At 41.2% G+C, this 144,179-nt stretch overlaps 2 protein-coding genes across 5 annotated transcripts; both read left to right on the top strand.

Moving 5' to 3' along the window:
* The first annotated feature begins 61,724 nt into the window (after positions 1-61,724).
* On the top strand, positions 61,725-134,588 carry Atp13a3 (ATPase 13A3). Of its 4 annotated transcripts, none has more exons than XM_034514992.2 (34): positions 61,725-61,885; positions 62,559-62,602; positions 82,484-82,582; positions 84,646-84,819; positions 85,427-85,597; positions 85,919-85,989; positions 87,744-87,824; positions 89,868-89,937; positions 91,424-91,558; positions 92,846-92,918; positions 94,836-94,967; positions 95,959-96,138; positions 96,250-96,407; positions 97,295-97,483; positions 98,993-99,054; positions 99,363-99,513; positions 100,277-100,393; positions 101,155-101,172; positions 101,264-101,417; positions 101,510-101,630; positions 105,202-105,326; positions 106,052-106,227; positions 106,552-106,674; positions 106,767-106,846; positions 107,836-107,878; positions 107,968-108,077; positions 108,747-108,843; positions 109,805-109,877; positions 112,238-112,406; positions 113,769-113,956; positions 119,629-119,717; positions 126,327-126,407; positions 127,396-127,485; positions 133,034-133,368. In XM_034514992.2, exons 3-34 carry the CDS (start codon positions 82,532-82,534, stop codon positions 133,229-133,231), a joined length of 3,750 nt encoding a protein of 1,249 aa, XP_034370883.1. In that variant the 5' UTR covers positions 61,725-61,885; positions 62,559-62,602; positions 82,484-82,531; the 3' UTR covers positions 133,232-133,368. The 4 variants fall into 4 exon arrangements, with proteins under 4 accessions (XP_034370883.1, XP_034370882.1, XP_034370885.1 ...); XM_034514991.2 differs by lacking the exon at positions 61,725-61,885 and adding an exon at positions 69,680-69,811 and having other exon boundaries at positions 62,584-62,602; XM_034514994.2 differs by lacking the exons at positions 61,725-61,885; positions 127,396-127,485 and adding an exon at positions 69,680-69,811 and having other exon boundaries at positions 62,584-62,602; positions 133,034-134,588.
* A 3,377-nt stretch (positions 134,589-137,965) lies between these two features.
* On the top strand, positions 137,966-140,794 carry Gp5 (glycoprotein V platelet). Its single transcript, XM_034514990.2, has 2 exons — positions 137,966-138,046; positions 138,940-140,794. Exon 2 carries the CDS (start codon positions 138,942-138,944, stop codon positions 140,643-140,645), a length of 1,704 nt encoding a protein of 567 aa, XP_034370881.1. The 5' UTR covers positions 137,966-138,046; positions 138,940-138,941; the 3' UTR covers positions 140,646-140,794.
* Positions 140,795-144,179: the final 3,385 nt, after the last annotated feature.

Raw genomic sequence — 144,179 nt, 5'->3', positions numbered from 1 at the left:
TTAGCAGACTTGGGCTGTCGAGCTCTGAATCTCCTTGTAGTAAATCCAATGGTGGGCCATGTCTAATTAATCTCTCCCATTAATTTTTGAAAATCATTAAGAGTTGACAACTGATCTCTTCTAATCTGTACCTTCTGTGGTTGACCAACAAAAATGTTGACTTACTTTATAACCTACATAGTGGATAGAATCTCTTCTCTGTATTTTTTTTTCAGAAGCAATCTACAAACCTCAAGATGACAAAAATTCTTTTTCTTTCACCAAACATTTTTCTCTAAAGTATCTGCATCCGAATCAGCCAACAAAATACCATTCATGTAATAGTAAATAATGGATTGAGGGAATTGCCTATGAATTATTTCTAGTGATTGTGGTACAAAATATTGACATAAAGTTGGACTATTTTAACATTCTTTGTGGAAGAATTTTCCATTGATGTCTTATTATATGTAGGCACTGTGAAGGCAAAATTTTCCTTATTCTGTTCTTGTAAAATAGCAGTTAAAATAGCAGTTTTAAAAATCAATTGCTATCATAGGCCATGCCTTAAGCAGTAAAGACGGTAAAGGAATTCCAGGCTGTAACGGACCCATTGTATGGATTACTTTATTCATGGTTCTTAAATCTGCTAACGCAGGGCAGTGGTGTTGCACGCCTTTAGTCCCAGCACTTGGGAGGCAGAGGCAGGCGGATTTCTGAGTTCAAGGCCAGCCTGGTCTACGGAGTGAGTTCCAGGACAGCCAAGGCTATACAGAGAAACCCTGTCTCGAAAAAAACCAATAAATAAATAAAAAAAAAAAAATCTGCTAACATTCTTCATTTCCACATTTTTAAAAAAAAAATAACAAATACAGGGGGATTCCATGGGCTGGTAGACTCATCTACATGTTAAGCTTCCAGCTGCTCTTGTACCAACTGCTCACATGCCTGTAATTTTAAGGTAGGGCCATTGGTATAATTTCAGTGTCCCCCTTTATAAATTTGGAAACTCAATCCCTGTTGTGTCCCGATGACCTGGACAGTCTGGGGTTCTGCTGTAGCAAAGTCCATTTCATCCCTTACTTCAGGGATTGTCTTTGGTATTGAGGGAATATTGATCTGAGTTCCCCACTGCCGTAATAAATCTTGTCCTCATAAATTTATGTCAGTTACATAAGGCCTTAACTTTCCTATTTGACCTTCTGGTCCCACATGTTTAAGTCATCATATGCTTTATTTTATCTGAGATAACTTCCAATTCCCAGAAAGTGGGTATAAACCTTTTGAAGGGGCCATTCTGAATTCCAAAATTTTTGTGAAATGATAATTACATCAGTAACTGGTTTGGATTGGTGTATCCACCAAACAAACCTTCAATTTCAATGTCATTCACTAGTAACTTTACTTGTGGCCTCTGATCATTAACAACTGTTTGCCAGAACACACATTTTCCAACACTTCCAAAGCTTTGACTTTATATAGGAAACAGTAACAGCAGAGCAATCCCATCACCTGTGTTAAACTGCATTTTTTTACATAAGTCACTGTTTTATTTGTTTGTTTATTTAAAATAATTTCATTGTTTAAACATCTTTATCTATAATTCCTGGATGCATAATAAATCCTTGGGAAACCAAACAAAATGGTTTGGAAATCCCCAAACCATTCCTACTGCCCCAGAGGGCAAAGGACCATAAATTCCAGTAGATATTTTATAACATAGAACTTTTGGGGATAGGGCAAGATGTTTATCTATGGCCAAATCTAGGCAGCACTGCCCATAGCAGCATGCATCAGATATGCAATCCTTAGTTGAGTTTTTTCTGCCTGCTTGTTATTTCCTGGATGACAAGAGTGAAACAGCTCGTACTTTTGGCTGCGGGGCCTTGAGCTCCCCCTGCCCCCATTTCTTTTCCTAATGGCAAGAAGTTGCCTTGGGTATCTCTCTTGGACCTACTTTCATTGGTCCAGTGGCAACCCTTGTCACATCATCTGCACATTCCTGGAAGCCTGGGACTTCTTTCTGGTTTATATGTTGAAAAGCCATTGCCCTTAGAGAGCTCCTTTTCACAACTCTGTTTCAAATGTCCCTATTTCCCACACTTTAGCACTGGGACTTTTGATATTAGAGACCTCTAGCTATTCCTTCACCTCTTACATTAGCATGGAATATATCAGAACCAAACTCACTCATGCTATTTATCCATTCATCCATGGGCGCTGCCTGTGCCCCTCAGTGGTCTTATAACTTTTTTACACTCTATATTTGTGATTTCAAATGCTAGGGTCTTTACCAACACATGTGTTGCATCAGTGTCCAATATGGTCTTATTTATTTCTGAGATCAATCTTTTTAAAAAAAAATCAATGAAAAGGCGTGGTGGCACAAGCCTTTAATCCCAGCACTTGGGAGGCAGAGGCAGGCGGATTTCTGAGTTCGAGGCCAGCCTAGTCTACAGAGTGAGTTCCAGGACAGCCAGGGCTACACAGAGAAACCCTGTCTCAAAAAAAAAAAAAAGAAAAAGAAAAAAGAAAAAAAAAAGAAAAAGAAAAAGAAAAAAGAAAAAGAAAAAGAAAAAGAAAAAGAAAAAAGAAAAAGAAAAAAGAAAAAGAAAAAGAAAAAAAATCAATGAAGGCTTCTCCAGAGCCTTGTATAACTTTTTATAAATGATATTTTTTTCCTGGCTCCTGAACTTTGTCCCAAGCTCTCAAAACTGCTAAAGACATTGTTCTGTGATCGCATCTTCAAATTGAACCTTTTCTTGTAGAACAGCATAACGATCTTCACCTACCAACTGTCCCCTCGCTGTATCAATTCCCCTTGCTCTATTGCGCTGTTCCAAATTCCTGACTTCTTCTCTCCTTCATGACAGCTATTGCAATTGAGGACCAGCCGCTCTCGCTAGTACAGCTGTTACCAATTCCCTCCAGTCTTGGAGAATAATTCTATTTTGAGTAGGCCAATCATTTAGAGTTTGTTTCACATAGGGTGAGTGCATCTCATAAGACATCATTGCCTCCTCAAGCCACTTTAGGTCCTTCATCTCTACAGGACGACATCCTATTTCATCATAACCGTGGAGATCGGCCCCATTAGCAGGCATATGCTATCTAAGTACTGGGAATGCTGCTGGTAATTTTTTTGATCAAGAACTGCCTGTCTTCCAAAGGTGCTGTGGGCTTAACTCTATTTCCTGAAAAAGCTGTCTCATCTGACCATCCTTCTGACTTTTCATTTCTTTGACTTGACCACCCTTTGACACAGTTTCTTCCTCTCTTTCTACCTGGAGAAAACTACCTCTTTCTGATTTAGTCACTGGGCATGAATATATTTATCCTCCCTCTTCTTGATGTTCTTCTTTTTATTCCCCAGATTTTCTATTTCCACCTATATTTTTTTCTAGTTGCTCAGCCAGTCTTTTCTCTAATTCCATGTCCATTTTTCCAGTTGCCTAGTCAGTGTTTTATAAACAAAATAGCCCAAAATGAGGAAAGGGGGAAAAAATAAGCCTGCTGCTAAAAACCATGCAGGAGCTATCCCAGCAATAGCTTCAGTAAACATTGTCAGCTTTTTCAAATGAAGTATTCATCCCTTTTTTCCTGCCTTTTGCTCTATTGTACTTGAAATCAAGGCTCCCATTCTGCCCAGCCACAATAGGGACCACATGTCTTTTAATGTTTCTTTTTCCTTCAAACAGCCTGCTACCTTGGGTATCAAATGTGCATGTGTGTGTGAATATGTGAATGTGTGTGTGTGTGTGTGTGTGTGTGTGTGTGTGCGTGTATGTATTTGTGTGAGTGTGTGTGTATATGTATGTATGTGTGTGTACACATGTGTATGGGTGTGTATGTGTGTATATATGTGTATGTATGTGTGTTTATATGTAAGTGTATATGAGTGTATATGTGTCTCTATGAGTCTGTGTGAGTGTGGTGTGTGTGTGTAAGATGTGGGTAGAGAAATATTTTTCCTTTGTTTCTTTAGAGAGTTCATCTCCATGTATACCATGTATAGCCATCCTGGGTATGGCTTTAATATATGAATTTGGGAAAACACAAGCTTTAATTCATGAATGCCTAATTCAGTAATCATGTACCTGCTCAAGCGAACTAAATACTTACAGCTCTGCTGAAGTATGAATAAAGCATGAATGAATGCTTTATTCATAACCTGCTAAAGCTTTGAAGGAATCAAAATACAGATATCTTGTATGCAGGTATATTACTCTAATAAAAAGAAATAAGCTACCAAGACATGAGAAAAGATATAGGAGACTTAAGTACATAGTACTAGTGGGAAGAAACCAAGACAAACAGCCTATCCTGTATGATCCATTATGACATTCAGAAAAATCTTGACTGTGGAGGCAACTGAGAGAGAGTGATGGTTTCAAGGAGTTTGTGGGGAAGGAGGAAAAATAAGTGAAGCACCTATGGGTGCTAAGCAAGTAAAATCACTTTGTATGATGTAGACACTTTTTTTTTTTTTTTTTTTTTTTTTTTTTTTTTGAGGCTGGAATCCTGGCAACTTACTAAGAGTGGGGAGACTGGATAAACATCTAACATCAACACAATATAAACGAAGGACTTTAAAGGATATGATATGTCAATATAGGCTCAGGGATTGTAAACCCTCTATCATTGTGGTGCCTGAAGGTGGGAATGGGGGGTGGTGTGTGTGCTGTGAATGGAGGAAAATGGCTTATGGGAATTCTTTGTACTTTTTTACTCAATGTGAAGCTAAGACTATCCTAGGAAACAATACAATGAAACTGTCAAGATGCTTCCATAGGTAAAGATTTGTTGACAAGCCAGTCAACCTGAGTTTGATCCCTGGATTCTACATGGTGGAAGGAAAGAATAAACTCCTGAGAAAGGGGTGAAGACTGAGTGTTATGGTCTTTCAAGTTTAATGAGCAGACACAGAGAAATGATTGGGCTGAAAAGTGGCCCAGGAAAACCTAAGGGTCCAGGGTCTCAGAACAGGGAAGAGGAGGAAATGGCAACTGATCCAGTGCTCTGCTGAGACTGCAAAGAGGTTTTGTGTGTGTGTGTGTGTGTGTGTGTGTGTGTGTGTGTGCCGTGTCCCCAAGGTCATCGAAGTCCCTGGTGAGCTACAGTGCTGTGCAGGAAAAGGGAAGGGAGTGTGGGAAGGAGGCAGATGCAAGTGGCTGAGAATAGCTGACAGTGGGGAAGTGAAAGAAAAGGACCTCAAACAACTCGAGGATTTTAGGAACCAGGATGGTGGTATGTATTGAGAGTTTTGGTTTCTTTGAAAACCCAGTGAGGTTATGTGAACGTTTTGTTTTAATCCCAGGTGTGGATATGGGGCTATCCACAGCCACTAAGTACGATTGGCTAGTGCTCTAGGACGGGCATGGTTTTTGCTTGCCAGTTGCAGATAGTTTCTGTTTGGAATTCTGGGAACTCTTGAGAGATAAATTCAAGAACCCCAAGAGGGCCTGGGGTAGCTGCTGCTCCCCTTGGTGCTGCCCTGCTGTTGTTTGTTCCTGCTGCTGCTTTTGCTATGACTGGATTGCTGGTTGGAGATATCCTGATGACAGAGATTGGACTTGCCCCAAGGACCCTCATGCTCCTAATCATCAGGAAGTATTGCCTTGGTCATGGTGTCTGATCACAACAATGAAACCCTAACTAAGACAGAGATTCTAGGAACTTAAACTTTATCCAACCCCTATTCAAAATGCAAGCTTTACTTCAAATGGCTTCTCTCTTATGCTGGGGTCCACCCCAGGGACAGCTTATAAAGGCAAGAAACGTGAAAGGTCATACATAGGTGCAGGAATTGCTGCTGGACAGTTGGTTCAGGTCCCAGCTGATTGTGGCTAACTATACAAAGCAATTCTAATAAACTTCTATTGTGATTGGTTTCCAAGAACACCAAAGCATAGAAGGTAACAAAATATGCAATCAACCTGGATATGAGAAAGTTTCCTAGTAACAGCACAAAATGGCAGGCTAAACAGGTAACGATGACCTAGACATTGATAGTTAATCCGAGGGTATCTCAGGAAAAACAAAAACAAAAAAACAAAAAACAAAAAAACCCCCCAAAAAACAAAAAAACAAACAAACTCAAATTTCAAACTGAAACAAAAGAACCAACACACACACACACACAAAAAAAAAACCCAAATAAAATCTTTAGGAAAGGAATAAATTAAACAGTAAGCAACGAGAGAAGGGAGTGGTATTTGTTTTATTATGTGATAGAAATGGTTCGGCCAATTTTAATTAGTTTTTTTAATTTGTGAATTATGATTGTCAGTACTAGTAGTTTTAGAAGTAAGTTTTTCGGTTGCAAAGAAAGAAACCTCCCCTCCAACTAAAGTATTTGAACAGGGTAGAGTTCACTTATGATCTGGGGGTGCCTGTAAACCAGCCTGTCTCTATCTTGAGCTTAAAAGCCATCTAATAATAAAGACAAACCAGGTTCACTCCTGTTTATGGTTACACCTCTGTGTCTCGAGGATTGGGCTGTGCCTCACCTGTAACCTTAACTATAAATGCTTCTGTACTCCCTGTTCCAGGATATGACAACCATCTCTTTGTTTCAGGAGGTTGCTGTGACCACCTGTTGTTATGACCTCCTTGCAACCATGACTTTCTCTCCAAAGGTTGCTATGACCAACTCGTTATACATAAGTTCTGCTTCCGTAACCTCACTTGTTTGCCCCCTAAAATCCCCCATTGGAAACACCCTACTCCTGATCTATAGAAACGTTACCTTCCCTGTGTCTGGGGCTGCTCTCTTGAAACTGTCTTAGGGGAAGATAGCCCATGTACATGCTTTCATTTGGCCATGGTTTGGGTAGGTGGCCTTTATACTTGAATCTTTGAGATTAACAGTGCACTTGTCTTTTATCCAAAGCACTCTTTGGTTAAAGACTGGAGAGTTTTAAAAGTATCAGAACAAAGGAAAATGCAGCCCTTCCTTGGTGTAAAACAAATGTTTTACTGAGTGGGGAGGGGGGATTAAAACGTTTGCATAAAACTCTTCCTAAGTAAGGGAGATAAAAAAAATTAGATGTCGTCACAAACACAAGTGGTATAGTAGCTGTTCTTATGTAAACAAGCAGAGAAGACTCAATGTTTCTTATACTAAAAGCCTTGGGTGCTGAACCGCAGGATTGCATGCATGCTTGATGGTTCTCTCAGGCTGAGCTGTACTCCAGAACACGTAAGTACTCCGAGACAGGAAGAGTCCAACTAGCACTTGTGGGACAGGGCAGGGTGTGGATGCAGATGGAGTTATCAAACGCTGAGGCAATTCTATCTTGATTTCTACATCAGAACTGACTTTTTGCTGAGAAGATTTGGGATCTGAGCAGCACCAGGGGGGTGGGGGTGGGGTGGCTCAGGATGTTCTCAGTGGAGATAGTGAAGCCCAGAGAAGAGAAGCAATTTGCCTGAAGTCTTACAGCAAATTAGTGGGACTCCTTTGAAGATAAGCCAAGAGCTGAGGCTGCCAGGGTGCTTGTTACCTGCCAGAAGCCATCCTCCCTGTGGCTCTCTCTATCAGGTGTAGTGTGGCAAGCTTCCAGGCTTAGTAAGTGCTCGGTCACTCCCTCATTTACACTTTTCCACAGGAGAGGGACTCAGACAATATTAAAGGCTCACACGATCCATGTGCCTTCTGTCTCACCCCTTAAAGGAAAGGCCAGGGTTCCCTTCATGTCCCATCATTGCAATTTCAGAGCACATTTCCTTGAGCTTGGGAAATAAAGACATCAGTTTCTAGAACATTTCCTTTCCTGAACTTGAACACAGATAACATATTCATTTGCACACATACCACCTTGTTTCTGGAAAGGGTCCAAGGCCCCTAGGGGCTATCAGTTGCTAAAAAACAAACCCTACTGTTTAGTGTGGGTGTGTGAATGCTCCACACAACCAGGTCTGGCTATTACAGGTTCCACTCATTAATTCCTAGTGTTTCATAAAGGGTTGAGAGCACATTTTACATATGAATATAGAATAGATGGCAAATTAAAACTACCTACAAAAACTGGTCAAATTAGAAAGAGAACAGGAGTGGGGTACTTGGGGTGGGGGGGAGGATGGAGAGATGGCTCAGCAGTTTAGAACATGTGCTGCTCTTGCAGAAGACCTGCCTGGACAGAAGACCCAGTTTCAGTTTCCAGAACCTACATGGTGACTGGTAACCATCTATAACTCAGGTTCAAGGGGATCTGACACCCTTTTCTGATCTTTTCGGACACCAGACACACACAGAGTGCACATATATACATGTAGGCAAAACATTCATATACATAAAATAAATAAATTGTGAGAGAGAGGTGAGGGGTGATCCCGGAGGGAGTAACCATGCTTTCCTCTGTAGACCGGTCAGCTGAACTAATGCACCATTTTGGCAGCTACATAGATGAGGACTCTATCTGAAGGCCAATGAGAAGACTCATGTCCTTGCTATGGCAGGAAACAAGCTTTGACCATGGGTGATGTCACCACATTCTTCAACCTAGGATGCAGTCTCCTGCTTGTCCCACAGCCAGCTGGTACATGGGAACTGTAGAGTGGCCCTTTCTGGTGGACTGACTCCCCAGTGACTCAAGAATCAGCTAGGCTCTTTTTGCCCTATTTCCTAGGAAATTACCCTGAAGTTGTAATCCCACGATTGTGCTGAGTTTTTGTACTTTCTTAGGATCTGGGAATTTGGAGATGGCTAAAAATAGACCCCTGCCCTCAAGGAGTTCACATAAAGAACTATCATAAAGAAGTATTCTACCTGGGTGTGGTGGCAGGCACTTGAGGCTGAGGCAGGAGGATACTGAGTTCAAGGCAAACTTGGGCACTTAGACTAGATGAATGGATAGAGATAGATAGATAGATAGATAGATAGATAGATAGATAGATGACAGAGATAGATGATAGATGATAGATAGATGATAGATAACACACACAGAGAGAGAGAGAGAGAGAGAGAGAGAGAGAGAGAGAGAGAGAGAGAGAGAGACATAGACACAAAGACAGATACATCAATAGGCAGGCAGGCAGGCAGGCAGACAACTTCTAAGTTTGAAAAGTCTCAACAAAGGGACTAAATCCAGGTTTGGGGGCATTACAGTCTGAGCACCAGACTCTTAATAATTTTGGGCTCATGCAGGGTGTTGTGTGCCAGGGTACCTGCAAAAGGCAGCTGGACTTTAGTCTTCCCTGTGCATTCAGAAAGCCGGATTGCAGTAACTTCCCTCTCTAACCAGGCACAGGTTTGTTAGCATGTCAGGATTCAGTCTCCATTTATATTTAACTTGGTGTTGGCAATGACTCTGCACATACTCTCCCTGACTACGGCTCAGGACCATGAGAGGAGGCATCTCCCTGACTACTGAAGTGATGGGAATGAATCATATTTACAGAAGATGAATAATGAAAGAAGCACCTGTCGCCCACCAGTGCCCTGCAGCCTAGCTGGGTGTCTTTCTCTAGTCTCTGCTTCCCTTGATACCCCCACTGACTTTTAGGGGGTGTCTGTTTGTTTTGTGTTTCATTATTGTTGTTATTGTTTTTGTTTTTTGAGACAGGGTCTCTATATAGTCCTGGCTGTCCTGGAACTTACTATATAGACCAGACTGGCCTCAAACTCACAGCAACCCACCTGTTTCTACCTTCCATATGCTAGTATTAAAGGCATGTGCTATGTGCTATCACACTTGGCTGCAATATTCTAATTAAAAAATTTTTTTCTGAGGAAAGCAGAGGTCAAAGTCACAGGCAAGAGGGATCCAGGGTCAAAGATCATACAATTTAAAGGATCCCTTAGGAATACCCCTTTAAGTTAGGCTGAGACAGGAGCATTGCTATAGTTTCTGTGAATTTGAGGTTAGCTTGGGCTACAATATGAGATCCTGCCTGACCAACAGAAGAAGAAGAGCGCTGTCTTGGTTTCTTTTCCTGTTGCTGTGATAAGATTTTATCTGAAGTGATCTAAGTCGGGAGAGCATGATGGCGTAGGGCCAGTGACAACCCTTTTGTTTATATGTGAGGACAGGACTTTTGAAAGGGCATAGAACACGGGCATAGAGCTAAGTTTGACTAGTAAAAACAACTATAGTCATGAGGCCTGTGGCCTAGCTGTCCGACCACACTCTGTGAAAACACTGGATATCCCATAGACATCACATCAGAGGAAGAGACGCTTTGTACTTGTTCCTGCTTCTAGGTTTCAATGCCCAACTCAGTTGGGAGAAGGCAGCTTCAGTAGCTGGGGATCTTCAGGTTCATCTAGAGAAATCTAGCAGAAGAAATAAATAAGTAGGAATTTCATTTTGCACTATTCTCATTTCTTTATTCTTCCCTTACCCCAGCAGTATTGACATCCAAAAGTCAAACTGGCCCAATTCCCCCTTCTCTCTTTTAATTATTTATTACATTTCAAAGTCTTTTGACTCTTTCATATATGTATACAATGTATCTTGATAATATCGCTCCCAACTTCCCATTCCCTCTCCTCCTGAACATCCCCCAAAATGCTCCCTCTCTCCTACCTCCATGCCCACCCCTCCATGCTCCTCATGTAACTTATTGCATCCAATGGTGCTGCCTGCTGGAATTCTGATGCACCTTACTGGCTTGGTCTTGTGCAGGTAACAGTAGCTGTGAGCAGTTCCTGGGTGCAACAGCCCGGCTTAGTTCAGCTGTTCACAGCCCGCCCCCAACCCCTATGGTGCTTGCGTTCTTTCCACCTCTGAGAAATACCCACATGGTTGGTATTTCTTCCTCTGTGTGTGTTGGGGGTGAAGGGCAGAATGTGTTAGAGGCAGATAGAGAGACAGAAAGACAGACAAAGTTAGAGACACAGAGGCAGGGAGTCTACGTGCCTTTATGTGTATGTGCCTATGCCACGGTGTGTAAATGGCAATCAGAAGACAGCTTGTAGGTAGGAGTTGGTTCTCTCTTGCTGCTATGTGGGTCGAAGGGGTTGAATTCGAGTTGCCAGGCCCTGTGGTAAATAAACACCTTTACCTAAACCCTGAGTCATCTGCTGGTCCCACCTCTCTCTATCTCAAACAGTTTCACAATGGTGCCCAGGATGGCCTGAAAATCACAGCCTCCGGGATTTCTGCCTCAGCCTCCACAGTGGCTGTGGCTACAGGAACATGGCATCTTGCCTGGCATTTCCCCTCTCTTCTTTATCTTTTGCCCTTTTGACGTATTTCCTGGGAAACTGTCCTGATGTTGTAGCCCAATTCTTTTTTTTTTTTTTTTTTTTTTTCTTTTGGTTTTTCGAGACAGGGTTTCTCTGTGTAGTCCTGGCTGTCCTGGAACTCACTCTGTAGACCAGTCTGGCCTCGAATTTAGAAATCCACCTGTCTCTGCCTCCCAAGTGCGGGAATTAAAGGCGTGCGCCACTACCGCCCGGCTGTAGCCCAATTCTTGTGTCAAGGTTTTCCTGCATAGGAAGAAAATTCTCTTTCCATGTGTGCTTACCATTTTTTCCCTTACCACAAGTATATCTAATGCATGTACATTAATTTTAAATGAAGTACCAGAAAAATGGATAGAATATTCCATTTGGCAGATCATGGAACAGAATAGAAAGTCCTTGAACTTGGGAGAATGGGCTGCATAGCCAGATACTGTCTTAAAACAAATGGCAAACACACACACACACACACACACACACACACACACACACACACACACAAAACAGAACAGCAAGCCAAGGAACAGACTCACACATTGTCGGCCTTTGTACATCAACCAGTCTCTTTGTACATAAGGCAAATTCTTTGTATGTTGTTGTTCTAAAACAAGATATTGGGGTGGTGATGTCCTTATTCAGACCAACTGTTGCTCTTGCAGAGGACACAGGTTTGATTCCTGGAACCCAAAGTCTGTAATCCCAGTTCCAGCAGATCCAACAGGCAAGGGGATCAGGCCTAAATGAATGTGTTCATATGCATAAAGTAAAAATAAATATAAAAATATTTTTTAAAAAATTCAAGTCAGGTCTTACTCTAGTCTAGGCTGACTTAGAAGTCATTCAGTAGCCCAGGTTGGCACTCACTAGCCCAGGTTGGCCTTAAATTTAAGGCAGTCCTCTTTCCTCAGCCTTCCAAGTGTTGGCATAGCAGGCATAAGCCACCACGTGGTGCAATTATAGGCACGAGCCACCACATCCAGCCAGTCAAATTATACATTCATAAACTACGTTGTGTGGAGGAATATGGCTTCTCAAAAGAAGTCTGGCTTTTTTTTTTTTTTTTTTTTTATGTTCTTGGGAACTAATTTTAAACCTGCATATATTTTTGCTTATCTCTTTGCTGTGACCAAACACCCAAAAAGAAAGAAATTAAAGGGGAGTGGTAAGGATGTGCTTTAGCTCATGGTTTCAGTCAATCATGGCTAGGAAGGGAGGTAGGGGCTCTACGGCAGTGGGAACATGTAGGTCTGGGGTCTACACCTCTCAAGACCAGCTTCCCAGCGACCCATCTCCTTCAGGTAGGCATGTTAGGTTTGGGTTAGGGGCTGATGAGGCCATGTCTACCTGTGGCAGCTTCTCTCATGTCTGCCGTGAAGGAAATGCAGCCTGTTAATGAATCTGTAGCTCGGTGATGGACTTCCCAAATGTCCAGATTCTGGGAGATAGGCAGGCACCATCCTCACATCTGAAAAGAAGTTTACAGACTCAGGCTGCTAGACTCTGGGGCATCAGAAGGCTACTGGTACAATGGGCACGCCTTAACTAGACATTCTTTCTCCTGCTTCCCCCACAGCCTTGGAGCAACACGTTTTTTTCTCCAGAATGCAGGCTAACCTCACCTACCACCCAGGAATCCCTGACCCCCTGGCTGCTCTCAGGTGACATGAACTACTCACCAACAACTCAGGGCTTGAAGCATTCACATTCCTACTTGAAGGTCCCTAGTAAGGAACTTGTACTCTGAATCATGGATCTGAATGCTCTTCACATGATTTCACAACCTTCTGAAACAGAGCCATTGCTGGGCACTAAATATTCGAGTATATGAGCCTGTGGGGTCACATGATGATGCATGCAAGCCATAGCATCTTGTGACTTTGTAACTTATGATGAGTCACTGGAACTACACTGGATAATTTATACTGATGGGATGGATGTATCAGGGCTGGGGCTGGCCATGGCAGAAAGACCAAAAGAGGTTAGAAGATTGGGATTTTGGCTCACATGATTTTAGCAGAAATGTTGGGGCGTTCCAAATCCAGTGCCTTGTGTCAATAGGGAAAACAGAGTCACTTTTTGCAGGTTCTTGGTCTCATTAACAAGAAGAACTTTAATATGAACTCAGTAAGGAGCTTAAAGACGGGGCTGGAGAGACGACTCAGCAGTTAAGAGTCCTGACTCTTCTTCCAAAGGTCCTGAGTTGAGTTCAATTCCCAGCAACCACACGGTGGCTCACAACTATCTGTAGTGGAATCTGATGCCCACTTCTGGAGTGTCTGAAGACAGCTATGGTATACTCATATACATAAAATAAACAAATAATTCTTTTTTTTTTTTAAAGAAGAAGTTTAGGGACTATTTTAATAGTGTTTGAGAGAAAACAACAGGTCTGGCAAGCTGTAAGCCTTGGCAGCTGCCAGGAGGAAGGAGAAGACTATGGCAGTTTGAATGAGTGATGTCCTCCATAGGTTCATGTGCTTGAACACTGGGTTCACAATTGGTGACACTGTTTGGCGAGGTTACAGAACCAGAGGAAGAGCCTTGCTGGAGGAAGTATGTCACTGGGTCACTGGTGGTGGGCTTTGAGGGGTTATAGCCTTCCTTGCCTTGCAGCTCTGTGTCTGTCTGTTTGTCTCTCTGAGCTTTCTGTGTGTATGTGCAGATGAAATGTGACCAGCCATTTTTCTACTCTGCCATTAAGAGCTCAGGAACCATAAAATAAACCCTTCCTTCCTTAAGTTGCTTTTGGTGGTGTTGTTGTTGATGTACAAACTACAGCTGTCATGCTTGTTTGGTTTGGTTGTTTGTTTTTGAGACAGGGTATTCCCTGTTTAACAGAGCCCTGACTGTCCTGGACTTACTCTGTAGACCAGGCTGGCCTGAAACTCACAGAGCTCTGCTGTCTCTGCCACCCAAGTTCTCAGATTAAAGGTGTGCAGCAGCACCATGCAACCTCACAGTCTCATCTTAAAGGGACTAAGATAAGAGACAGGCTCATTCTAGAGCCGCTGTGAGTACCATGGCCCAGGAACACAGGGTTAGCTTACCCTAAATTCTGTGTTTCAACATGGAAGCGTTTACACATTTTTTTTTTTTAAATATGGATTTACAGAACAAAGAAAATAGGAAATCCAGGCAAATTTAAAATATATTGGTGGATATGCCAGAGTGGCAGAAACATCAAGATGGAGAAAGCTTTTTTATTGGCCAAAGATACTATCTGATGACATTTTTATCTCTTAATTGGTGGAAGCTAGCATTCTGCTAAACTATTAGCTAGTACGGGCTTTTTCTTTCCTTTATTTCTTCCTTCTTTTCTTTCCTTCTTCTTTTTTGCCGTGCTTGCCGCCTAGAGGTTTTTCCTTATTATCAGGAAGTATTGGTTCAGATACAGAGCAGGGTAAAGAGCAGCTATTCTAGAAGGCTAATATTAGTCTCTGAACCTGCAAACTTCCAACTTCTCCATGGTGTGGAGATTCCAATCGGTCCATCCAACAATAGAAACAGACAATAGAAACCCCTCCCAGGAGGCTTTTGTTCACAGCTTCTCTTTGGGGAAACTTTGTTCACAGTATTTTATCATAGCCATAGAAGAGTTGTTTGTTAGCACCAAAAGGCGGATGGTGTTGGGGGTGGGAATTCCAGAGAAAAGAACCCGTGGGAGACCATGCTCCAGGCTTTGACCAGGAGCCAAAAGAAGGAGCTAGAAAAAAGAAAAGTTATGCTCTCCTGAGGAACTCAGAGAGAGGGCAGGCCATAGTGACACATGAACTGTGGTGTGGGCTCTAGGAAGGAGGAAAGGATAATTATTCCTCCCATCTTTTTAGCATGGCTGTAAGGGAATCAGACTTTCTGAGCAGTGGGGTGGACTCTTGGCCAGGGAACTGATCAACTCAGCTGGATCAACTCTTCTTGGAGCAGGGAGAAGACTCTAGTATACTATAACTATAGTCTGCATTCAGGGCTACAGATAGATTCCACTCTTTTTTTTTTTTTTTTTGGTTTTTTCGAGACAGGGTTTCTCTGTGTAGTCCTGGCTGTCCTGGAACTCACTCTGTAGACCAGGCTGGCCTCGAACTCAGAAATCCACCCGCCTCTGCCTCCCAAGTGCTGGGATTAAAGGCGTGCGATTCCACTCTTTTGATCCAGAGAAAACAGCTTTTGCTCAATGGTGTTTTTGGATCTGTTTGTTTGTTTGTTTGTTTGTTTCTCCATGTATCCCTGGCTGTCCTGGAACACACTTTGCAAATCAAGCTGGCCTTGAACTCAGAGATCTGCCTGCCTCTGCCTCCCAAATGCTGGGATTAAAGGTGTGTGCCACCATCGCCTGGTTCCTTAATGAGTTTCAGTGGAGCTCCAATGTCCCTCCCCTAGAGGCCTTTAACATTACTGCCTAAAGAGCGTTTAGGAGATGGGCTGAAATTGTGAACTGAGTAGATCCTATTTCTACCTGGAAAATTCAGAGAGCCCATTGCTTACTGGAAGGCATGGAATGGTGTTTGGAGTCAGTCACACCCTGACGTACCACCTCCAGGTGCTGCTTGAAAAGAGAGAAGGAAGCTGTGCACCTTCTGGAATTCCTGGCTTCTGGCCAGGACAGAAACAAGGACATTTCCTGCTTCTAGCTTAGGACAAGAGTTAGAACCACTTACTTCCTGGGTACCTGCCCCTAAATAGCCTAACCAGTTTCTATCCCCTTTCTCATCAAAACCAGCCTAACTTCCTAGGAGAAGGAACTGAACATTGAGTTCACCCCTATGGGAAACTGATTTAACCATCTTTGCCTATATTTAAAAATAGTATACCCCATTAGATCCCAGGACATCAAAACTTAAGTAAATATCTGTGGCTATTACCACATCAACATTGGCTGGAAATCATTCCTGAGAACATGAAGGTGTCATGTTGGCAACCCTCCTGCTGCCTGAATCTGAGGTCTTACTCTGCTCCTAGCCTTACACAAACAAACAATCAAAACCAAGCAGGAGATAGATTTAGAAAAGGAAATAATACTTATTTTAGAATTCTGGCCAGAGTGAAGCCTTTTTTTGGCTACTTTGTGGGTTCTTTTCTTCCACCCTCCACCCCTTTTCTTCCCGAATTTCAATCTCCTAACACTAAATGAGAGAAGAAAAAACAGAGAGGAAAGGGGGCTATGTTATCATCGGACTACTTCCTGCTGATTAGGGCACCAAGTTCCTCTGGGCAAGTTTAACTTTTGCTGTCAGGATATCTAATTTCTTCTTGTTTCTTCTTTGCCCGTGACTACTTAAGAAACAAAAACCAATAGCAACCGACCACCAGATTTCCAAACGTCACACAACTGCAGAAACTACCTGCAGCTGGCAAAATCACCACCCTGCCAGAGCATGAGGTAAAGCACACTCAGCTGCGGCTGTGGACAATCGGAAGTAGTCCCATATCCCACACCTGGGATTAAAACGAACACATATTCCCATAATATTTCTGTGTTTTTCAAAGAAACCAAAGTTCTCACCCACACACCTTGACTATAGCAGCTTCACACCTTCTAGAAAAGAATAAACAAAAGCCAGGAAGGATACATTTGTAGATTTAGCTGTGAGGCACATGCATCATTAGAAGGGTGAAGTCCACTTTTACTGGAAGATGGCTCCTCTTCTGGCACTTGTGCCTCCAGTGGCTCCTCCTCTGATTCCAGGGCCTCTGGCTGTCCTAACCTTCATCGTGAGCTTTCCTGAACAAAGTATAGTTGTTCAGAGTTCCTGGCACACTGTCACACTGCCAGAGTTTGCTCTAGGTCTACTTGTGTGTGGTTCTAACAGAATCCCCTAGCTGTAATTAAACTACAATGGTAAGAACAGCTCTTCACTAAGTTCTCTGAGTCATTCCAGCTGAGTTTCCAATCTGAAGGGGTCTCAAGAAACCCCTGTATTTTCAGTTGGTGTCTAGAGAGCGTCAGTCTCATGAAGACTGTTCCTTGTGACTGTCACACTGATCACTCCTTACTGACAGGAAGCCATTCAAGGAGAGCATGGCACTCTTCCATAGGAGGGCCATGAGGAACAACACTCACCTATACACAGATACACCTCAGCTTGCAGTAGGGGGACATTAGAAACTGTCCTTCACTCTCCAGTTCTTTCTGCTCTAATGAGATTGGGAGATATTAGGGTTCAGTGGGCACCTTCGGAGCAGTACCAGGTTCTCATGTCCTGAAACAGGGAATTGGATAGATACACAGAAACAGTGACAAAGCATGGATAGTTTATGGGGTGTTTGAATAGGATTGACCCAAGGAGTAGCACTATTTGGAGGTGTGGCCTTGTTGGAGTGGGTGTGGCCTTGTTGGAGGAAGTGTAACTCTGTGGGAGTGGGCTTTGAGACCCTCCAACTATCTTTCTGGCATTCAGTCTTCTGTTTGCCTTGGGAACAAGATGTAGAACCCTCAGCTCCTCCAGCCCCACATCTGCCTGGACACTGCCATGCTCCAGCCTTGATGGTAATGGACAGAACCTCTAAACCTGTAAGCCAGCCCCAGTTAAATGTCCATATAAGAGTTGCCTTGGTCATGGTGTCTGTTCGGAGCAGTAAAACCCTAACTAAGACAGTTTACTCAGAGATAAGAGGACGATCAGGCTGGAGCAGAGACAACAAGTTCCTCTGTTCAGAATGCCCGACTACACTAAGACCACGTGGTGTGGGCTTAGGGGCTCATTTGCATAATACAGGCGTTATAATGACCCGTAGGTTACCTTCTCTCTGCCCACATGCCTGTGCCATTAATTGAATTTAGTGGGCCTCCCAGGGGGCATTGTGGTTGGATGGGTGTGTATGTGTGTGGTACCTATGTGTACATGTTTTTGTGTGTTGACCTGTGTCCATGTGGAGGACTGAAGTTATCTCCTCATATGTCTTCCTTAACCACTTTTTACCTTATCTTTGAAGCAGGGTCTCCAGTCCGAGCATGATGGCACATGCCTGTGATACCGGTGCTTGAGACATGAAAGCAGGAGAATCAGAAATGCATACCTGCTGGCTCTTCTAACCCCGGCCCTCCAGTTTCTCATTCCCTTAGAACCCTGGTATTTTGACTATACTCTCTCTTTTTTGTCTTATTCTCTTGTGCCCTCTCTCCTTGCCACCCACCTGCACCAGTCTTTCTCTCTCACAACCCCACTTCCTCTCATGGCCTGGTTCAGTCTGCTGGCCCTGTTTCGTCTACTACTTTCTCTCCCTGCTCTGGATTCTTCCAGACACCTCTAGATATACTTTCCCTCATGTCTAAAATAAAAACCTTCCCCTTGCATGCTTGCATGGGTGGTGGTGGGGCCCACTAATAAATTATTTCTGCCAGTGAAATGAGCCAGGGAAGGAGGTCAGGGAAGTTGTGTTGGAAAGGGAGAGAGAGAGAGAGAGAGAGAGAGAGAGAGAGAGAGAGAGAGAGAGAGAGAGAGAGGGGGGGATGCAGGGGGAGGGCAAGAACGCTTGTAGATAAAGAGAAAAAGGAGAGAGTGGGGAGACCGAAATCTGGATTATATAGAGAGAAGCCATTGTGGGAAGGGCAGCCCAGCCCCTGGGCTAGAAAGTTCAGGATTGGGGACAGGGCGTGCCAATAGGGACTGAGGGATGCTGGGAGAAATGAGGCCAAGTCTGCTTTGTAAAATATGCACTTCAGTCTCTTGTCTCAGGGTCTGAAACCAAACACACACCTTTAATCCCAGCACTTTAGAGGCAGAGGCAGGTGGATCTCTGTCTACAGAGCAAGTTCTAGGGCAGCCAAGGCTACACTGAGAACCCCTGTCTCAAACAAACAAACAAACAAACAAAACCACAAAATAAAAACACAAAATCTTCCCCTCAACCATTCCTTGAAGCAGACAGGTCCTCGGTTTATACGGGGAGGAGGAGGAACAACAAAATTATTGATATATATAATAATTTGATTACAGTTTTATAAAGTTATGTGAGTGCTATAGCTAATTTCCTCAAATTCATAGCATCTGATTGTTCCTGACGTTTTAGGACAACACACTGTGATTACTGGAGTCCTAGCAGACTAGAGCTGATGTGGGGATCAGGCTATACATTATCTCTCTTGTACAAAACTCTGGTTGGAAGATTATGTATTACCAGGAATGACTCCATTTGTCAATACGTTAGTTTCCTCTACAGGAGAACAATTGCTAAGGCAGAAATAATTCTGCATTTTGCTCTATGCAGTGAACAACTCTCAGGACCCATGAAGCACAGACTGGCACATAACTCACTCATAAATAAAAAGTTACCACCTATGGATTTACTGAAATAGATCAGGAGCACCCAGTGAACTTATCAAAACCACCAGACCAATGGAAATTAAACCCCTTTACCAAGGCCAATATAAAAGTCAGGTCCTATCAGGTGTGGCAGAGCACGCCTGTGATTCTAAGCACTAGAATCTAGATTCTAAGGTATCTGTGTATTCAAGGACAGCCTGGTATACGTATAGCCCTGGTCAGCCAAGGCTACATAGTAAGATTGTGCTTCAACAATAATAAAATAAGGGTTTGCAGAGATGTCTCAGTGTTTAAGAGCACTTGCTACTCTTGCAAAGGATGGGGGTTCAGTTCCCAGAACCCACATGACAGCTCACAACCATCTGTAATTCCAGTTCCAGAGACATCCAATGCTTTCCTCTGGCATCTTTGGGAATGTTTTTGACTGCATCGTGCATGTCTGTGCACCACATGTATGCTTGGAGGTGTCATTCAACCACATAGGGCAGAGAATGACTGACAGCCAATGAACTCTCAGAGCTTCAGTTCAGCAGGACTACCTGCTTGATGTGGTCTTCTCTGATTGCCATTGATCAGACCAGATCCTGTTCCCCATTCAACCTTAGACCTTTGCCTTGAACTAGCTTTAAACACCTGCAATGGATTGGGTTTGTTGATATCTTATCAACTGCAATGATATTGGCTGCGTTGGCTCCCTGCCTAGGCCTCCAGTAAGGCCTCTTTCAAAGCTACTCAGTAACTTATATATCTCTCTGTTAGGTGTAGTGATGAGAGTTAATACTAGTAGTTAAGATAAAATAGCCAGGCAGTGGTGGCGCATGCCTTTAATCCCAGCATTCTGGAGGCATAGGCAAGCGGATCCCTGAGTCTGAGGCCAGCCTTGTCTACAAAGTGAGTTCCAGGATGTCCAAAGCTACACAGAGTAACTCTGTCTTTAAAAAAAAAAGTGCCAAGGGAAATCAAGATCATTTGTTCAGTACAGCTATAGCATTAAGGTAGCTTGTAGGTTTATTGTTAGTTACTACGTTCTAACTCTGTGGAAAGATACTAATGTATCTGTGAACTTGAGGCAGAGTGTGCTTATGAGACATGGTTGCAAATCCCAATATGCTAATTAGAGTAAAAATCCTGAAAAGACAGTCAATTGTTGTGGCTACACTGGGAGGCACAAAGAATAATGCACCTCACGTCTGTGTTCAGCAAACTGACATAAACTTTAAGACTCAGTGGGGGCTAAGGAAGGATTGGGGTGGCGAAGATGTGGCCTGATTTGATCATTCTCTCTGTTCTGGATCTGCCCGTTGGTAGTAGACACTGTTACCTCTGTTTTCCTTGAGAGATGATCTGGCTCCAATAAAATTCTTCTTCTTCTAGAGTACAGTATTACCATCATAGATGATCACCCCTATCGTGGCTGAGTTCCCTCTTAAGCTACCCATTGCTCGGGGGACAGCTTGGTACCTTACCAATGTTTGGACCAAGCCAGCTCAGTCAATCAACAGGGTTTTGAGGGAGGGAGTGAGGATTGAAAAGAAAAAGACAATTAGACAACAGTGTAACATGACTCCAGCCAGTTCTGAAGCTGAAGCAGGTTCATTTTTTTTTTCCAGTCTGCTTTTATACCATTCTAGGTACAGACAAAGAATATGGTCAGCCCTAAGGCATAAACAGAGTAGTTAAGCAACAAACAAAGCATAGACAAAGGTCCCATGGTTACTGTGTTCAGGGTCTTAACCAGACCCATCAAGATACAAAGAACACATTCCTCAGCTGAATTCATCTTGAGCCTACTTCCTTGTAGCCCAGAGTCAAATCCCTGCGGAATGCCTAGAAGACTAAGAGCTCTCCACATTTTTACAGGGTTTTTGTTTTGGTTTGGTTTTGGTTTTTTGGTTTTTCGAGACAGGGTTTCTCTGTGTAGCCCTGGCTGTCCTGCAACTCACTTTGTAGACCAGGCTGACCTCAGAAATCTGCCTGCCTTTGCCTCCCAAGTGCTGGGATCAAAAGGCGTGCACCACCACTGCCCAGCATTTTTACAGTTTTTAAGGCAGAGTCTTACTATGTAGCTCTTCCTCGGCCAGTGTGTCTGGGTCTGAGAGCCCTGGCTAAAGCTGGGATCCGGTGGTGGTTCTGCGATTGAATAGAAGTGTACCAGCAGCCCAGAGACTCAGCACATTTATTATATATAGAGTGGAAGAGCAAGCAGTCTAGCTGATCTTGGTAGGAGGGCTCCATAGGGGAGCAGTCTGGGGGTGGAGGTGACCAGATAGTCACTGGGGACAAGAAAGCTGCGGTTGGTATTTCTTGCAATGCAGTTTTTAGCTGAAGGTCAACTGTTGGTCAACATTCTTAACTCAGACTGGGGAAGACCTTGCCATTCCCATGAGGCTGTGGCATTGGCATCCTTGACATGGCTGTGCTTATGTCAACAGTGCGTATTTATATAGGAGTTCACCCATTCCTCACATGACCCAGGCTGACTTTCAACTCACTGAGTAGCCAAAGCTGACTTGAGTTTCTAGTAATCATCCTACCTCAGCCACCCAAGTGCTGGGAAAACAGACATTTGCCACCATATCTGGCTTATCACAAAGATGCAAAAGTTATGCTCTGTTCTTCCTCCCAGCCACAAAGCTCCCAGAAATAAGACTCAGACTCAAAATATATTTACAAATACCTTGGCCAAATAGCTAGGCTCTACTCTGACTAGATCTTAACTAAAACAACCCAATTATTTTAACCTACGTCCTGTCATGTGGCTAGTTACCTGTGCCATTTGTCTGTCAACTCATCTCTTTCCAGGCTATCTGCCTCGCTCTCTCTCAGAATTCTTTCTCCTCCCGAACATTCCATCTCTCATTTCCTGCCTAAGCCATAGGCCACAGGCTTTTTAACTGGCAGGTGATGCAGCAGCACAATACACAGATATTCTTTCTCTCTACAATAAGATACCATTGATCGGCCTCATTGTTTCTAGAATCCAGGGTAACTTCGGGTTGAGAAAAAGACTGAAGACTTTCAGGTGTCTTTTGAGGGTCTAGAGTATGACATTGTAAAGCCAGTATGCCCCAGGCTGACTTTAAGATGCCTGTTAAGTGAACTCTTTCCCCTAGGGAGCTGGAAACAAATGTCTAAGGGCTCCAATGAGACCAAAGCACAAGTCTCCCAAAGACCAATCTACGGAACTACTGGATTATTATAACTCTCAGCTATTAAGTCTACTGGGTTTACTTACTGAGCATGAGTGAGGGGTAACTTACAGGAACATGGATGACTCCCTAAAGCAGCCGCATCACTGATAAGTCTCATCACAGTGCGGATGACAACTTCCTCATAGCTACGTAGATAAGGTTCTCCCACCCCACTGCAGTACAGATCACCCCCTCCCCCATAACATAGATAGAATCTTCTTCATAGCTGCACAGAGGTAGTCCTCCCCCATAGGAGCACAGATAGAATCCTCTCCTTTCAACGGCACACAGGGAGTTCTCCCCAAGGCAGTCTAGATGAGGCCCTCCCCAACATGGCAGCACATTATCATGTCCTCCCCGTGGCATAAATGGAATCCTCTCCCATAGCTACGAAGGTGTAGTCCTCCCCAATAGCTACACAGATGAAATCCCCATAGCTGCATGAAAGAAGTCCTCCTCCCATAGTTCCACAGATGAAGTCCTCCTCACCCCTTATCAGCACAGATGAAGTCCTCCCCATTGCAGCACAGTACAGATACAGTCCTTCTCCTTAATGATACCAGTGGACTCCTCTGTTCAGTTAACCTTACGTCCTCTAGAGACTCCAGCACTTTAGAGGACCATGCAGCTGGGGAAGAACTGCGCACAGATGTCTGGGAGGTGCAGCAGGAAGTTGCTGGAATCTCAGATGAGCATCCAATAACCCTCCCTCGCCTCCTTCTACAGTGGAATGTCAGCAGGTACCAGGCTGGATCTTGAGGGTCTCTTGCAAGAAGGCATGGCTGCTGTGATGTCGATGATGGCTGTGAAGTCCAGTGGATAGCGCTCTACAATAAAACTTTAAAAGGATAGATTTTTTTTTTTTAAATGGAGGCAGGGCTGGAGAGATGGCTCAGCAGTTAAGAGCACCAGCTGCTCGTCCAGCAGACCCAGGTTCCCTTTCCATCACCCACATGGCTACTCACAACTGGCAGTTGCTCCATTTCCAGGGGATATGATGCCCTCTCTGCCCTCTGCAGGCACAATGCATGCACCAGATGCACAGACACACATGCAGGCAAAACACCCATATATATAAAATAAAAATAAATCTTGTACAAGCAACGGAGGCAGAGATGCCAGGCTTGTCCTCCGGTTCCAGATACCGTGTGGGCTGTGTTCACTGCAGTTTCCATTACTGTGGCCAAATGCTGGACAAGAAGCAACTTAAAGGGGAAAAAGGTTTATTTTGGCTCATGGTTCAGGGGATAGATTCTATCATGGTGGGAGAGGCATGGTGGCAGGAGCATGAGGCGGCAGTGACATTGTATCTACAATCAAACAGAAAGAGATAGATGTTCTTTCTCTTTGTTCCGTGTGTGTGTGTGTGTGTGTGTGTGTGTGTGTGTGTGTGTGTACATCCACATGTACCTATGTGCATACACTCAACACTTAGAGGCCAAAGAAGGACATTGGATGTCTTTTTCTATCAGTGCCTACTTTATTTTCCTGATACGAGTGTCTCTCATTGAACTAGAAGTTTTCTGCGTAGCGTAGACTGGCTGGGATCTGTCTATCTACTCTCTCTCTCTCTCTCTCTCTCTCTCTCTCTCTCTCTCTCTCCTCTTTTTCACATACACACACACACACACACATACCACACCACACCACTGGGTCTGCTCAGCTTTTCACATGGATTCTTAAAAGGTTCAAAGCCAGATCCTCGTGCATACAGGGCAGATGCCTTGCCACTGAGCCATCTCCTCAGACACTGTCCCCTCCTCCCCTTTTTTTGTAACAGGGTCTTTTATACCCATGGCTGGCTTCAAATTCACGGTGAAACAGCTGCTGGCCTTGAACTCCTCTGATTCTCCTGCCTCCACTTTCAAGTACTTGGACAACAGCTGCATGACACTACAATTAGCTCCTTTCCCCCATTCTTTAGCTTGTCTACAACCACACCCCATGGGATGGTGCTACTCACATTCCGAAAGGGTTTTCTTCTCTCAATTAACCTTCTCTGGAAAATCCCTCACAGACACACTCAAAGATGCACCTCATTAATGCCCTAGGTGTTTCTTAATACATTCAAGTTGGCAAAATAAACATCATATGAGTTCAACTGGAGAGTCAGTCATGTTAAGCAAAAGCAGTTTTTTATTGCCTGCTTCATGGTTACCTTTATATAACATTCATTTTTAAAAATTTATTATACAGTGTTACATAAGCCTATTTTTACACAAGCAAATAATACATTTTGAGCATTTTCCCTCTCTGTCTCTTCTTTCCCCATCCCCTCTCTGCGATGGATCTCAGTATAGCTGGCCTTCAACTTGAAATGTAGCTGATAACAACCTGAACTTCTGGTCCTCCTGCCTCCACCTCCCAAATGCTGGGCCAATGTTTAAGATGCTGGGAACCTAAGTCTAGGCTTCGTGAGTGCTAGACAAACACCTAACCAACCGAGCTACACTCTCAGCCCTATAGAATATTCTCAAAATAACAAAAGCATAGAAATATCGATGAGATTAGTGCTGACAAGAAACTGGGCAGGGAGAGGAAGACAAACACATGCAGAAGAACACAAGGGTGGCCTGTGATGAGGGAACCGGTTTGTGCCTTAGTCGGGATCTTACACTAGTCCAAGCTGGCCTTGAACTCCTGATCAGACTTCAGCTTCCCAAACACTAAGATCACAGGCCTGTGCCACACTCAGTGACTGATGAGTCTGATCTATCTTAAATTCTCCGTCACTGAATTGGCCAAGAAATGGGCCTAATGTGTGTAGATCTTCTTGCAACTTGCCCTTTCACCCAATGGTATATTCTGAGGCTTTATCTGCAGAACACACAACTCCACCACTGTCCTCCTAGTTACATTTTTTTTTTTTTCATTACATGGACACTCCACAGCTCCCCAACATCTCGGTTGTTCTGAGTTGTTCTGGTGACCAGCTGAGCTATGTCCTTTGCTTTTTTCTCATTCTTTCAAACTACCGTTCTAGGACCCAGGCGTAGCTGTTCTCACCTATCATCTCAGGGAGCGAGCCTGGAGGAGTGAGAGTTTCAGACCATCCATCCCCCCGCCTCAGACAACACAAACGGAACACAACACTAGCCTTGCAGGCTTCAGCCTTCTCATTTATCTCTGCATTTTGGAGTGTTTATGGAGCAGATTCCAGTAGATTGCATTTAAAATTTTAGAATAACGTATCAAATTGTCCTGCAAAATTAGGTCGTGTCAGCTTTCCTCCCTGTGGTGATGAGGCTTGTGGTCGTTCCTTGGTGTTCTCAGCCAGCTCATTTACTCGTTCCCATCCCTCACGACCTTTCCTCCAGTCAATGTTTTCCGTCCCCAGCTCTTTGTAGAGTCTCTGTAGCTCTAAACATTGGTTTTAGAAATGACCTGATTTTCTGCTGATCATTTAGTCAACTAAAAGCTCAAAAGACAATGGAAGAAAAACTTGCAAAACAACGCATACATAGCATCAAAATTAACAATGAAACTGAAGCCAGGCAGTGGTGGCGCATACCTTTAATTCTAGCACTTGGGAGGCAGAGGCAGGCAGATCTCTGCATTTGAGGCCAGCTTGATCTATAGGAGTGAGTTCCAGGACAGCCAAGTTTGCACAGAGAATCCCTGTCTTGAGGGGGGAAAAAAAAGCAAATAGATTTTTAAAGAAGTAAATAAGTTAATAATTAATAAAGTTGACAAGTAAAGCTGATGAGAGCTGCAGAGTGTCTCAGAGAGTAGAACACCAGCCTGGCATACTTCGTGTGTGTGTGTGTGTGTGTGTGTGTGTGTGTGTGTGTGTGCCATACATTTATAGTGAGAGATGGTGTTAATATTGATAATAATAAAAATAAACTATTGAGCATGTACACGTGCCGGGAAGATTTGTTAACTCATACTCTGTGGACTCCAGCCCTCCAGAGTAGAGGGTGTTACCATTGTTTTTATTATATAGATGCCTTGGTGATGGATAAGTAGGAGTTAACTAGGTGGAGAAAGGTCATGAAGGAGATGGAATTGGTGGTGGAATGGAAGGTGTGCACAGAGACGGGGGCATGTCAAAGCGAAGTGTTATTTCAGAAGGGGGAGGGGCAGTCAGAGGCAACTTAGAAGACAGAACAAAGTTGGGAAGAACCCATGAATGGGAGGGTATGGCTGATTCTCATGTCTGCCTGCCACACACACACACACACACACACACACACACACACACGGGAGAGAGAGAGAAAGAGAGAGAGAGAGAGAGAGAGAGAGAGAGAGAGAGAGAGAAAATAATCCAATTTTAGATACTCTGTAATGGTAGCACAAAATGGGCTAAGACACTGGATATCTTGTAAGGAATAAAACCTTAGTTTTTGAAGTCCTGGAAGTAGGAAGTCTAATAGTAAAATACTGATAGGTTTGGTTTCTGGTCACAGAATGTCTCCCTGCTGCTGTGACCTCACACTGTCGAAGGGGAGAGGGCAAGAGAAGACACCACACCTTAAAGGCCAAAAGGCAAAACAGAGCAAATCCACCAGTGATCAACCTTGTCAAATTGGCAGGATTTAGCAGCACCGTGGACACCAACATCTGGGCGTGCTGTGAGGGATGCTCTAGAAGGAATTCAGATGCAAAGGCTCATGCTAAATGTGGGAGAGTGCATCCCATAGGTCCAGGGTTCGGGACTGAACAGAAGGAAAGGGGATCTGAGCAGCAGTGTCCATCTCTCTCTGCCAGTGCTGTGACGCTGTGCATCCAGTAGCTCTATGCTCCTGGCACCACGCTCTCCACATCACGACAGACTGTAACCACAGACGGTGAGCTGAATAAGCCCTTCTTCCTTCTGTAAGTTGCTTATGTGAGAGATTTTTGTCATAGCAACAGAAACAAGGGATATAGTCCTCTGGTGTATCACCATTCCACTCAGGAGGGCCGAGTTCTCGTCACCTAACCACCATCCATTAAGCCCTTCCTCCCAGCAGTGTAGCTATAGGAATTAAATTTCTAACATGCTAGTTTGGGGGCGGGGCATATTTTGATCACAGCAGGTGTATGAGTCCAAGCGTGAAGCGGCCTGTATTAGTTTCTGTTACTGTGATTAAAATACTATGGCCTAGGCACCTCCTAGAAGAAGGAGTTTATTTTGGCTTAAGGTTCCAGAAAGATAAGGGTCCATTATGTTGGGGAAGCATTGCATCAGGCAGGCAGGTGGTCTAAGCAAGGAGCTGAGAGCTCACATCTTCCAAACAGAGAAAACAAACTATATGTAGGGTCCAAAGCCCATTCCTAGGGACACACCTCCTCCAGCAAGGGCCACACTTCCTAAACCTCCCAAACAGTGCCAGCCACTAGGGACTAAGCGATCAGATATCTGAACCTAGAGGAGACATTTTCATTCAAACCACTACAGGGCCCATGTGCACTGCTAAAGAGTCAGTTTTACTCCTCTGAATAATGGGTCATTTTCTTTTCCTCCGCATGGAATAGTTATTAAGAGAGCTTGTCTGAGGCTGGCTAATCTGGACCGAAAGAGAAGAGAGGAGCAAGTCTGGAAAACAACCAAGGCAATTAGTGCTTGCCTGGGACGTCTGATCAAAGCTACAATGTTTAAGCTAAAATATAAGAAAATTTTGTTGCTTGGCAGTGCTGAAGACCATGTTCATGAGAAGGAACAAAGTCACTTTTCTTCTCTTCTTCTTCTTCTTCTTCTTCTTCTTCTTCTTCTTCTTCTTCTTCTTCTTCTTCTTCTTCTTCTTCTTCCTTCTTCTTCTTCTTCTTCTTCTTCTTCTTCTTCTTCTTCTTCTTCTTCTTCTTCTCTCTCTCTCTCTCTCTCTCTCTCTCTCTCTCTCTCTCTCTTTCATTTTGATGTTGGGGGTTGGAGCAGACTTCAAGACATGATTCTCTGTACAGACCTGGCTGTCCTGGAACTCTGTAGACCAGGCTGGCCTCTAAAAGATCTGCCTGCCTCTTCCTGCTGGCAGATTAAAGGTGTATACCACCGTGGCCAGGCTTGTCATTTTTTTTTTAAAACATGTGTTTGTTTCGTTATTTTATTGTTTAGTTATATGTGTTTACACCATGACATGTATGCCGAGATCAGACGACAACCTTCAGAAGTTGGTTCTCTCCTTTTACCATGTGGTTTCTGAGACTCCAACCCGGTTCATCAGGCTTCTGTGTCTCACACATGCACACACCACAGCACATGTGAAGATGAGAGAACAACTTGCAGGTGTTTGCTCTCTACTTCTACCCATGTGCATTCTGGGACCAAACTCAGGACATAAGGCTGGGTGTCAAGCTCCTCTAGCTGCAGAGGCATCTCGTTGCTCATTGGTCCTGTGTCATCTGCCCCACCCCCAACACACACACACACATAAACACAGGGTTTCTCTGTAGCCCTGGCTGTCCTGGAATTTGCTCTGCAGAGCTGGCCTCAAACTCTAAGATCAGTGGGCCTCTGCCTCTTGAGTGCTGGGACTGAAGGCGTCCTACACCACTGTCCAGCTCCTTGTGTCTTCTGTTAAATGAGTTCTCAGCAAATATTTGATATTTCTCGTTTGCATTTCTTCTAGTAAATGCAGTAGGAGAGAATCTGCTTTTAGGTCAAGGTCAGCACCACGTGTGAGAGCATATGCATGTATGCATGCCCGTATCTACTGTTCTTCATGCAACTTTAGGAGTTTACAAACTACTGACATGTGTACTTCCTAGGTTCCCAGAACCCCTGTCTCTATGTCTAGTAAACAGATGCTGTCTGTAGGTTATTGGGAATTAATACAGACTCCTATTAACTCTATATTATCAAAGGAAAGTGAGAAGCATGAAATAAATTTTAATAGGTAATTCAGATACATTTTGAATTGAACAAACAGAAAGGTTAAAATAAAAGGGTAGGCCAGGCATGGTGGCACATGCCTTTACTCTCTCAGAACTCTAGAAAACAGAGGTCAGAGGATCTGTATGAGTTTGAGGTTAGCCTGATCTACATAGTGAATTCCAGGCTTGCCAGGAACCTCTGTTAAATTGTAATAAGTAAGCAAATAAATAAATAATAAGAAATAAAATGCAGAGTGGAAAGTGGAGCAGGTGAGAAGCTTTATTTTATTTTTTAATTTTATTCCCATTGACACTGGAACAAAGAATTCCCGGCCCCCTACCTGCCTCCAGCTGCCTTACCAGCTGGGCTCTGTGCCATCAGCTGTTCCCAAGAAAGGCCAAAGTGTGTACACCCCACTTCAGGGATAAACAGAAGTGGTCACTATGTGGCCAGAACTCTGCCAAGCTTGCCCAATTGTTATCTCTAAGTCTGACCATAGTAAGTGATGGTGAAAGTGCTGAGAAAACTGAATTTCAGGCCCAGAACCTATGTTCACACAGCCAGAATGCCTGAGTGGTCAGATATCAGCATTTCTTTCTGTTTTTCTTCTACATCGTGCTTTGGGTTTGAATGCCTTGTGATTTTATATAGTATGCTGTCTTAGTTAGGGTTTCATTCCTGGGAAGAGACACCATAACCATGGCAACTCATGTGTGTGTGTGTGTGTGTGTGTGTGTGTGTGTGTGTGTGTGTGTATGAATGATATATATAGGGAATGTTACCCTCTCAACCGGAAACAACCCCTAACAACTGGAAGGGTGATTGTGGAAGAGAGAGCCTGTGTCATGTTGCACACAAGGGACAATGACACAGGAAAAGCCACCTGCTTTGTTACTGCCCAGCTATTCCATTGCTTTATCCTTTACTTTCTTGTCCGTTTTTTTCGTTCCCTTCATGTTCTTTCGTTTCTGTCTTTTTCTCCCTTTGTTTTCTGAAACAATATTTCACTTTGTAGCCAAAGCTGACCCCTAAGCCACAGAAGTCTTTTGCTTCAGATTGCAGGTGTGTACCACCCTGTCCGGCTACTATGGAAAATTTCTAATACAAAGGGGAACATTGGGCTAGGAATGGATCTTTCTATTGGCTCAGTATGTGGGAGCGGTCTTCTCTGTTGAATACTCCGCAACAGCCAAGTCATTAAAAATGCCAGCTGTGAAAGCATGAGGGCCCGAGTTTGACATCACCATCACCCCAAAGGCGGGTACAGCACGTTGTTTGTGATCTCAGCTGTGTGGGTGGAGAAAAGCAGATCATTCTTGGTGGTGTTGTTTGGGTTCCTTGTTTTTATTTTTGCTTTTGTTGTTGTTGTTTGTTTTGTGTTTGGAGAACTGGGTTTCCCTGTGTATCCCGCTGTAGACCAAGCTGTCCTTGGACTCAGAGATCTGCCTGCTTCTGTCTCCTGAGTGCTGGGATTAGAGGTGTGTGCCCTCACACCCAGATCCTTCTGTCAATCTTTATCATCACTAACCCCTCCCTGCATTATTGTGTCACATCATTTTATTCACAGAGGCTTCAGGCAGTCCCTTTTGTCTGACAGGATTGGATTTCTTTGAAGAAACTGAGTTGTTCTTGTCACAAAATGTCTGATGTTCCTAATTTTGTTGGTTGTGTCTAACAGTATCATCAGTGTGTCACCTGTGTCACCTGTAAACTAACATGTGGATTGCTGTTTTCTATAAGCTACCAGTGTGTGTGTGTGTGTGTGTGTGTGTGTGTGTGTGTGTGTGTGTAGAAGATAGGTAGGATCTATTACAGAATAATAGAATAATATTAGGTACTATAAGTGTTTGACTCTGTCTTTAGTGATGAAATCAGTGAAGTCTTTTTAAAGTTGCGAAATATTATTCTGAGGGTGTGTAGTTTAGTTGGTGGAGTGCTTATTTAGTGTGTAGAAAGCCCTGGGTTTGGTCCCCAGAATCGCATAAATGGAGTGTGGTAATGTTTGCCTATAATCTCAGTGGAGAGAAGATAAGAAGTTCAAGATTATATTTATATATAATATGAATATATAATATATTCATATGTAATTATACATATTCATATGCATATGGGATATATTATTTATGTATGAGACAGGGGCTCATGTATCATCCTAGCCTGGCCTTGAACTCCCTGTGTAGCCAAGGAGATAGAGATACAGTGTTCCATTTTACCATCCATTTCCCAAGAAACTGACTCTCTGTTATGTAATGATTTACATTCCTGACTAGTATGAAAGGTTCAGGAGCAAGAAACTGAGAAGTGTTGACATTAGCCTCTGTAAGTGGAACCCACGTGAACAAGTGGGTTCTTCATATGCTAGCTGCATTAGAGAACCTCTCCTATGGAGAGGAGGCAGTCTGTCCTCCCCTGAGTGTACAGCCACATGGGACCCGTTGTCTTTGGTGGATTGTAGGCAGTGTTATGTAAAACCAAAATCCGTCCCTTAAGTAACAGCTGATTGGGAATTTCAGTCCAGCAGCCTTACAGTTAGAGGACATATCCTAGGACAGAGGGGACACCTCTTCTACCTGGAAAGGTAACAGTCTCCAATTAGCTTGGCAGTGCAGTCTTTGTTTTGAATGACATGGAGAAGCCAGAGAGCCCGCCCAGCAGAACAGGCAGCTTTTGTGTCTGAATGTCTCCCTGTAGCAAAGGTAGCCCATTTGCTGCCCATAATTCCTGTTGTCTGAAACTCTGCCCATCCGGTTTACACCCTTGGGCCAAGTGCACCATCTCTGGGGCTTCTTATGTTCGGCCTGCCTTGGATTGTTTCCAAGTGGAGAGAGATCTTGCTTTGCATATAAGGCTATTTGCATTCTGAAGTCAGGGGTCCTATCTGCTTTACCCCATGAACCCGGAAGGGTCCAGCACGAATGCTCAACAGCTGGCAGGACCAGAACAGCCTTACATGGGCTCCTCCCAAGGCTTCATGAGCATTTACAGACAGTGGTACCATGACGCCCTTTGTAAAGATCAAGGTTAAACACAGTTATTGTCATAAGAGAAGGCATTTAACAAATGATCAAACACCCAGGTGTGGTGGCACATGCCTATAAACCCCACACTTGGCTAGGCGGGTACAGGATGACTGCCAGGCAGTTCTGGGCCAGCCTGGGCAGCAGAGTAACTTCCTTTCTTAAAAAACCAAACCAAAACAGAAAAACAAATGGTTCCCTGAGTTTGTGGGGAGCAAGCACTGAGGAAGGACATTTGAAGGATGGGGGGGGGGAGTGTCTGGAGAGGTTGTGGGAGTGGGGAATGTTCTGGAAAGAGAGCATGGCCCCAGCCTTCAGTTCAGCGGTAAGTACTGTTTATCTGGTCAAGGGAGACCTACGAGGAAGCTGTGAAGAGCAATGTCCAAAGCTAAGTGACAGCTTGCGGGGACCTGCTTCCCTCTGGGACGTGAGCCAAGAGCTTTGCTTGGGTAACTTAGTTTTATTCTCTTCCTCTTCCCCCAGACAGTCCCAAGAAGTGGCCACGGTTTTAACTGTCACTCTTGACTAATAGATGAGGAAACGGAGACGCCACAAGGTTAATTAACTTACCTGAAGGGTAAGGAGAGCCAAGACATTCAGTCCCTCCTGCCCCAGTGGGAATCCGAACTCCAAACGGCACAACAGAGGACACGGTGGAGCTGGTGCTTCGGAGAAAAGCTTTGTGGGGAAGCAGTTATGCATTTGGCTAAAAACACTACTGGGTTACTTGGTATTAGCCTGGCCCACGTCATTGTCATTTTATATAGGAACTCCGAGTTGCTTTAACAATGCCGAGTCCCAGAAAGTAATTTGGTTCCTGAAACTTAAGTAACTTGTTTCTCTAGATTTTTTTTTTTTTTTTTTTTTTTTTTTTTGTCCTCCCTTCCCTCTCAACCCAGGAGTGGCCAGCCACCAGAGATGCTTAGTGATCACCTGACTGACATTCCTAATTCAAAAGTCCCCCATTAGCCCTGCAAAGGTCAACCGAGGCCAAAGAAGGAAGGCCTTCCTTCTCTTTCCTGTCCCCTCGGCCTGCCCTTTAACTAGGGCAACCTGCCTGCACAATGATGTAAGCTGACTCTGAGCTCACTGGAGTCTTGAGTTAGAGATCTCCCCGCCTCAGCTCTTTCCAGAATCAGCAATCGGACTAGTTTCTCCAAGCAGGCTAGTTTCCCTGCCTGTTTTTTCTTCCACTGACCTCACACCTGACATCTTAACACCTTCCCTCCACCCCCAATTCTGAACTGCTGAATTGGGTTAATGGGTCCACATAAGCTTGGCACCCTGAGTTCAATCTCCGGAACCCAGCTAGGGTGGAAGGAAAGAGTGGTCATCTGACATCCACACACAGACAGACACGCTAACTACTGAGTAAAAATGACACAAGCCCGCTTCTGGGGTCATGAGAAGGTGCAGAGGTAAAGGTGCTTGCAGCCAAGCCTGCCTACCTGAGTTCCTTCTGTAGCACACGGGTGGTGGAAGGAGGGGTTTGATTCTCACAGGTTATCCTCTGGCCTTCGCACATGCATATGTGTGTGCATGCATAGGCACTGACAGACAAGCATAGGCACGGGGCAGAAGGGAGGGAGAAGGGGAGCACACAGTAAATAAACATGATTAAAACCTCACTTCTGCTTTTTTTTGCTTGCTTTGTGATCTCAGACATTCCATTTAACTCCTCAGGGCCTCCATTTCCTCATCTATAAAATGGGGGCAGAAAAGGCATCAGAACTTTCAGAACTCCCCCAAGGTTTCTACCACCTCCCTGGTGTATTCTGGCCTTTAACACTCCAGCCTTGGGGGGGACATTATCCAAACCATGCATGGGATAAGATAAGATACCTGGGACATTTAGACTTCTGGTGGCCACATCAGTGATGTGGCGAATGCGCCTATGGTCAATATGTTAGCCACATTGATCTCCCAGACTGGAGAGAGGGCAGAGTCAGAGATCAGCAGGAGGCAGGGACAAAAATCAGCATGGCCAAGGCCAAGGGCAGACACACACACACACACACACACACACACACACACACACACACTTTTTCATGTTCCCTTCCATGTGGCACTCTCTCTGAAGTAGCTCCCTCTGCAAGGCTCCCGAGAGCCCATGGATCGACTTCCTTTCAAGAAACTTTGGGAACTGGAATCCTAGAACATCATGTGCAGTGGTGTTTGGCTTAGCCTAGCTGCCTTCCGCCTGACTGGTTCCTGCTCACGCTTTGTTTTCCCACCACCTTCTGGAAGAAAGGGGAGGTTGTTTCAAAAGTTCACTGCCCTTAGCCCTGGCATCAGAGATGGAGAACTGTGAAACTAGAACCTTGGTGGACACAGTCCAGCAGAGCCTGTGTGGACCGGAGGGTGATGGGGGTGGGGTAAGGAGCGGTACAGGGGAGACGGGGCAGAATACCACCTGTCTGTCCAGGTGTGGGGACTGTCCCTGGCCTCGGGCAGGTGCAGAGAGCCTCCATCCACAGCAACCTGTGGGAAAACAGGCAGGCGCTCCTGTAAGAAAAGCTGTGGTTTGAAGTAAGAGTTTCACATCAAATAGAACAGGATAAGAAAGGTCCACAGTGGGCTGGAGGGATGGGTCAGTGGTTAAGAGCACTGGTTGCTTTTCCAAAGGACCCAGGTTTGAATCCCAGCACCCACATGGCAGCTCACAACTGTCCAGGGGGTCTGACACTCTCACACATCCATACATACATGAAGGCAGGACACCAAGGTAAATATTAAAAATTGAAGAAGAAAGGAAGGAAAGAAGGAAGGAAGGAAGGAAGGAAAGAAGGAAGGAAGGATGGATGGAAAGAAGGAAGAAGGGGGCCTTCGTAGTATCCTACAATCCTAGAACTGGAGAGGAGTTTGAAGCAAAACTAGATTATCTGGTGAAACCTGGTTTCAAAATACATTTGTAAACATATATATTAAATACACCAGTGGGAAGAAGATAAGAATAAACATTTCGTATGTTGATGCATGCCAATCAACTGATATGAAAGCAAACGCCTGAGGGGACACTTTTTCAAACAAAAAGCCAATTACACACATAGCAGATAGAATGGTACTGTAGAGACAAGGTGCCTTCTTCTCCCTAATTGGTCTCTGTGCCCTTACCACCCCTTTCAGGTTATCAAAACTGAAGGATCAAAAACAGTTGTTCCAGATAATCGTATGAGCCAAAGGACCACTCTCTTTGGATCAGCTGTGCAAGCAAAGACGATCACAGCCTCACTGCTGACCACTGATCTTCCTTCACAGGAAGGAAGAGGGGGAGTCCAGAGCAGTGAGACCCTTGCCTAAGTATCCGGTGCCATCTACAAATTAGTTGTATGCAGTTCTGCGCTGATTGCACATGGCTGCAGAGAGAAGCTCGAGCTGTGGTTCCTGCCCTGTGGGTCTCGACCCTTCTGTGATTGAGTATCAGATATTTACATTAGGAGTCATAACAGTAGCAAAATTACAGCTAAGAAGTCGCAACGAAATGTTGTGGTTGGGGGTCATCGCAGCATGAGGAAGTGTATTAAAGGGTCACAGCGTTAGGAAGCTTGAGAATACTGGGCTAGGGTATACAGTCTGAGAAGGACTACAGGAAGGGCTCCGTTTGTGCAGCCCTGGGGAAGTCATCGTCCATGCTGGGTGCTCGCTGCTTTATGTCCTTCCGTGCTCCTCACCGTAACACCACACTCTGTAAGGGAGCCAAATAAACTCACTGTTTTCCCAAGTGAACTTTGCTTGTTTGTGGGATCTCAGGGAGGAGGGGAGCTGTTTGCATCTCCACCAAGGAAGGAATTTTAACAAAGCTATCGCTAATATACAGTTATTGGTAGCTATTTGCTATTACAGTTTTGTGTGTGTGTGTTGCACATGGCATGTGCATTTTTAAGTTTGAGGACAACTTGCAGGAGTGAGTTCTTTCTTTCCACCATGTGGGTTCTAGGGATTGAACTCACGTCATCAAGCTTGGCAGCAAGTACCTTCGCCATTTTAGCTCTTCTGTTCAACTCAGTAGTTATTTTTAAAACTCTACTTGGGATGGGGAGGTAGCTTAGTTGATAGAGTGCTTACCTAGCAAGCACAAAGCCCTGAGTTCAATACCCACCCAGTACTCTGAAGGTAGAGTGAGGCAGGTCACCCTGAGACCTAGTCTCCAACAACAAAGGGGATGGAGAGACAATCTGGTAGGTGGTTAAGAGAACTCCTTGCTGTCGCAGAATATCCAGGTTTGGTTTCCAACACCCATATCAGATGGCTCACAGCCATCTGTAACTCCAGTTCCAGGGAATCTGATGCCCCCACCAGCAGCTGCTCCCAAGTGGTACACACAAAGGCACACATATGCAGATAAATATAAATAAAAAGGTTGCATTACTCAGAGTTCTCTAGAGGAACAGAACGTATAAATCCAGTAGCGGTTCAGTCCATGAGTCTGCGTGTCTTGGCTAGTCTTCAGTATGCACTATAATCCCGAAGAAGTAGGCCAGTGAAGGAATGGACTCGCTAACTAGAGAAAGAGCAAGCAGGCAGAGACCAAACTTCCTTCTTCCATGTCTTTTATATAGGCTTGCAAGAGAAGGTGTGGCCCAGATTAAAGGTGGATCTTCCCACCGCAAAAAAAATTTCAGATTAAAAGTGAGTCTTTCCACTTAAATTATTTGAATAAGAAAAAAATTCTTTTCAGGGGTACCCTACCATGTGGGTCTTAGTTAATTCCAGATCAAGTTGACAACCAAGAATAACCATTATAGAGGTCTTAATAAGACAACAAAGCCGGGCAGTGGTGGTGCACGCCTTTAATCCCAGCAATTGGGAGGCAGAGGCAAGCGGATTTCTTAGTTCAAGGCCAGCCTGGTCTACGGAGTGAGTTCCAGGACAGCCAGGGCTACACAGAGAAACCCTGTCTCAGGGAAGAAAAGAAAATTAAAAAAAAGACAGCAAAAACAGAAGGCCCCCAAAATGGATCGGCAAGTTGATTACTGGCAGCATGAGCCTGGTGACCAGCGTTTGATCCCACACAGAGGTAGAAAGGAGAGAACTGATCCACAAGTTGTCCTCTGTCCTCTACATACACACTGAGGCACTTGGATATGGACACACATAAAAATAATAATAATTAAAAAAAATAGAACCACCAACCAACGAGCACTCAGGGGCTGGACCTAGGCCCCCTACACATTTGTAGCCACTGTGAAGCTTAGTCTTCATGTGGGTCCCTAACAATTGGGTGGAGGCTGTTTCAGACCTGTTGCCTGCCATTGAATTGCCTTCCCCTAACAGAACTGCCTGTTTGGGCTCAGTGGGAGAGGATGAACTTAGTCCTACGGGACTGAATGTTCCAGGGTGGGGCAGTACCCAAAATGGGGGGCTTCCCTTTCTCTGAGGAGAAGAATAATGGGGTGGGGGGAGGAGTTTTTAACGGTAGGACTGGGAGGAGAGGAGAACGTGTTTGTAGGGGCTGTGATTGGGTTGTAAAGTGAATAAATAAATGAAAAAAATTGAAAAATCAAGTTGTATTTGAATAGAGTTGTTCCCCCAAATTCCAAAAATTGTCATTTTAGTTTGAAAATAAACATGAATTATATCTTAAAAAACAGATAAACAATAAATAAAAATCATCCTATTTTCTTTAAAATGTCTTGTTTATTATTGTTTCAGGAGGGAGATCTGTCCACCTTGCTCAGTTCTTGTCTGTGTTTTATTTGCAGAGTGTGTCCTGGTTTCTCTGAGAGCAATTGATGGGTCAGGTGCTCTGATCTTCAAGCAAATTTGAAAGGACTTCGTGAAACCCAGCACAGAAGGCAGTCAGTCCAGGGATGATGGGTACAAGTGCACCCAGGGTCACAGATGCAGATGCTGGTTGCTGGGACACTAGAGATGCTGTGGACTCTGGGAGACAGAGACCTGAAACAAGCTGTGGGCTCCAGGCAAGTGTGACCTGGGATGATGACGATAATCCTCCTCCTCTTCCCAATTCCCCCCTCCCTCCATCTTCTTCCTTCCTTTCTTCTTTTCTCTTCATTTAATTTTAATTTTCTGTACATTGGTGTTTTGCCTGCATGAATATCTGTGTGAGGGTGTTGGATCTTTTGGAACTGGAGTTACAGACAGGTGTGAGCTGACAAATGGGTGCTGGGAATTGAACCTGGGTCCTCTGGAAGAGCATACAGTGTTCTTAACTGCTAAGCCATCTCTCCAGCTCACTCTTCTTCTTCTCCTTCTCCTTCTCCTTCTCCTTCTCCTTCTCCTTCTCCTTCTCCTTCTCCTCCTCCTCCTCCTCCTCCTCCTCCTCCTCCTCCTCCTCCTCCTCCTCTTCCTCCTCCTTCTCCCTCTCCTCCTCTTCCTCCTTCTCCTCCCTCTCCTCCTCCTCTTCCTCCTTCTCCTCCCTCTCCTTCTCCTCCTCCTCCTTCTCTTCCTCCTTCTCCTTCCTCTTCCTCCTCCTCCTCCTCTTCTTCAGATTTATTTATTTTTATTTATATGAGTAGATTGTAGCTGTCTTCAGACACACATCAGAAGAGGACATCAGATCCCATTACAGATGGTTGTGAGCCACCATGTGGTTTCTGGGAATTAAACTCAAGACCTCTGGAAGAGCAGTCAATGCTCTTAACCACTGAGCCATTTCTCCAGCCCATCCTTCTGCTTCTTAAAGACATGAGTCACAGGGGCACTAGGGCAGAGCATACTCACACTCTTATTTGTGCACACTGACTCATTTACGTTGACAGGTGCCCGCTCTGCTTCATGCCACAGAAGCCTGGCACAGAGTACACTGGAGTGAGTGGACACCAATAGTAAGCCCTAGGGACAATCAGGACCAGCTGTGCCTATTCAAGGTCTTGTGTGGTTCAGATGGGAGCCAGAAAGCTCCTGCATTGAATGTTTGGTTTCCAGAATATTCTAATGTTTGGAGATAGGACTTTGTAAGGGTGATGAGCTCATGAGGGCTCCAACCCAAGCAAGGAATTACATCACTGCTGGATGTGATGGCCCGGTTGGAGAAACGGTGCTACTGAGGTGTGCTTTGATGGCTAGATCTCCCTAGCCCTTCTCCCTGATGCTGGCTGCCATGAAGTAAGCCGCTATGCCTCCTCCCACGCCCCCACAATGGACCAAATGACCATGAGCTGACTCCTTTGAAGCTATGTCCTACACAGATTCTTCTTTTGCTTCTCTCAAGTATTTTGTCACAGCCACAAAAAAAGTACTTGGGGGGGGGGGAGGGCGGGGAGGGCAGAACTAGGAAGTGCATTCTGGGTGGAAGTGCAATCATATACTCAATAACATCTTCTATATACAGTTCTAGACATGAGGGACATATGGGGGTCCAGCATCTGTCCATGAACATTTGCCACAAGTTGGAGCATCAAATGTAACATTTACCTTTTTATATTATCAAATATTTATACCAGTAAAGGCACAGGAGGCATAATGTCCTTTTACCTAGCTGCTCTTAGGCTCTTCCAAACCCAAGAGGGCTCCTTAGCTCTCTTCCCTAGAAGATTGTTTTTACTTGTGTCCTGCCAGCTGCTTCTCTGTTGTTTCTGCAAGCTCAGAGAGAAAATCCCTGTTTCTTACCCAGAGTTCTTTCTATGAGCCCAAAGAGAGAGAGGTCTCAAAGGTCCAATTGCTATAAAAGAAGCCTCTAGCTCCTCCCCTACACCTTTGGCAGGCAGAACCACATCACCATCATAGGGGTGGATGGGCTCCAAGCCAAATCAGTAGGGACCAAACCATTTCACCTTTATGGTGGGGTAGCTCAAGGCCATGCAGCTGACTTTACCTCCAGTCCTAGAGCAAAGACCGTAAGACCTCTCCCCCGAAATCTGCCTTAAAATGGAAAGTTCTTTAGCATTCTTATCTATGAAGGCTTTTAGAGGCACACCCAAGCTGCATCTCTTCAGGACACACCTAACTGCACCTGACATCTATTTAAGCTTTTATAATTAACAATTAGGATTTCTATGTACAATAATCAAATATCCTGTAATAAGGGACAAAGTGGTGTCCGTATCTGCATTATGTTTTAGTGGGGAAGGGAAGATGAACTACTGTCTTTTAGATGGAAGATGTGAGGTACCGAGAGGAGTAAATTTCGACACGAGCCTGGGGTGTGCCCAGAGAAATGGCCACAACTCAGTACGTTAGCAAGAGCTCATTGCACAGGTAAAGTTTCTGAAAAATCTGAAAGGGGTTGGAGAGATTGCTTAGTGATTAAGAGCCCTCGCTGTTCTTGCAGGGGACCTCAGCTTGGTTCCTAGCACCCACATGACAGCTCATAACCATCAATAAGTCCAGTTCCAGGGGATTCAAAGCCCTCTTCTGGGCTTTTTAGATACTATAAACATTTGATGTACAGACATATGTGCAAGCAAACACTCATATACATAAACATTTTTTTCTTTTTCTTTTATGTGTTTATGTGTTTTGACTGTATGTATGTCTGTGTACTGTGTATATTCAGTGCCTGCAAAGGGTAGAAGAGGAAGTCTGATCCTCCTGGGACTGGAGTTAAAGATAGTTGTAAACCTTGGCGGGGGGGTGCTGCTGGGAGCCAAGCTGAGATCCCCTGCAAAAAAGCAGCAAGTGCTCTTAACCACTGAGCCATCTCTCCAGCCCAGATAGAATAAGTACTTAAAAGAAAGAAGATCTGAAAGGAACAGAAGAGTTCCAGCAACATGCCTTCCTACCAGCGGCCTGCTCCTTGCCATAAGGGTCATGGACTTGCCCTCTGAAACTCTAAGCCTCCTTCCAACCCCCAATTAAATGCTCTCTTTTATAAGTAGCCTTTTTCACTGTGTCCTCACAGCAATAGAACAGTAACTAAGACACTCCTGTGATTGATTGGTGAAGAAGGCCCCAGAGTGTCGTGTCCCCCTCCCCCCAAACAACTCAGGCTTCTGTTATTACTCTCTATTGCCCATCAGAGCTAGAAGCTAAGATCCTACCACTGAAGGCAAAGCACACTTAGAACGCAGAACCTAGAGAAATCAGGGCGGAACTGAGCAGGAAACTTCCTCCTTCCTGGGTTGCTATCAGAGTGCTATGCAGAGCATTGGGGAAGAAAGGCTGATAATGTTATCACCTTGTGGTGAATCCTGCATGCTGCAACACCAACCTGCTAGGCAAGAGCTACCCACTGGTGTGATAGTGATGTGGGTTTGGGGGTAACCAACTGTTTTGGGGGTTGGATTTCAGACCTGTTCCACAGGAGGGAATTCACTCACACCTAGGATTGTAAACCCAGTCAAAAGCCTATGGTTTGGGAGGTCACAGATCATCAGAAGGAAAAGAAAACCGTCATCTTGCTAAATGGACATGTCAAGCCACCCTCTCAACATTTGTTTATATACATAGGTTAGTGCTCTTCTCCACCCTAGCCAGGGAAACTTGTCTTGGTAGCAGGTAGCAGTTAAGGCAGAGACTCAAAAGTGCTGGAAAAAGTGACTATTGAGTGCTCAGTCATAAGGGGACATGTATATCACCATGCCACCACTCCTGCCCCTAGGCTCCGGGAGAGGGGTTGGAAAGAACTTAAGAGCCAGAGGAGTCAGGAAGAGTGATGAGATGCTGTCTTCTGGGCATAACATGGCTGTTGTGCTCATGAACTCGACTTTAATCCAGATTTTCTGAGGTGGGAACACCCACCTCTAATCTGGCCCTTGCCTTCTGTGGGAAGGATACAAAAGAAAAAAGCCTTTGATCTTGGCCTGCTTGCTCTCGCTTTGCCGGCATTTCTTTTTTTTTTTTTTTTTTTTTTTTTTTTGGTTTTTCGAGACAGGGTTTCTCTGTTTAGTCCTGGCTGTCCTGGAACTCACTCTGTAGACCAGGCTGGCCTCGAACTCAGAAATCCGCCTGCCTCTGCCTCCCAAGTGCAGGGATTAAAGGCGTGCGCCACTACCGCCCGGCAAGTCTATTTCTTTATGGGCATTAGATCTACTTCTCTGGGATCCCAGCACATACAGAAGAGCAGCTGAGACATCCAGCCTCGTGGACTGAAGGACTGCTGGGTTCTTGGATCTTCTGTTGGTAGACAGCCATTGTTGGACTAGCTGGACCACTCAGTCTGTAAGTCATTCTAATTATAGAAAAAAATCCCTCCCCCCCCCATATATATATATATATATATATATATATATATATATATATATATATATATAAAATCATAGGTTCTGTTACTCTAGAGAATCCTGACTAACACAGTCTTACAGTCTTACTCTGTAGTCCAGGCTGGTCTCAAACTCATGGCCATCTGCCTACCTCAGCCTCTCAGATACAATTTTTTTTTAATAGGCGTGTGCCACCAAACTGGACTTAAGAAACTTAAAAAAAATGATTTCAAACTTATTTATTTTTACTTTATGTTTCTGAGTGTTTTGCCTACATGTGTGTGTCTGTGTACAGCATGCATACCTAGTCCCTATGGAGACCAAATGTGGATATCAGATCTTCCTTCCGGAACTGGAGTTACAAAAATGGTTGTGAGCTGCCCTACAGACAATGGGGATGCAACCCAGATCCTCTGGAAGAGCAGTAGGTGATCTTAACTGCTGCACCATCTCTCCAAACCCCAAGACACTTTTTTTTTCTTTTTTTTTATTAGATATTTTATTTACACTTCAGATGGCATCCCCTTTCCCCTTTCCCCCCACCCCCGACACTTTTTTTTTTTTTAAAGACAGGGTTTCATGTAGCCAAGGCTGGCATAGAACTCCCTGTGTGGCTGACGATAACTTTGAGCTGTTGGTGTTCCTGCTTCCACCTCCAAAGTGCTGGTCAGCACGCTGAGTTCATTCTGTGATGGGAACCGAACCCAGGTCCTCATACATGTTGGACGAGTGTTCTACCAACTAAGCTACATCTCTGGTTCTTTTTTCCCCCGATATAGCAGATCATGTAATTCGGGCTGTCGTCAAACTCCACGTTTGACTCCAAACTCCTTCTCTTCAACTTTCTACCTCCGGATGCTAAGATTGCAAGTATGTGCTACCAGGCCTTGCTAAACGAATTGATTATTTATTTATTTATTTATTTATTTATTTATCTTAGGAAAAAAAACCTCTGAGTTTGGCCCTCGGTATAGGCATGATACATTTTTGCCTTGGAATTTAGCTCAGTGGTGGGATTACTTGCCTACCTACTCCGTGTCAAGTCCCGCCTTCTGTTGCCAAGACAAAGAAAGAGAGCCAATGTCAGGGGGAAGGAAAGGAAAAGTAGTCTCTCTCAAGCTTTTCTTCCTTACGTCTGTGACTGTCTAATGACATATGAACAGTTCACTGGTGTGCCACCATGAGTGACGATCAATAATAATTCAAGTAGACCCACACCAACAAAAGGCACGGGGAGGAGTGGCCTCTTGTGGCTTGGGAACAGCGTCAGGATGGAACCTCGAGTTTCTTCAGAACTTTCATAATCCCTTGCCAGTCAGTGTACCTGTTAATGTGCAACTTCAGGCTAAGGGGAACAATATGCACCCATTTACAAGGGAAGAACACTGCCAAAACATAGTCTTTGTCACAAGTATCAGGTTTTCCTCTCTGAGGGTTAGTGTCGATTTCAGGTGGTTAGCGTGATTTCTGTCTGAGTAGCGGGTACTTATTGCCACGATCGTGGATGAGTACGGATCACCTCCATGGATGCCGGCCGCATCTACGTTGTGCGCATATTTGATCCCGGCATGTAGGGGAAGGTGGGGCAGAGGCAGGCAGATCTCTGTGATTTCAAGCCTAGCCTGGTCTACACTTCGAGCTATATAGATCGCCAGAGTTACAGATGGTTTGCTTGCGGACCTGAGCATCCCCAGAGCAGGCTTAGCCCGAGTGTGGCTCCATTCACACACTCAGAGCAAGGAAAACTGCTAGGCCTTGGGGATGGGGGATCCTGGTAAAAGCCAGCCGCAAGCCTTAGCTTGTGTATGGACATTCTATATCACACACTGGCTGTTTTCTGGTCTGCTTGTCTCTGAGGGTTTAGCCTTCAGGCTTTAAACTTAATCCCAGCAGACCTGAATTGATGCCTCTTAATTACGTCTGTGATGTAGTAAATCAACACTCTATTAGGAAGTTATTCAAGTATTTAATATCTAGGAAGTTGTTACAAGAAAATTGCAACATTTAAGCCCTCTGGCAGGTTGGGAGGCTGCTGATCTGGGCTTGGAACTGAACAGTGCTAGTTGGCATCCCGCAAAGCAGGGTTGGGCTTTTGGTCATAGGTTCATTAATACATTTCATCAAACCAATGAGGTCTCATGCATTCTATGATAGAAACATTGAGAAGGCTGACTGTGACGGCTATTTCCAGTTGCCAACTTGACTATATATGCAATGAGATACAATCTAGAAATGGAGGGCACACCCGAGATACAGACTGTAAGGCTGAAGACACCGGCTTTTGATCCGGACCTTGAGGCATGGGGGCCAGGAAAGCATAGGCCCAGGCAAGGTGATACACACCTTTAACCCTAGGAGACAGAGGCAAGCAGATCTCTGAATTCAAGGCCAGCCTGGGACAAGCTAAGTAAAGAACAGTTTAGGTCCAGGCATAGTGGTACATACCTTTAATCTGGACCATACCTTCTGCTGGAGGCCTACATAAGGACAAAGAAAGAGGGAAGGCTCACTCTTCCTCACCTGCTTGGACTTGCTTGCCACCACATCTGTTGAAATGTACTGCTCCTTTCTCTTCCTCCTCCTCCTCCTCCTCCTCCTCCTCCTCCTCCTCCTCCTCCTCCTCCTCCTCCTCCTCCTCCTCCTCCTCCTCCTCTTCTTCTTCTTCTTCTTCTTCTTCTTCTTCTTCTTCTGTTTTCCGAGACAGGGTTTCTCTGTATAGCCCTGGCTGTCCTGGAACTCACTCTGTAGACCAGGATGGCCTCGAACTCAGAAGTCTGCCTGCCTTTGCCTCCCAAGTGCTGGGATCAAAAGGCATGCGTCACCACTGCCCGGCAGAATGTACTTCTTCAGTCAGTTTATACAGAAGACCAACTGAAACATCTAGTCTCACGGGACTGAGAAGCTACTAGATTCTTGGACTTCCAGTTTACAGCTGCCCATTGTTGGCCTAGTTGGACTTCAGACTCTAAGTCACTCCAATAATTTCCCTTAATATATAGAGACATCCCATAAGTTCTGTGATTCTAGAGAGCCCTGACCTTGACTTTTGATTTTCCTGTCTCTACCTCTAGGTATTATAGCTGTATAATAATAATACCCAGTTTATTCAGCACTGGAGATCAAACCTAGGGCTCTGTCATTCCACAATTGCTCTCTATCTTGGACAAGGCTTATTTTTGAGCTTTTATGAACTAGATCATTCCTCAGGCTGCTTTCATCTTTAAAGCCCTATGCCTTTAAACAGCCATAAGCAACTGTGATTTTGAATAGCAGGTAAATAAAGGCCCAAGGCCTTAGCTTTTCTGGAGTCAGGGGATCTCTTTTTGTTTGTTTGTTTTTGTTTTGTTTTTCGAGACAGGGTTTCTCTGTATAGCCCTGGCTGTCCTGGAACTCACTCTGTAGACCAGGCTGGCCTGGAACTCAGAAATCCGCCTGCCTCTGCCTCCCAAGTGCTGGGATTAAAGGCATGTGCCACCACCGCCCAGCAGGGGATATCTTTGTAATAAGTCTGAGCTACTGCAGTGGTATGAGCCTGTAGTCTTGGTTCCTTGGGAAGCTGAGGCAGGATGATTGCTTAAGTCCAGGAGTTCAAGACCAGGCTGTGGGGGAATTACCTACAAAATAACTCCACAGATGAATGAAGAACTGTTTATACACACAGAATATATATTGCACTTTTATAGTGGGAGGTCACACAGAATATATATTGCTACTGTTATAGTGGGAGGTCACACAGAATATATATTGCTGCTGTTATAGTGGGAGTGAGAATTTGAGGCCAGCATGGCTACATTAAGACCCTATCTTAGAAAACAAAACCAAGCTGGGTGGTGGTGCATGCTTTTAATCCTAGCACTTGGGAGGCAGAGGCGGGTGGATCTCTGGGTTTGAGGCCAGCCTGTTTCAGGACAGCCAAAGCTACACAGAGAAACCCTAAGAACAGAATCTCTACATTGATGAAGCTTATTAATCTCTCTCTCTCTCTCTCTCTCAGTGGATTGGGGTGAGGTTTGTATGGCACTGGGGGCAAAGCTGGGGTCTTTTATAACAACAGGTTATACTCCCAGATCTTCCCCTCAACCTTCTATAATACAAATGCCCCAAACATTCAGGCTAGTATAATATACATATTCTGTCTCTTTCATCTCCAAAGCTCCATGTGTTGTCAAGGATGACCTTGAATTCTAGACCCTCCTGACTCTGTCTAATAAATGCTGGGATTATAGGTGTGTATCACCACACCCTCTTTACTTGGTGCTAGGGCTTGAACTTGTGTTTGGTTCAAGCTAGCTGGACACTATACCAAACTTTTGACATGATGATATTTTACTATATGTACTTTGCTGCTCACTTATTTGAATGGAATTTATTACTTATTGTACATTATCCCCTAGATTTCTCAGTAATCTTAATTTCTTTCTTTCTTTCTTTTTTCTTCCTTTCCTTCTTTCTTTTTTCTTTTTCTTTTCTTTTCTTTTTTTTTTTTTTTTTTTTTTTGAGACAAGGTTTCTCTGTGCAGCTCTGGCTGTCCTGAAACTTGATCTGTAGATCCTCAAACACACAGAGATCAAAGGCAAGTGCCAGCAGCACTCAGTTCCAATAACCTTTCTTTTTTTTTAAAGATTTTATTTATTTTATGTATGTGCATACTCTATAGCTATCTTCAGACATACCAGAAGAGGGTATTGGTCCTATTACAGATGGTTGTGAGCCACCATATGGTTGCTGGGAATTGAACTTAGGACCTCTGGAAGAGCAGTCAGTGCTCTTAACCACTGAGACATCTCTTCAGCCCCCAATAATCTTTCTTAAGAGTAAAAAGTAATTGGGATTGGTGGCTGAGTGGTTAAGACAACTTGTTCTTGCAGAGGATCCAGCTTCCATTCCCAGGACCCACATGTAACTTCATCTTTAGGTGATCCTGAATTCTCTTTTGGCCTTTAGAGGCTTCAGGTATACATGAAGTGTACACACATACATACTGGGGATATGCAGGGTGGGGAAAGGATAGGGGTTGGGGGGATGGCGGGTGATGGAGGTTGTTGTCTGTGACCACCAAGGCCAACAGGTTGTCATACACTAAAGATAGGAAGGAAATTTGGTTCAACAGGAATTAGTAGCCAATGTTGGTTCAAACTTTGAGAATCTGATCCCAAGTAGTTTTATTTTCGGTATATTTAAGCACAGTACAAATTGGAAAAAACTAAACAAAACAAAAAACCAAAAAACAAGTTTCCTGGTGATAGTTAACTCAATCCCATTTGCATAGCAAAGCTTAAGATATGACTACAAATAAAAAAGATAGGTTCTACAAATGAACAGAGGAAACAGATTGAACAATAGAAGCTCATGATAGAGGTCTGGAAGAATATAGTGCTATACATTGACTGAGTTGAACAAGCTCAAGGAAAGGGTCTATAGGAGGTCAGCCAGTTGGTAGTGCAAGCATCACCAGTCTGTTACCCACATCTATTCCCAGTCTTCTAGGCAGAAAACATGTTATACATCTCTTTCTCTGAGGAACAGCCCTGCGTGTTTAACATTCCTGGCTTCCCTAATGCTTCTCTGTGAGCACAAGGACCTATATATTTCCCACAGGAATGATGGTACACACATTTAGTGCTAGCACCTGGAAGGCAGAGGCAGGCAGATCTTTGTGAGTTCAAGACCAGGTTGTTCTGCATATCAAGTTTCAGGCCAGCCAGAGCTACATAGTGAGACCCTGTCTCAAAAATAAAACATGCATGGAAGGCAAAGCACTCATCCCTAAAAACAAAAAGACAATAATAAAGGTAATAATAGTCATCATAAAATGTAGGGCTAGGGAGATGGATCAACAAGTAACGTGCTTGCCTTACAAGTATGAGGAGCTGAGTTTGAATCCCCAGAGCACACATAAAAGCAAGACACATAGTAAGAGTACCTGTAATCAGATGTAAACAATACACACACACACACACACACACACACACACACACACAAATAAAAAAATTAATGAAAATGCAAGCTAGCAGTGTGGCTCACTTGTTAGAATGCTTGCCTTGCATGGATAAGGCCCTGGGTTCCTGAGTTCTGGGATTAAGGTGTACAACACCATGCTAAGTGTATGTGGTATTGGGAATTGAACCCCAGGCTTCATACATGCTAGGCAAGCACTCCATCAACTGAACTAAATCTTAGCCCAGGGGTGGTGGCACATGCATTTAATCCCAGCACTGGAGAGGCAGGAGGTGTGTGTTCAAATCTAGGACAACCAGGGCTTTTTACACAGAGAGAACAACAACAAGCAAACCAAACCAAAACTGTGTGTGTACATGTGTATCTGTGTACCTACAAGTGTCAGTGTAGAGACCAAAGGACAACCTTGAGTGCTGTTCCTCGTGTGCCATCCACCTTTGAGACATGGTCTATCATTGACCAGGAATTTACCAATTAGCCTACCCGGGTAGGGTATTCCAAGGATCCTCCCGTCTCTGTCTCCCCAGGGCCAGGATTACAAAGGCAATACCACCACACCTGTCTTTTCCTGTGGTTTCTAGAGATTGAACTCCAGCCTTTGTACTTGAAAGACAAGCACTTTACTGGCTGAACGGTCTTGTCCCTCCTCTACAGAAATTTGATACATGAATGTTGTAGGTGAGAGGGCACTGTTCCAGAGCAGAAAGAAAGAAAAACAAACTCAACATGGCTAGGGCCAAGTAAGTGGGAGAGAATAGTGGAGATAGAATGTTCGCAAGACATAGAGAATAGCCAGGCGTTGGTGGCGCACGCCTTTAATCCCAGCACTTGGGAGGCAGAGACAGGCAGATTTCTGAGTTCGAGGCCAGCCTGGTCTACATAGTGAGCTCCAGGACAGCCAGGGCTACACAGAGAAACTCTGTCTCGAAAAACAAAACAAAACAAACAAACAACAACAACAAAAAAACATAGAGAATAGAGCAGACAGACAGACAGAGACAGATAGAGAGGAGAGAGAGCTGGACAAATCCTGTGAATTACAAGGAGGCTGAGTAGCTGGGGAAGGGAAGGGCCAGAATACCAGTGTGAACTTTGAAATGTATAACAGGTACTTGTGTTACAGAAGGAGCCTGGTGGCCAGCGTGAGCTTTGATATGCTGGTAGGCACTATAGGTAGTCATATGTCCCTTCAGCCAGAGGTAAAGGAAAGGACTCCTTTGGGCAGATGGGAGCTGATTCCCTGAGGAATGCTGGCTTTATGTAGCTTCCAGAATCCTACAGTCTATCTTGAGCTCAGTTCTAGACATACAGACACCCTGAGTCCTAAAAAATGTAATATAAATTTTATTAGTAAAGTGTCACTCACGGTTTTCATTTTATGAGGAGAGACTTTGGGAGGGGAGAAGACAATTGTACCCCAGACTCCAGTATGTTTCTTTCAAGTGTCTTCCAAGACTGCCTGTCCTGGAGTGGGCTGGCCTCTAACCCTATAACAGGGGTGGGGGTTGGGGGGGAGGCAAACAACCAAGGACGGTAAAAAGCACTGCCTCCTTGACAGCAGCTTGAAGGTAATCATTTCCAATAGAGGCTACAGCTGTTTATTCCCGTGGCATAAAAATGCCTTCATTAGGAAAGAGAAGCTGGAAGTTCCTTCATAGAGGAAAAAAAAGTCTGTGCCCAGAACTCTAGGTTGGGAACGCCACTATGGCGATTTCAGTTGAGACTCTCCAGCTGCTTCTGCTGGATGGTGGAGCCCTTGATTCAATATATTACTTTTGCTTGCTCTCTCAGCTGAGCTCTTCTCCAGTCCAGAAGTGCGAGTTGGATCCTTTGAAGCCAACGATATGGGTGTTTGTGAGCCACCTGATGCAGTGCTAGGATGGAACCCTGGTCCTTTGGGAGAACAATTAATGCTCTTATGTGTGCAGCTGTGTCTCCAGTTCCTTTGCCGTCTTCTGAATGGCTACTCCCTGCTGCTTATTGTCCTGGCTGGCTGGATAAAGTTCCTAACTTCCTTAAGGTTGTCTCCAGAGTCATATTTTCTGACTTTCGACTACTCTTTGCAAAGCGTTATTATGCAGTAGGGGTGGAAGGGATGCAGAGATGAATATGATTCTCCCTTACATTTTTTCTTTTATTATTATTGTGTGTGCACATGTAAGGGCCAAGGGCAACAGTCTATTATGCATGCAGCTAAGCTAAGATAGTCAGTGGCACCTGGCACGTTAAAGCATTTTCAACCTAAGATAGTTCAAGTTTACAACAGATTTATTATTACACACTGCATCATAAACGGCGGAGCACCTGTATTTAAAAACAAGCAAAGGGGCCGGAGAGATAGCTCTGAGGCGCAGAGCACTTGCTGTTCTTGCACAGGACCTTGGTCAGGCGCCACAAGACAGACAGCTCACAACTGTCTATACCACCCGTTCTGTCTGTTATTCCAGTTCCAGAGGATCTGACACCTTCTTCTGGTCTCCATGAACACCTGGACATGTATATTGAATATTATATACACTCAGGCCTAATCACAGACACATAAAATAAATCTAAAAAATAAAAAGCAAACTAAGGTCACAATTATATTCAAATTTACCTTTCAATAAGTTTAGGGTTTGGGGGCTGGTGAGATGGCTCAGTGGTTAAGAGCACTAACTGCTCTTCCTGAGGTCCTGAGTTTAAATCCCAGCAACCATATGGTGGCTCACAACCATCTGTAATGGGATCTGATACCTTCTTATGGGTGTCTGAAGACAGCTACAGTATATTTACATATTATAAATAAATAAACCTTTGGGAAAAAAAAAGAAAAATCCAGCTTTTTTTAAAAAAAAAAGTTTAGGGTTTGGGCTCTAGCTCAGTGGGTAGACCACTGGTCTGAATGTTCTAGGTTCAACCCATAGCACTTGAAAATAAAATTGTTCATGTATTTGCTGAGCATGGTGGCATAGACCTTTTACCCTAATACTCAGAAGGCTAAGGCAGAAGAACCATCTTGAGTTCAAGGCTAGCCTGCGCAATATATTGAGACAAAAAGATCTTGGTTGTTCAAGGATGGTGATCTCAGTAGCTAAAGGCAGAGACAGGAGGATCAAGAGTTCAGGACCAGCCTCACCTACATGGTGAGTTTGAGGCCAGACTGAGCTACAGGAGACCTGCTTCTAAATAAGTGAATGGAGAGATAGAGAAATGGAACCTTTAAAGCATGATGTCCCCTGATGTCCTCCTCAGCACTGCGGAGGTTGAGGCAGGAGATTATTAAGCTGCAGCCTAGCCTGGGCTATATAGGGTGACCCTTTTTTGTTTGTTTGGTTGGTTGGTTGGTTTTTTTCGAGATAGGGTTTCTCTGTGTAGTCCTGGCTATTCTGGAACTCACTCTGTAGACCAGGCTGGCCTTGAACTCAGAAATCCGCCTGCCTCTGCCTCCGAAGTGCTGGGATTAAAGGCGTGCGCCACCATTGCCCGGCTGTTTGTTTGTTTTATCTTATTTTATTTTGTTTTTTTGAGAGAGAGTCATTCTCCACAGCCCTGGTTGTCCTGGAACTCACTGTGTAGATCTCTCTGCCTCCGAACACTGGCCCAGCTGTGACCCTATTTCTTTGGTGGGGGGATTGCTTTGTTTGTTTGTTTCTTCCTTCCCTCCCTCCTTTCTTTCTTTCTTTCTTTCTTTCTTTCTTTCTTTCTTAGGCACTATTCCTTGGCCTTTTGACCAAGATCCAGTGTGAAAAACTAACCTGTAGCTCAGCTCCGAGAGGCTTCACTTCAGTTTTCTTGACTGCTACTATGACCTATGTAAGTCACTCGAAGGACTACAGTGGCTAAGAGCCTGTGGCGTGGAACTAACAGTGTTTAAGCTCTTCTCCGGCTTAGAGCCTGGCTCCCTTTCCTTTGCTGGTGACAGCTGCTGTGGACTTTGCCGAACCTTGAGCTATTTGAATCCTGCTTCCTCCACTGGAGTAGATTACAGGTAAAGCCAAGCTGGAGGCATGTTCTGGACAGGCTCACTTTGGAAACGTGTATGAAAGAAATTCTTATGCAGCAGAACTCCCACACTGCAGCTGGCAGTCACTATTGCCTTAACTTACCAGATCTGTGGAAGCCGCTTTGCTTTGAGGGGGAAAAAAGTAACTAAGAGCAAACACCCTTCCCCTTCCTCCCCCTGTAGCCCACAAGGAAGCAACTGCCTTAAGCAAACAGAAGATAATAGCCTTTGGCTATCTAGATCTTAAGATACTAACTTGTGGGTTACAGCACTGAGAATCTATCTACCTGAATATGGGTTTTGGGCTCCCATCTGTCCGCCTCTCCTTCCAATGAGTAATCACCTTTTGGAACTAGGAGCTTAAAGGAAACCTAGGAGACTACCCTGGAGGCCAGGCTTGTCCCATGTTTGCTCTAGAAACCAGAGCTGCCAGCTCTGAAAATAGGCCACGGGTGACTGGCAGTCCCTCGGAGGCTCATAGGAAGTAGCTACAAAGGTCAGGGGAAGTTTTTAACGACCTAAAGCTAGTGAATGGCAGGCTCTCAGGAGCTTCTGTGGAATGTGAAACAGGCACTTTGAGAAGCAGCCCGTGGTACAGGATGACAGGTGTTGAGATGCCAGTCTAATGCTTCAGCCTCATGGAAGAGCTGGCTTTGCCCTGGTGTGCATCCAGCAGGACAGTAGACGGTCTTGGAAGATCCCAAGAGGACAGCCTGTATAAGCAGCCTTTGAATTTCTTCTTCTTCCTTTCCTGTCTCCCCCCCCACCCCCAGATTCAAGGCCGAAGCTAGAGCCTCATACAAGATAAGCAGACTAGCTATGTTCCCCCAACAGACTAACCCCCAAGTTCCTGATTCTCTTATCTCTGCCACCTAACTGCTGGGATTACAGATATGTTTGTGTTTGGCACACAGGGTCTTGCTAAATTACCCAGCGTGACCTTCAGGTTCTTTTGAAGCCAAGGCATGCCTTGAATTTATACCCTTCTGCTTCATTCTTCCAAGTGACTGGAATTATATGTGTGTGTGTTAGTAGGCCTGGCTGAGTTCATTTCAGCCAGAAGATATTGGGGTCCCAAGAAGTAGGAAACATAAATGTTCTCTCTGTCTCTCTGCCTCTGGAAATGACAAAGACATCTTCTCAAGGCCTTAAAACGCAGATTTTTGTGGAATATTTGTCATCGATGGTTGCACCTTATGCTATTAAGAAAGCCTTTTCACTGACCCAACTCAAATGGGTCAAATGGTGGTACACTTACTGCACTGACATTATGCTCACTTGTCTTGTTGGTCAGCAGAGGTCATTTCCAAACCAATTTTACACACAATTAGTAACCAACGTTTCACCCCATACACACAGGTAGAATAGCACAGAACAGAAGTCAGCAAGCACGCTCTGCAGAGCCAGGTGGTGTTTGTCCCATGGGTCCCTTATCACAGTTCCTCATCACTCTCTCTTTCTTTCTTTCTTTCTTTCTTTCTTTCTTTCTTTCTTTCTTTTCTGTTTCTCGAGACAGGGTTTCTCTGTATACCCCTGGCTGTCCTGGAACTCACTCTGTAGACCAGGCTGGCCTCGAACTCAGAAATCTGCCTGCCTCTGCCTCCCAAGTGCTGGGATTAAAGGTGTGAGCCACCACTGCCCGGCCACCACTCTCATTATAGAATAAAAATTGCTATAGATGATGCAGTCATGAACGGGTTCCCATAAACTCTACAAGAGCAGTACATTGGGCAGAATGTAGCTTAGTGAAATAGCTGTAGGCACAAAGCCCAAAGTTGGATTCTAGCAATAGCTAAACAAGAAAGGAAAGAAGGGAGGAAGGGAGGGAGGGAGAGAGGGAAGGAAGAAGGAAGAAAAAATAAGGAAAGGAAGGAGGCAGGAGGCCAGATGACTTGGGGCTGTAGATTTTAGAGCAGTGCTTCTCAATCTTCCTAATGCTGCAACCTTTTAATACAGTTCCACATGTTGTAGTGACCCCGTGACCATAAAATTATTTTTGTTGCTACTTTATAACTATAATTTGGTACTGTTATGAATTGCAATATAAATATCTGATATGCAGGATATCTAATACGAGATCCTTGTGAAAGGGTCATTCAACCCCTAAAGGTGTTGTGACCCACAGGTTGAGAACTACTGCTACTGAGCCTGGCCTTGACATCAAATTCATAGGAGTGTGTCAGAACACCAGCTGTTACTTAAGAACATCTCAAAAACATTTTTTATTAACATAGTTATACATGTGAGTCAGGGTGGGGCACCCGTGTGGAGGCCAGGGGACTAGTTGGTGGAGTTGGTTCTCTCCTTCCACCTTCCATGTGAGTTCCTAGGATTGAATTAGAATTGCCAGGTTGTATATTAAGGGCCCTTTCCTGCTGAGCCAGCTTACTAGCCCCTCATCTTCAATTTCAATGCCTCTTCTAGGAAGATGCTAGAACCGCAAATGGAACCACACGTGTGCCTATCTTTTTCTCTTTCCTGTTAGTGCTGGGGATTGAACCCAGGGCCTTGTGGTTGCTCAGCAGTGCCTTGCCACTGAGCTATACACCCAGTCTAAGGTCCCCATCTTCCCAGAAGTCATAGCTTAACAGGAAGGACAGATCTAAATAAACATACCTGCAGGTAAAACTGTAATGATGATTACAAAGGGGGCAAAGGAGATGATAAGAAAAGGAAGGAAGAGAAGGAAGAGAAGGCTGGCCACCTTCTCAACATCTGATGTGTGAGTGCTTAAGTCAGAGCTGAGTTCCTAAGAGTTAGCTTATAAGAGGGGAAAGGGGAAGGGGGAGGAGGTTGTGTAAAGCCTCTGAGGCAGGAAAGAGCTTGGTGTATATGAGGAACTGAGAGAGGACCATGTGACAGGGATGAGGAAGGTAGACAGGGGACCTGGGGTGAGAGTTGCTGAGCAAAAGGGGAAAGGCTTGGAGTTCTTAGGCTGACAAAGTTTACATTTTATTCCTAGCAAAATGGGAAGCCATTGATAATTGTCATCAGTAGCTATGTTCCAAAGCTCAGTGACACTCTAGTCAGGATATGAGAATGATTGAAAGTGTCGAGGGTGGCCGGGCAGTGATGGCACACGCCTTTAATCCCAGCACTTGGGAGGCAGAGGCAGGTAGATTTCTGAGTTCAAGGCCAGCCTGGTCTACAGAGTGAGTTCCGGGACAGCCAAGACTATACAGAGAAACCCTGTCCCTGTTCAGGTGTTCAGGGTGACAGTTCAGAAACCAGTTGGAGGTAGCTGCCAGAGTTCTGGGTGAGCAATGGAGTTGACTGAGATCATTCCAGTGGTGACAGACACAGAGAGAGGTGGACAGATTTGTCTAATAGTCATGTTATTAGATTGTCAGTGGGTAGCAAAAGAATAGGAGATACAAAGAATGACATCCAAAAGGAAATGAAATCATCCAACAGCTGGGATGCCTGTATTCTCGTATTCAAGGTAATGAGGTTTACAACAGCTAAGATATAGAATATAGAGGTGTTCCTGACAGAAGTAGGTAAGGAAAGTACAATACATTAGCCAGCCTGGTTGCACATACTTCTAATTCCATCCCTTGGGAGGTAGACCAAGTCATGGTTATCTTTAACTGCATAGCAAGTTTAAAGAAAGCCTAGGAATCATGAAACCCTGCTCAAAACAAGGAAAAATGGGCTGGGATGCAGCTCAGTTGGTCAAATGTGTGTGTAGCCTTCATGAAGCCCTGGGTTCTGTCTCTAGCACTATAGAAACCAAGTTTGGTAGCCCATGCCTGTCAATACTCTTTCAGTGAGTGGAGTCAGGAGGATCAGAAATTCAAGGTCATCTTTGACTACATAAGAAATTCAAGGCCAGCCGGGCAGTGCTGGTGCAAGCCTTTAATCCCAGCACTTGGGAGGCAGAGGCAGGTGGATTTCTGAGTTCGAGGCCTGGTCTATAGAGTGAGTTCCAGGACATCCAGGGCTACACAGATAAACCCTGTCTCGAAAAACAAATAAAGAAATAAAGAAATTCAAGGCCAGTCTGGGAAACAGAAGACACCCCCCCCCCCCACTTTGGAAAAGAATATATTTAAGAGACATGCCCTGTGAGGTAGCTCAAATACTTAGTCTGAGCACTCCATAAGAGGTGTCAAAACCAGGCTGATCTTTTAATTCTAGGCTAGACTGGTCTACATAGTGAGTTCCGGGGCAGAAAGGGTTATATAGAGAGACCCTGTGTCAAAAAAAAAAAAAAAAAAAAAAAAACCAAAAACGCCAGGCTGTGGTGGCGCACGCCTTTAATCCCAGTACTTGGGAGGCAGTGGCAGGCGGATTTTGAGTTCAAGGCCAGCCTGGTCTACAGAGTGAGTTCCAGGACAGCCAAAGCTACACAGAGAAACCCTGTCTCAAAAAAAAAAAAAAAACAAAAACAAAAACAAAAACAAAACAAAAACAAAAACAAAAACAAAACAAAACAACAACAACAAAAAAAAAACAACTCAAAGAAAACAACCAACCAACCAACCCACTAACTTCAAAGAACCAGCCTCAGCGTGGAGAGAAGATCCTAAGGAAGGGGTGTGTTTGGGAGAAATGACTTGAAGTCAATTGTGGGTACAAGCTGAAGCTCTGTCTTCTGCTTGAGATGGCTCTCCAGACTGTTGTGTAAATAGCTCAGTTTTTACAGACTAAACTCCAGTCTTTCATTTGCATATCAATTCAGTCATTACCCTAGATTCCCTTTTAATTTTAGGATCTTAGCCCCTTGATTCTTTGAAAACAGCAAGTACATATTTTTCTTAACACAGCAAATGAATTCAGAGATCTGCCTGCCTTTGTAATCACAGACAATAAGCTACCTGGTTGGGGTCTTGCCCTGCAATCACTGCTCCCTGAAACTCTTTATCTCCTTTCTTAATATCTTTCTGATAAGCTAGGTCACTAGTGCAGTTGTCTCTGTTCTTTTAGGTCTGTGAAGCTGCTCATACAATTCATATTGCATTCTTATATTTTGCATAGTTGAGAAATTATATATTCTTAAATTTGTGTTGTCAGAGTTCTTTCCTACAGCCTTAAGGGTTGTCCTAAAGGCCACAGTGTTTACCATTTTGCTAAAGAATATTAGACACACCCTCGCCTTCCAGACTCATGCTGCTTCTTATTATCATGGAGTCATTAAGCTTGGCAGGGAGAACATTTCCTGAAGAAGGAACATGAAGCAAAATATATGTTTTATACAAACACATGCCATTCCCACAGCAGCCACAGCACTCTGGGAGACCCATGGCCTGCTAGCTCTGCTCCAGGGGTGGGAAACCATCACAATGTGCCTTCCAAGGCCGTGCAGGACTCCACAACCAACCAGCAACAAAAAGAAAATAACGGGGCTGGAGAGAGAACAGTGGTTGAAACACTAGCTGCTCTTCCCAATGATCTACATTCAGTTCTTAGCACCCATATTGGATGGCTCATAAGCACCTATAACTTCATATCAAGGAGGTCTGGTACCTCTGGCCTTCTGCGCATGGGTATTTCACTCCCAACATATAATTTAAAAAATAAAATAAATCTTAAACAATGACAACAAAGGTAGGCAGGGAGGTATGCATGGTCCTGAGTCTTGAGAGTAAGGAATGGGCTGTGGGGATGCAATTGACAGTTATTAATGTACATACAGATGATAACTATAGCCATGGTAGACAAGGTTACCTGGGAAGAATATGTTATTGCATATATTAGAGGTGTTATCTTTGGCTTTCAGGCAGTGTGTGTGTGTGTGTATGTGTGTGTGTGTGTGTGTGTGAGAGAGAGAGAGAGAGAGAGAGAGAGAGAGAGAGAGAGAGAGAGAGAGGACAAAGGAGTAACAAAGAGAAAGAATGCCGAGACTACATAATTGAACATAATTGATAGAAAAGATGTCTCAAAGAGAGAGTTGGTGGGTGAGGAGGAACAAGCCTGAAATCTCAGCACCCGCTGGAGGATTGTCACAAATTTTTAAGCCATTCTGGAGTACACAGTGGGTTCCAATCAGGCAAGGTGACAAAGAGGGACATTGTCTCAGAAACAAATAATGGACTGGAGAGAACTGACAGTCTTCCAGAGGATCCAGGTTCAATTCACATCATGTATATAGCAGCTTACACCTGTCTATAACTCCAGTTCCTGGAGATGACAACCTCTTCTGGCTCCAAAGGGTACCAGGCAGGCATGTGGCGCACAAACATACATGCAGGCAAAACACTCACACATATGAGTTGCCTTAGTCTAAAAAATTTGGTTGCATCTTGAAGCCTGGGCTTTTCAAGTTTGTCTGGTTTATTGTCTTGAGACAGGGTCTCATATAGTTCAAGTTGGTTTTAGACTCACTTTGCTTCTACCTCCCAAGTGCTGATTTTATAGGCAAGGATCACCAAGTGTGGGCTTGTAGTAAAACCCCAAGTGCTGGGCTGTGGAATGGCAGGCAGGTGCCAAGCCTGACCACCTGAGTTCTATCCTTGGGACCCACAGCCTGCAAACCAGAGAACCAATTCCAAAAGATTGCCCTCTGACATCTACTCTTGTGTCATGATGTGTCTCCCACCCCCACAAATACATGTAATAAAAAAAAAAAAAAAAAAAAAAAAAGCCCGAGTGCATTGAGCTTAGGGCTTTAAGTAGGTGTGCATTTTAGACAGGACTTTGGAGGCAGGGTAGAGGATGTGTTCATCCGAAGAAGGCTGTTGGAGGCTGCCAAAGCAGCATAGTTTAGAAAGGATGGGTGCCAGAGGAATGGAGGTGGGAATTTGACGTGAAACTGAGGGCTTGGTGACTCATCCCGGGTGACTCTATTCCTAATTTCTGAATTCAGATGGCTATGTGATGGTGGTGCTAATATTTTTGGGAGGGGCAGTTAGAAAGGCAGAGGACTAGTTCGGCTTTGGATACACTGTTGGTGTTTCCCTGTGAGCTCTCCATAGAGATGCAAGACAGTCAGTTGTATGTTTGATTCTCTGTTTTGTTTGTTTGTTTTTTCTTCGAGACAGGGTTTTTCTGTGTAGCCCTGGCTGTCCTGGAACTCACTCTGTAGACCAGGCTGGCCTTGAACTCAGAAATCCGCTTGCCTCTGCCTCCCAAGTGCTGGGATTAAAGGCCTGTGCGCCACCACCCCTCGACCTGATTCTCTGTTTTGAAAGAGACATCTGGCTGATGTGGGAGTTCAAAGCAAGGGTGGAGGTGATCCTCCCTGAGTTGAGTGAAGCCGAGTGGGCACAGCTGCGGGCTTAGGGTGCTGCCCTGCATTTCAGGTGCTGCTTCACAATTGGTGCCACTTAAAGATGCCACTGAGGAAGGCACAGGTCTTAGTTACAGAGACGTGACAACTGGGAGAGCAAAATCTTCTGCAAGCAGTAAAGTAATTTCAGAAGGTGAGAACACCCACCGCGTCAAATGTGTCAAGAGAGATGAGGTAGTGCTGAGGACAGTTCTGCCCAATGGTGAGTGACATGAAAGTCAAAGGTTACTGAGTAGAGTTAAAAGGGTCTCTCTCTCTCTCTCTCTCTCTGTGTGTGTGTGTGTGTGTGTGTGTGTGTGTGTGTGTGTGTGTGTGTGTGTGTGTGTGTGGTCAGTTTGCCAAGAGTTGAGGAATGAGGAAGCAGAGGCAGCCAGGGGGAAACCATTGTTTAAGAGGGTCAGAAACACTTGATGCCTAATTGAAGAGGGCACTCTAAGTGGATGGTTGCCTTGCCAGTTTTATTTATAGGACCTGGAGAGGCTTGTGCTTGTTTAAAATCCGAGAGGTAAATAACCAGCTGCTAAGAACGCTGGAAGGAGTGTTTGCAGGGTTTATTCAGCCCTACCCAGGCTTCCTCAATCCTATACCATTTACTTACTCCAGCACAAGTGAGCGAGGAAACACTGAGGGCTGAAACACCATTGTGGGCAGGAGCTGGGAATACACACCTGTGGCTCATCTTTATTTACTGTGATGTCCACATCACCGGGTAAAAAGAATTCCATGACTGCCGTCCAGGCCTTCACCACCGCGGTTGGAAAGCAGGAGCAGCATCCTTATTGTTCCCAATGAAGTATATTAGGGACATGTATCTGGGGCACATTACTGACCCGAACGAGGTGCCCTTCTCTGCTGTGGATCAAGAGGCTGGAAGCTCCATGCCCCTGGTGGACTGTGCCCAAGTATGGGACCAGGAGCTGAGCACAAGCTGTTCCCTCTTCTAAGACAGTCAAACAACTAAAAGTTGTGTTTGTAGAAAGGCGGGAGGACAATAACGAGTGATGGCCAGGCGTCTGGGATGCAAGTGAGGTAGACTCAGAGTGGAAAGATGGCGGAGCTGGAGGCAGCAGGTGGCAAGCTCAGCTTCCCGCGCTCAACACGGAGCGGAAGGCAGTGAAAACCAAAACCGCGATTTGAATATCCGGGCCGGGGCAGTGCCCCAAGATAAATCTCCTGTGGAGGGAAGTATTTAATTTGCTTCCAGTGCTGTCGGAAGAAACTCCTCCCTGAGGCCGAGTTGTCTCCGGTGTGGAAGCTTTCTCTTGCCTACCTGACTGTTCTCTGTCCCACGCCCGCGGGCTGGGCCAGGAGTTCCATTGGAATTAAAGTGTTCGTTTTGGTGTAGGTGGGGGATAAAGGAGAGAAAGAATCTGGGTCCAGAGCTAGGACTTCGCTGTCCACCTTGCTAGCACAGGCGTCCTTTTGATCGCCACCCTAGACTAGTCTGAACTTACCACTGGGCCTCAGTGTCTTTGTTTTAAAAATGGGGGTTTAGACTACGATCTCCTTGCATGACAAGCAACACATAGTTGATCGCCTCTCGCAAAACGAGTCCGGAGGAGCAGCATCCCGCTAGCGGTTCTGGCTTAGGCGGGCTGGGGGCCTGTAAGCGAGGAGGTGGGCGGGACCGGAGGGTCGCCCCGCCCCCTGACGGCCCCTCCGCGCTGGGCGCTGGGATGAGGCAATCACGTGACCTCACATCCGGCGCGGGAGTCCTGAGCTCGCGGGGCGCTCCCCGTGTGCCCGCCGGCCCTCCCCGCAGCGTGACCGGGCGCAGTGGCCGCGGGGAGGGGGTCCGCTTCGTCGCCGACGGCGGGAGGACGCTTCACAGCGCAGACCGTCCCCCTCCCCTGCCGGTCTTCCGCGCCGCGCTCCCTTGTTCTCGCCCTGCCGGGCTGCACGCCGCCGCCGCCGCAGGCGCCGACAGCGGAGCGCAGACGCCCCTGCGCCCGGTGCGGCCCGGGCCCCGTCGCGGCGCCTCTGTTCCCACAGCCCGAAGCCGCGACGCGCGGCAGCGGACCCTCGAGCCCGAGCGACCCGCGGCCGCCGGCGCCGGCCGAGGGCGATGGGGCTGGGCTGAGGAGAGGCGGCGGCGGCGGTGGCGAAAGCGGCCCCCCGGCCCCCTGCGGCCTTTTGGCTGCCCGGGCCGGGAGGCCGCGGGCAAGTCAGCACGGCGGCGCGGCTGGTGAGTGACTGGGCGAGCGGGGTGTGGGGCGGGAGGCGAAGGTGATGGGGAGGCTGGAGGAGGCGAACGGCGTCGCCCGGGTGGCGGGTACGGCTGCTTCCTCGACCCGAGTTGGACATCACCTCTCTGGGAAGGGGTGTGTGACAGGGAGAGGGCGCGGAGACCCGGCACTGTCTGGGAGCACGTGTGGGTGTGGAGGTCTGGAGTGCACCCGCTGCGTGTGGCCCGCCCGGTAGGCCAGCCGCTCTAGAAAGTCCAGAAGGTGATGTGTCCGGAGGAGGAATGTGGGAAGGGCCCCAGATGGGTCCGTGCCGGTGCTGACTGTCTGAAGCCCAGTAGCCACAGCCACCGAGGAATAAATTACCCTGGCTATCAGCACACTTAACACTGATAACCGAGGTCCAGAAAGGAAAACGGACTTGAGGTGTCAACACTCCAGATTGAGAGAGAGGCAGGGCCGCGAGGACTAGAAAAACCCAGACCCCTTTGCCCTAGCACTCTGGCCTCGCCTTCACACAGCACAGACTGGTGGCCCGATTGATAGCTTTTTCTGGTGGGGTGTGGAGTTGGGAGTGGGGGGAGGAATAGCATTTGGCGATTGACAGTAACTGTTTGGGGCTTCCCAATTTGGAAAGCTTTTGTGACAGGTGTTCATTGTTTACTTTCCCCTTAGGTCTGACAGAAGCATCCTAGGATCTTGGTGTCTGGACATAAGAGGTATGAATCACTTACATAATTAGCTCCTAATCATTAATGTTTTAGAGCTATATTTAGTGGTTTGTATTAGTGCAAAATGAATGGGTGTGGAGTCATAAACCCAGAAACTTACGTGATTCCGAACTGAATGGAGCATATTTGAATATGTTAATGGTCATTTTTGATCTGTGAAGCAGGACATCAGGATTGTTTAAATCGAAGAAATGTGGGGTCTTTCGTGGTCAGTACAATCCTAGAGGGTTTGAGGTTAACATGAAAGTTTATTTATTTTTTACTTAACATATGTTTGAGTATGTTTGTGAAATGTGTGGATGCCCTCGGAGGCCAGGCCTTTTGAAAAGAGTTACAGGTGGTTGTGAGCTGACTGGCTGTGGTTAGGTCCTCAGAGCAGCAAGAGAGTTTCACTGCTGAGCAGTCTTTCTAGCTCCAGTGTGGTTTTATTCTAGAAGGGCCAGCACATCGTTAAGTGTGCTCCACTTTTGATTAGAACCAAACCTTTTTGCTAAACTGACATCAGTGTTGTTTTCCTGGAATATATGTTGCATTCTTTTTGAGAATTGTTGCTTTGCTGGATAGGCTATATAGTTGCCAAAATAGATTGTGCGGACATCCATTCAGGGTTTAACAACAACTTTAAAAGTACATCCGTTTCTGGAAGTTTTTGTTGTTGTTGTTGTTGTTGTTTTTAATTGTAGTAAGCTTATTAATGATTGTTGTAGAAAAGGAAAAAAAAAAAAAAGATATTGCCTTAGCCTCCTGAACTGCTGTATTACAGGCAGCACCATAAGTTTAGCCTAGAGGATAACTTTTATTTCTTTTCCTGGTATTAACATCTGCTCTCCCCATCCCCAATCATTTGACATTAGATTAGGTTGAGGATGGAGTAGTTGAGATTTTTAAACATTGTTAGGACAGCAATGCCTGTTTTGGTTATGGGATTAGGCAGGAAAAGTCATAATGTATATGTTTCATTTATGTACAGTTATAATTAGATGAAAGTATTAAGTGACAGTATATTTTTGAAAACAAAGTTGATAAGCTTCAAGCTGATGGAGTGCTATGATTTATTTCTTTTCCCAGGCCAACCAGTAACAGAAATTGAAATTTTTAGAATTAGTTTTGAGATAATATAAATTCCTATGTTGGTATTAAAATAGTTTCATAGATAGTAGAAAAAAACCTCATGTCTGATGAGGTGCTTGGTCCTGTTGTCTGTTATTAGCACTAACATTGTTCAGCATGTTTAGTTTGCCCTCAGTAACCGTGCAATGCCAGTTTCCCAAATGTTTTTTTTTTCTTTTTTAAGAAAATAATGTAGTTTTATCTCATATGCATTAGTGTTTTGCCTGAATGTATGTATGTGTGTGGCGTCCGATCCCCTGGAACTGGAGTTGTGAGTGCCATGTGGTGCTGGGAATTGAACCCAGGTCCTCTGCAAGAGCAGCCAGTGCTCTGCTGAGTCATCTCTCCAGCTCAAAGTGTTTATTTCTCAAATATCGATTCTTCTGTGAACAAGCTCTTGGGGTTGGGGATGTAGCTCAGTTGGTAAAGTGCTTGCTGGATGTGCTGTTAAATGCTTGTAATTTGTGCAGGGGAATCAGAAGTTAAAGGCATCCTCAGCTACAGACTTAGTTTAGGGCCTGCCTAGGCTACATGAGACTCTATCTCAAAAAAGAAAAAAAGGAAGAATGTGTGTTGACAGTTATAGAAAATTGTAATAGAAAGAGTTTATGGGATTTGGGAATCCCATCTGACTGATACCTCATTTAACTTTATTGAGATATTGTAGTATTATACAAGGCCCTAAAGTAAATACTTTCTTTTCTAGATGAGGAAACAGGTTTTGCAATAAGTTCCTAGTTATATACTTACACAAACCAAGAAATAAGAACTTCTGTGTTGTAGACAGTAATATTAAACTTAGATTGATTATGGTTGTCTTCAAAGTCCTTAAACTGTAAGTTGGTTAAATAATTTTTTTTTCCTTTCCTGATTCATTTCAATTTACAAAGAACAAGATTTCTAAGAGGCTTGAGGGCCACTGAGCACATGTGAAGGAGGAAGCACTCAGCTAGCTCTTCCCAGGTTCCTTTCTTTTCCTATGCACTGTGCTTGAAAGACAGAATTTCAAAGTGATCTTGATAATGATGGTCTTACATAAAGTGGATTCTGTGTTTTGTGATACTTGAATTTAAATTTAGGGCTTCACAGATGGTAGCAAACACTATTCAGAGCCACATCCCTAGCCCCTTTTGTGGGATTTATTTTAAATAAAACTTTTGGTAGAGTCTCAATGCACTTGCCCTGGTTGACTGGCCTTAAATTAAAATTCTCCTGTCCAAGATTCCCAAGTAGCTGGGATTATAACCCTGTGACTTCAAGCCAGTAAAATGGGTTATTGGGAGTATACTTGGTGGCCTACACTAACTGTAAGTACTAAAAATGGGAGCTTGTATGCGACTAGACCATACATTGAGCAGGAGTTATTAGCTTGTCATTTATTGACAAGAGCACTCTTAAAACAGAGGTCTGCTAAAAGTGGTTTAATCTAGTGACTGATATCTGTTAAGTTGATACACTTGATGTGCTCTAAAATTCTAGTGCTGACTGAGTTCTGAATGTAGTAGTAGCCTTTATACAGCTCCCACCCATAGTTTAACCTGTTTCAGTTAACCATCATTCAGCTGTGGTTTGAAAATATTAAATGGAAAATTCCAGAAATCTAGACAAGTGGTTCTCAACCTTTGAGTTTCAACCCCTTTGGCAAACCTTTATCTCCAAAATATTTACATTACGATTCATAACAGTAGCTTTGTGTTGTTTTGAGTAGTGATAAAATTTTGTATTATCCCTTTGTTCTGGCCTAGACCCTAGTCAGCCTTTGGTCCAGGACATTCATTGTCTGTGCCTACTAGTTGGTTACTAGCCGTTGTAAGTATTTATATAGCTAGCAATTCTATCGTCCAAAGAAAAACTAGAAATTGCTTCCTTTAAAGGTAAGAAGATATTTATTTGAAGAGAAAAAATAAAAGAGATCACATCTACATAGCTTTCAGTATAGTATAATGTTAAGTTGCTTCATTATTGTAGAATTATTATTACTGTGCTTAATTTATAAATTAAATTTGCTTTTAGACATGTATGTATAGGAGAAAACTATATACAAAGTCTGGTACTACCTTAGTTTCATGTGTGCACTAGGAGTTCTGGGACTGTCCATTTGGTTTAAGGGGACTGTTGTATGACATATTTGATCTGGTTAAATCTTGATCTAAGAGTTGGGTCACAGCATTTAGCCTTTGGCTTTTTTGTAACTTTCTGTTAATTGAAGCAAACTGGCCTATATATACAGAGTAACTGTAATCTTGAAAACCATGTTCTTGGTTTCTTATTTGAATTCTCTTACTTTGAGAGATAAGTTCAGGATTCAGGTACATGTTTTAGTTTTTTAAAAAAATCAAGTGTTCTGGAATTATTCTTAAAATTTTTATTTATTTGTAACACATACAAGTGTTTTTATTTTATAAGTGTTTTTGCCTGCATGTATACACATACAGCATTATTTCCTACTCTTGGACCTTTACTTTAATGCCCAATACTTTTGTAAAGAAAACAAGAAAGACTAAGTAATAGAGTAAATCCAACCAACTATTAAGGTACAATTCGGTCTTTGTAAAACTTTCTTTCATAACTATTCTGCACGTTAACTGCTTGCTCACTCTAAGGGAAGACGTGTGTACCACATGTGTGCCTGGTGCCGAAGGAGGTTAGAAGGGAGCACCCAATCCCTGGAACTGGGGTTATGAATGGTTAAGGTAACCAGTTACCATAACAAAAAAACATGATTACTACTATCCACTATTATTACAGGTCATATTGGGATCTTTGGTAGAATTTGAGGTGGTGAAACAGCTTAAAATAGATCTTAGAGTATGAAACTAAATTTGCTAATTACAACTTTCTCTTATATTCTGTAAGTCTTCCCTTGGAACGAGAAATCAGGTAAAGTGCAGAATAGTTATGAAAGAAAGTTTTACAAAGACTGAATTGTACCTTAATAGTCGGTTGGATTTACTCTATTATTTAGTCTTTCTTGTTTTCTTTACAAAAGTATTGGGCATTAAAGTAAAGGTCCAAGAGTAGAAAATAATAATGCTGAGAAGTAACAGACCATTTAGACTGGCTCTTTCTTACAGAAGAAGTTGGTGTCAGGGAAGGGAATGGCAACATGTTGTGGTAAATCTCCAACCCAAATAGGACCCGTCAAAGAAAACACAACTCAGTAATTATGAATATATTCTTCAAGCCTAGATTGGGCAGATTCACCACTTCACTACTCTATTCCCCAGCTGTGATGTCCTCCTCCATCATCGTTGTCGTCATCTTCATTGTCTTCTTTTCCTCCTCCTTCTCCTCTTCCTCCTGCTTCCTCTTCTTCCCTGCCCCCCCTCTCTGCCCTCTTCCCACCAACCTTTATTTCTCCACCTTCTTCAGCCCAGTCACTGGCTCCAGCCTTTATTTTACAAATTAAGATGGGCAGAAGGTTCACTAGAATTCACCTGTGTAATGATTCACTCCTCCTCTGCAGCCCTTCCCAGGAAAGGGGAATTAACGTCAAAATACAAGGCCGGGGGCTATCCACAAAAGCAACATGCTAATAAAGGGTCTAGGTTGAATTTCTCTTTCTTTGTTCTGTAGGTGTTCTTTTCTTCAGGTCTTTATTTTGCAATGTAACCAGTCTGGCAAAGGTGAAGATAGTCTAAAGAGACATGTGTTCATTAGACTATTGAAACAGTGAATCCCCAAAATTGGAGCTCCCCCCAGGAATCTTGGGATTTGGGGAAGGGAAAGCAAGCTTAAAGCCTAAGCCCCTATGGGGAGGGGAGAGAGGATGGATGGACAGACACAGACAGTACTCCTCCCACTCCTCCCAGCAATTTACAACTTGACACACTACCTTAGAGATGAGAGAAAGGGTGGAACCACACTGTGATCCAGACTGGTTAGTAGAAATATGTAACACTAGCCCTCTTAAACTTTAACTTCATGGTAAGACCCAGAAGATGGACTTGGCCAGGGTCACTGGATCTCTTTGTCTCTCCTCACACAACTGTTTCATTGGATTATTGCATATATGTAGAGGAGTTTTGGTCCAGCAGTGTGGATGTTCTGGCAAAGGATCACATCCAAAGACCTTCTAGGTCTGTGTGATCTGCTCGAATGAAGATGCACCTTTAATTCCAGGAGGCAGAGGCAAGGAGATCTCTTGAGTTCAATGCCAGCCTGGTATAGAGCAAGTTTCAAGTAAAGAAAAGCTTAGTTCAGACGTGGTGGTACATACCTCTAATGCCAGCACCCAAGAGAGAGGCATCTCTGAGTTCTAGTCAGTAAGTTTGGTTTGAGTCAGAGTTAAAAAGCAGTGCAGTGGAATTGCGTCCCTTTGAGTTCATGCAGTTCATTGCAGGTCCACAGAGGCAGTTGAAGCCAGAAAACAAGGAGCCAGAAGATTAGAACAAATTGCCAACATATGCAGATATTGTGTGTACATATATGCGCACTTGTGTGGAGGCCAAAAGACAACTTCAGATACTTGTCAGTGGCCATCTGCCTTGGTGTTTGCGTGCGTGCGTGCGTGCGTGCGTGCGTGCGTGCGTGCGTGTGTGTGTTAGGGATCAGAGGTTGATGGTTGATGTTGGGTGTTTTTTTTTGTGACTTTTCTACCTTAGTTTTTCTAGACAGTGTTTCTTACTGAACCTGGAGCTTGCTAATTGTCTAGACTGTCTACAAGAAAGCCTTTGGATCTGGCTGTTGCCCTTGCAAAGCCCTGGGTTTACAAGATCCATGCCATTTCTGGCTTTTATATGAGGCCTGGGAACAGAATGCTTGTATACTAAGACTTTCCCTCTGAGTTATCTCTGCAGCCTCCTCCAGTGTGTGTGTGTGTGTGTGTGTGTGTTTTCTAGGTTCCTGGAGAAGGTTGTTAGCTACTCAATATGGGTGCTGGAAAGCAAACCTGGGAAGACATGAAGCACTCTTAACTACCGAGCCATCTCTTCATCTCCTCTTCTACTTTACTGTTGTGTGTGTGTGTTTTTTAATGTTTTATATTGTATTTTACGTGTTTTATCTGAATGTGTCTGTACCCTGTGCGTGACTGGTGCCTATGGAGGCCAGAAGACAGTGTTGGATTCTCTGGAACTGAAGTTTTTAAAGATTGTGAGCCACCATGTAGATGCTAGAAATTGAACCTGGATCCTCTGAAAGAGTGGACAGTGCTTTTTTGTTTGTCTGTTTTTCAAGATAGGGTACCTCTGTGTAGTTCTGGAATTCACTTTGAAGACCAAGTTGGCCTCCAGCTGCCTACCTCTGCCTTCCAAGTGCTGGGATTAAAGCCGTGCTCTTAACCACTGGACTGTCTCTCCAGCCCCTCCTTGTTTCTGAGACCATGTTTCTTATTATTCTGAGACCAGTGAGCCTCAGGGATCTGCTTGTCTTTAGGCTGGGTCCAATCCCTGATTATTTTACATTGGCTTTGGCCTGACCCTCTTTAACACAGGACTTTTCAAGTGTTTTACCTGCTGAATCCTCTTCCCCACTCCTCAGCTGTCACTTCTGTTTGCATTAATTTTTGAGAAGAATGACTCTTGAGTGATTCTCAACCTGTGTGTCAACCCCTTTGGGGTCACATAATCAGATATTCCTCAAATCAGATGTTTACATTACAATGAATAGTAGGAAAATTACAGTTATGAAGTAGTCAACAAAATAATTTTATGGTTGGGGTTCACCACAACATGAGGGGACTGCATTAGAGGGCCACAACATTATTAAGAAGGTCGAGAAGCTCTGTTCTGGAAAGAAAGAGAAATTACTTTGATGGATATAAATAACATTGTGATGGGTTTCTATAGGGAGGGTTACAGGTCAGGAAGGAATCTGACTCAGTTAGTTGGAAAAGTGGTATAGGGTTGAGATGTGGAGCATGTCCAGACTCACAATTTATTGTACGATTTTGCTCAGAAAAAAGATTCTACCTTTGGTCTTAACCTCATGTCATTCATTTGATTGCATTACCAGGTGCTGGTTTGAGTCTCATACCTTAAGCTTTTAAGGCTAACTTTGATGTCTTAGTAACTGCTCTGACAGTTGGAGTAGTGAGGAGAAGTGGCAGGAGTCCTCTGCCAGAAGAAGATGGAAACAGTCAAAGAGGTTAGTGGCTTGAGTTGGCTTGGAGGATTAACAGCAGCTTCTCAGCCAGACTAGGTTTGTGAAGGCATTCTTGGCATAAAGAGTATTGCATAGAGAAGAATGGAGTCAGGAAGTGGTAGAGCAGTTTGAAGAGCTGCAATTTGTGCTCTTTGTGAAAGGGGTGTAAAGTTTCTAAGTGTGAATGATAGCAGTTGGAAAGTGGGAGATTGTAAAGGCTTTTACAAGTCTTGTAATTAGTGTTTTACTTTGGACCCCACTTCCACAATGGTAGAGAAAGAAAGAAATACATATTTTGCATTGTGAGACTTTAGACACTAGCTAGAGAACAGTGTTTTAAACTTTGTTTAAACTACCATTTGTCCAGTTTATATGAGCAGGGAATCTTTTGAAATGCTTTGGATGTAGTCTCACTAATTTGGGAAATGACATTGCAGACAGTGACAGGCTATTGAGGCTTTATCAGGGGAAGTAGAGAGGTCACAGTTAGTTTGCATATACATTTGATTAAGGAAGACTTGGAAAAGGACCTGAGTTGGAACAATTTCTGTGGAGATAGGGCTGGTGAGGTGGAGTGAGAAAGGATAGAAATAATGCCCAGTTGGATATAGAAGGTGTTAAAGAGTGGAGTCTAGAGTGACCGATGAATTTCTTGCTTTAAAGAAATCATTAAGGGGCTGGCGAGATGGCTCAGCGGTTAAGAGCATTGGCTGCTCTTCTGGAGGTCATGAGTTCAAATCCCAGCAACCACATGGTGGCTCACAACCATCCTGTAATGAGGTCTGATGCCGTCTTATGGGGTATCTGAAGACAGCTACAGTGTACTTACATATAATAAACAAATAAAAAAAACTTAAAAAAAAAAAAAAGAAATCATTAAGGGGTAGAATAAATTGAAAAGTTTGAGGGGCAGGATATTTTGAAGAAAGGTTGAATTTTAGCTGTCTAAAAAAGCATGAAGAGGTTCAATCTGTGGGTCTGAAAATGAGAGATGAGTGCTGAAAACTCATGGTGGTTGTTGCCATCATAGACATTCCAGTAGTGTTCCACTTTGTCCCCAGTGACATTGTTACAAAAACTGCCCAGGTGACATTAACAGTTAATTAAGTGGTCATAGGAAGTCGTAGCTTGATAACCTGTCTCCTTGCCTTTCTTTGTAGGCTAGTATAATGTAAACTGCACTTAAGCAGAATTATTGGGGTAGAGAGGTCATTTGGGGGCCATCTTAGAAGCCAGAAGCCTGGTTTTCCCCATGAATAAATGATTCAGTTTTATTTGTAGCAACAATTTGTTTAGTGGATCTTTAGAAAATAATCCTGTAAAAACATATGGCAGTGTCATTTAAAAAAAAACTTGTTGGTAAAGCTTTTTCATGTAGTTTAATCTCATGCTTGTCTTTCTTGTCTTTAAAAAGATACTACTTAGGCCTGGACTTGTGCTTGAGAATCCAGTGGTATATTGCTTGCCTGGTGTGGATGAGATGTTGGGTTCAAGTCCCCAGCACCTCAAACAACAAACTACAACATAACACTGGCAGTATCAGTAGTTTTGTAGATGTCAATGAAGGTGGTTTCTAGGCTAAATATACCTGTACAGATTAGCCTTCTCTGGGACTCACTTCAGTGTAGTCAGGGAGAGCTGCCTGCTTCTGCCTATGAGTGCTGGGATTAAATGAAAGCACCGCCATACCCTGCACTCCTTTTTTTCAAAGGCATGGTCTTGCTGTGTAGCCCAGGCTGTTCTTTGCTACCTGAATATATTTTTATAATATTCATAGACCATAGTTATTTGAGGTCTTTTGTACTGCATTGAACCAACATAACAGATTTGGAATTAAAGAAAAGGAATAAAGCAGAAAAACAAACTCATACAATTTCTAAAGTTTACATAAGCCAGGTATATGTGTCCTTAATCCTGGGAAACTGAAGCAGGAAGATGCAGAGTTAAAGGCTCATCTGTCCATTATAATCAGATCTTCAGCATACAACTTTCTCCTTCTCTGATACACAGTACAGTTGTCAAATGTGCAGGGTTGGATCTTTTGGTTTTTTCGAGATAGGGTTTCTCTGTGTAGCCCTGGCTGTCCTGGAACTCTCTGTAGAACAGGCTGGCCTCGAACTAAGAAATCTGCCTACCTCTGCCTCCCAAGTGCTAGGATTAAAGGTGTGCGCCACCACTGCCCAGCGGGTTGTATCTTTTGTGAAGAATAATTTCCTACTGATTTCGTGCTTCTTTGTGATTGGACCTTCAAATCAGCAAGCCTGGAAGAGTGAAATGAATCATACTGTAGTAAAGATCATGAATGAAACAAATCTTGATTTTTTTTTTTGTTAAAGCAGTGCTACAGTAATATTAATGAAAGTTTTCTTCTTTTCCTTGTCACTATTCTCTATTCACCCTTTCTAGCCCGGCTATTGCTGTCTACTCTGTTGCTGTATTTTGAGTCCTTTCTGTGCATGCTATTTTTTGTTGACAGTCCTACTATACGGTAGTTATTTAAAATGCATTAGTAATTTAAGACAAGTACTTACTACTAACGATGTACATACATCAATTTTGAGAAATAAGAATACCAACTTTGAACATTCTGCTGACGGCAACAGTAGCTTTAAAAAGCACTTCAGTCTTGTCTGGTAAAATGTGGAAAACAGTAGGCTCAGAATTAATGAGCCTTGATGGTGATTGGTTCTAATGCTTTGGGAATTGAGAATCTGCATGATGTATACAGCGGTCTCCTGCATGTATTCCTGAAGACCAGAAGAGGGCACCAGATGTCATTAAAGATGGTTATGAAGCACCATGTGGTTGCTGGGAATTGAACTAAGGACCTCTGTTAACCTCTGAGCCATCTCTCTAGCCCCTCTCAATTGGTTTTTGATTGATCAGTAAAGATGCCAGTGGTCAATAGCTGTGCAAAGGGAGATGGGGTGGGACCCTTAGATTTGCTCTGGCTAGGACCCAATAGAGGGGAGAGGAGAGGAGAATTGCCGGGTTTTGGAGGAAGACAGATCAGATTTAGAGCTATAGAAGGAAAATCATCCAAAATGTAGGTGAGAGGGAATGCAGGCCCCCAAAAGGGCTGCCCAGAAGGAACAAGGCCGTAAAGATCAAAAATTTAGAGGGTGTTGAGTCAGGAGTTCCAGAGGGTAGCTGGGTAGATGATTAGAACTGCCCAGCCTTTGAGCTAGTTAAGGCATTTTAAAAATAAGCTAATCTGTGTGTGTCTTTCATTTGCGGATCCAAGCCGGGTGGCTGGAAGCACGTGACCCACTGGAAGCACAAAACGCTGTGGCTAATCTCACCACCACAGAATATTTAGATTTTAATCATCAGTTTAAATGACAACCAAGTTATTGGTGATTTTAGTTAATAAGCTGAAGCTAACTTACATTAATTGGGAGACCCTTTCATTTATATTATTCAAAGAAATCCTTAACCTTAAATCTGAATTATAGATTTTAGGTTGGAGTAATTAGACTCATTTGGCAATTTGCCTTGCTTCTATAGACAAGTATTGAAATACTTGTTTTCTTAGTCCTTATTGTATTCAGTGTCTTTGCTATATTCATTTTTGCTTGTTTTAAAATAACCTTTTGTTTCAGTGAGATTTGACTTTCAAATCCACTGTCACCCTCAGTGGGGAGGGGGACACAAATTTTACATTGAATTTTGCAGAGTAACTTGAACGCTACAATTCTCAGACTTTCTTAGTTAATGGTAACAGTTTGGTGTGTGTCTTTGAGACAGGGTCTCACCATGAAACCATGGCTAACCTACAACTCATTGTGTAGAACAGGCTGGCCTCAAAACTCAGTGATCAGCCTGCCTCTGTCTCCAGAGTCCTAGGATTAAAGCCACACACCACCATTCCTGTCTCTTTGCTTGTTTATAAACAAAAGTTGCATATTAGTAATATTTCTTTTTTTTTTCTTGTACAGAGCTATCCTGGTCTCTAAAGTAGACTTGACTCATTTGTTTTACTTTCCTAAGCTGTTCATACATTCTGTTTGCACACATTAAGATAGATTCTAAGGGCTTAGGTTTTGTTACAAACAGTATAGTAGGATAGGTTTTACCCATACATACTTAGTATAGATAACACAAGTCATGACTTTCAATTAGAATTGTTAGATTTAGGTATATGTAGATTTTAAATTTAAAGATGTTGTCAGTTGATTTTCTAAAAAGATAGTATAGGTTCTTCTTTTTTTTTTTTCCCCACTCCCCTTTTCTTGGGGATCAAATCCAAAGTATATACTCTGTTTTTATTGATCTGTTTAAGAGGCAGGGAGGATCATGTGTAGCACAGATGGGCTTAAACTTGTGTTCTTCCTGCCTTAGGCTCCCAAGTATTACAAGTATGCATTACCACTTCTGACCCAAAATAGTTTTTCATTTTTCAGGACAGGGTTTCTCTGTGTAGCCTTTCTTGGTTGTCCTGAAACTCACTCAGTAGACCAGGCTGGCCAGAGATTTTCTTGCCTTAGACTCCCAGTTCTGGGATTAAAGCCATGATGCCCAGATATATACCCCTCCTCTCAATTTTAAATTGATATATAAAGTAGTGAATTTCATTATTATGTGTATTCATATGCACACACATATGAGTCATTATACTTTGTTTTAATTAGTGTCCCTCCCTACTACCCTTCTCATAATCCACTTTTAGTCTCTGTATTATGGTGCACTTTACCTGTTTCCTGTTATTTCATCACCAATTTAATGGCTAAGTATTTTACCACATATTTTAGGCGTTATTTATATTTTTGGTTTTGGAGAGGGTCTTACTATTGAGCCCTGGTTGGCTAACTCAGATTGCCTATCTCTGCTTCTGAGTGCTGGGATTTTAAAGGCCCATGTGTCAATCATGCCCAGCCCTCATTTTTCTTATATCTTATATATCTTATCTTTCTCTTGGGACATACTTCAAAAGCAACCCCTTTTCATATTGACTAAACAAATTGGTGTATAATACCTTATCTCTAATCACTGAACATTTTAGTTAATTCCAACCATTCTTTTTCTTTAGCAATATTAGATTGCCACCTACAGGTGAAAGAATGCAACAGCAGGTTGTACATAGTGCCTAGCCTTTGCTTTCTTCTTCTCTTTTAAAGAGTCAGGGTCTCTATATAGCCGTGGATGTCCTGGAACTTAATATGTAGACCAGGCTGGCCTTGAACTCAGAGATCCACCTGCTTCTGCCTCCTGAGTGCTGGGATTGAAGACATTGTGTCACTATATTTGGTTGAATCCACCTTAGGGCATTATTTCACCAGCCTTGTATTGTAATAGTGAAGAGATTGAGACCAAGATAAGTGAAGGGGAGACACTCTTAACAGTGTTTAGTGGATTGTCTTCTGTGGCCAAATTAAAGCTGGCATGATTGTTCTGTGGCCTTTCGTTGTTTGCTTTGGAGGTTAGGAAAGCTATATTCTCCTTTTTGTATTTTGGTTTATCCAGACAAGGTTTTTTTGTAGCCCTAGCTGTCCTGGAAATACGGAAATAGGTCTGTAGACTACCTGGCCTTGAACTTACAGAGATCTACCTGCCTCTCAGACTTCCCAGTGCTGATATGTATCACCACCACCCTGGATTTTTTTTTTTTTTTTTTTTTTTTTTTTTTTGAGACAGCATCTTGTCTCTCTGTGTATAGCCCTGGCTGTTGCAGAATTCAATATAGAATGGGCTGACCTTGAACTTACAGAGATTTTTCAGTGTCTCCTGAGTGCTGTCATTAAAATTTGTACTACCACACCCAATTTCTTCTGCTCTTAATATGATATACTTGCTTACTTAATGCTGTAGATGAATTCAATAAAAAATTGAATTGGTGGTGGCGCACGCCTTTAATCCCAGCACTTGTGAGGCAGAGACAGGTGGATTTCTGAGTTCGAGGCCAGCCTGGTCTACAGAGTGAGTTCCAGGACAGCCAGGGCTACACAGAGAAACCCTGTCTCGAAAAACCAAAAAAAAAAAAAAGAAAGAAAGAAAGAAAGAAAGAATTTGTAGCCAGGCTGTGTTAATCCCAGCACTCTGGAGGCAGAGGCAAGTGGATCTCTGAGTTCCAGGCCAGCCTGGTCTACAGGGTGAGTTCCAGGGCAGCCAGGGCTACACAGAGAAATCATGTCTTAAAGAGCAAAATAAAGAATATGCTGCTACTTATCATATTTGTATTATGGGTTGTTAATACATTTACTTAGCTGAGCCAAAACATAGATAAGAAATTTAACTAACTGTATGTAGCTTGGTGGTAGAGCATTTGCTGAGTTTGTGTGAGGCCCTGGGTTGTGAGTTGTAGGCCAGCCTGTGCTACAAAGAGGCTCTATATTAGAAAGAAAACAAAACAAATAAAAGGCAATATGCTTGTTAAAGAAATAGCTTTAAAATGCCAAAAGTAAAATGACTTCAGTTGAGATCTAGGCAGAGAGTGAAGATTTTAGGGTTTATGTATACATTATTTAGTCTTCCTTCTGGGTAAAACCACCTAACTCTCTGTCTTCATCCCAGAGGATGGTTACTACTAGTTAATTAACACATTGACTTTTGTTGTTGTTGCTTTTCTTTGTTGTTTTTTTTTTCCCCCCCAAGAGAAGAGTTTCTGTTTGTCCTGGTTGCTTTGCAACTCAATCTGTAGACTAGGCTGGTCTGTAGAAGCTCCTCCTCCTGCTTCCCAAGTGCTGGGATTAGAGGTGGGCCCCACTATACCCATCTTACACACACATTGTCTTGGATATCCGAGGCACTTTTCTTTCTAGGCTATTTAGTCCTACAATTTATAACTCTTTCTGTTGATAGGGTAAGTCTGTTTCAAACTCTTGCCTGCTGTAGCATTTTTCATAATGGATAAGAATTGAAATCTATCTGGTCATTATGACACTTTGCTAACTCTTTGAACACAGACTTCAGAAATGTCACATACATGAGAAAGAAATATGAGACTTCTAGACCTTTAGTTATTTAAGTAACTGAAATAAGTTTTGAATCACATAAGTAGACTTCAAGTTTTTATTTTTAGTCCAGATCACATGAAGTAGAAGATGAGCTCAAACTCCCTATGCAGTTAAAAAGACCTTCAATTCTTGAACCTCCTACCTCTTTCCCAAGCAGTAGCATTATAGTCATGCACCACCATACCCAGCTTTATTTTTAAAATTAATTTTTGGGTTAGCATACAGATATTAGTTCAGTATGGTGCTTTCCTACATGTATCACTATTGTCTCACTCCCTCACTTTCCCCATTCCCCCTTCCTTCTTAAATAGACATATAAAAGATGCAGACTAAACTGGGTAGTATGGCATATACCTATAATCCCAGTTCTCTGGAGGTAGAGGCAAAAGGGTCACATGTTCAAGGTCAGCCTCAGTTGCATAGGGAGTTGAGGGGCAGCCAGGATTATATGATATTGTTTTAAAATCCTAATAAAATAAATCAACAAACAAATAAACAATCCAAACTTTATTAGATAAACTATTTTGTCTCATGAGGACGGTCTTAATCATTTGGAATACCTCTAAATAAAAATGCTCATTAAAAAAATAGTATATAATAAAGTGATTAAAAATAGTATAGGTTAAACTTATTCTTTATATTAATCCCAACATGGATAATTACATTGTGTGGCCTAATTATAACTTATTTTGTTATACCTCCCATGTTGCTCTATAACATACCAGAGACTTCACTTGACAAGTGTAAATACAGTCTTAGTTTGGTGTATATTGGACACAATAGTCTTCCTTAAGCCTAAACACAGAAACAAAAGCAAGCATTATAAGAGAAAGTCAGAGATGGGAAGTGATAAAGTGGGTATTGAGTAAACCTTTGTTAAAATGAAGCTGGTATCTTTGTAAAGTTTCCATGTATTCATTAAGCTATATTATGTCATTTTATTGTTATGTTAGGAGCTGATTTGAAGTTGAGTTCTGTCCTCAACGCTGTCAACAGTTCGCTTACTATGGTTGGAAGATTAAGATTCTGTTACTCTTTTTACATAGGTATTTATATAGATAGTAAGAAGTAAGATAAAGATTGTTCGTTGGGTTGAGTTAGAACCAAGGCATATAAATTTTGAATTGTGGGTTTGTTGTGGGTGCTGTAAATTTGAAAATTTATTCCAGTTGTGGTATTTGTTGAAGTCCTTTTCTGTGTCCTTTGCTTTTTACTGAGGGGATAAATGCTTGTAATCTCAGTACTTCGAAAGTTAAGGCAAGAGGTTAGGACCAGCTTATTAAGCTATATGGAGTGCCGGGCAGTGGTGGCGCATGCTTTTAGTCCCAGCACTTGGGAGGCAGAGGCAGGTGGATTTCTGAGTTCAAGGCCAGCCTGGTCTACAGAGTGAGTTCCAGGACAGCCAGGGCTACACAGAGAAACCCTGTCTCGAAAAACAAAATCAAAGCAAAAACAAAACCTATATGGAGAGACCTTATCTCAAAATAAGGAGAATTAAATGTTTATTTAAAATTTTTGGTCTGTGTGTATATGTCACTGGGGAAGGCAAGCATATACATGTCATGACAGCTACATAGGAAGTGTAGGACCAGCCTCAGCTACATGGGAGTCTTTTACAAAAGAAAACAAAATATAATACTTAAAATTGCTGTGCTTAAAGTTTTACTTTAAAGTTGATGATGACTCTTTAAAGCACTTGTAAATTTAATCCTTTAGGAATTCCAGGCAGGTTTAAATTTTTTCATTTCATTTTGAGATAGCTTCAGACTGACCTTGAACTCATTATTTTACCTGAATGCTGGGATTATAGATATATATAGCACATTAGGTTAAGAGGAACTATTAAAGTATTTTGTTCATGGAAAGCAAAGATGTCTAAGATGTTTGGGGAGTTCTCTGCAAATTGATGCCAGTTTGTCTTGTTTTAAAAAATAAGCTCTGATCAACTTCTAGATCAGATTAAAGACAAATTTCAATAGCTCGTAATAATTATGGAATGGGGGGGTGAGGTGGAGTAAGCATTATATCAAATTTGGTGACTTTTATTTCTGATAGCTTCACTTTATCCTCCCCTGCAGTTTTTTTTTTTCTCTCGATGAAGTAAATCCATTTCATTATAAATTCAAGGAAGGGTTTGGTTAAGGACAATAGTCCAGCCCTTTGCTGTTCAGATAACATCAAGATTCAGGCATGCACTGTATGCCAGAACTTGTGTATGCTAACAGGATAGGATTTATTCAAATAGGAGTTCTTTCAGTGTCAAGAAACAGAAGTGTGTATCTTCTAAAACAATTTAAATTTGCTGAATTAAAACATCCTAAATTTTAATATCATAATCATTTTAAAGCAGCTTAAACAGAACTAGTACTTGTCATAAAATTCTAGTATTTGTGTGGATCTTTATGGTTTTATTTTATATGAAGAGCCAGCTTTTGAAAGCTGATGTATCAGGATCAGTGAAGAATAATGGTATAATGCTATTGGTAAGAAAAAATTCTTTATTTTCTGTGATGTAGAAATTGACTTGATTGAAAAAAAAATGCACTCTAGCATGTCACCAAAGTGTATTTTCAAAGCTTGTTGTTAATGCTTCAGATGTCTTAAAATGTGTAACAGAAACACATTTAATATGCAACTTGGTTACATTTGTATTAAGATATTTTTATATTGTTCTTTGTCTTTATGGACTCACTGAAATGTTAAAGGTTTATGTATATAAACATTTACATTTATATGTTTACAGTATGCATGTTTTAAATGTAAGGACAGTTGGATTGTGGCTTCTCCAAGTGTATTTGAAGGGTTAATTTTTGGTAATTTCCTGTGAGGTGTATGATATATTTAAAGTTAATGATAATGGATGATTTTTAGAACATTTTTATATTTAAATTAATTTTATCATTTTGCTAACTTTGGTAAAATTTGCTAAGGTGTTACTTTTGTCTTAAAGCAATTGACTTGTAGAGAAATAATTCTTATATAAAGAGCTGCAGTATAGGGCCAGTGGTCATTGAGGGGAATTTAAGTATAGGTTGTCCTATCAACTAAATTACCATATGAGAACTCAAATAATTGGAGTGTTCTTTGCTACTTTTTTTTTTTTTCTCTGTTCAAGATGATCTTGGGAGTATGCTCAATGTTAGAATAAGGTCAACTTGTTAAAGAAATTTAGGGAAATATTTTTAAAATAGTAAACAGGCTCAATGAGACTATTGAATTTAAATGACAATTTCAGCTAGTCATACTGGTTCATCTCTATAATCGCACAAAAGGTGGGAAAGGAGAGATAGGATGAGAAAAAGGGAGGGGGAGGGAGGAAAGGAAGGAAGGAGGAAGGGGAGGGGGAGGTAAGGAGGGGTGTCAAAAACGTGGGCCAACAGTCTGCATAGTAAGCTCCAGGCCAATCAGGAAAGAGGTTAGAACTGATCATTTAAATGTAACTGGCCATTGGGATTTGTTGTGTAACTGTCAGGACTCTGCCAGGTACTAAAAGTCCTAGGTGCTTAATCATTTATATAAAGTGGCCAACTGTTTTGCATTTAACCCATCTTTATTCCTTTGCTATTCATGACAAGAAAAAAGTATACATGTTTAGTTTTGGCACTTTGTCTTCCCAAATATTTGTAATCTCTGGTTGGTTGAACTCTCTGGAAATCTCCTGAGGACTGCAGACACAGCTCAGTGGGAGATTATCACACTAGCCAGGCTCCTCCAGCATCTCAGAAATAATGCTTGCTGGTTCTGCAGTGACAATGACATGCCAGTTCTTGACCCTCCACTATTTACAACCATAAAACTCAGTGTGCTCATTAACCCACACCTACTGCAGTTTTGATATATAATAATTTAACTTCTGAGAGAAATAATCTTTTTTCATTCCTTAGCTTTAGAGGAGTCTTATTCATCTTCTTTGAGCTAAAATGCTTTACAGAACTAAATTCACTGTAAAGCATCAAGCACCAGCCAGAAAAACAATCTCACAGCCTTTTGGGGGAGTATGTGAGGTGGGGAGAGGAAGAGTCAAGTGGCTCAGTCTCCTCAAACTCATGCTTATCCTGCCTCTGCCTCCTGAATGCTGGGGTTACAGGTGTGTACCCCCAGGTCTGGATCTTAAGAGATTATTGTGCCTAACAAATACTTTCGAATGTGTTATATACATAATAGTAATTCCTAGCCAAAATTTTATTAGGATAGCACCCAACCAATCCTGTCTGACTCCAGGTACACAGAGCAGCCCTCCGATTGTTCCCTACTCTGTGTTCTTTCACCTTATGTCTAGGGTGAAAACTGACTGAGTTCACTGACAACTAGCCAAAGAAGTTACTTAAAGGGGGGAGGAAGAGATTATTAAAGAATTTTATTAAAATGTAAAGCACGGTCACTTTTCTTGCCAAGGTAATAGAAATTAAAGTTTAAGTTTGGCCAGGTGGTGGTGGTGTACAATCCCAGCACAGAGGCCAGCCTGGTCTACAGAATGAAATCCAGAACAGCCAGGGCTACGCAGAGAAACCCTGTCTCAAAAAACCAAAACCAAAGCAAACAAACAACAACAACAAATTAAAATTTGTTGAGACAGAGTCACACTATGTAACTCCACTATGTGAACCATGCTGGCCTTGACCTCACAGATCTGCTTATATCTTCCAAATGCTGGGCTGAGATTAAAGTTGGGAGCTACAACACCTGTTATACTAAAGGGTTTTTGTTTTATGATAACTTACTCTTTGGTAATTTCATACCCATGTCTTAATGTGTGTGGATTTCACATATCCATCCTTTCCCTATTGTCTTCTCATTTCCCACTTCACAGAACACTTCCTTTATTTCAGCAAGCTCTCCTCCTTTCAAGTTCTGTTTTTGTTTTGCTGTTACCCTTTGAGTTTAATTAGGGTTGATGAGGTAACTTACTAGTGGCTGTTCAACTGAAGAAATGGACTCTCTTCCCCCCAGCAACCATTAACTGCCAGTAGCTCCTCAAGGATGGATGGGAGCCTCATGAGCCCTTTCTCTGTCTATGACAAAATACTGATGAGCCTTATTTGCTACTGTGAGTGAGTGAGTGCAGCTGTCATGTCATGTGTGGAGGACAGTATTTCACAGTTTTGTTTGTTTCTTTTTTTTCCCCAGCCCCCTATAATTCCATGATGTTCTTTCAGCCTTGGAGAGGGTGAAATAGATGTCTAAGTGTTTAGGGCTGAGCTCTCAACATTATTCTTCCAGTTATGGATCGCTTTACTAACTGCAGATGTTTCTCTGTCCAAGATTGAGAGCTGCAATAATCTATAGGTATAAAAATAAACAATTGAAGGTAGTTTGGACAAAACAAGAATAATAGGTTTGTTACCACAGGGTCTGAGGCTTCCCCAGCCATAGGCTTTAGTCCAGGTTTACAGGTAAAAGCATGATTTCCCTCCTGTGGAATGGGTCCCAAATCCAATCAGAAAGTGGTTGGTTATCTGCATAACAGTCATGACCCTATTTATTGTACCCATGAGGATATTTTGCCTGACAAGTTGGTATTATAGTACAGAGTGTATATCTGGGTTTTGACTATTGATGGCTTTTCTCGGAAAGCTATTCACAGGGGACAGATTCTAGCTCAGTTCCAACTTGATTTCTCAGTGTGTAGTGTCATCAGCAGTGAGAGTTTAAAAGCATCTGGTTCTGGTGGCGGCCAAGATCTGTTTTTAAAGAAAGCCAACCTTTGTTTCTTTCTCTGCAGTTATCTTCACCTGTTGTGAAGCACAGCACCTTTCAAGCCACTGTAGAAATGGACAAAGAAGAAAGGAAGACTATCAACAAGGGTCAAGAAGATGAAATGGTAACTGATTTTCATAATTTTCTAGGGAGTAAAAGGATACAATTAAACCAACATAGGCTGAGGAAGTGTGTTTGTCCACCTAATGTTCTGAGGCTCCAGGTTTGATCTCTAGTGAAACACCCATTCACAACACATAAATCGGAAACTCTGCAGCATCCTAAGGGTGTGCGTGTATTTGTTTTAGACAACAAAGTCTCACTAGAAAGCTGGCCTGAAACTTGTTAAGTAGACCAGGCTGGCTTCAGTCTCAGAGTTCTACCTGCTTGTACTTTCCAGGTCCTAGAATCAAACACATGAGCCATTATTCTTGGTCTGACTTGAGGGAGTAGTGGTGGTTTGTTTGTTTGTTTGTTTCGAGGCAGGGTTTCTCTGAGTAGCTCTGGATGTCCTAGACCTCTCTCTCTAGAACAAGCCTCAAACTCAGAGATCTGCCTTCCTCTGCTTATCTAGTGCTGGGATTATTTATTTTTGGTTATTTGAATTGAGGTTATATAACATTTATGTTGGTTGGATTTTTAAAATAATTCATTTTTATGTGCATTGGTGTTTTATGTGCATGTATGTTTGTTTCAAGTGTCAGAAGCCATGCAACTAGAGTTATAGACAGGTGTGAGCTGCCATATGTGGGTGCTGGGATTGAACCCAGGTTCTCTGGAAGAGCAGCTCTTAACACTGAGCCATCTCTTCAGGCCTGTATAGTTTGGATTTTAGTATATAGCCTTTTCAGGGTTTTTGTTTGTTTTTGTTTTAATTGTTGAAGGCTTTCATTTTCTCTTGTAGTTTAATCATATCGAGCAATGAATGGCCAATTTATTTTGTCCATTAGAAGCATGCCTCTTCTGCAGCTTCTTCAGTTTCATCCTGAAGTGGGGACAGGATTTTCAAATACCTGAGTCCTTATCCTAAGAAACAAGGAATTTTAGATATATTTCATAGCTGTGTGACTTAATGGGAGCATTAAAGTAGAACATTTTATACACACACACACACACACAGACACACATATATACATACATGTATGCATATACATACATGCATGAATGACAGAACTGGAGTAAAGTGTACATGGTCCCAAAAGTTTTTTTTTTCTTTTCTTCCTCTTCTTTCTCTTTTTCTTCTTCCTTCTCCTCCTTCTTTTGGCAGTTTCCTAACTTTTAGATTTTTTTTCTTTTATTGAAAATAGATTTTTTTTTTCATTCTGTATATTCTGATTATGGTTTCCCCCCTTTCCTCCCAGTTCCTTCTACTTCTCCCATTTGGATCTACCCCATTTTTGTCTCACTAGAAAATGAAAAGGCATCTAAGGGATAATAATAAAATAGTATACAATAAATAAAAAAACAAACAAACAACAAATGAGAATAGGACAAAACAAGCAGAAGGAAAAGAACCCCAAGGGAAGGCGCAAGAGGCAGCCATAGACACACAGACACACGTGTTCGCACATCCAGGAATCCCATAGAAACACAGAACTAGAAGCTGTAATATATATGCAAAACCTGCAGGACAAAAAGAATAAATAAAAGTTTAAAAAAAAAAAAAAAAAAGGAAACTAAAGCCCAGATAGGGCATTATGAAGACAGGAGAGGAAATGTGAGTTTGATGCCAGCCTAAACTATATAGCAAGGAGAGAACTTTATTCTTTGATTAGTTTAAAGGCATCTATTTCACCTAACAAAAACCTGAGTTTTTGTTTTAATTGAACTTTATAAACCACAAATGAAACCTTTACTTGGGGAACCAGCAACATATCTCAGAGACATTGTGCACATATGGTGTATAGACAGTAGGCAAAATACCCATACACATATATGTATTTATTTGCTCATCATATATATATGCTGTGTTAGTAGCAAAGAATTTATTAGACATAAATACAAAACATGATCAATAAATATTACTGTTAAGCCTAGAATTTGTATAATGAACTTACTGAAAATAACATAGGTAAATTAGCAGTTGAGAAAATACAGTTTATATGCAAAGAAAATAGTTTGTATCTGAGAGCAAATTTTAGTTTATCTGCCTTATTATTTTCTCATGTGATTACCATTTCTGTGCAGGAGATACATGGCTATAACTTATGTCGCTGGAAGCTTGCCATGGTTTTTGTAGGGGTGATTTGTACCGGTGGTTTTCTCCTCCTCCTCCTCTACTGGATGCCTGAGTGGCGAGTGAAAACCACATGTGTTAGAGCTGCAGTTAAAGACTGTGAAGTGGTGCTTCTCAGGACGACTGTGAGTCTATGCGTGTATTTACTAGTAGCTAATTATACAAGGATGATTCAATAGTGACTTTGTATAAACTGTTTAGAATAAGTAACTGGGACTTTATTGCCAGGAAATGATAAGGAATGTTTAATATTTTTAAGTATGGCTTTGATATGAGTTCTGTTCCAGTGACTAGGCTAAAAGGAGTCTTTTAAGCTGATGAGGCTGTCCTCTTATAGCTCTTCATGACACAGTATTAGATACTTAATTGTCTTTTAAGGTCCTGGCCCTTTAGTATTATATAGCCCATATACCTCATTGACTTGGCCTGCAATTGAGTATGATACATCTTAAGCAATTTGTTTAGAACCTTAATTGGAAGCATTTTTTTTAAAGAGGCTATAATATTTAATGTTCAGTATATATGTGACTAAGGATTTGTGAACTTTTATAGAAGCTATTGATAGTTTGTATTGGTAAAGTGTATCAAAGTTGATGAGAAATTTTTCATGCTAGATGAGTATGAAATAATACTTTATCAGCAAGAGTTAACTAAATTTGTAAATAATAGAATTTACATATAATTATAGGCAGTTATTTATATGCATAATAACTGACCTTTCTTTCTTCAAAGGATGAATTTAAAATATGGTTTTGTGCAAAAATTCACTTTCTTCCTCTGGATAATCAACCAAATTTGAATGCAAAATCTTTAGTTAATAAGGTTCCTAATGGCCATGCTGTTCGTCTGACTGAAGAAAATAGATGCGAGATGAATAAATACTCACAGAGTCCGTCACAACAGGTACTGTGATGGAATTTCAAAGCTGTGAAAAACCATAATTTGCATTCTACAATATCAAAGATACATTATAATTTTACATTTGCAGTTACTGCTTGAAATAAAATTGCATGCTTTGTAAAATACCCGTCACTAGATAAAACTTTAGGGTTTTTGTTTTTTGTATTTTATTTTTTGTTTTTTTCTTTTCTCTCATATATTGCATTCCAACTGCAGTTTCCCCTCCCTCTTCTCCCAGTCCCTTCTCCAAAAACTTTAGGTTTAACAGAAAGTTTGTTTTATTCTATATAAGCCTTTTGATGTAATATTATGTGTGTTCTACAGATGCGTTATTTTACCCACCATAGCATAAGATATTTCTGGAATGATGCCATTCACAATTTTGATTTCTTAAAGTAAGTATCTTTGTTTGGACTATTATATTTTTTAATGTTTAAAAGTGTCTGTATACTAATATTAACACAAAAATCAAGGAGGCTTTTACTTCATTACTTTATTCACTTATTAACAACTCTAGTGTTTGAAGTTTCATTAACCATTTTAAAGTAAATTTCACCTGCAACTTGTACCTTGGAGAATTTTACATAAAATTTAAAAGAAAACCACATACAGTGGTGCATGCCTGTGATCCCAGCAATCAGAGGGTGAGGTGCATGCAGAATTTGAGTATACCTTTAAACTAGGTTTTCAAGTCTTTTTTTTTTTTTTTTTTTTTTTTTTTGTGTTGTTGTTGTTGTTTAGTTTTACTCTGGTTTTGGTATGCAGTTGGCTGAACATCTGGGACTCACACATGCTAATAAGTGGTGACTCTGTCAGTGATCCCCACTCCCTAACCCCTATGCTTTTCTCTAGAGTATCTGAATTATTTCCTACGTTGATAGTCCTATCCAATTGTACTCAAAGAATCATGTAACAAGTACCTAAAAAATTTTACTATCTTGATGAGAAATGACACTGGCAAATGTTATCTTTGGATAGGACAAATTGGATTAATCCCTTATTCGTTTCATTTTTGTGAGTAGAGATCAAAGTTAAATAAAAACTTACTATGGTTTAGACTTTATTTAAAAGATGGGGTCTTGCTATTTTGCTCAGTTTGTATCCAATTTCCCATCTTAGCCTCCTGAGGATTCTGTTTTGCTATTCACTATTTGAAATACACACTAAATATCTTTGATCTAGAATGCCAGAGAAGTTTGTAACTCTTAACAGTAAAAAAACAAGAATCAAGAACATTTAATACCTGGAATGCTTACCTAGAATACTAAAGAATGTTCTGGAATTTGGCCAATGATTTTTCTCATTTCTGTTTCTGAAGTTGAAGTGCCATTGTTTTAGGAAAAAATTCCAGTGTCCTGCAGGCTTGTTAAACACTTTGTTGGTAGTCCCTCTTTGTACTGCATTCTGGAGAAGTCATCAGCTCTGGTGGAAAGAATGTCTAACATTATTGTTGTGTTGTCTCTGTTAGCCACTGAAACTTGTAAAATTTAAACCTACCATAATAGTATCAACACATTGTAGAACTTAGCTTTTTTCCTATATGTAAAATGTAGAGAATAAGTAGAATTAATGGTTTAATTCTCTTTGCTTTACAGTTGTTTGGCAGGTATCTATTAAAATAAGCATAATTATGACATTTTGGGGGGAAAGCAGGTATGTTAGTTGGATCCTAGTTAGAATTGTTCTAAGTCTTAGACATCTATGATTGTAAATTCTGTACTTTGAATGTAGTAGTCACAAAAGGACTTACTGGTACATTATGGAAGAAAATGAATAACAAATAGTAAATTTTTAGTTTGGAAATCTCATTAGTCACACTTTTAAGTTTTATTAGTTTGACTATTGACTCATAAGCTTTGGACACTGCTAAAGGATAATCTGCTATGTATGTTTATGTATATAGTAGTATTTAGAGCCATGACAGATGTAGTGAATAATTTAGTTGTGTTTGAGATTTAAACTATTGATTGTTTTGTATTAAGAATTTGAGATTTTAAAATTCTCAGGACTTCTATTTTTTGTTGTTAAGAATTTCTAAGAAGTTTTTAAGGAAGTTACAATTTTAAAATCAAGCATATAGCAAAATGAGGCATTAATAAATTTGGATATTTTAAACTTTGTTTAAAGTAAAAACTTTGGATTTATTTAGGGGACTGGATGAAGGTGTATCTTGTGCATCAATTTATGAAAAGCATAGTGCAGGACTGACAAAGGGGATGCATGCCTACAGGTAACTTTATCCAACTGAAGTAGGTCTGTTCTCAACATTCCTAAATCCAGAAGTGCATACAGACAGTTCTCTACCACATAATGTAGGTACTTAAATACTACAGTCTGTTAGTTACGCCTTACTGGTATTTTGAGTAATACTCCCTTAGTTTAAGAACTATAAAAAATGTTAAAGCTAATAATCTGTTAAATTATACTATTTAATCAGTTCTAAGATTTCCCTACCTTTTCCTATTTCTGAAATTGGGATGTGTTGTGTATTGGGTAGAGTGTCCTTCTCAATCACACATAGTGGTGTGCTCTGTAAATTAGTAACACCTTAGATTTTCTGATATGGGAATTGTAAGCATGTGCTGTTATTTCCCCCAGGAAACTGTAAACTGGGAGCCATGCTTTTTTTTTTTAAAGTATAAAAATATGCCAGTGTCCCAGCACTCAGGAGTCACAGGCAGGTGGCTCTCTGAGAGTTTGAAGCCAGCCTGGTCTACAAAGTGAGTTACAGAACAGCAAGGGCTATGCAGAGAAACCCAGTTTCGAAAACCAAACAAACATATTGCCAGTCTATTACACATTTTAAAGATAAACATTGTGTTTTTATTGAATTAGAAGTTTTTTTTAACTGTTGTAACATCTTTTTCAATGTTTAAACAAAAATTTTTATTCAGTCTCAGCATCTTATAAAAGGTTACAATTATAGTAGTATGCAAAGTGTACTATTACATGAAATTAAAATGAAGAAGGTATGGGTTTCAGAGGAAGCAGAACTAGTATTCAGGGCCTTTCTTGGACTAGGCAAATACTTTACACTGACTTATGCTCATCCCCCTCCTCCCCCCTCCCCTCCTTTTTTAAAAATGAGGCCTCAGGTACCCAGACATGACCATACTCACTGTGTAACGAAGGGTGGATGTCTTTCAACTTTTGATCTTAAATTTGCTTCCCAAGTGCTGGGCTTGCAGGAAAGCACCACATCATGCTTGGTTTATAAAGTTGTTTGGAATTGAATCCAGGGTGTTATGTGTGGTTGACAGCCACTCTGACAGTGGAGCAGCACTCCCAGCCTCTAAGCAACTTTAAGAAAGTGTTTTCTAAAAGATATAAAATGTGCAATATTTTTGAAATGAACTTCCTTAGTATAATATTCTTTCTAGAAAGTAGAGTAAGATTCTTCAAATATATTTACTGTTTGTTTTTACCAAAGTTAGTGAAATCTTAATAAAATTTGCTCTCTTTGGGCCTGTAGATGTCGTCTTACTGGTTAAGAGCACTGACTGCTCTTCCAGAAGACCTGGATTTGGTTCTCAACACCCACGTGGCAGCTCACAACTGCCTGTAAATCTAGTTCCAGAGGATCCAGTGCTTTCCCATGGCTTCATTGGGTATTGCATGCGTGTGATGCACAGACATACTTAGGCAAAGCACCCATGCACAGGAAATAAAATGAAATCTCAAAAACATTTCCCTCAGTTCAAAAGGAGAACCTGAGTTGTGATGGCTTACATACACCTATAGTCTCAGCACTTAGAAAATTGAAACAGGAGGATTCCCATGAGTTTGAAGGTAGCCTGAGCAATATGTAAGTTTCAGGATAGCCTACATATAATAAACAAATGTAAGCCTTTTGCTTACATTTTTTATTATTGATTAGTAAGATAGTTGTCACATATGAAATAGAAGTCTAAAGGAAGTAAGCCGATAAAAGTCTGGTTACTACTATTGACTTCTTTGATTTAAATAGCGTAGCTAGCTATTTTATTTTACTTATTTTGGTTTTTGAGATTGGATATTTCTGTATCCCTGGCTATCCTGGAACTCAGTCTGTAGACATCGCTGGCCTCGAACTTAGATCCAGCTGCCTCTCCCTCACAAGTGCTGAGATTAAATGTGTGAGCCACCATGACACAACAGCTTTTTTATTCTTTAAAGAATTTTAAAAGATTATGAGATTTTGAAAACATGAATCTAAGAATGATTGGCTTTAACCATATCTAACATAATTCTTTTCCTAAATTATTAATACAACTACTGCATTTTTCTGTCATAGAAAGTTGCTCTATGGAGTAAATGAAATTGCTGTGAAAGTGCCTTCTGTTTTTAAACTTCTAATTAAAGAGGTAAGACTTTGTATATAACTCAGCAGACAGTAGATCCATCAATTTGGAAAGAGTCATGTTTAAGAAGCTGTTCTCAGTTTTCTGCTTCTTTGCTTCATATTTTACTTGGAAAGTAAAAATTGAAAAAAATTGTTGTCTGGTAGAAAAGGTATGATTATACATTTTTTATCATAAAGATTTCTTTTTTGTGTCTCATCAACATTGTGTCCTGTCAAAGTGTGTGTGACTTCGTGCTCCCTTACTCCTTTCATTTACATAGCATAGTACTGGGAACTGACGAGGCATTTGTATGTGGTCTGAGAGGAAGCATGTTAGCTCCAGCAATGAGGATTCATTTATAACTGCCTAGGCTGTGTGAATATAGATTAGAAATATGTATGGGAAGTTGGTGAGTAACTAACTGCCTGGCAGAAAGACTTGCCTATCTTTGTTCAGGTTTTGGCTATAGATAAAAAGTAGTACTGGGTAGATACTTTACTAGAAATAATGATTGTTTTCCACCACTTTCTTAGAGCAGCCATTTGATGCTGCCTGTAAGCATAGTTTCATGTAGGATTAAGATACTTAGGAAGCCTCATGGTTTGAGAGGATCTTATTAAGCAGCCGTCTTTGATTTTTTTTTTTTAAAGAAAACACTTCTACCTTCTACTTTTTATATGGATAAAGTTGGAATCATTTCTTAATATTTCATTTGGGTTTGAAGTAAAATGGTTCTTTAAACATGAAAATGCTTTGAAAAGCTGGGTTGATGGTGGTGCACGCCTTTAATCCCAGTACTTGGGAGGCAGAGGCAGGCGGATTTCTGAGTTTGAGGCCAGCCTGGTCTACAGAGTGAGTTCCAGGACAACCAGGGCTATACAGAGAAACCCTGTCTCAAAAAACCAAAAAAAAAAAGAAAAAAGAAAATGCTTTGAAAAGCACAAAATCAACAGTTGAAAGACATTGGGAAGTAATTAAGAAAGATGAAAATACCATTTTATAAACCTCATTACCAGGGCTTTCTAATCTTACTTTTATTCAATATTAAATCCTGAGAAGTTCCCTCTGAGAGAGCAAAGCAGTTTGCCCATTATCACATATTTATTTTTTCTTTGTATGCCAATGAACTTTTAAAACATAAGTGAAGTTTTTTTGGGTGTTCTTTAAAACAAATATTTGTTGTTTGATTAAAAGTTTTGTTTTAGCCCAGAGCATAGAATTTGTTACAAATAAATTTACTTTAACAAAATATGATGCATAACACTGAAATTCATACATATTAGCTTTTTTTAGTTGAACCTGTTTTGGGGTTTGGTATGACTTTAAATTAATATAAATAATTTAAGCTTATTGGATTAAGTTTTAGTGTTCAGTGGGAAAAAAGAGTACAGAGCGCATCCTTTAAGGACCTGGTTGTTGACTTCTCCAGTATATGGGGGAATCCATATGTTTACACATCCTTTCCCATTGTTGATGGAACTTTCCTTTTTTTCTTTTTTCTTATTAGGTTCTCAACCCATTTTACATTTTCCAACTGTTCAGTGTTATCCTGTGGAGCATTGATGAATACTATTACTATGCTCTAGCCATTGTGATTATGTCCATAGTATCCATTATAAGTTCACTATACTCCATTAGAAAGGTAAGTCAAAGTTTACTACATATTGCAGAAATATATTTATTTGCATTTTTATAACTTCCAAGGTTTATAGAGTGAATAGTACTCAGTATAAAGTACACTTATTGTTATATTTGCCTAAGTACATATACACACCTTGTCCCTTTTGTTTGTTGAAGCAAGGTAGCTAAGAGTGGCTTTTAACTAATCCTCCTGCTTGACCTTTTGACATTTAAAAAAATATATGTACTAGTGTTTTGCCTGCATTTCCATCAGTACACCACATGAGTGCCCGAAGTCAAGGCAGTGTTTGTAACTGTTGAGTTATGTCTTTAGCCTTGGCTTTTTTTTTTTTTTTTTCTTTTTTTTAAAAAAAGGGAATCAAATGTCTTTTATTTTTTGTGGTGCTGAATTTGAACCTTAGGCTTTACATATGCTCACTAAGCTGTACTCTGAGACATGTCTTTAGAGGAAAATCACCACATGATTATTCAGAAACTATAGGCATCTGTATTTGCCTACTAAAGACTGTAGTGTTGAAAGGGCGGGTCCAGTGCTCTCAAGGCTGCCTCATTTAAAGTGCTTTTTTTGTTTTGGGAATGAGGATGGATGTGTTCACATGTAAGAGTCCAGTTGTGCCCATAGGCCCCAGTTTGATACTGAGTTGTTCTTGGATTGTTCTCTACCTTATTTATTGAGGCAGGGTCTCAGTTGAACTCAGTGCTCTCACACACTGAACTAATTCAGCTGTAGCTGGCTTGGTCTAGGAATCTCACGCTTTTATTTCTTGTACTGGAATTACAGGCACGTTGCAACATCTGTTTGGTGTTCACATGAGTGCTCAGATCTGAACTTAGAGTAGTATCTCAGGGTTTCTATTACTGTGAAGAGACACCATGAACACAGCAACACTTAAAAAGGAAAACATTTAATTAGGCCGGCTTACAGTTCAGAAGTTTAGTCCATTGTCAAGGCTGGAAGCTTGGCCTGCAGGCAGACACAGGAGAGCTCTATGTCTGGATCTGCCTGGCGTGGAAGTCTTAAAACTTCATACCCCACCCCCAGTGACACACTTCAACCAGGCCACAACTCTTAATAGTGCCACTCCCTATTGGCCTATGGGGCCATTTTCGTTCAAACCACAAGTAGTAGTGTCTCAACCACTGAGTCATTCCCCCATCCTATGACTTTTCACCTTTTATATAGGCAGAACAATAAAACATGATCACAGTAATTAAGCTTTTCTTTTTTTTTTTCTTTTTCTTTTTGAAGAGTAGGCTTGTATTTATTAGTTTTTTATTTTTCTTTCAGCAATATGTTATGTTACATGACATGGTGGCAACTCACAGTACTGTGAGAGTTTCAGTCTGTAGAGTAAATGAAGGTAAGTACTTCTGGTGAGGGCTGAAAGACTAAATGAACACAAAACATCCCATGAAATGTTCACATGTAAAGCAAGAGCGTGTGTGCATATGCATCTTATTTTTAAATTGCATTTATTCATTTCATTGTATGCATGCTGAAAGCATATGTATTGACCACCCATGGTCAATGGTGGTCAGAGGACCACGCATGGGAATCACTTACCTTTCTACCATATGGGTCCTGGTTTATCAGGGAGTAATACTGAAAGGAAGACCTGGATCAAGAACAGGGTTGTAGAACCAGTAAAGTGTGGAAGTGCAAAAAGAGGAGTCTCAGGAGATCTCCACACCTGGATAGATGGGTGTTGGTGGTGTTCAGATGGGGCATGGTAACAGGGAAGCTGGCACTGTAGGAGGAGAGTGCTTAGAGCATATAGACCGAAAAGGACTGACAGTATTCTAGCATACTCTCTGGAGGCAGGCTACTTCCATTTCCCCATTTTCATATATTCTCAGTGCTCTTCTCCCCTACCCCTGATTGCCCCTTCCTGCCTCCCTGGAGTAAATTGCTAAATTTAGCAACTCTGGCTTCCTAAGAGCTGGAATTCTAGGTATGGACCATGCATGCCCTCAGGCTCTATTTTGTTGACTGTATCCAAGTGATTACTTCCTTCCCAGTGGCTTCCTTCTCTTGATAGAATCTCCCACACTTGTTGCCATCTTAATATTTTGGTAAGATTATTTGACTGTTTTGGAGTGTGTGTGTGTGTGTGTGTGTGTGTGTGTGTGTGTGTGTGTGTGTGTTCGTTCGTTCGTGTTCTGTATTCTAGCAGCACAGGCTGGCCTAGATCTTGTTATTTAGTCCTTATTATATAGCTAAGGATGATCTTGAACCTCTGATCCTGTTGTATAAACTCTGGGATTACTGGAGCCCAATAGTTTTTGGTGTTTCCCCCCCCCCCCCCAAGCAAGAGGCACCTTCATGCACCAAGACCTGATAAGGGTCTTACTAGACTGGCCTCCAATTTTGCTTTCTTTTCTTTCCTCTTCTTTTTTCTTTTATAGATAGATAGATAGGCCTGCATGTACATTTGCACACCAGAAGAGGGCACTGGATCCCATGGGACCACAGTTATAATGGCTGTGAGCCACCATGTGGGTGCTGGGAATTGAACTCAGGACTTCTGGAAGAGAAGCCACTGGTCCTAACCATCTCTCCAGTCCCACGATTTTGCTTTTTTAGCCTTCTAAATGCTGGGATTTCAATGCCTGTTTTAAATTTTCAAGAAGACAATTAAGTAATATTATGTACTTAACAAATTCAGTTTGCTGTATTTTACTTTCAAAGACTAAAATGTAGTGAGAAGGGATGAGAGGTAATTGCAATGGAGAAAGAATACCTTTGGAAAGAAAATATGGTACATTTTATATGTTTTCTTTAGTTTTTGTGGAATTGGAGAAATCTGAATTCATTTTGCTTATTCATCAGAATTTCCTCTGTGAACTTATGCTCCTATTTTAAGGTGGCTGACAGTCAAAATTGATGATTGACAGGAGCATGGGCTTGTGATGAAAAATTTATTACCTGTGCTTAGTCAGCATAGTGTCAGAAGACAAGCTAGCTGACATATCTCAATGCTTGGTGCCTATGGAGGCCAGAAGAGGGTGTCAGATCTCTTGGAACTAGAGTTACAGATAATTGTGAACCCAGGTCTTCTAGGAATACAGCTGGTGCTCTTAACTGCTGAGCCATCTCTTTAACCTTGATGCTTTGTTAATGTATAATCCTATTTGTTGAGACACTCCATGTGATGCAATTTTGGTACTCTACTGTAGCAGTATCTTACTGAGAGCAAGATACTTGAATAGGTCATTTGTTTATTTGCTGTACTTTTATTACAAAATAAAGATAATTTCTAACTTTTTTTCAAATTCAGAAATAGAAGAAATCTTTTCTACAGACCTTGTGCCGGGAGATGTCATGATCATTCCATTAAATGGGACAGTCATGCCTTGTGATGCAGTACTTATTAATGGTACTTGCATTGTAAATGAAAGCATGTTAACAGGTAAAAATCAGCAATATCATGCTCATTGTTTATGGTGGTATTAAAATTAAGTACTTCAAACTTTTTCAAAATCATAGCCATTTACTCATAAATGTGATGGGTAGTGATTTTTGTTTATGTGAGTAGACTACATTCTAGTCTGAAAACTATAATACTAAATCACTTCTGGTATTGACCATATTCCTAGACCTGCTTCTTGTCACTCCTTGGACATGGGGAAATGGTTTATAGTAAGAGAAGAGGAAAGAAGGCCTTTGTCTACAGAGATTATAATGCATTTGCTTTTGTATAAATTATGTGAAAATGGGAATAAATCAAGATTTTTTTAAAAATATTCTTTTAATATTAAAAAAGAAGTAGACTTTAACTCAGCTGGAAATTCATAATCTAGAAGTGGATCTTTCTGACTTTTAAATTGTGATCTCTTTTTCATTATCATAATCTGACTAGAAATTATTTCCTGCATGGTATATTTTGAGGCTTAAAGCACACAATGTCACACATGCATTTTCTACACTCTTGTCTGAAGAAGAGTGAATGCTACAGAGAATTAACCTCATACTCATTTTTTTTTTTTTTTTGCTCAAATTTTCTGTTTCTGTGGTATGTGTCTATATTGTGTTTTTTCTGTCTAGTGGTAGTTAAAGATAACATGACATCACCAGATACTGAAAGTAACAGTACTTTTAAATTCTGTTCTTAAAGGGTATATTCTTTAGTCTTTGGAATTATTTGAGGGTCAATAAAAACAATTTTCAAATAATGGCAGGCATTTTAAAATTATGAATCACTCTCTGGAATTACTGTGGGAAACAGCCTTATTTCTCAGTGAACCAACTGATGGACAAAAAGCTGATTTATTCACTATATTATCCATATATAGAGCAGTTATTATATGCAATACTGTTAATAATTAAATTTCACCATTTTTTCAGTATGTATTTGACATTGATTTCTAAGGTAACTTTTAAAACTTGACTTTTCATACTAGGAGAAAGTGTTCCAGTGACAAAGACTAATTTGCCAAATCCTTCAGTGGATGTGAAAGGAGTAGGGGAGGAGCAGTACAGTCCAGAGACACACAAGCGGCACACTTTGTTCTGTGGGACGACTGTTATTCAGACCCGTTTCTACACTGGAGAACTTGTGAAAGCCATAGTAGTTAGAACAGGTAGATAAAAGTCTCCTTTGAGTTTGAAACCTTAGATGTTTATAAAGGCATTTTGGTTAGTGAGGTAAATTCTGATAAAAAGATAAATAATTGTCTTTAATTTTTTGAAAGGATTTAGTACTTCCAAAGGACAGCTTGTCCGTTCTATACTGTATCCCAAGCCAACTGATTTTAAACTCTATAGAGATGCCTATTTGTTTCTGCTGTGTCTTGTGGTGGTGGCCGGAATTGGGTTTATCTACACAATCATCAATAGCATTCTAAATGAGGTATGTAACTTTTGGTAGGTTTGGTCCTTAATTATTTCTCATGTGCCTGAAGTTAATATTAATTCTGAAGAAAACGTGACACTATTATCTATTAGAAAGCAAACTATATTGGGTGGCATAGGTTGGAAAATTGGAAGTTCTAGGCCAGCCTGGGAGATATATATATTTGTGTGCGTGTATAAAATTTCTTTTTCAAGACCCTGCTTCAACAACAAAACCCTGCAAGAATAAAACATTTCCAGCATAGCATATAATTTTTCATAGTGTTTGCTGCTTTCCTTTTTGTGGTGTGAAACATGCACCAAAAACCTTTCTTATTTGTGGCATAAAGTAAAATAATATATACAATAATAACTTGTTTTGTTTATTTAAGCTATGTTGTCCTGTTCCCAACTCTACCTCTGGGGTGCTGGAATTACTAAAATTATTTTTAAACTCTTAATTGAAGGCACTTGTAAAAGAACATGTCTAATTATTATTATTATTATTATTATTTTGCTTCTGTGGACACTTGCCCTGGTGCTTGTAGGATGAGACAGTATCAAATCAGTACCTTGATTTGAAGGTAGCATGATGTAAAAAATGCAAACTGTTAAATGAGACAAGTACTTTAGCTCTTAGCTCTCCTTTAGTTGCTAGTGTCTCCGTCCATTGGATAGCTCATTGAAACATCTCTTTGTTAAGAGTTTCCACTCCCCTCCAACACTGGGGTTTGAACCAAGGGCCTCAAACGTTCTAGGCAAGCATTTGTATGTCTTTTATATAATCGTTGAATGAAAAAACGCTATATCAATAATAGATGAGTGTATATACTTAAACAAATCGTTTTAATTAAGTCAATAAATTGAATATTGTGAATTTGATGTTTATTTTTATGTTGATTGCAGAAAGAAGTTAAGGAAATAATTATTAAGTCTCTTGATATTATTACAATTACTGTGCCACCTGCTCTTCCTGCTGCAATGACTGCTGGGATTGTGTATGCTCAGAGAAGACTGAAAAAAGTTGGGATTTTCTGTATTAGTCCCCAGAGGATAAACATTTGTGGACAGCTGAATCTTGTTTGCTTTGACAAGGTTGGTTTTTTTCATAATTGTTACAGCAGTACTTAGTTTGTGGGTTTTTTAAATGAATTAATTTGCCCTTTTAATATTTCTGTAGTTTTCCTATTTCTCACTTAGTTACATATTCAGATTTTGAAATATTTTTCTCTTCCGTCTCACTTTCCTCCCACTTAAAAGAGGTTTTCATTATATAGCATTGACTGGGTTAGAATTCATTTGTATAGACTAGGCTAGCCTCAAACTGACAGAAATCTGCCTTCCTCTGCTATCCAGAGTGCTGGGATTAAAGGCATGTTGTACCACCATGTCTGGCCCCCTTCTTAGCTTTATTTATTTATTTGTTAATCTCTCAAGTGTTTTGCATACATCTTGATCTGTACAATATGTGTGTACAGTTCCCATAGGCTAAAAGAGGGTATCAGATCCTTGAAACTGGAGTTTGCAGAGGATTGTGAGCCATAACATAGGTGCTGGGAGTTGATACCAGGTCTTGTGGAAGGAAGAGTCACCTTTTGTTCTTACCCATCTCTCCAGCTTCCTTCCTTCAACCTTTTAGTGATCAGTCAATCACTTGAGTGTTAACTTACTGCTTATTTGTCTAGGTCTGCAAATTTGTGTTTGTGTTCAGTCTTAACAGCAAGTCATGGAAATATGGCTGTAGTTTTTAGCATATGGGAAAGTGAGACAGAATGATAGCTTGAGCTTGCAAGTCTTAAGCCCTCTGGGCAATATAGTCTCTACCTCAAAGGAATAAAATTTAAGATACATGGGTGCCTGAAGGCAACTCAGTTGTTAAGAGCATTGACTGCTCTTGCAGAGGAGCTGAGTTTGATTTATACCATCCATATAGCACCTCACAACCTTCTATAACTACAGTTCGAGGGGATCTGGTGCCCTCTTAGGGTCTCCATGGGCACCAGGCATGCACAGGATGAACAGATACAGATGAAATCAAAACACCCATACACATAAAAGTTTCAAAAAATTTTAATGAAGATATAGTGGCAATAACTAAAAATTGTATGGTCTTTGGTGTTTTTAGGTGATTCTGATTTAATAGATTACTTAATGGATATGTATTTCCTATGATTTTTTTATTGTTCACATATATATTTAATATTATGTGATTTTATTGAATCTTCACAATTTGTTGAAGAAAATCAGTCTTATTTTTAAAGGTGGGTTTGACTAGTAGCTCTCTTTTGGTACTTAAATTTTTTCTTGCCTCCTTGTCCCCTAGTCTGTTCTGCCATTATTCCTCCTACCAGTATATAGAGACAGACTTCCTATTGGTTGGTAGATTGACTAGTGCATTTTGTGTCTGTGCATGAATATAGTCAATATAGGTAGGTGCCTTCTTGTACTTGAAGGAGTCCTAGCGCAAGTACTGTTGTCTCATTGTAGTCATGTCCTGAAGGTCATTCTCTAGCAGTGTATGTGTAGCTGTTACTGATTTGGGTCTTGGCATTTTATTTTTGTGAGGTATTGTCCTTACTTTGTGCATGTGTACTTTTTTTTTAGACTGGAACTCTTACTGAAGATGGTTTAGATCTGTGGGGAATTCAGCGAGTGGAAAATACACGGTAAATACCAGCTAGATTTTATAGATGATTACTTTAGCTCATTTTTAACATTTTACCATATTCAACATTTAAACATAATAGACAACTATGTACCTACCATTAAGAGTAAACAATGGATATTTTTCTTTGTATATTTCAGATGTCTATTTTTAAAATTGTGTGTGTGTGCGCGCGCATGTTTGTATGTATGTGTGTATGTATCTGTGCATTAACACGCTTTTATTCAGAGCACAACTTGTAGGGTGTGTTAGGCTGTTGGCTTGAATCTAGAGATTGTGATCCTAATTCAATGTGTATTCTCTGTTTAGATTCCTTTTACCAGAAGACAACGTTTGCAGTGAGATGTTGGTAAAATCTCAATTTGTTGCTTGTATGGCTACATGTCATTCACTTACAAAAATCGAAGGAGTTCTTTCTGGTGACCCACTTGATTTGAAAATGTTTGAAGCCATTGGATGGGTAAGTTTAACCTTTTTTTAAAAAACATTTTTTAAAAAAATTTTTATGTGCATTGGTGTTTTGCCTGCATGTATATATGTGAGGGTATCTGATCCTCTGGAACTGGAATTACAGACAGTTGTGAACTGCCGGGTGGGTACTTGGGAATTGAGCCCCTGTCCTTTGGAAGAGCAAGTCTGCTGAGCCATCTCTTCAGCCCCACAGTCAACTTTAAAAAGTGAACATCAAGAGTTTCTGACTATAGTAGCTTAGCTAAAATATGATTGCATGGTATATCTCTAAAATCACATACTGAAACAGCTTATTCTCTACTTAGTGGTTCTATTAAGCATATCTGGATTCAATTTATGGCTTGAGAAAAGCTTTCATGAAGTCCAGATTGACCTCAAGCTCACTATATAAATAGGCTGTCATTAAACTCCTGATTCTTTTGCTTCCGTGTCTTCTGAGTACACTTGCATGCACACACACACACCTGTATCATTCATTGGCAGAAAAGAAATCACTGTATTATAGGCTAAAAGTACTTACAAGTAACAGCCATGTGTGTTGCCATGCATATGTGCTCTTTATTCTCCTAAGTTCCGTCTCTCCTCACCCAAAGGTTGCCAGGTATTTTAGTAGCAATTTCTATGTTTTATGTTAAAAATATATTTATGTTAATAATTTAGCAATGACATGAATTTTGATAGCATTTTTTTAATAGTTCACTTAAAAATGAAACGTCTGGAGTTTTGTGATGTGTTGAGTGTTTTCTTTTTAGATTCTGGAAGAAGCAACTGAAGAAGAAACAGCACTTCATAACCGTATCATGCCTACTGTGGTTCGTCCTTCCAAACAACTGCTTCCCGAGTCTACAACTGCAGGAAACCAAGAAATGGTACAGTGTCACCCAATCCTGGATAACATAGTGGCTGCTTGCCTTTAATTCTAGTTTAGAAATATCTCTAGAAGAAGAAGTTAGGTGCTTTATTTTACTTTCATGTGGATACAGGTATTTTACTGAGTTTGTCAGGGAGGTTACTCCTGATGTGCTAAGGCATTCTCTGTAAACTGTTGAGATTTAATTCTGCCATTGTGTTTATTTCCTATGTACACATGTAATGGTTAATCTTTCTAGTATACGTTCTGTTCCTAGAGTTGCTATGAGTTTATAAAAAGGCAGGGTTTCTCTGTGTAGCCCTGGCTGTCCTGGAACTCACTCTGTAGACCAGGCTGGCCTCGAACTCAGAAATCCACCTGCTTCTGCCTCCCAAGTGCTGAGGCTAAAGGCGTGCACCACCACTGCCTGGCATAAAAAGGCACTCTTACTAGCTTTATTTTTAAATAAAATTTAGTGTTCCCCTCATTTATTTTAGCATTTAATGTGCCAGTATTTTTATGATTCCAGAATGTTTGAAATGTTGAATACCATTTCCCACCTCCTCCCACCTTTGCACTAGGCGTTGAACCCTTTGCCTTCTGCTTTCTGTCTTGGTGGTCATCCCATGGTTCTACACCATGGCTGTGCCTTTTTCTGTGGGAGGTGCTACAGTAACTTAAATACTTAAAGTCACTTGTTATTTTCTAAGTGAAATTTGTAGATGTTTTAGTTTTTCTAGCTGATGTATATTAATCTGTACTTTATTTTCTTGTCTTTAGGAGCTGTTTGAACTTCCAGTAAGTGAAGAATGCTTTCTTTTTTGATAAGTACATTGCTTTTATTCCTAAAGAGTAATAAGTCTTTGTATGCATTTTTGAAATTAAATAGGCTATTTATGAGATAGGAATTGTTCGCCAGTTTCCATTTTCTTCTGCCTTGCAACGGATGAGTGTGGTTGCAAGGACACTAGGTGACAAGAGGATGGACGCTTACATGAAGGGGGCCCCCGAGGTCATCGCCAGTCTCTGTAAACCCGAAACAGGTAAGAAATACAGAGGCTCTGAATACAATTCTGACGTCAGCATGAACTTACTGTAGCAGTTCTAAACTTAAATTTCCTTTTATTTTTAAAAGTTCCTGTTGATTTTGAGAAAGTATTAGAAGATTATACCAAACAAGGCTTCCGTGTCATTGCTCTTGCACACAGAAAATTGGAGTCAAAGCTGACCTGGCATAAAGTACAGCATATTAGCAGGTAAGGCTGAGTGGCTTCCCTGCAGTTTTCAGTAATACATTACTTATATTTCTGCAAAAGGTTGAATATGTGAAATGTCTACATTGTAGGATTTTTCTTTCATTCTGTATTGCTCTTCCTGTTGTGTCTCATGCCAGTTTCTCTGTGTATTCCTGGCTTTCTTGGAAGTAGCTGTGTAGACTAGGCTGGCCTGGAACTCCCAGTGCTGGCATTAAATCATGTCCCACCACACCCCACTCTATATTGATTTGTTGCCTGTATTTATCTTTCTAAAATAATTATTTTCTTTAGAAGTGTAGAAGTACTTAATAGCTATTATTTTGATTTTTAAATTCTGTGTATGTCTGTGTGTGGGTTTGTGTATGTTGATGTAGTAGTGCCCATGGATGCAACCAGTGAGTGAGTGATCCCCTTGGACTAGAGTCATAGTTGTCTGTGGCTGCCTGATGTAGGTGCTGGGAACTGAATTTGGGACTCCCTTCACCACTTCACTATCTTTCAGCCTGTTAACAAATTTTTACAGTGTGCCAGGCATGTTGTAGGAATAGGCAAGAATTTTATTTTCTCTAAAAGCCCACACTGCCCAGTGGGAACCAGATACAAATTTGGCTTATGAATATATTGAGTCATGATACCTGCTGGGTTTTTTTTCTGCCCCTTGTCAAATGACATTATTGACATCTTTTCTTTTCCTTATATAAATATAGTTTTATTTTTGACTTCGTTTCTTTGCTATGATAAAGTCCTCTGACAAACTTAAGGAAGAAAGGGGTTATTTCTAACTTAGTTCAAAGTACAGTCATTATGGTGGACCAGTCACGGCATCAGGAGTTTGAAGCATCAAGTCCCATTACAGTTGGGGAACGGAAGAGTGGATATGTGCTTCTGTCCTTTTTACGTTTCTGTAGTGCAGGATGCCAGCCAGAGAATAGTGCCATTTTAAGGGGTAGGTCTTTCCATCTCAACATAATCAGCAAGATAATCCCCCACAGCCACCCTCCTGTCTCCCAGTTAATACTAGATTTTTGTCAAGTTGACAGTTGCTGTCAACCATCCTACCCTTCTGATTTCTGTTGCTATAAGTGATAATGAACTTAACCTTTTGTTAATATTTCTTGCTGTGTTTAGTATTTTGTACGTAGAAAGGAATATTGTTTGTCCTGATACTTCTGTCTGTTGTTGAGTGGTGATCTGAACATAAATATATTTTCAAAAACTTAAAAGCTAGAATAAGGGGGCTGGTCACCTGTCTCAGAAGTTAAGAGCCCTGGCTGCTTTTTCAAGGGACTTGGGTTTCTAGCACCTGTAAGGTGGTTCATAACTACTCACAACCTCAGTACTGGGTGATGAGACATCTTTGTCTGACTTCTATGGGCACCACAGTCATGCATGCAGGTAAAACGTACACATACAAAACCTAGTGAATTGATACACATATCAGGTTGAAAACCACAGTTATGTCCTAATTCTCACCCACAAAGGACACATTAGTCTTCTCTTTACAATGTCACCCTTGTTGTTGGCCCCCATTAAAGAGTAATTGTTCATTTACCTAGAGTTCTTAAGCCTGTCATATTCAGAAGGCACTTCCTGCCCTGGGGTAGACTCTATTGATGACATCATCCTATCCCTCCCTTTTCTTCCTTTTCCTTCAGCCTAGACTGTCTCTTGTGTTTTTGCCTAATAGGAGCAGGGTATTGTTGTTGTTTTTTTTTTTTTTTTTTTTTTTTTTTTTTTTTTTTTTTTTTTTTTTTTTTTTTTATAACCATTTCTCTTATTTAAACCTTTACATTTTAGAATTGTATAGTTTTTTTGTTTGTTTGTTTGTTTTTTGGTTTTTCGAGACAGGGTTTCTTTCTCTGTATAGCTTGGGCTGTCTTGGAACTCACTCTGTAGACCAGGCTGACCTCGAACTCAGAAATCCGCCTGCCTCTGCCTCCCAAGTGCTGGGATTAAAGGCATGTGCCACCACCGCCCGGCTGTACAGTTCTTTAGAGTGCAAGATGTCCATGACATTTGGCGTTTAGCATTTGTAAGATCCTGAGTTAGGAAATCTGCTGGGCCCACTGGCTGGGTGCTGCTGACCTGTAGTTCCTCATTGTCACAGCTGAGCACCTTCCTTTCCCCTTCCTTTTCCTGTAATGTCTTTACCACTTTTTGTGAATTAAGTAGCTTAATGTTTAGGATTCATCAGTAAATACTCAGGCACGCTTATTGTTGAATTTGTCTGTGTTGTATGTGTGCTTGGCTCTCCGTGTTTGTAGGTCAGAGGTGTATGGTAGGCATCTCTCTGTCACTGTCTGTGATTTTTGAGTGAACTTTCTTTGAGCCTGGAAAGCATCAGTTTACCAGTGCTAGCTGGCTAGCAAGCTTGAGGGGTCTTCCTGTCTCCGCTTCCTGGGCACCAGTGTCATCGAGTGTACTACCAAGCCTCACTTTGTACATGTGTGCTGGGAATCCACGTCAGATCTCCATGCTTCCATGGCAAGCACTTTCCTGGCTGAGCTGTTCTACCCCTGTCCCTGATGCTGAGTAATTACTTGATTTCACATCTGAATTTTTAGTTTGTAACTTTGACTTTCTTACCTTTTTTTAAAAGGGTTTCTTTGGTAGTTTGAGACTTAATAGGAATGTGGCCATCATTGAATGAACCAACTTTGTCACCATGATAGTGCTGAAGAAGTATGGGTTTATTAGATCTATCATTACAGAAATGTCTTTATGTTTGACCTGGAGAGTTGAATATTGCTGGCACATAGCAGTTTCTCAATTATTGAAGAGTGATACTCTGAAAACTCTTGGTATTATCTTTAAAGGATACACCTATGTATCGAGTAGATCTCATTGCTAATAGTTATTTTTACCATATTGCTAAGATAAATAATTGTATTTTATGGAATTGACGTAAAGTGAATCTACTATAGGTGTATCTAATATACTTCTGGTGTGCACCTCCCCAATCATTCAGATTAGGTATATTTCATGAGGGTGTATTATATTAATTATATTTATATGTTATATATAAATAATTATATAAATTAGGTATATTTCATGACACAGATTTGTTCTTTTATTTATATTTTGGATAAAATATGAGTATGCCTTAGTTACAGAACTGATTAATGTTTATGGAGATAGACAATTTCGGCCTGGAGAGATGGCTCAGTGGTTAAGAGCACTGCCGGTTCTTCCAAAGGTCCTGAGTTCAGTCTCCAACACCCACGTGGTGGCTCCTGATGATCTGTAATGGGAGCTGCTGTCCTCTTCTGCCACACAGGTGCACAGGCAGACAGAGCACTAACATTAAATAAATAAATCTTTTTTAAAAAATAGATATTTCCAGGTGATCTTTGCATTTTATGTCAGGTTAATTTTTATTTCAATGTATCAAGACATTGCTTGGAAATTATTTTTTGAGATTTAAATTTTTGGTGATAGTTAACTGGTAAGTGTACATACGGTTCATTGGGTATGTGCGCATTTTACTATAACAAAGATGTTTTAGATTTAGGTCTTTTAAATTGCTCTGTCAATTTTTTGTCTTAACCAAACAATTATCTTGACTCTTCAGAGATGCCATTGAAAACAATATGGATTTTATGGGATTGATTATAATGCAGAACAAATTGAAGCAGGAAACCCCTGCAGTACTTGAAGATTTGCATAAAGCCAACATTCGAACTGTCATGGTCACAGGTGAGCATGACTGTAGAGCTCAAGTGTGATATTGAGGGATGGTCAGTTAGAAAAGCACATGATGTAGTGACTCTACCATGTGTTGTACTCTTTCAACTCTTAATATTTTCCCAAGATAATAAGGTAGCTATAGTTACAGCTTTGATTTCTAACAAAATCTGTTATGGAAAATAGTAGCAAAGAAGAAACTAAAGCTTTTAAATTATGTTCTTTTTGCTGTATTTCTTATACCATGTGTGGTGCCTTGCCTTGTGTGAATTATTTATCTGATGTGAATTATCTATTCTCTTCTACTGTAATATAAGATTCCTGAGGAATCAGTGTGTGGAGTGTGTGCCATTTTCATTTGGGGGTTGTTTACAATTTTTAGTATTGATGTAAATATAGAAAATGGTTATCAGGTATTTGCTAGAATCAGATGAAAAAATTTTCAATTACATTTCATTTCTGTACTCTGTGTGTGTGTGTTTGTGTGTGTGTGTGTGTGTGTGTGTGTGTGTGTGAGATAGAGAGAGAGAGACAGACAGACAGACAGACAGACAGAGAGAATATCCTGGAGTGACACTCCAGTGCCAAGATTCACAATTCCCTCTGACCATGTTGTGGCCTCTCCTTACCCTCCCTCTGCTGTGCCCACGGTAGCGCACAATAAAGCCGAGTGTTTGCTCCTTATGCTTATGTTTCCCTTTCAACCTGAATGTTTGTAAAATGCTTTGGAAAATTAGGAGACAACATGTTGACGGCTGTCTCTGTGGCCAGAGACTGTGGGATGATTCTACCTCAGGATAAAGTTATTATTGCTGAAGCATTACCTCCAAAGGATGGGAAAGTTGCCAAGATCAATTGGCATTATACAGACTCCCTGACACAGTGCAGTGAATCATCAGCCATTGACTCAGAGGTAATGTTTATACTGTCTTTTTAAGTTTGCTCATTTGAATTTAGTTTGAAAACAAAACTGATGGCACATGAAAGCCCAGTATTAACAAAAACTAAATGATAATAAAAGCCAGGACTGTCTTTCCAGAGATTCTGATCCATTATCATAAGAATCTGGGTGTTTAAATTTGATACTGGTTTTCCTTTTCTTTGAATAAATGCTAGGTTTTTAATGACATATCATTTATAATGTGAAATAATCAATCTTGGCATAAACATATTGAATATAGAACTGTATTTTCTTGTCATGGGTGCTTGAATATTGTTCCAAATGTCTTATGTATAGGCTATTCCAATTAAACTTGCCCATGATAGTTTAGAGGATCTTCAGGTGACTCGCTACCATTTTGCAATGAATGGAAAGTCCTTCTCAGTGATCCTGGAACATTTTCAAGATCTCGTTCCTAAGGTGAGTAATGGAGTTCCTAAGGGAGTTGATGGATGTGCTCGTGAGCTCAGTGAACTCAGGAGCTCAGCTTTAAAAAAATGTTTGTTTTCTAGTTGATGTTGCATGGCACTGTGTTTGCTCGAATGGCACCAGATCAGAAGACACAGTTGGTGGAAGCACTGCAGAATGTAGAGTAAGTATTGATGGGTTTTTATGGTTCTTTTCTTATGAATTATAATTTATTTTTCAAATTATGAATAGTAACTAATAGTTGAACATCCTTAATCCAAACACCAGAAATATGAAATGCTTTAAAATCTCAAAAAACCTTTTGAGTGTCACATAATTTGAAGCAACTATTTTAAAATAAGAAAAATTCCAAAAATCTGACACTTCAAATGAAAAATATTTAAAGTGTGTGCACATGCATTTGAATGTCTGTGTGTAAAGAATTGTTACCGATCAAGTAGGTAAGAACTTTATGTATGTTTTTAAAATAAGTTCACCTACATGTTTACCTGAGTAAAGTATCCACAATTCTTCCTTAAGGTTATACCCTTACAGAGTTCATTAATTGGTGCTCTTTTTAGTTGAAATGTATGTAAATATATGTTCTTTGTTACAAACAAACCTACTCCCCCACAGTTTTATTTGTTCATTCTTCTTCCTTCAACCTGATTTAAACTGATTAGTCCACTTAGTGCATAAAGAAGTGACTTTATAATTTGAACTTTGGGGTATGTTTCAGGGCAGGCAGTGTCTTAGCCTTCAACTCTTGTTCCTCCCAAGTGCTAGCTTTACAGGTTCACACAAATGCATTTGGGGCATTGCATGACTCTGGAATTTTAGTAACTAGTAATGTTTGAAGTTTCTAGGGGAGAGATCTTTACTCATAACTAACACACACACACACACACACACACACACACACACACACACACACACACAGTGTTCCAAGTTCTTACCTTGCCCTCCAGGTAAGGAAGTTGAGGCACCAAAAATCATTTGTCCATGTGCAGTATTCGCCCAGTGCTGTCAGTAGAACAGCAATGTCTGACCTGGTGTGAAGACCACTTGTGTCATTTATGTGTTAGCTCTCTGACTCTGTGCTGGAGGAGAATCAGCTTCTTTATGTGTGAATTGTGAGAAATTAAAATCCTAAACTCATTTTTCTTTTCTTAGCTATTTTGTTGGGATGTGTGGCGACGGTGCAAATGATTGTGGTGTAAGTACTGTTTTTGTGATTTATTTTGTAGTTCTTTAGCCCGTCAAGTCATTCACAAAATTAATCAGTTTTTTTTTTTCAACTGTTAGGCTTTGAAGAGGGCACATGGTGGCATTTCCTTATCTGAGCTTGAAGCTTCCGTGGCATCTCCTTTTACTTCTAAGACACCTAGTATCTCCTGTGTGCCAAACCTTATCAGGTAATAAGGATCTGATTTCTTTTTTTATATATTTGTGTTTTTTGAAGAGCCCTTGAAAAAAAATGTTTTGCCTGCATGAAAGTATGTGTACTATGTGTGTGCCTCATGCCCAAGGATACCATAAAAGTGTTTCTGAATCCCTGGATCTAGAGTTTTGGACAGTTTGGAGTTGACATGTGGGTTCCATGAATCGAACCCCAGATTCTCTGGTAAAGCAGCCAGTGCTGTTACCTGCTAAGTCAGCTCTCCAGCCCCAGAAAAAACAACTCCACCCCCTTATAGCAAAGCTGACCAGAAATTCACTTTGTAGCCTGGATTGGATGGCCTTGAACTTGTGATCCTCTTGTTTGTCTTTGCCTCCCAGTGGCTGTGAGTACAGATGTGAGAGCTAGTATTTCTGGCTCAGAGTTTTACTGTTTTATTCTGTCTTGCACTTGACATGTAGTACAATGAATTATCTTGAAGAGCAATAGAACTTGTTTAATGTTCAGCTGTGGTTGGCCCTATGTCTCACTAGCAGCTCTTCCAGTTGTATTGCGACATACATTTTTTTGGTAGCCGAGAACTTTGTTGTAGATGTGAATGTTGATGTTTATCTCTCAAGATGGAATTGTGTTATGAAGGACAAGCTAAGGTGCTGCTAGTCACATGCAACGTTTCTATTCACAGGGAAGGCCGTGCTGCTTTAATGACGTCTTTCTGTGTGTTTAAATTTATGGCGTTATACAGCATCATACAATACTTCAGCGTTACTCTCCTGTATTCTGTGAGTACCCACACCACACAGACATGTACTTAATGGTAAAGCACCAAAGATAGTGGACCTGTGTCTTTGATTTTGAATACATGACCTAAAAAGGAAATTCATGCAGTGTGTGTAAAATTACCTTGAGGTATTGAAATTTGGAATACATGTTCCTTAAAGCCTGCACTCAGTGGCTACAGCTTTGTGTGAAAAAATTGCTGTTGTTTGGTTGATTGGTTGGTTGGTTGGTTGGTTTGGTTTGGTTTTTGTTGTTGTTTGTCTGTAGTACAGATTGGCTTTGCCTGTTTTGGATAAGATTTCAAATTAGAATAATAAATTAGAACCTCTGTTCTTCCAGAGGTCCTGAGTTCAATTCCCAGCAACCACATGGTGGCTCACAACCATCTGTAATGGGGTCTGATGGCCTCTTCTGGTGTGTCTGAAGACAGCTACAATGTACTTGTACATAAAATCTTTTTTAAAAAGTTATATAAATATGTTGTTACTGATTAATTCCAGAGGCAAATGTTTAAGTATGTTTCTATTGCTGTGATGAATCACCATGACCAAAAAGCAAGTTGAGGAAAGGGTTTATTTGGCTTACACTTCCAGATCATAGTCCATCATTGGAGGAGGTCAGGATAGGAATTCAAGCAGGGCTGGAGTGATGCAGAGGCCATGGAGAAGAGCTGCTTGCTTAAGAATTCAAGCCCACCAGCCCAGGTGTGACACCATCTACAATAGGCAGGGCCCTTTCCTCATTGATTAGTAATTGAGAAAATGCCTTACAGCTGAATGTCACAGAGGCATTTTCTCAACTGAGGCTCCTTCCTCTCTCTCTGAGTCTAGTTTGTGTCAACTTGACACACAAAACCAGCAAGAACATATCATTTTGAAGGTGTCATTCTTGGGGAAAAACAAGACTATAACCTGGCAACAGTGCTATGAAAACACTCTTAAACTTTCACAATTGCTTTCGTAGATCTTGAGTAACCTGGGAGACTTTCAGTTTCTCTTCATTGATCTGGCAATCATTTTGGTAGTAGTATTTACAAGTGAGTATTTTGCTTTTTTTTTTTTTTTTTTTTTTTTTAATTTCAAAGCATCCAAATATTTGAAATTATGTTTTAAATTTTGGTAAATTTGCATCAACCATATTATGAGTAAGCTTATATTGGTCCAGTTTTCCTGTATATGTTTTATTACTGGTTAATATTTTGTCCTATCTGCTTTCTAGGCTGGAAGTGGGGTATAACCCTGACTCATACATTTTATCTAGTGTGTGTCTGTCTATCTCCCCCCTAAAACTCCCACCTCTCTCCAGCTTTTGTTTATTTATACCAAAAGAGCCATGAAACACTTAACTGCTTACCTTCTTGCTAGAATAATAAATCAGGAGAATATCCAGTTTCAACAATTATGTATTTGATCCTTGCTGCATTATCTTACTCCTAACTAATTATGTTGTTTTTCTTTATTGAAAATAGATTCCCTTACTCCACACCCTCTCCCAGTTCTCACCTGATCACTTCCTTTCCCATTCCCAGCAGTCCCTAGCCCAGCCTTAGAATCTATTCGATTTTCCCTTCCCAGGGACATCCATGCTTCTCCCTCATAGCCTTCTTCTTTACCTAACCTCTCTTGAGTCTGGTTTATGGCTTAGTTATTATTTACCTAACAGCTGTTATCTATTTATAAGTAAATGCAGACCATATATGTCTTTCTGGGTCTATGTTACATCACCCAGAATAATTTTTTTTCTAGTTTCATCCATTTGCTGACAAATTTCATGATGTCATTTTCTAAAAACTACTAATACTCCATTGTGAAAATGTGCCACATTTATTTATCTAATCTTCAGTTGAGGTTGTTCCCAGTTTCTGGCTGTTGTGGATCAGTGAACATAGTTGAGAAAGTGTCTTTGTGGTAGGATCCTTTGAGTATATCAAAATGCCAACACCTTTTTTGGGGGTGGCTGGGGGGGGGGTGGAGACAGGGTTTCTCTGTAGTCCTGGCTATCTTGGAACCTGAACTCAGAGCTCTGCCTGCCTCTGCCTCCTAAGTGCTGGGACTAAAGGTGTGCACTGCTCCCGCCCTGCTTGCCAAACAGTTCTTTACAGACCTGGAAAGGACAATTCTTACCTTCATATGGAAAACAAAAGACCCAGGATAGCCAAGACAATCCTGAATAATAAAGAAACTGCTGAAGGTGTCACTATTTACCATCCTTGATGTCAGGTTATACTACAGAGATGTATTAATAAAAGCTGCTTTGTATTGGTGTAAAACAGACATGTTGGCCAGGTGGTGATAGTGCATGCCTTTAAACTCAGGCTATGAATTTTTTTAAGGGATATTACAAGGATAATGCTATGCCCTTGTAGATTCTTCATGTAAGGAGACACAAGATGTTAGTTTTTACTAGTATTGGTACTAACATCAAGATAAATAATAGGTGTATGGCTTCTTAAATTAATAGGAATTCAGAAATCTGTCCATACTGAAAATAAATATCTGGGAGATAAGTAAAAGCTGTTGAAAGAACTTGCTAGTTAATATGAGAACTATTACATTTGACCACGAAGAGATCCAGGTCTTCTTATTTATATTTTAGGAAGATAATTCTATGTGGAGAACTATCCTGTGCATTGTAAGGTACACAGATGATCCATTGTTTACTGCATGTTTTCAATACTGTCAGAATTCCAACTACTTGAAATAGAGCCCTTGCCATATCTTTCCTGGGGGTGTTAAAATTACCTCTGATGAGAACTACTGAATTAAAAAATGGCTTAGTAGATTATAAGACTAGTCAATGAGTAAGCAAAATTTGTAACACTTGACATTATTATGGAAAGATCTATGTAGAAATTTTATAGTGGAAAACTTGGTAGATCCTGTATGTTATCAGCTGGACTAATTTTCCTTTATGTTACTATTGTGTTCATAGAGCTTCAGACATTGCTAGCATATCATTTAACGAGGGTTTTTCCTTCCACTTTTATGTTACATTATGTTATGATATGACATTACATGGTTTGCTTATATATCTCAGAAGGGCCTTGCACTTGTGACCATCCTACCTGAGCCTCCCCCGTGCTGGGATTACAGGTGTGCACTACTACCACACATTGGCTTCTAGTTACTAATTTTACTGGTACTGGGGTTTTCCATGAGTTTCAGTGGAAAGGTAAAAGTCACTGGAGGCATTTTTGAAATTAGAATAAAAAAATCATTTACTTTTGTAGATTATTTAAATGTGTATGATATCTGGCTTGAGTGTTTAGAAACTTTAAATACTTACTAGACAAAACCAGAATTTTAAAAATCTCATTTCCAAGAGTATTTAATTATGTCTTTCTTAGTGAGAAATTTAGTCACATTTTTTTTTTTTGTCCTTTCCTTTCAAATATAGTGAGTTTAAATCCTGCCTGGAAAGAGCTTGTGGCACAGAGACCACCTTCAGGCCTTATATCCGGGGCGCTCCTCTTCTCCGTCTTGTCTCAGATTGTGATCTCCGTTGGATTTCAGTCACTGGGTTTTTTCTGGGTCAAGCAGTATAAAGTGTGTGATCCATATTCAGAGTGAGTTGGTCAATCCATTGTAAAAATTGTATAAGGTGACTATAAAAAGATGATCCTTGAAGTGTGTATCGAATTTGCTTGCAGCTTTTTAAAACACCTTAATAATTTTGTCTTTTTAGTGTCCTAATTTTCTGTTCATCAGAACCACAGCCAAGTTATAAGGAAAAGGGATCCATCTTACCTCTGGATTCAGAAACTCATAGACTGCCTTTTTTGGTGGTGGTGTTTCTAGCAGATGTTTCTAGGCATCACACATTGAAGAGACCTATTCTGATAAGCTCCTATTTCTCCATTATTGTGTGAATGAATTAATCTACTCATGGGGGCAGAGCTCTAGTTGCCTCTTAAAGTTCTCACCCAGTCTTTGCATTTACCATCTCAATGAGGATTAAATATGTGCATAAACTTTAGAGGAGAATCATATTAAGACCAGAGCAGAAAGTATCTAGGTAAAGTGCAACACATTACCTAGATGGAACCTGGATTTGCTTCTGAGACTTGCTTTTCTGTAAAATGAGAACAACTGGCATCAGGGTTCAGGAAGACCCTGGTACAGTATATGCTTCCAGGCTTTCTGTTTCCAAGTTGAAGAAACACTTTTACTAAATATTATTTTAAAACATTATGAAAAGAATATTAGGTATTTATGAAGTGTTCTACTGTTCACAAACTGAATTAATGAAATGTGGATAATTTTGTCAACTCTTCAGTTGTGAATATTTTAATTTGCTTGATTGAGATCATTAACATTTTTAGGAAATTTTAAAAAACCATAGTTTTCTTAAATGTATATAGGCATTGCCCATGAAAAGGAATGAACAAAATTGTTTTGAATCTTTTCAGAGTCCATTTATAGAGGTTTAACATATATTTATGATTGTTACAGTAACATCACTAATTGTGTATGCCTGGTAGTACTGCACACTTAGAAAAGGAGGGCAAGCCCTAACTAAAAAACATGGAAGGTTATCTTGTTGTCAGTGCTTGGCCACATAATAGCATAGGTCATCCTGCAGTATAGCCCCAGAGAAGTATGACCCCTAGGAAAAGAAGTACAGTCACATATATTAAATAAGACAGTGTATCCTCAGTTATTATGGGATAGTGCGAAAGACAGATTTGTTGTCTGTTTACATTCACTGTGCTAAAATTCCAGATATGCTTAAAAATTATTTGATTATAATTATAACTGATTATAATCTGTAGCTAAAGGGTAAAGAAAAACCTGCATGCCCTCTGTTGCTGCACCTTTTGTTATGAATAGCATCTTCTTTGTATTGTAATGATTTAAGGCATCTAAAGTAACATTGACCCTTTGGGAATATGCTGCTGTGTTCTTAATGGGATCCTTGTGTGTTCCAGTGTTTGTAATACAACAAGAAGCGCATGTTGGAACTCATCACACTTATACAATGGGACTGAACTCGATTCGTGTAAAATACAAAATTATGAAAATACCACAGTGTTTTTTATCTCCAGTTTTCAGTACCTCACAGTGGCAGTTGCCTTTTCAAAAGGAAAACCATTCAGGCAGCCTTGCTACAAGAATTGTAAGTGTGACATCATGATTTCTACCTTTCTCTTTCTTTACAACATTATGGAAAAGAAAATTAGTCTTGGCAACATGCCAGTAATCATACTTCACTACAGGCATAGCCAGACCTTGTCTCAAAAACAAAACCTTTAAAAAAAAAAAAAAACACGAATAAATGAATTTAACTGGCAGTTCCTTGGTGGAGAGGCAGGTTTTTAATGCCTTGAGTGTTTACTGTCTTGTTTTCACTTTCATGAGCACTCCCACTCCTAGGTTTAAATGACTCAGATTTTCATGATGTGTTACTTTGGGCCCCTTTCTTTCTTTGAGTGAGTACAGAGAATTAGGATTGGAAGGAGGAGCCTGTAGGAGGCTCTGGGGGAGACCGTAGGTGTGGTTTCCTCTTGAGTGTTCTTCACAGTACCAGCTGTCTTGTTCTTCCTTCCCTCACACTGTTGTCAAGATCAGGATCTATAGAATTTCTCATTTTAATTACTTTTGTTCCCCACTACAGAATTGGCCAAAAGATTAGAGGTAGATATGTCTCTATGGGTTTCAACATAAACGTCCAGAATTTTAGCTTTATAGACAAAACTTGGTTCGACATGTAAGTTGCTAGCTTTTGAAAATTGAAATGGGAACAGTGAAATGGCTTCAAAGGACACCTGTCCTACCAGAAGAGTTTAACCTGAGTTCAGAATGAATTAGAACATGTAAAAGTGCGAAAAGAGACTCAGCCACACACAGATGTCCATGTCCACACATAGATGTGACTTCCACATATGCCCATGGTGTGTGCGCCAGTTGACACACAATAATAATAATTTTAAAAATTGAAAACATTAGTTGATAACGGCTTTTGCAGTGTCATGGAGCAAATGACAAGTGTTTGTGTGTAGCTGTGAAGAGATGTCATTGTTCAGTTAAAATGCCAGGACTAGATTTTAGACATCAGATAAGCGATAATCATTGGAACCTCATTCTCATTCTGGATTTGAGGAGCATTTCCATATTCCAGTGTTTGACCTTGTGCGTGTATTTGAACAGATAACATCGAAATTTGTTTTTACTGGTAATTTTTCTGTTTTACATAAGATCATTCTTATTAGCATTCATATTACTGTGTAACTGTACTAATAATTTTTACGGAGATCTAGAAGCGTGCTATGCTACTTAGAACACTTTATAACCAATGTTAACATACTAAAAAGTGAACCTTTTTGGAATGAGTGGAGGCAATATTAGGGCTTAAACCCTAGGTAATCCCATGAGCTAAGTGTGTATTATTGAACTACATTCCCAAGTCTTTTCACTTTAGCGTAACTTATAGGTTAACTTGTAGGTTAGGCTGTGTAACTGAGCTTACTTGGAGCTTCTGATCCTCGTTCCTCCACTTGAGTGCTAGGATTGCAGATATTTGCTACCACATGTTATGTAACACTAGGGATCCACCCTAGGCATAAATAACACTTGCTGGGTAAAGCACTCTTCCAACTGAGCCACCCCCCAGCCCTTCTTTACTTAAAGCTTTCTTTTATTAATATTATATGTTGAAGATAGAGGACACCTGTTAGCTGTCTTCTTCCATCTTTTACAGGAGAGTCAGAGATTAGGCTCAGGTCACAAGCTTGTGCAGCAATTGCCTTTACTTGCTACTTTTCCTTGGCAGATTTTGTACTTGTAATTCTCCTGCCTCATTTTCCTGAATTTTGAGCTTGGAGGTATAGTGTACTGCATCCAAAAAATAGTGGTTTTCCTTTCTTTTTCTTCTCTATTTTATTTTCTTTACAGTTATGAAGAAACTTAGCCCTTAGATTGGTACCATATTAGGAAAATTAACTATAGTGATCTAAGAATATACTCTACCCTATCTATACTTACATTGTTGTGAGTGAGTGAGTGAGTGAGTGAGTGAGTGAGTCACTTTAAGCAGAGACAGTTATAGAGGTAAACTCAGGAGTGTAAAGCTTTCTAGGCAAGTACTCTACCATAGAGCCATACCTAGGTTTGTTTTTGTTTTGTTTTGGCAGAACTGGGTTTTAAAGTGTGTGTCCCACCACCACCACCACCTTACTCAGTTTTAAGCTATTTGCTTTAAAAGTACATCTTTTACATGATTGGAAGACTTCAAATTTATCTTCTCATTTAGTTTTCAGTTGATGCAAGTAAGCACTTTATTGTTGACAGTGGCAATGATTTAAATATACTAAAATATTTCAGCAGAAATATCAAAAACTGCTTTATTTTCTGTAAGCTTTGTGCCTGCAGAGGGTATAGAGGAACCGATATAGTTGGCCATATATATTCTGCTAGTTGTTACCCCTTGTTTTCCTGTTAGTAATGCTCATTGACAGTGAAATTCTTGGAACAATTCTTTGCTAGGGCTATTCAATTGTTCTCTAGATCCAATCAATATAATGTATTATTACACTTAATTTGGGATTTTTGTTTGTGCTGTTATTAATATTGGTCTTGGATGTAGAGACAATCTTTCTAGAGTGGTATTCCCTTCTAAAATAAAACCTCCTATCAGTGTAGCTACAAAACTTAAACTTAGTTGTTACTATGCATAATTGTGTTTGGCTGTGCTTCCATTTCAAGTATCATGCTAGTTCACACTTAAATTTTTTTAAATTTTTTTATTGGATATTTTATTTATTTACAATACAGATGTCATCCCCTTTCCCCATTTCCCCTCCCTAGAGCCCCCATCCCATTTCCTTTCCTCCTTTATTTTGATTACATGCATGTATTAAGGTCAGTTCTAGGTTGAGGATCTAGCAATAGATGCAGATAGTCAAGGAACAAGCAATACAATAAACACAAATAGTCAAAGAAAAAGCAAGGCATTAAATCCAATTACGTGAACACTCCCATGATCACTGTTTCTAAGGGCTTATCAGGATGACCAAAGTATCTGAGCCTTACTTCCCTGTCCTAGCCCAAGGTCATTTTCATGTCTGAAGCCTACTTACTCATTCTGGCCTAAAAGTTAGATTCCTGTCTGAAATTATTTCTTTGTTCTAGCCTAATATTTAGGTTCCTACCTGAAATTACTTCCTTGTTCTAGCCTAATGTCAGATTCCTGCCTGAAGCCTACTTCCTTGTTCTTGGCCAATGTCATATTCCTGCCAAGCAGCCCATTTCCTTGTCCTTGGCCCATGTCAGATTCTTGCCAAGCAGCCCCAAAGGCTCTCTGCCTCTCCCCACAAGACTGAGCCTGTCTTAGGTCGTTCTGACAAAAGTGCCTTCCTTACCCGTCATGGAATATGCATTATCAAAAGCAATGCACTTCTGCTTAGGTTGGTAAGGCTCTGTAGAATCTTACTCGTCCTTGGCTTGCCAACCTGTTAATTTGATAACTCTGTCGGGGGGGGGGGGGGGGGTCACACTTAAATCTTAACTATCATTTCTCATTAGACTTTGTTTCTTTGTCTGAGTCAGGGTCTTATGTTGCCAAGGGGGTATTGACCTTTTCATCTTCCACCTCCCAAGTTGTGGTTTTGAAAGTGTTACCATATGTCTGGTAGTTTCAATTTAGTCACAGAAACTGGTTGCGTTTTTGGTCCTTGTGGGTTCTTTTTTATTTGTAAAGTCCAACTCCTGTCTTTGCCTCTGGAAATGTTATTACTGAATTTAGGCTCTGTCTGTATTTTTCTTGTTTAGTTGTAGTGCTTTAATTGATAAAAAATATTTCAGAAAACTCAGCCCTACAAAATATTGTTGTCTTTCAGAGACAGGTAACTGAATAAAGGAAAAGTGGATATTTAGCTAAGTCAGACGTAGCTGTTATAGTTTGAAAAAGTAGCGGTTATAGTTTGAGAAAGACAACAGGAGGAAGAAAGCAGCAAAAGCGTGTGGTGGACAAATTACGTTAGTTTCCTGTGTTATTTTGATATCTAAAGGCAGTAGGCAAGGAATCTTTTTCTATCAAAAGGATTTGTGTTATAGTAAGCTGGAACATAATTAATTACTTGATACATAATTACATTTTACATCTTGTACCTTTGGAGACCATTAACACAGTATCTTTCTGTTCAATCAACTGTCTGGCCTTGAACTGGTTATTCCTGTCTAAGTTTCCCAAATATTGGGATTGTAGACATGTGCCATCAAACTAGCTTATTTTACATTTTGTTTGTTTCCAACAAAGTCACCATAGGTAACTCTTGCAAGATTTCAAGACCATCCTTTTAATTTTTGATCTTCCTATACCATACCACCACCCCCAAGTATTGGAATTACTGGAATGTCCCACCATGGCTTGCTCTTTATTTTACATTGAATATCTAATAATATCTAGTTTTTAAAAATACCTTCATTATAACAATATTTCCCCATTAGGTAAAGCCGATTTGACTTATGACTCGAAAGTATTTAACTTAACCGCTTTGCCCAGACCTGCAGTCACTAGCAACATGTAACTTGCTCTGACTCTTGTCTATAGTGAAAAGTAATTGCACTTTATTTAACAGGATTGTTAGGTGCTCACTTACTGACAATACTAAGAGAACCCAGGAGCTGAGTGTAACCTAATAGACATTCCTTTCTCTCTGTGTACTGATGTTTCCATTCTTTGTTGAAGTCTTAAATGATTTGCAAAAAATTCTTGTGTGCTTATGTAAAGCCATGCAACATCTACCTTTCTTGAGCAGTACTTAATAGTTACTTTTATTTATGTGTGTCTTTTTCTTTCTCTGTCTCTGTTTCAGTGTTCATAGAGGCCAGAAAGGGGCATTAGGTTCTCTGGAGCTGGAGTTACGTGTGGTTGTGAGCTACCAGATATGGGTGTTGGGAACATAACTTAGGTCTTCTGGAAGAGCAGAAAGTGCTCTTGACTGCCAAGCATTCTCAGCCCGTAGTCCTTTTATCTCTAGGCTAATGAAAGGTGTGTGCTTACTCTCTTGGAAATACTGGCAGATTTTTTGAAATCAGATCTGGGGTAGCTCAGCAACTTTAAAAACACATTTAGGTAACAACTTCCTTAACTGAAGATATATTTACCTGGTACAAAATTATTAAATGCAGTAAGATTTGAAAAGTATCTGACATGGGTTCTATATTGAATTCAAACTTCATCCATCCAGATGAAGAAATCTCCTCTTGCAGGTCAGGCTGACCTCAGACTTAGTCTTTCTACCTCTGTTTTCCCGAGGAAGTCAGCTGCATGTAATTATTTCTTTTAGTTCTTTTTCTCCCCATTTTATCTGTTTTTATTTTTTTAGTTCCAACAAGCACTTTATTTAACTACCAGAATAACTTTCAGATAACTAATAAATATTACTTTAGTTGTACTTGTGTAGTAGAATATTAAATTTCCATTTGTAAGTGTAAAATTAGGGCAAGGGAATCACATGATCAGGTCTCACAATGTATTCCCGGCTAGCCTGGAACTCAGATCTGTCCACATCTGGGACGCTGGGATTAAAGCATATGCCACCATTAACTGACATATACTTAAGGTTGAAGGGAATGGATTTAAATATCTCTAATAAATCTAGAGGAGGCTATGCAGAATGTCTTATTTATACTGTAGGAAATAACAGTATATGCTTTTTATATTTCATCAACTTAAGTAGAGGTATTCAAACAAAACTTTATGTTTGAAGTTAATTGTATGCTTCTTAGTATTTGGCACTTTATAATTTAAGGGAAATGCCTAATTTTATTGTTTGCTTTCTTTTCCAGATTTTTTTGTTATAGCTGTGATTATTTTGTATGTTTTCATATTATTCATCATGTTGCATCCAGTTGCCTCTGTTGACCAGGTTCTCGAGGTAAGGCTTAGCACTTCATTCATTACTTGTCATGGTAGATAGGAACTGGGAAAACAGTATTAAGATATTGATAAAAAGTGACATTGTAGTATCGTGGAATGTAAACAGCTAAATAATATTTTGGAATTTCGGTACTGAAGGAAGATTAAATAAACTATCTTTATTTTTTCAGTATTGCTTCTTTCCCTTTATCTAATATGTAGTTGTATTTACCAAAAGACACTCTAAAAGAATGGACATAATTAAAGTAGATTTTATTGATTATACCTGATTAGTTCATTGACTCATCTTTTCCCACATGTCTTCTGTGGTACCTCTGTGATGTATCAGTTCCCAGGTGGGGAGTTTGTGACTTTCATCCTATTGGGAGCTTTATAGCTTATGTTTTGGGTTCTCTTTTATCTTTTTTCTGTGGTAGTATCAGAATTATTATGACTTTGTAAGGAATCTCTTATGTATTTCAGACCAGGACTTCTGCTGAAGCCTTTTAGATTGGGCTTGTTGGGACTTAGGAAAAGCACTTAGTATTAAGAGTTATTCTGAGATGCTCAATAAATTCAGGGTACAATTAGTTCTCCTTTATGTGAGCAACACCCATTTTTCATATTATGTTAGTTACTTCACTCATTCCTATGATAATAACTGATGAGCCATTTAGAGAGGAAAGACTTATGTTGGTGCATTGTTGAGGGGATTATCCTCTGTCAGGATGGGTGATGCATGCTGGTAGAAGTTTAAGACAGTTGGTCACATTGCATTTGTAATCAGGAAGCAGAGAGAGTCTCTGCATTGACTGCTTTGGACATTAAGAAGCTTCTCTGACATAAATCTTTGCTTGGCAGGTCTCTGCAGTAGCATGCCAGGTCCACTGCTGAATTTTCAGATCAGTTTTAGCTTGAGTTCTTTCTGTCTTAGAATTGAACTGTTGTATCTCTAGCAGTTGAGTCTTCTAGCTGTGATGAGCAATGGCTATAGTCTGTATTAGTTGGATGAACCTCTAGGGAAATAAATACTCCACACCTATACTGAGAATATCATATAATATTTTATGTCTTCTGGAGGAAGCAGTGTTCACCCCTGCATGGTACTTCATTCAAATGCATTTTTTCTTTAAAACAAAACAAAACAAAACATATATGTGTTACAGACAGTTGTGAACTTTCATGTGGGGTCCTGGGAATTGAAGCTAGATCCTCTCCAAGAGGAGCAAGCGCCCTTAACCACTGAGCCATCTCTCCAGTCCTTGTAGATTATGTATGTTGTTAATTAGCTTACAAAGAGTAACCTTTAATCCCAGCACTTGGGAGGCAGAGACAGGTGGATTTCTGAGTTCGAGGCCAGCCTGGTCTACAGAGTGAGTTCCAGGACAGCCAGGACTACACAAGAGAAACCCTGTCCATAGATGTCCATAAGGCTATTTTCTTATCTCACCCCAACTCCCTCTTCTTCCCCGTCTCGCTACCCCTGCATAAACCTTTAACCACTAACATTGTTTCTGACTACTTTGACATTACATATGTTTTACTACCTCCATTCCCTCTAAGGCCCCCTTCTTCCTTCTTGCTTCCTGACCCCACTAAGAATTTGAAGGTAGAATCCACATATAAGAGAAAACATGTATTTGTCTTTTTGAGCCTGCATTGCTGTACATAGTATAGTTTTTTCTGGTTCCATCTATCTTTCTGCAGATGACATAATTTTATTCTTTATAGTGGAATAAATTCCACTGAATGTATGCAGCACATTTTTATTATCCATTCATCACTTTATGAGCATCTGGGCTCATTTCATTTCCTAGCTATTGTGATGACAAGAGCAGTGAATGTATAGATATCCCTGTAATAGAATATAAAATCCTTTGACGTTTCCAGGAATGAGATTGCTGGGATCATGGTAATTTCTGTTTTTTAGCTTTTTAGAAACCACTGATTTCCATGGAAGCTACACCAATACACACTTCCTTCAACAGTGAATTAAGGGTTTTTAGCCCCATATCCTCACCAGCATTTGGTAACATTTGTTTTCTTAATGGTAGCTGTTCTGGCTAGGCGAGATGGAATCTCAAAGCAGTTTCAATTTGTATTTTCCCAGTGGCTAATGGTGTTGAGTGCTTTTTAATGGTGATTTGCCGTTTTTTTTTTTTTTTTTTTTTAGAACTCTTTGTTCACTTCTTTTTTGTTGTTGTTGTTTAGTTTTGTTTTTGGTTTAGTTTTGGTTTTTTGGCTGTTTTCTTTAAGTTTCTTGTTCTTTGTATATTCTGTATATCATCTGTTGGATGTATACCTAGCAAAGATTTTCTCTCATTTTATAGGTTGCCTCTCGATAGACACGGTTTTGGTTTTGGTGGTTGTTGCTGATACATGGAAGCTTTTTAATTTCATGAGATCCTATTTGCCTGCCTGAGCAGTCAGAGCCCTATTCACAAAGTCCTTCCCTGTACCAGTATCTTAATATGTACTTAATATGTACTTGAGTTCTGGGTCCTGTGCTGAGGCTCTTCATCTGTTTGGAGTTGGGATAGGGAACTAGTTTAATTCTACATTTTGGTCTCCAGTTTTTCCATCATACTCTGTTAAAAACGTTATCTTATCCAACGAGTGCTTTTGGTGTCTTTGTCAAAAAATGGAATTGCAATAGTTTCCTAGACTCTTACCCAGGTATTCTACTCTTTTCTTTTTTTCCTTTCCTTCCCTTCCCTTCCCTCCCCTCCCCTTCCTTTTCCTTTTCTTTCCTTTTTTTCTTTTCTTTTTTCCTTTTTTTCTTTTCCTTTTCCTTATCCTTAATCCTTATCCTTGTCTCAGTATTGCTGGTTGTGTTGTTTGCCAATACCATTCTGCTTTTGTTACTGTGGCTCTAGAGCATAATTTGAAATCAATTTGGTTATATCTCCCCCAGTATTGTTTTTGTTCAAGATTACTTTGGCCATGTGGAGTCTTGTACTCCATTTGGGGGTTGGAGGAGTGTCTCTGCAAGTTCTATGGCCAGCAGAGTATTTATTGATTCACATGAGGCAAGAAGGGAATCCGGTTCAATACGACTCACTATCAGATGTTGCTAGGTAGTTTATTTCAGGCATATTTAAGTATAGCACAATTTTGGGGAAAGGTTCTTGATAACTCAATCCTATATGTACAATAAAACTTAACACATAGTTACATCAAAACTCTATAAAGTCCCCAAGTGTCCTCTTCCATAAAGATAAGTTCTACAGATTAACTGGGGAAGCAGTTCAAGGTAAAACTGCTCATAAAGGTCTGGGAGAGGATAGTGCTATACACATAAGAGTCTAGGAGAGCCAGGTGTGACCTGGGCATACAGTTCATGGAAAGGTCACCAGGTTATTAACCACATCCATTCTCAGCCTTTGGAAATACATCTGTTGTTTGACATGCCTGGTTTCCCTAGTACTTACCTGATAGTACCTTATGTTTCCTACACTTTCTTATGAGTTTTCTTAATATATGATCTATTTTAAAGAAAGTACCATGGACTGCTGAAAATAATATATTTGCAGTATTTGGATAGACTGTTCTATAGGTGTGTTTTAAGTCCATTTATCTGTGATGTCATCTAATTGTCTTTTTTTTTTTTTTTTTTTTTTTGTCAAGAAGACCTGCTTGTTGGTGAGAGTCAGAAGTTGAAGTCACCCACTACTATTTTTCTAGGGTTGATCTGTGACTTCTCATGTAATAGAATTTGTTTTCGGAAATTTAGTGCAATTGTCTTTGGGACACGTTTACAGTTGCAATGTCCTGTTGGTGTGCGAAATGACCATCTTTAATCACTTGGCTTCAAGTCTTTTTGTTTGTTAGGTATTAGAATACTTGCTTGTTTGCTAGGTTCATTTGCTTGGAAACTGACCCAGGTCCTATGCAAGAGTAGCGAGTACTCTTAACCACTGAACTATCACTTTAGCCCCTTTAATGTATTCTGTTTCCATGACAAAATACTTTTTGTTTGTTGGCTTTCAGTTTTGAATGTCTGAGCACTGGACCAGCATCTGGTCAGCTTTTAGTGCAAGCTACCATTTCTCCTTTCGGAGCCCAAAGATGGAAGGGCAAATTGGCATGCATAGAAGAGATCAAATAATAAGTATTTATAGTAAGAAAGAGCAAAGGAAGCCCAGTTCGCTTCTGAACAACCTGTTTCTGATATAACTAAACTACCTTAGCAGAAAGGGTATTGCTCCTTCCTGGAAGGTAGAACCCCTGTGAACTAATTGCTCATGAAGACCCATTGCCACACTGTGGCTGTCTTCAGACACACCAGAAGAGGGCACTAGACCCTATTACAGATGGTTGTGAGCCACCATGTGGTTGATCTTAGGACCCCTGAAAGAGCAGTCAGTGTCCTTAACCTCTGAGCCATTTCTCCAGCCTGACCCATTGCCTCTTAACATTTCACATTTCACCATGAGTGAAACCATAGGAAAGGTTATCTTGAGACTTCATAAAAACTGAGCTATTGAACTTTGAAGAGCAGTATATGAGTGTGTTAATGTATTTTTCATGGAGAGGTATAGTTAAGGATTTTAAACACATATTCCACTCACCTCCGCACACTTGCCACTTAGCATGGCTGATTTACTGAAACTGCCCTGACCAAGGCCACTCACCTTTATAACTACTAAATATCCATCCATTGGGCATGTGCCTTTGAAGTGCTTTTCCTTGACCTTTTTTTCACTTTGGAAGTGTTGGAACTATGTATGTGACCAGGCCAGTGTTTCCTTAGATTTTGGTTCTTTGTTCCCTTGTGGCTTTTTCTTGCCCTCTGTGATCTCCTTTCTCAGTTTCCATTGTGGTCCCATTCTCTCTGGCCTGTCTTTAAGCATTAGTTTCCCACCTTTCTGGTCATATCCCTCTTTCCCTCAGTACTCAGAAAATCTTCCTTGTAGTCAATGGTTTGCCTGTAGTTGGCATTCTAATAATCTTCAGTTCTATACTCAAGTGTAGCTCTCACTACTAGACCTGAATACAGTGACAGCAGATCTCCAAATTGCATATTTTGAAACACTTTGGAGCTGAGGAGCTAGCTCAGAGAGTAAGTGTTTGCTGGGCCTAAGTCCAAACCTTCAGAACCCACGTCTATAAAAAAATAGACGTGGTTGTGTATGCTTCTAATCTCAGCACAAGGGGCATCAGTTGGAGAGTGATAGACCAGAAAACTGTTATCCTACTTTGGCCTTCCTGTGTGCACATAAGTGTATGCACACATCATACATGCACATAATATCAAAAAGCTAAGGCTTAAAGCTAAGTTTATTGTGTTCTCTTTCCATCTTGCTTCTTCTCTTTTTGGTGTACCACCATTTTAAAAAGTGTGCATGTTTGTTTTGTTGTCTTTGTTTTGTTTTTGCTGGGGTGTTTGTTTGTTTGTTTTTTACTATTCTGAAAAATCTGTGATTGGGATCATTGGGTAAGTTTGGCTTGGCCTTCCACCATCTCTTGAGATTCCTCATCAAATCTTAAGGAGTGGTAGGTGGTAGTATGTGACACACATCTATCTGGTCATCTCCTTGGCCTCTCACAGAGTGTCTTAGGTACTCAGTGGTAAATACTTGCTAACTAAAAGGATGTTTTAGGGTGTAAAAAGCAGTCAGATTTTGGTTGGATCTGATGTCATGGAGGTATATAGTTCAGCTGTTTGGAGGCTTAAGTATGGGGAAGTCAACTTGAGATTTGATTAGTATCTAGCTAATTTTTTAAAAAAAAGATTTATTTAAATTACATGTCTGGTAGAGGGATGTGCATGCTGATTGCCATGCCTGCAGAGGCCAAATGAGGGCATTGATTGAATCCCCTTGAACTGCAGGGGATTAACAGGTAGCTGTGAGCTATCAGATTGGATGCTAGGAGCTGAGATTGGAGCCTTTGGAAGAGAAGCATGTGCTCCTAACCACGGAGCTATCTCTCTGGCCTCTGCCTCATTTTTGAAAGATACTTTATTTTAAAAGTATAGATTTGTTAGACATTTGTAATACTGTAGATGAGAGCATGGACTTTTGAGTCTCTTAAGATTTAATGCTGAATTGTCACTTTTAAAATTATGAGTTTGAATTTCATTGTGTGAAAAGATGCATGCTTTGTGATATTGAAAGTTTAATGGATAAAGTGTATATACATAAATACTTGACATGTATGTATGTATATAAATTTGCTACTTATACATAAAGCTTGGATTTGTTTGTTTTTTTGTTTGGTTTTTTTTTTCCTTTTTTTAAAGATTTATTTATTTATTTATTTTCTGTATTCACCATTACTCTCCTCTCTTCAGACACTCCAGAAGAGGGTACCAGATCCCATTACAGATGGTTGTGAGCCACCATGTGGTTGCTGGGAATTGAACTCAGGACCTCTGGAAGAGCAGTCAGTGCTCTTAACCACTCAGCCATCTCTCCAGCCCATTTGTTTTTTAAAACAGTCTCAGGTATCCCAGTCTGACTTTGAGCCTACTAGGTAGCTGAGGATTGATTGCTCATGAGCTTTCTGTGTCTACATTCCAAGTCCCGGCCCACTTGTGCTCCCATGCCTGGCTTCAGATACCATGGTGTGATACTCTAATATCAATTAAGATGACAACTTTAACTAAAGTATTTTTGTCTTCTAGATTATGTGTGTACCATACCAGTGGCGCATATACATGCTTATCATTGTTCTTATCAATGCCTTCGTGTCTATCACGGTGGAGGTAAGCACTCAGCTTTGGGGTTCTTGGTGACTTAGTTCTGAGAGAGCAGGTAATACTATTTATTATACAGAAGCCCAGACTCACTTCATTTCAGGGAAATTCATTTAGCTTCCTGATCTGACCTTTTCTGTAGTTATATCAAGAATTGATGGAGTTGCATTTAGGCACTAGATGTGAATGAGGTGGCACAAATGAGTTGGGGGTGGAAAGAGACGCAGGTATTCAGGCAGCTCCCAGAGCTGTGTGCTCTGAGGGGAGAGTAGAGGGACCACTTAAGGGAGGAAGAGTAGTAAGTTCTCAGTGCTGCTTTTTATACCAGTGTAAGAAACAGCTAAGGCAGATAAAATTAGGATATTTAAAGGTTTTTATAATGGAAGCTTTTGAAAGTATGTGTATATTTTAATGATAATTCTACATTGAGAAGTTATCCTGAAACTCAGCTATCCCAAGAAAAGATGGCTTAGATTTAAATTGACATAGGAGCATGGATGTTTGTAGGACATCATTTAAAGTTGTTTCAGAGGCTGCATTTTCTGTTCAGGTGTCCTAGAAAGCACATCTGAGACTATCGTAAGCACTCCCTTCCTTACAGTGTACATTCATCTTTTCAGATGTTATTTTTTATTCTTGTTAACTGAGAATTATTTGTATTAGGCACTGATGTAATGTTTGTATATATGTAGATGGAATTAGTAATTAGATAGTAAGTGAAAATAACTCTGTAAGAATACGGCTATGAATCATCAACATTGTTAGGGGAGCACTGGAGAAAATCGAACCTGATTTTTAGAAAGTTTAGTCTTTTTTATCAAGAATTTTATGATTTATTATGAAAGCTCTGTTACTTATCCTTTTGTAGTATTTACTGAGGCTTGCCATATGAAAAGCAAATCAGTATTAATGATGTAGCGTTGTGTGAATGTTATCAAATGTGTGTGTTTAAAAGGAATGACCTATTTAATTCTTAACTCACTGGACTATCTCTCAGAGCTTCTTCCTTGACACGGTCCTTTGGAAAGTTGTGTTCAATCGAGACAAACAAGGAGAGTGTCGTTTCAGCACTACACAGCCACCACAGGTTGGAAATGAGCAGTTACTGTCAATTCTTCACTTATTCTTGGTTTTTCCACTTGCATTCTTGGTTCTGTAACTCTGTGTATAGCTTCAGCTGTCTTTGTTGTGCCTGGCATTTCTTCTTCTTTTTTTAAAAAAAAAAAAAGAAGAAGAAGAAGAAGTCTTAGAAAAATCATGGCAAGCACTTAATAGAGGCTTTTTTTAGGACTTTGGGAATTTCATAAGACTTTTCCAATCCTAACTCTGTGTGTATGTGTGTGTGTTGGTCTGTCCAGCTGTCTTATCCTTATACAAAGTTTCTCTGTGTAGTCCTGGCTGTCCTGGAATTTATAGACCCGGCTGGCCTTGAACTCACAGAAATCTGCCTGCCTTTGTCTCCTGAGTTATGGGATAAAAGGCTTGTGCCGCCACCTGTTAGCTGAGAGTTAATTGTTCCATTCCTATCTGTTTTATATTTTACGTATTTGATTGTCACTAATTCCCTTAGAGGGTAAATGATATGTAAACAGTTTTGAATCAAGTTTTGTTGAGTTGGTTTTTGTTGTTTGGATCAGAGTCAAGAGACATCTTAAGCATTTATTTCTGGGTTTGTTTGTTTGTTTGTTTGTTTGTTTGTTTGTTTTGAGACAGGGTTTCTCTGTATAGCCCTGGCTGTCCTGGAACTTACTCTGTAGACCAGGCCTGCCTCTGCCTCCTAAGTGCTGGGATTAAAGGCATGCACCACCACCACCAGGCTTATTTCTGATTTTTATTTTACTATTTTCATGTACTTATTTTGCCAGTTGCTATGCATTATTTTAAGGTGGCCTTTTGCTTTCCCTGACAAATGATTCTAACTGGGAAAATTATTTGTTTGTTTCTATTTAAGCAGTGGTGAGGGCTTTTAAAGTCAGTGAAACAGCCTGTGATTTATAGGTATCACAAGGTTTCTCTGGCAAAAGGAAAGAGCAGCCAATGAGTAAATCTGTTTCCTAGTATGAGAATGTCAGGAGTAGAGATCCTGACAGAATGTACACATTAGACTTAGACTGCTGTCAGTCAGCCAAAGCCCTATGAAAGCTTTAATCTCACCTTGTCGGGGTGCGGCACACAGTTCCACACAACAGGTATCTATCTGTCTGTAGTATCATAGAGAGTTCAGGGATACATTGTACTGCATTAGAATCTGTTTCAAAACATGTTAGCCATGCTCTTTATAGAGCATGTGATGTGTTCAAGGCTTCAGCCATCCTAAAGCCATGTGAGGACTTGAAGATTGGCTGGCATTTCTTACTTAGATCATTAACTCATTTTCTTATACCTTTTATCTAAATGGTGACTTCCTGGGCTTTCTTTGTGTTGGTAATTGAGCAGGCCTACGATTCATGCTTCATGCCAGGCTTGCTGTATAGGATATATGTACAATGCCATTTTGTGCTCTGTGCTCTATGGTGGAGTAATGGTGGCATGCTCTGAAGTCAGTGGTAACATGAGCCTGAAGTCAATTCCAGTTTCTTTTTCCTCAAAGCAGTGTGATGCCTGTTTGTCACTAGTTAGTCGTGGGTAAGAACAGAAAGAACAGAGGCCCAGGGCCGTAAGCTGAATCTCCTCTGTGATAGTGACATAGCTGTCTTTTCTTTAGGTGACTTCATTATTGCAGAATGTCACACTGGTTCAGGTTACCTTTCTCATGTGAAGTACAGTGTTGATTGGAAAGGCACAGCCTAGGGAAACAGTACTGAGTTTTTACATTCTCAAAATATCTCTAACCCCCAATGTAAGTGTGTTTTAAAAAGGGGGTTTATTTGCTTATTTAGTCAAATTGGTCTTTTAAGTCCCCTATAAAATATTTGAATTAGAAATCCCTAATTTTTCTTTCTTTCATTCTTTCTTGTTTGTTTGTTTGTTTTGTTTTGTTTTGTTGGCTGGTTGAGACAGGATTTCTCTGGATGACAGCTCTGGTTGTCCTGGAATTCACTCTGTAGACTAGGCTGGCCTCAAAGTCAGAGTCTGCCTGTCTCCTAAATGCTAGGATTAAAAGCATGCACCACCACACTCAGCTCAAGGAAATTCCCAATTTCTCAACCACAATAAATGGCAAAACCATATATTTTCTTTACTAATGCATCTTTCCTTTAAAAAATCTAAGTATCAGTTCTTAATTTTTAAAAGTTTTTATTTCATATGAATTTCTATCTCTGAGTGTTCATGGGAGGGAATGAAGATATGGGGATGGTCCATAGCATGTAGGCTTGGCAAGTCCCACAGGCTCACCCATTCTGGGAACCACTAAGAACAATTTTGGCTTTAGTTTTGTGGTTTTAAGAAAACATATTTTGGAGCTCTACTTTTAGAAAAGCGTTCTAAGTTCAGAGAGGTTAATTTTCCTCTTCCGATAGATGTTTCTTTAACGCTTGCTTCTTTTTCAGTGGCATCTCTCTCCAGCTCCATTCCTTTTCATTTCCCTTCCATCCTCCAGCAAGGACTGCTTGTCAGTGTCTAGAAACAGTTTAGGTTTGACATAGAATGGGTAGAGGCCACTGGTACTGCTAAATAAATAAATGTCCTATGGCACACAGACAACAACCCCTGCCAAAGAATTTTATAGCACAAGGTGTCACTCATCTTGATGTAGGAGAGAAGGAAGGGCAGACAGCTGCTGGCATCTTTACCCAGGACACGTGTAGTGCTGACAGCCACAGTCCTTCCTCTGCACTGCCTAGTCAGTGCTCCTCCATTCTAGAGAGGCCCAGGAGATCTCAGACTCCAACTTCCAATCTACTGTGTTAGTGTTGGGAAAGAACACCCCTTTCTTCTTTCCCTTACCTTATTCATAGGGACCACTGTTAGTTTGAAGGTTTCAGAGCTATAGGCTGCAGTCTAGATATCACACTAATACCAGGTGACTTAATTGGGAAGTCATGGGCGAACGAGAATCACACTGCTAATGCACTATTACCCCATTGAGGTTATATACCTCGGTGGTGAGAATCTGAACTATAGCCATTCTGCAGCTTAAAAATCTATATGAAAATACTGTTTCAACCTATTCATATAGAATACTAATTTGGATTTTATTTGTTTTATATTGAAGATTGAACTAGAAGATTTATGAAAACCACAATACATGCTCTGCATGAAAATGTTTCCTAAACGACTGCTGGTCGTGACAAGCTGGGCATTAGAATGTATAACTTGGAATGTCTCAGAAGCAAGATTGTGGCTACAGATCTATATGAACATTCTGTATGGTTTTTTGCTGACCTGTGGTATCTTTGCCCTTGTCTCGGGGATTTTTATTAGCTATATTAACCATTCCAAGTTAATTAAGTCTAGGAATCCAGTGTTCTCCTGCTTCAGGGACTGAAACTCTGCTCTGGGGAGATCCAAATGTTCATTCTAAGCCCTGTGACTAAATAGCCGTAGTGTTGCACAGTGACTGACTCTGCTCTTGCTCTCCTCTCCTGACTTTGTACTGTAGCCTTTAGCTTTCTCTTCCTGTGAACTATACTATTCGAGAAAATGTGTGGGGTACATTTATGTGCAGTCTCACCAGCCTATGCATAGTGTATTTTTTGTATGGCAATAAAGAACAAACATAGTTCTAGCTATGGTGGAGTAGGGGGATCTCAGGTGTTTCTTGTGACTTAACGTATAATGAATATATTGTTTTAAACAGATGTGAAAAGTACACACACATATGTATATATGTATTTATGCATGTGTTGTGTGTGCATGCATACCCAAAAATATTCAAAGAATGCAGTTATATTGCCATTTGTGATTACCTTTAATTATGTTGCTTGCCTTAGTTTCCATGGCTGTAGAACAGTGAATTTTAGGGGGAATGTGTGTGTCTATTTCTTTATCCCATTACTTTTGGCTTTCTGCCTGTTGTACATCACCTCTCCATTTAAAGGATTCATCTGTACAGACAAGCATGATGTGTTTCTCTGACGCTTTAGCAGTGCTACTATAAATGAAAGTGACAGCTTTCATATTTAGGAACAATGATCTTTTCCACAATTGGACTGAAGACTTGAAGCACCAGGAAAGGAGTAAAATGCAGTAGTTCAGTATCATCTCAGATGTCTGACTATTGTGGTGCAGTCACACTGAGAAAGAAACTGCTAGCTGTTGCTTGAATCACTGGATCCTGCATGTGGTGACCACTGGATCCTAATGCAGAATGCTTTGTTGTGGGTTCTTTTTCTAAGAGAACAATAGCACAGCTGCCCTCCCCCAAACCCACCCCCTACTTTTTTTTTTTTTTTTTTTTCAATGTAGGATCTCACTGTATAACACTGGCTGACTTTGAACTCACTGTGTAGACTAGGCTACCCTCAAACTTGTGAAGCTCTTCTTGCCTCTGCCTTTTGAGTATTAGTATCATAGGCTAGTCCCTCCATGCACATCTAAAAACCTTGATTGTGGCGATAATAGAGGTTACTTGGAGACTAACCTTAAATCTTTTAGTTTCCCCTGGATTGTAATTCAGCTTATCTGTGACTACAATCTTGCCTTTAAATCCTTGGGAGCAATGCAGCTCATTTTGTCTACAGACGGAAGAAGAGGGGCAGAGTTATGATGGCTGTCTTCCTGAAATGAGAGAAGGTCCTTGGGAATTAGTTTTCAGAGCTTTCATTTTGAAGTACTTGTGGCCCTTTACATTGGCTACTCTTTGCCTTAATTGTTTGATGGATCAGTTGGTTGAGGCAGAGCTTTCACTTTGTAGCTTAAATTGACCCAATGCTTCAAGTTTAGCTCAGTCTGGTGGTAAACTTCAAAATGTCCTGCCTTGGCCTCCCCAGTGCTAGGATTGCAGGTGCTGCACATGCCTGGCTCCTGTTGGCCAATTAAGAATTGTCTTTTAAGTATACATTGTAACACATTTGCCTTTCTTGGCTGTGGGTACTTTAGATGTTCTATTAGAATGTTCATCTGGTATGCTGTACCTTCATTTTGTACAATTGCTATCTATTGAGGTTAGAGCTTAGCATGGACTGGGTCAATGTTGATGGGCAAAAATGATCTAGAATTTAAATTTTACTTGGGAGAAGCAATAGCCAAAATAATTTATGGGCTGTTTTCATGGGACACCATGCCTGGCCAAACCTGTGGTTTTAAAAGATGTGATTTTTTTTTTTAATGTGATAATAAGATCTTGATTTTCAACTTATGGTGAAAATTTTACTTCATGCTTTGTGTTTTGAAAGTGATATTAGCAGTAACAATGATATCTTTCACTGCCTTCTTATAAAAGTGATTGGTAGATATGGTTAATATAAAAGAAATTTGAGATAGAGTAAGATTCTTTCCAAATTAAATACTAAAAATATATTCTCAGAATTTTCTGTTAGTATATCAGTACACAAGACACATGCACAAAACTAAAGAAGCTGGGAAAAAAAGTCTTTAAAAACAATCTGTTCCTAAATTGAAAGCTGGCTTTTTTGCATGAAGTTTTTCCTAGTTATTTGTTGTCAAATGTCAGAAGTTATTTCATATTGTTCTGTGCACAAATGCATGCTTTAACCAAAAAGCCCTTACTCTGGTGTTTTTTTCTTTCCTAGGAGTCAGTGGATCGATGGGGAAAATGCTGCTTGTCCTGGGCCTTGAGCTGTAGAAAGAAGACTCCAAAAGCAAAGTACATGTACCTGGCACAGGAGCTCCGCTTCGATCCTGAGTGGCCGCCTAAGCCGCAGACAACGACGGAGGCCAAAGCTGTAGTAAAGGAGAATGGATCATGTCAGATCATCACCATAGCATAGCGAAGACTGCTCTGCTCTGCTCTGCCAGTAGTCAGCAGTGTGTGCTGTTGAGCTTTTCTGACCCTGTGTCAGAATGGCACCAGTTCAGTTTATACCCCTCTCATAATATGGCAGTTGATTAAAACATGAAACGGTAACATGTCATTTGCTACACAGTTATTAACTATAAATCTGGCTATATCTTCATTCAGTAACCTAAATATGATATATACTTTATATTGGGTATGAGAGAACTGTGTTTGGGTTTTACAGATTTTAGCTTTTGACACTAGTTTGCATCTTTAATTTTAATTTTCACAAATCCCCTTATTAGAAAGTTCTTTTACATATAGGCCCAAAAATTGTGATTGTTAAAAATTATAGTTGTTAATTGTGATTAGCCTTCAGTGAAAATAGGTTGAAAGCCTATTTTGATCCCAGTGTTTTTTCCCAAAGAACTGTATGTTAAACATGACCAGTTTTCTTTTATGACCTGGAGTTAGGAGTGAGTTTGTGTGTTATTGTTGATAAAGCAACTCAGGTAATTTCCATTTCTGGTTTTATATTCTCTGTATAGCCTGCCTGGGTGTCACTTTCTAGACAGTAAGGTGCTCCACTGCTGTCTTCAGATGTCCTTCATAGTATTCCATGGGTCCCATGCAGTATCTGACGTCAGCAGTCTAGTTAAGCAAAGAACTCTTACTAGAAAGGTTTATTTCTGAGCCAGGCATGACAGGCCCCCAATCCTGCACAGGAGGCTAAGGCGGGAGAATTGTTCTTAGTTCAAGAATAGCCTAGAATAGATAGTAAAAGCCTGTCTCAGAATACATGCAGAGAAAGACTGAGGTTATTTCTCTTGGCAGTAGATCTCATTCATATCTCTTCAAACTTTTTTTTTTTGAGACTTTTATCATTTTAAATATTTCATATTTCCTTTCTCCCTCTCCTACCTAAAGGAATGGAATGATGCTGTTTTTGTTTTGTGTTTTGTTTTGACTTAGACCTTAGCCTTGCTATATGTCTCTCCTTTGAATAATGGGGCTTAAAAGAATAATGAATATTGAATTTGAATGACTTTTACAAAGCAATATGAACTTGTAGAACTTGTTTTGTGCCATTAGGTGGCACCAGAGATCATCACATACCTATTTTGTAACAAGTGAGCTTGAGAAAATTAAATATATACATTTTTAGTCAACCAGAATGAGGAAAGTATTTACACATTTGTGTTTTATCTGATTGTGTTCGGTTCTCAAGGAGCTTTCACAATGCCTTTCTAGGTAGGACCTGCCAGTTTGGCAGTGCTATAAAATGAGCCCTAAATTTAAAAAAAAAAAAAAAAAAAAAGTAACATTATTCTGTGTTCTTTCTTAACTAACTACAAGTGCATGCTTTTCACTCCGGGCTGATCATTATTTTCCTAGTACATACTGACCAGTTTACCAAATGTTAACCAGATTTGTGGAATGTTTTTTCTCTCCTTTTTTTTTTTTTTTTTTTTTTTTTTTTTTTAATGTTGCAAAGCCCCGAATGATGTTTGATAATTGTAGAAAAAGTAAATTGGTCTCAGGATCACTGTTACTGCTGTTGCCACGAGTGATTCTTAGGAAATACATAATGGACCTTTCCCAGCAAAATGTATGATATTATTATATGTTAGATAATAAGAACCATTGTCCCAGGAATGATTCTATGAAGCTATGCATCTTAGACCTCTCGAGCTGTGAATTAGCACTATTTTCTATAGTTTCTTAATCTCTATTATTTTATACTTTCTATGTTCATTTCAATAATGTTCCTGTTATTCAATCATTTTCTGAAGTTGTTAACTCTTATTCTTTGGTTTAAATACTGAAATATGACTAATTGCTAACTATAGCTTAGAAACCCAGTATCAATTGTATTTAACATCTTTAAGAGCGTGATCATAAAAACTATTTTGACACTTCATTTTAACATTTAGAGTTGATAAGGGTTTATATCTCATCTGTTTATATTGTTTGCAAAGGAACAAGGTTTTATGTAGGTGAGAGAAAGCATTTGTACGAAGTTAGATTTGAACATAGACAGGATAGGTAATTCCAGTTGAGAATGTTGTTCGAAGAATGTCTGTGAATCCAGACATGGGTCCTGCTTAGTGCCATGGGTAGATTGAGTCTTCTGTAGGTCATCATTACATAGTAATTTTGGTTCTGAATTTTACATTAAATTATTTGAGTATATACAGACCTAAATTTTAAAATTTGTACATATATTATTTTGATGTATTAAGATTGATAATATTGCTGATTTAAATTTTATTTATGCACATACTTAAAGGACAGAAATGTCTGGGAAAGTAATTGTTAAATAATGATATGTAGCTTTTTAACTTTTTAAATAAATAACAAGATTTTTTTAATGTGGGTCTCCCTCAGGGTTGTTTAAAGTTGTTTGTTTTTCTCCCTTTAATATAAATAAATAGTGGTACCCGCTTCCTGTCTTCTAGCTCCAACTGCTGTAAGGGAATGAATGCTGCAAACAGTGCTTGGGCGAGGGTGGCGGCACTAACAACAAAGCCTGGGCTACAAACGCTTTCCACATCGCACTGTTCATTTAAGCAAACCTGTTGTTTTTAGACTTTATTTCCCATGTTGATGAAAGTACTGCAGTTTCAAAGGCATGGTAAATAATGTGAGATATATATATATATTTTTTTTTTTTTTTCCAAAAGCAGCAAAAACTCATATCCAGTGAAGAGCAACTTCAAGCTTTAGAGAACATCTAATATCTCATGCATGGAGTTTTGTTGTATCAAATAAAAAGGTTTTGTATATTTATGGTGGGAGGCTACTGGGGACTTTTATCAAAATGGGGTATTTTGTACAGTATGGGCATTTACATGTATTTTTAATGTATTACAATTTGGTAATTATGTGCACATGAAATTAATAAAAGTTACTTCCTGTTATAATTTGTGACTTCCCTGAGACCGTGGATTTTTTAAGTAACTTTATATATCAGAAATGACAGACACATCTTTATATTTTTAAAATTGTATTGCTGCTCAAGAATGGTACCCTGTTGTCAAAAAGGTAGATATTTCTAATTGTACATTCAGCATTGTAAATACCATATGAAATCCTTTTTGATTGAAGCTATTCAAAATAAAAATTTTAATGAATTAAATATGTTTACTTTTTTTTCCCCTGGGTCTTTACACACTTTATGTAACTACAGCTCTCTCAGGACCAATTTCACTGTAGATTTTTGGGGAGGCCTGAATGGGTAGTTGAGAGGAAGGCAGCTTGGCTATTTAGCTTGCTGGACTGGTTGGGGAAAGGCTGGCTAGCTGGGGCACACTGCAAATAGGATGGCAGTTAGGGGCTCTAGAGTTGCTTCTTGGTGAGAACTAGAGCCAGTCAGACTTTTTGAAGGTCCAGGGATCTCTTTGTCTACCGTGGCTAGCTTCCCTTGTGAATTCCAGGGATTAAATGAGTCTTCATGCGAAGCATTTTGCTTATCTAGCTATCTCCCCAAACTCTGGGTCTTCATTCTTAAGTAAGTAAAGAATGATCTTTCACTTTGTGTTTAAAATGAAAAAGTGATAGAAGCACATTTAAAGTTAACTCTGCGTCTTAGGTATATACAAAAGAATCTACCCACTGGAGGTCTGAACGCTAAGGAAAACAGCTTTAGAGCATGCAAAAGAACTGGGTATTCTGCCTTGGGGGAATTTACTTAATAACAAGAATGTCTACATTATTATAGTTGCATATAGGAAAATGAGCACAGCTGGACATTGTGATGCAGTCTTTGTGACTCCTAAAGTTTAGGACACTAAGGCCAGAGGATTGTAAATTTGAAGCTAGAGCATGGGCTACGTAAACATAAAAAGGTTGTCTAAAGGAGAGAGAAATAGAATAAAAGGGAACCCAAGCTTCTCAAAAGCTGAGCAACAGGTGGCCCTTCATTGTAAGAAAGACAAGATTGCCGTTAAACAGAAATGCAACACTAGAAAGCATATTGAGACAATAGGTTGATAGATTGGTGTGCCGTTTTGCTCTTTAGGCTGGGCCTAAGCTGCACCAGGTGAGGGATAGGCATTTATGGAAACAATCTGAATGAGCAAGGTAGAAAGGATGCCAAGTCTAAGCCAGAGTAGTGAAGACCAGTTCTCATGTGGTATGTGGCACTGTGGCAGTACAGGCTGGTTGGCAGTGACATTAGATTAAACTAAACTCGAACCCTTTAGCAATGCTATTGCTGAACTTGTTAGACAATGGCTAGACTAATGGGGGGGGTGCCATTTGAGAATTCTTTAGGCCTTATTTAAGAAATAAGGCAAAGGAGATGGCTCATCAGGTAAAGATACTTGACTTCCCTCCAAGACACATGGTATGAGTCCTTGGGAACCTACATGGAGGAAGGTGAGAACTGATTGCCTCAAGTTTTCTGACACCCATGAGCAGGGCACTGCCACATGTGCACCCACATACTCATGCCCAGGAATTGAGAATTAATGCAATGTAGCATGCAAAAAGAAAAAACAAAAACAGAAAAAATGTGGCCTATCAGTATGGCCATTGTAATGACAGCATGCCATTTCTGGAAAAATTTAGGCCTTCTACCCTCTAGCTTTGACAATAGGACTTTTACCATGGACTCTCAAAGTCTCAACGCTCTTGTCATTAAAACCTAAAATATGCCCCGTGGAGATAGTCTTTTTCTTGACTTTTTATCTGGTAAGGGCTTTATCCTCAGGATGCAAGAATACTCCCTCTTCCTCTGTGAAGTGCCAAGTCACAAGCAGAGCTGCAAGCCTTTCAGTCAGTCCAGGGTGCAGAACTGCTTCAGGTAAGGCCAAATATTCTTAAATTAGTGTATGCAATTAGAGGCTCAGTCTGTATAGAGGCAAAAGGAGACCTTGTACAAGAAATGGTACAAATTTTTACTTGGGAAACATTTTTTGAGTAAACTAGTGTTACTGCATGCTTCCTGGGTAACTCAATGCCCAGAGTAGTTTTATTAAGCAGTTTGGCTTATAAGTAAACAGTAGCTCATTATTTAAATGTGTGAGTCAGGAAGACTAACTTCAAATTCTATTTATGTGACCCTCAAATTAACCTCAGGTGCATTGGAGCGCTCAGCCTACTGCCCTCCTGTTACTGTAACAGTACAAAGTTCATAGAAGCATGGTATAAAGCAATGGACATTATCACCTGCTCCACGGGGCTTGGGGGGGGGGGGCAGGGAGGTTACAGAAGGGTGTAATGTGTTGGGGTGTTGGTACTTTGAAAATATGTAAGAAATTGAATCTACTGGAAGTAGGCCTTGCTGTTCCCTTTGCTGACTGTTGGAGATAAACCTTCCCTGCTTAAGTTGTTAGAGTCAGTGGCACAGCCAGTCTCAGTAGGCACTGCTTTCTATTTTTGAAAAAGACCGTGACAATTTTAATCCGTTCTGTAACGATTTTAAGGTATTGTCCATCCTGTAGCTCGAAGGTACCCAAATGTCAATGCTCTAAACAACAGGGGAGAGATGGTTCAGTGGATAAAAATGTGTACTTCTAGGACAGCTAGACTCTCCAGCACCCACATAAGCTGAATAGAAAAGTAATTTATTTTTTAAATCACCCTTTGTAAGAATGGAAGGAGAGTTGGTTGTATCCGGCGTGTTGGCCGGAACTGTACTTGCATCAGGTGCAGGGCTGCAAGATCTCTGAGCCTTGTCATGCTCTTGCTTTTCAGATATGCTAAGGATCGCCCTGCTGCTCACGGTGCTCGCACTTGTGCAGGCCCAACCTTTCCCCTGCCCCCAAACCTGCAAGTGTGTGGTCCGCGATGCCGTGCAGTGCTCGGGCGGCAGCGTGGCTCACATCGCTGATTTAGGTCTACCCACGAACCTCACACACATCCTGCTCTTTCGAATGGACCAGGGCATACTGCGGAACCACAGCTTCAGTGGCATGACCGTCCTCCAGCGCCTGATGCTCTCAGATAGCCACATTTCCGCCATCGATCTCGGCACCTTCAATGACCTGGTAAAACTGAAAACCCTCAGGTTGACGCGCAACAAAATCTCTCATCTTCCACGTGCGATCCTGGATAAGATGGTGCTCTTGGAACAGCTGTTCTTGGACCACAACGCACTAAGGGACCTTGACCAAAACCTGTTCCAGAAACTGCTTAACCTGCAAGAGCTCTGTTTGAACCAGAATCAACTCTCTTTTCTTCCTGCTAACCTTTTCTCGAGCCTGGGAAAGCTGAAGGTGTTGGATTTATCACGAAACAGCCTGACTCACCTGCCCAATGGATTGCTTGGGGCGCAAGTTAAGCTTGAGAAACTACTGCTCTATTCAAACCAGCTCACGTCTGTGGATTCGGGGCTGCTGGGCAACCTGGGCGCCCTGTCTGAGCTGCGGCTGGAGCAGAATCACCTCCGCTCCATCGCACCGGGTGCCTTCGACCGCCTCGGACACCTGAGCACCTTGACTCTGTCCCGAAACCTCCTGGAGTCTCTGCCGCCTGCGCTCTTCCTTCATGTGAGCAGCGTGACGCGGCTGACCCTATTCGAGAACCCTCTGGAGGAGCTCCCGGAGGTGCTGTTCGGGGAGATGGCCGGCCTGCGGGAGCTGTGGCTGAACGGCACCCAGCTGCGCACGCTGCCCGCCGCCGCCTTCCGCAACCTGAGCGGCCTGCAGGCGCTGGCGCTCACCCGGAACCCTCGCCTGAGCGCGCTCCCGCGCGGCGCGTTCCACGGCCTGACGGAGCTGCGCGTGCTCGCGCTGCACACCAACGCCCTGGCGGAGCTGCCGGACGACGCGCTGCGCGGCCTCGGGCGCCTGCGCCAGGTGTCGCTGCGCCACAACCGGCTGCGGACCTTGCCCCGCACGCTCTTCCGCAACCTCAGCAGCCTCGAGACCGTGCATCTAGAGCACAATCAGCTGGAGACGCTGCCAGGAGACGTGTTCGCGGCTCTGCCCAAGCTGTCCCAGGTCCTGCTGGGTCACAACCCCTGGCTCTGCGACTGTGGCCTGTGGCCCTTCCTCCAGTGGCTGAGGCATCACCAGGACCTCGTGGGCCGAGACGAACCCCCGCAGTGCCGTGGCCCCGAGCCACGCGCCAACCTGTCGTTCTGGGAGCTACTGCAGGGTGACCCGTGGTGCCCGGATCCTCGCGGTCTCCTTCTCGACCCTCCAACGGAAAATGCCCTGGAAGTCCCGGTTCCATCCCAGCTGCCTACCAGCTCCCAGTCCTGGGAGTGGGTCCAGCTGGTGGCCAGGGATGAAAGTCCCGAAAACAGGTTCTACTGGGGTCTTTATATTCTGCTTCTACTAGCCCAGGCCATCATAGCCGGGTTCATCGTATTTATCATGATAAAAATCGGCCAGCTGTTTCGAACATTAATCAGAGAGAAGCTCTTGTTTGAGGCCATGGAAAAATCGTGTAACTAATTAAACTGTGACCAGAGCATTGTGGACAGGGCCCCAAGGAGAATCCAGTCAGGATGCTGGCGTGCCATTCCTCCATTTCCCATGCCTTTTCTCCTCTCCCTTGCTCTCAGAAGTACCGTTTGTAAATCGCTTACTGCTTTCTAGCTTGGGCTGGGTTTCTTCCTCTGTTGTTAGTTTCTGGGGAGGGGTGGGCGTGGGTGGGCGTGGGGGGACTTGGCTTGTGTTTGGCTCATCTTGCGGTGCAGCATTGGGTGCCTAGTAGAGAGAGGAGCTTTTTCTTGGTTTCTGAGTCTGAGGACACAACCTGCCAGGAGGCAAGACCTCTCCTGCAGCCAGCAAGTGTTGGGTAACGTTTGCTGAAGGAACACCAGCCTAAAACGAACCCTAGATCCCAGAGATGAAGGCTCTTCTCAGGAAAAAGCTGGGATGTTTTTGTCCCGTTCTACCTGAAATAAGAACTCGTGTCCGGTCCTTTTTGTTGTCTCATTTTGAGTTCGTTCTGCTCTGGGGCTATTTGGAAGGGCACTGGTCTCTGATGCAGCTCCAGTGACCAATTTCAGGGCAAGCCTCCTCTGTGATAGGCTGAGCTAGGACACACAGGAGCTCCCATCCCCATCCTAGTGACAGCAGCCACTTCGCAGCACCCACTCCTGACCTGAATAAAATGGCTGTTGTCTCGGAGGTAGGGATGGGAGCTCCTGTGTGTCCTAGCTCATTACAGTGGTAGCTTGCTCTGAAATGGAGGCTCCCCAGGAACCAGAGCCTGGCCGAGGGGGTTCCGGAACTCATCTGGAGAAGCCTGGGAAGCTTGGGGAGCTGCTCAGTGCCTCTGTCCCATTGGCCTCCTGGGAGTTTCCTTGCGTCATTTGTTTCCCATTTCCTAGAGGTAACGCCACATCATTTCCCAAGCATTTATGGAGCTGTGACCATGGGATAGGTGTTCATGATTGTAATGATAGCTTGGTTTCCAGTGGAAGGCGTTTGTATCACATTCTCATTTATCCTTCCAATAGAAAACAATTAAACCCTTGTTGCAGTAATTGGCTGCCTGTGACTGTAAGAGACAGTGGTTAAACACATGCGCTGGGAGCTGACAACTGAGGGTTCCGTCTTGGTGTCCCCATTTACTAACCCCTGCGGACTCTGTACACACATCCTGTCAGCCTGGGTTTCCTCATCCCTGAAAGGTGACAGAACAGTACCTGCCTTATAGGGTGGTTGTGAGAATTAAAGACAATAAACCATATAAAGACTTTACCCAGAGCCCTGCATACAAACACTGCCCAGTGGGTGATAGTTACTACTAAAGAACATGCAGTTACCTCCCCCCACCCCCTTGTATTTTTGAGACTGTCTCACTATGCATCCTAGGCTGGGTTTGAACTTGAGATCCTCCTGTTTTATTCTCCCAGGTCTAGGATTGTAGGCTTGGGCTACGAATTCCACTGGCATCATGATTTCTAAAGAAGAACTTCAAGATAGTTTTCCCCCTCTGTATCTAAAAGAGCAAACTTTCTCAAACTGGAAGTTATATCTGTCTGTAGGAGGCCTCAGTTCCTCACGGGCCACAGGCGTGGATCCTTCCAACACCATCAAGCAGGAGGAGAAAGAGCTGGATCCTGGCATCAATCTGCACATCTGTACACCGGCTTCAAATATCTCCTTGGTGAAGCACTTCCTGTTTCTCACTTTGTGCTTCCTGCACTTCCTGACTCTGAGGCACTGGGCACCACCCTCAGTCTGGTCCTGGGTGTAATTTTAGAGTATCTGTTTAATTGGCCTCTGTGCTTATAAACTCCTTGGATAGTTTTTGTCATGTTTATTGCAAAAATTTGGAGCCACCTATATATAGCCCAAAATCTAGATTCTTATTTATTTATTTTTTATTTTTGTGAAATGCAGACTCAATTCTAAGCACTATTCTCTGAGGCAGGCTTCCTAGTGCAAAGCTTGTTCTATTCACCTGTCAGATGAGGATAACAGCTGTCCCTACTAGAGTTTCAAGGACCAGTGAGGCAATTCCTGCCAGATAAGACAATGGGCCCTGGGGCCCAAGGGCAGCTGTTCTGATCATCTATTCTGGACCTCACTGTTCTAACGTTTCTCACTGCCTCTTTATGCCTTGCTTCATCTGGTAAATTGACGACTTTATCTTGAGCACTCTGGTAAGTACAGAGTCTGAGACACGGGTTGAAACAAAATGCCTACTTCCGTGGGGTTATCCCCTGAGGTCCCATCAGCTATGATGTTGCTTCCAAACTTCAGGACATTCAGAAACCTCCAGAAAAATGTTGAGGACAGTTTTGGACACTTTTCCAGCTTCATAAAATATTCATATTTTGCTCTATTGAATTTTTGAACAGTGTCAAAACCAACTGATAGTATTGAAAACACCTTATCCTTTTCCTCTTTCTTGAGCAATAAAACTATTCAGTAAATCCTTCTAGGTGGCATATTTTTAACTTTTACCTTAGCGATGCTAACCTGAATACAGCAGTCCTCAGCTCTAGGAAACTTGATGTTTATATAATATTCTAATGAGTATATAATATTACGATTTACCTCTTTCTGTTTATTTGATTTTGGTTTTGTTTTTGAGACATAGCCTTGCTACATAGCTCTGGGTAATTTTTATGAACTTTTATGCTTGCATGTTGAAGGTTTCCTATGCTCTGGAAGCTCAGAGATTTTGACTTTATATAAGGCATTGCTGTGCATATATGTTTTCTCTGGGTTGTTTTTGTTGTTTGTTGTATTTGTATTTTTTGTATTTGTTTGTATATGTTTGTTTTGTTGTATTTCACACCCTTGATTATTAACATTTTAAAACAGAGGCAAGACAACCGACTTTGGGAGTTATATGCATATATGAAAGAGTTTTGGGGGCAAGACTTTTTTTAGGCCACTGGGCTAACCAGCTGTTTTTGTTTGTTTGTTTGTTTTGAGAACTTTGTACATGAGATCTCCATCCACATCACTCCTCCCTGCTCCAAGTCCTCTTGTGCCTGTTGGATCTCTCCCAAATCCATGGCATCTTGTGTGTGTGTGTGTGAGTGTACGTGTGTATTCAACCTACTAAGTCCATTTAGTGCTGTTCATGTCCAGATCTGACCAGTAGAGATTGGACAATCTATTGTCCCTAAAGGAAATGGATCCCACGCCTGACTATCTCAGGAGCCATCGACCACCTGTAGCTTTTCATCTAGGGGCAGGATCTTGTGGGATTTCCCTGTCCCTGTTAGCATGTCAACTGGTGTTGGCATGTCAACTTGTCTTGTTCAGGTGTCCATCGTGTTAAGAGTTCAGTGATACAATTTCCCTGTCATGTTCGTCTAGGGTTTTGGGCTTTGTTTTATTTGTTTATGGAGAGTTTTGTCTGTCTCTTTAAATAACTTGTTTACCTGTCCCCTAGGATGGGAGCAGAAGCCGCTGTCATACACTAGCTTTCATTATTCTTCTCACATCTCACTCCTGCCTTCTCTTCCTACATGGTCTAAGCAACACTCAGCCCTCAATGAAATTCTTCAATGACCT

The sequence above is a fragment of the Arvicanthis niloticus genome, chromosome 12, assembly GCF_011762505.2.
Source record: "Arvicanthis niloticus isolate mArvNil1 chromosome 12, mArvNil1.pat.X, whole genome shotgun sequence".
NCBI lineage: Eukaryota > Metazoa > Chordata > Mammalia > Rodentia > Muridae > Arvicanthis > Arvicanthis niloticus.
Note: the sequence above shows the minus strand (reverse complement) of the source record. Positions and strands in the feature narration are given on the sequence as shown.

What these genes read in the sequence shown, in the direction of transcription:
- Atp13a3 (XM_034514991.2), top strand. An exon ending in AGTCTGTAGAGTAAATGAAG is followed by an intron (nt 92,919 to 94,835) that starts GTAAGTACTTCT and finishes TTTCAAATTCAG; the next exon opens with AAATAGAAGAAATCTTTTCT. An exon ending in TCGAACTGTCATGGTCACAG is followed by an intron (nt 105,327 to 106,051) that starts GTGAGCATGACT and finishes TTGGAAAATTAG; the next exon opens with GAGACAACATGTTGACGGCT.
- Gp5 (XM_034514990.2), top strand. Translation starts at nt 138,942, where the DNA reads ATGCTAAGGATCGCCCTGCTGCTCACGGTGCTCGCACTTGTGCAGGCC.